The following is a 144,179-nucleotide window of genomic DNA, read 5'->3' on the forward strand; positions in this document are numbered from 1 at the left end:
TTTTTCTAATGACTGCCTCACCTGGTTCTCCAAGTACTTTGTAGACAGAGTTCAGTGTGTCAAATCGGAGGGCATGTTGTCCAGTCCTCTGGCATTCTCTATGGGGGTGCCACAGGGTTCAATTCTCGGGCCGACTCTTTTCTCTGTATATATCAATGATGTTGCTCTTGCTGCGGGCGATTCCCTGATCCACCTCTAAGCAGATGACACCATTCTGTATTCTTCTGGCCCTTCCTTGGACACTGTGCTATCTAACCTCCAAACGAGCTTCAATGCCATACAACACTCCTTCTGTGGCCCCCAACTGCTCTTAAACGCTAGTAAAACCAAATGCATGCTTTTCAACCGTTTGCTGCCTGCACCCGCACACCCGACTAGCATCACCACCCTGGATGGTTCCGACCTAGAATATGTGGACATCTATAAGTACCTAGGTGTCTGGCTAGACTGTAAACTCTCCTTCCAGACTCCTATCAAACATCTCCAATCCAAAATCAAATCTAGAATCGGTTTTCTATTTCGCAACAAAGCCTCCTTCACTCACGCCGCCAAACTTACCCTAGTAAAACTGACTATCCTACCGATCCTCGACTTCGGCGATGTCATCTACAAAATGGCTTCCAATACTCTACTCAGCAAACTGGATGCAGTTTATCACAGTGCCTTCCGCTTTGTTACTAAAGCACCTTATACCACCCACCACTGCGACCTGTATGTTCTAGTCAGCTGGCCCTCGCTACATATTCGTCGCCAGACCCACTGGCTCCAGGTCATCTACAAGTCCATGCTAGGGAAAGCTCCGCCTTATCTCAGTTCACTGGTCACGATGGCAACACCCACACGTAGCACGCGCTCCAGCAGGTGCATCTCACTGATCATCCCTAAAGCCAACACCTCATTTGGCCACCTTTCGTTCCAGTTCTCTGCTGCCTGTGACTGGAACGAATTGCAAAAATCGTTGAAGTTGGAGTCTTTTATCTCCCTCACCAACTTTAAACATCTGCTATCTGAACAGCTAACCGATCGCTGCAGTTGTACATAGTTGTGATTGATGTCTATCAACAATGACAAAACACTGGGGTCTGACAATATAGAATCTAGATGGAAAATTACTGAGGATAATAGTGGATTATATTGCCACATCTTCTATTTAAACCTACTAGAGAGTGTGTGCCCTCAGGCCTGGAGGGAAGCTAGAGTCATTCCTCTATCCAAGAATAGTAAAGCCCCATTTACTGGCTCAAATAGCCAACCAATCAGCCTGTTACCAACCCTTAGTAAACTTTGACCAGATACTGTCGGAAGGCAGTCTCTTCTCACAGTAGACTGACTGGTAGACTGACTGGCAGGAGACAGTCTCTTCTCACAGTAGACTGACTGGCAAGAGACAGTCTCTACTCACAGTAGACTGAATCGAAGACTGACTGGCAGGAGACAGTCTCTTCTCCCAGTAGAATGACTGGCAGAAGACAATCTCTTCTCCCAGTAGACTGACTGGCAGGAGACAGTCTCTTCTCACAGTAGTCTGACTGGTAGGAGACAGTCTTTTCTCCCAGTAGACTGACTGGCAGGAGATAGTCTCTACTCACAGTAGACTGAATGGTAGACTGACTGGCAGGAGACAGTCTCTTCTCACAGTAGACTGACTGGCAGGAGACAGTCTCTTCTCACAGAAGACTGACTGGCAGGAGGCAGTCTCTACTCACAGTAGACTGAATGGTAGACTGACTGGCAGGAGACAGTCTCTACTCACAGTAGACTGAATGGTAGACTGACTGGCAGGAGACAGTCTCTTCTCCCAGTAGACTGACTGGCAGGAGGCGGTCTCTTCTCACTGCTTTTGTTCAAAAGGTAAATACACACGAAGTTTGAACACCTTCTGTTCCAGGAGAAACCTTATGTCATCTCTGAGTGAAACAGCCAACTCAGCACAGTACAGGAAACCTCTCAGCAGCAGATCTCAGGAGTTACAAACAATGTTGACTGGGTCCCAAATTATAGCGTATACCCTTTTCCCGCTATAGTGCACAACTTTTGACTAGAGCCCTGTGGGCGTCTATATAAGGCATAGGGTACCATTTGGGACTCCGTTGCTGAAACCCTGGACTCAACTAGGCCTCCTACAACAACATATTATAACTTTTATCATAGCAGAGTCCCATTGTCTTTTACAAGGAAGTCCATCATCTACACCACAACATAATACAAATACAAAAATAAACCAACTCCAGAGAAACAAACCAGTCCTCAACATAGAGGTCCCATCCCAGTCCTCAACATAGAGGTCCCTATCCCATAGAGGTCCCATCCCAGTCCTCAGCATAGAGGTCCCCATCCCAGTCCTCAACATAGAGGTCCCATCCCAGTCCTCAGCATAGAGCTCCCATCCCAGTCCTCAGCATAGAGGTCCCTATCCCATAGAGGTCCCATCCCAGTCCTCAACATAGAGGTCCCATCCCAGTCCTCAACATAGAGGTCCCATCCCAGTCCTCAACATAGAGGTCCCATCCCAATCCTCAACATAGAGGTCCCATCCCAATCCTCAACATAGAGGTCCCATCCCAATCCTCAACATAGAGCTCCCATCCCAGTCCTCAACATAGAGCTCCCATCCCAGTCCTCAACATAGAGCTCCCATCCCAGTCCTCAACATAGAGCTCCCATCCCAGTCCTCAACATAGAGCTCCCATCCCAGTCCTCAACATAGAGGTCCCATCCCAGTCCTCAACATAGAGGTCCCATCCCAGTCCTCAACATAGAGCTCCCAATCCTCAACATAGAGCTCCCATCCCAATCCTCAACATAGAGCTCCCATCCCAGTCCTCAACATAGAGCTCCCATCCCAGTCCTCAACATAGAGGTCCCATCCCAATCCTCAACATAGAGCTCCCAATCCTCAACATAGAGCTCCCATCCCAGTCCTCAACATAGAGCTCCCATCCCAGTCCTCAGCATAGAGGTCCCATCCCAATCCTCAACATAGAGCTCCCATCCCAGTCCTCAACATAGAGGTCCCATCCCAGTCCTCAACATAGAGCTCCCATCCCAGACCTCAACATAGAGGTCCCATCCCAATCCTCAACATAGAGGTCCCATCCCAGTCCTCAGCATAGAGGTCCCATCCCAATCCTCAACATAGAGGTCCCATCCCAGTCCTCAACATAGAGCTCCCATCCCAGTCCTCAACATAGAGGTCCCTATCCCAATCCTCAACATAGAGCTCCCATCCCAGTCCTCAACATAGAGCTCCCTATCCCAGTCCTCAGCATAGAGCTCCTATCCCAGTCCTCAACATAGAGCTCCCATCCCAGTCCTCAACATAGAGCTCCCATCCCAGTCCTCAACATAGAGGTCCCATCCCAATCCTCAACATAGAGGTCCCATCCCAGTCCTCAGCATAGAGGTCCCATCCCAATCCTCAACATAGAGGTCCCATCCCAGTCCTCAACATAGAGCTCCCATCCCAGTCCTCAACATAGAGGTCCCTATCCCAATCCTCAACATAGAGCTCCCATCCCAGTCCTCAACATAGAGCTCCCTATCCAAGTCCTCAGCATAGAGCTCCCATCCCAATCCTCAACATAGAGCTCCCATCCCAGTCCTCAGCATAGAGGTCCCTATCCCAGTCCTCAACATAGAGGTTGCATCCCAGTCCTCAACATAGAGCTCCCATCCCAGTCCTCAGCATAGAGGTCCCATCCCAGTCCTCAGCATAGAGGTCCCATCCCAGTCCTCAACATAGAGCTCACATCCCAATCCTCAACATAGAGCTCCCATCCCAGTCCTCAGCATAGGTCCCATCCCAGTCCTCAGCATAGAGGTCCCATCCCAGTCCTCAACATAGAGGTCCCATCCCAGTCCTCAGCATAGAGGTCCCATCCCAGTCCTCAACATAGAGGTCCCATCCCAGTCCTCAGCATAGAGGTCCCTATCCCAGTCCTCAACATAGAGGTCCCATCCCAGTCCTCAGCATAGAGGTCCCTATCCCAGTCCTCAGCATAGAGGTCCCTATCCCAGTCCTCAACATAGAGGTCCCATCCCAGTCCTCAACATAGAGGTCCCATCCCAGTCCTCAGCATAGAGGTCCCTATCCCAGTCCTCAACATAGAGGTCCCATCCCAGTCCTCAGCATAGAGGTCCCATCCCAGTCCTCAGCATAGAGGTCCCTATCCCAGTCCTCAACATAGAGGTTCCATCCCAGTCCTCAACATAGAGCTCCCATCCCAGTCCTCAGCATAGAGGTCCCTATCCCAGTCCTCAACATAGAGGTCCCATCCCAGTCCTCAGCATAGAGGTCCCATCCCAGTCCTCAGCATAGAGGTCCCTATCCCAGTCCTCAACATAGAGCTCCCATCCCAGTCCTCAACATAGAGCTCCCATCCCAGTCCTCAACATAGAGCTCCCATCCCAGTCCTCAACATAGAGCTCCCATCCCAGTCCTCAACATAGAGCTCCCATCCCAGTCCTCAACATAGAGCTCCCATCCCAGTCCTCAGCATAGAGCTCCAATCCCAGTCCTCAGCATAGAGGTCCCATCCCAGTCCTCAACATAGAGCTCCCATCCCAGTCCTCAGCATAGAGGTCCCTATCCCATAGAGGTCCCATCCCAATCCTCAACATAGAGCTCCCATCCCAGTCCTCAGCATAGAGGTCCCTATCCCATAGAGGTCCCATCCCAATCCTCAACATAGAGCTCCCAGACCTCAACATAGAGCTCCCATCCCAGTCCTCAACATAGAGCTCCCATCCCTCAGCATAGGTCCCATCCCAATCCTCAGCATAGAGGTCCCCATCCCATAGAGGTCCCTATCCCAATCCTCAGCATAGAGGTCCCCATCCCATAGAGGTCCCTATCCCAATCCTCGGCATAGAGGTCCCATCCCAGTCCTCAACATAGAGCTCCCATCCCAGTCCTCAGCATAGAGGTCCCTATCCCATAGAGGTCCCATCCCAATCCTCAACATAGAGGTCCCATCCCAATCCTCAACATAGAGCTCCCATCCCAGTCCTCAACATAGAGCTCCCATCCCTCAGCATAGGTCCCATCCCAATCCTCAGCATAGAGGTCCCCATCCCATAGAGGTCCCTATCCCAATCCTCGGCATAGAGGTCCCATCCCAGTCCTCAGCATAGAGGTCACATCCCTCAGCATAGGTCCCATCCCAATCCTCAGCATAGAGGTCCCCATCCCATAGAGGTCCCCATCCCATAGAGGTCCCTATCCCAATCCTCGGCATAGAGGTCCCCATCCCAATCCTCAGCATAGCGGTCCCATCCCAATCCTCAGCATAGAGGTCCCCATCCCTCAACATTGAGGTCCCCATCCCTCAACATTGAGGTCCCCATCCCAGTCCTCAGCATAGAGGTCCCCATCCCAATCCTCAACATAGAGGTCCCATCCCAATCCTCAGCATAGAGGTCCCCATCCCAATCCTCAACATAGAGGTTCCATCCCAGTCCTCAACATAGAGGTCCCATTCCATCCCTCAGCATAGAGGTCCCATCCCAATCCTCAACATAGAGGTCCCATCCCAATCCTCAACATAGAGGTCCAATCCCAATCCTCAGCATAGAGGTCCCATCCGAATCCTCAACATAGAGGTCCCATCCCAATCCTCAGCATAGAGGTCCCCATCCCAAGTGGTTAATGTAGCACCATAGGGAGTATATGGGTCTTCTCCAGATCCTAGGGATGGCACCAGATGGAGTATATGGGTCTTCTCCAGACCCTAGGGATGGCACCAGAGGGAGTATATGGGTCTTCTCTAGACCCTAGGGATGGCACCAGAGGGAGTATATGGGTCTTCTCCAGACCCAAGGGATGACACCAGAGGGAGTATATGGGTCTTCTTCCAGAACTTAGGGATGGCACCAGAGGGAGTATATGGGTCTTCTTCCAGACCCTAGGGATGGCACCAGAGGGTGTATATGGGTCTTCTCCAGACCCTAGGGATGGCACCAGAGGGTGTATATGGGTCTTCTCCAGACCCTAGGGATGGCACCAGAGGGAGTATATGGGTCTTCTTCCAGACCCTAGGGATGACACTAGAGGGAGTATATGGGTCTTCTCCAGACCCTAGGGATGGCACCAGAGGGAGTATATGGGTCTTCTCCAGACCCTAGGGATGGCACCAGAGGGAGTATATGGGTCTTCTTCCAGACCCTAGGAATGACACTAGAGGGAGTATATGGGTCTTCTCCGGACCCTAGGGATGGCACCAGAGGGAGTATATGGGTCTTCTCCGGACCCTAAGGATGGCACCAGAGGGAGTATATGGGTCTTCTTCCAGACCCTAGGGATGGCACCAGAGATAATTGTCAGCCTTAAAATATGTTTGAATGATTCTTGAATCAGGGTAGCACCACACTGTAGTAAGAAAGGATCAAGCAAAGCTAACAAGTGGATTTCTAACATCAAATCACGTTTCTATTTGTCACATACACATGGTTAGCAGATATTAATGTGAGTTGTGAAATGTCGTGAAATGCTTGTAGACCAAGTACAACATTGTTTACATGAAAACAAAAATTCACTAGTAGTTGACAGATTTTCCATCAAGCCAACTAGAGTTGGCTAGATGGAGGATCAGTCGACTGACTGACCAGAATCAATTATACCACCATTTATTTCAAATAAAAAGCCATAAACAGCTGATTAAAAGCATCACTTATCTCCTTTTTGTCAGGATTTGGCCAGGATTGTTCCAGTTTTGGCCACTAGATTGTGCTTTTTGACCCTTTTGTTGTCCCTTGTCTCCAGTTATTATTTGCACCTGTGCCTCGTTTCCCTTGAATGTATTTAAACCCTTAGTTTTCCTCAGTTCTTTGCTCTGTGTTTGAATGTTTAGCACCCAGACCCAGCGATGCTGTGAACATTTGTTACTCCAGTTGGACTCTCTTGTGGTACTCTGTTTTTGGTCTCGTTTATTTATTTTTGATTATCTTTTGAGGCTTTTCCCTGCTGTATCCACCACCTTGTGGATTTACCTTTCGACTCGGAGGATTACCTTTTTCTCATCAGAATGACTTCTGATAGTTCCTTAGAGAACCAAGGTTGTTCTACTGTATCTGTATCTATAATCCTACTAGTTTTACAGTATGTGGTCTGTTCTACTGAATCTATAATCCTACTAGTTTTACAGTATGTGGTCTGTTCTACGGAATCTATGATCCTACTAGTTTTACAGTATGTGGTCTGTTCTACTGTATCTATAATCCTACTGGTTTTACAGTATGTGGTCTGTTCTACTGAATCTATAATCCTACTAGTTTTACAGTATGTGGTCTGTTTTTCTGAGGTATACAGTGCCTTTGGAAAGTATTCAGACCCCTTGACTTTTTCAGTAGTTTGTTACATTACAGCCTTATTCTAAAATGCATATATTTTTTTATGTTTTGTGCAATACCCCATAATGACAGCAACACCTTATTTACATAAGTATTCAGACACTTTGCTATGAGACTCAAAATTTAGCTCAGGTGCATCCTGTTTCCAATGATCATCTTTGAGATGTTTCTACAACTTGATTGGAGTCCATCGGTGTTAAATTCAATTGATTGGACATGATTTGAAAAGGCACACACCTGCCTTTCCAGTTGCATATAAGCGCAAAGAAGGTCTGGTAGAAGGAATTGTCCGAAGAGCTCCAAGACTGGATTGTGTCAAGGCACAGATCTGGGGGAAGGGTACAAAAACATTTCTGCAGCGTTGAAGGTCCTCAAGAACACAGTGGCCTCCAATATTCTTAATTGGAAGATGATTGGAACCATCAAGACTCTTCCTAGAGCTGACCGCCCGGCCAAGCTGAGCAATCGGGGGAGAAGGGCCTTGGTCAGGGAGGTGACCAAGAACTTGATGGTCACAGAGTTCTAGAGTTCTTCTGTGGAGATGGGAGAAACTTCCAGAAGGACAACCATCTCTGCATCATTCCACCAATCAGGCCTTTATGGTACAGTGGCTAGACGGAAGCCACTCCTCAGTAAAAGGCACATGACAGCCCACTTGGAGTTTGCCAAAAGGCACCTAAGGACTCTCAGACCATGAGAGACAAGATTCTCTGGTCTGATGAAAACAAGATTGAACTTCACATCTGGAGGAAACGTGGCACCATCCCTACGGTGAAGCATGGTGGTGGATCATGCTGAGGGAATTTTTCAGTGGCAGGGACTGGGAGACTAGTCAGGATCGAGGCAAAGATGAACGGAGCAAAGTACAGAGAGATCCTTGATGTAAACATGCTCCAGAGCACTCAGGACCTCAGACTGGGGCGAAGGTTCACCTTCCAACAGGACAACTATAAGGGCACAGGGCGAGACCCAGATGCAGACACTGGAGGCCGATGGTTCAAGTCTCTGATATTTATTATAATCCAAGGGGTAGGCAAGAGCATCGTCGTGGACAGGAAAAAGATCATAACAAGATCAGAGTCCAGGAGGTAGAGAGTGGCAGGCAAGCTCGAGGTCAGGGCAGGCAGTATGGTCAGGCAGGCGGGTTCAGAGACAAGGCGGGCAAGGGTCAAAACTGGGAGGACTAGCAAAAACAGAGAAAAGGAAAAAAGCAGGAGGAATAACACGCTGGTTGACTTGACAAAACAAGACAAACTGGCCACAGACAAACAGGGAACACAGGAATAAATACCCAGGGACTTCTGGGGAAAGCAGGTGACACCTGGAGGTGGGTGGAAACAATCACAAAGACAGGTGAAACAGATCAGGGCGTGACAGACAACAACCCTAACCACACAGTCAAGACAATGCAGGAGTGGCTTCGGGACAAGTCTCTGAATGTCCTTGAGTGGCCCAGCCAGAGCCCGGACTTGAACCCAATCGAACATCTCTGGAGAAACCTGAAAATAGCTGTGCAGCGACGCTCCCCATCCAACCTGACAGAGCTTGAGAGGATCTGCAGAGAAGAATGGGAGAAACTCCCCAAATACAGGTGTGCCAAGCTTGTAGCATCACACCCAAGAAAACTTGAGGCTGTAATCGCTGCCAAAGGTGCTTCAACAAAGTACTGAGTAAAGGGTCTGAATACTTATGTGATATTTCAGTTTTGTATTTTTTATAAATTAGCAAATATTTTAAAAAAATATATGTTTTTGCTTCGTCATTATAGGGTATTGTGTGTAGATTGATGAGGGGGGAAAAAACGATTGAATCCATTTTAGAAGAAGGCTGTAACCTATCAAAATGTGGGAAAAATCAATGGGTCTGAATACTTTCTGAAGGCACTATGGGTCCAGAATGTGTGCATTAGTACTATGTTAAAACGTTTTTCTATTAAATTCTGTTCGATAATGTACTGTTATTAGGCCTATATGTTTACAGCAGGTTTACTGTAGGATCTACCTATCGTTGACAAAGGATTTATAAAACATCTAACCAATGTTGACTGCAGGTTTACTGTAGGATCTACCTATAGTTGACAAAGGATTTATAAAACATCTAACCAATGTTGACTGCCCCGCTCCTCCAATGCCCACACACGGACACAGCACCGTGACCTGCCCCCCAATATCCCCTGCAGGAAACACGGTGTCGGCCTCCTCCTTACTGACTGCTCCGCTCCTCCAATGCCTACACACGGACACAGCACCGGGACCTGCCCCCCTAATCCCCCCTGCAGGAAACACCGTGTCGGCCTCCTCCTTACTGACGCCCCGCTCCTCCAATGGGATCCTGCCTGGAACACCGCTGGCACCGTTTCACAGCTCAATTTGTCCCGGAGTCGACTATCTGCAGTTCGGAAAGTAAAACTCGACATAGTCGAAGTCATGGACCGCGAACACCCGAAAATGCCTTTTTAACTTTTGAAGATATTGAAGGTAAGTTGTTTTCACTTTTAAAACTATGTTCGCGAAAGTTATAAATTTAGACACAGAATAGGAATTGGTATGACTCCGTTGAGTGTAACCATGGAAAAGGTTTCGTTCTGTAGCCTATCTAGGACTCAATACTAGTTTCAGTATTTTCTACTACAACTACTGCAGGAGATGTCTTATGTTAAATGTTTAGATATGTCTGTAGACTCATGTTTCAAACTCCAGCCGATCCACTATTATTGATGTTTCAGTAATGTTCAAATGGCTCCAATAAACAGCTAACAGTTAGTATTGATCCGTTTAAACTCAACTAAAGTTACAAAGAAAGATTGAAACATTATTGAAAAAAAGAGATTCCAAATACATTGTTGTTGTTTATCATAATTGAAAAACTTTATGATAACTTTCATCAAAGCCAAAGTGTTTATAGATTCAATTTAAATGATTTAAAAATGTATATGTTAGATACACATTTTACACTAACCAATACTATAAAGAAATGCCTATGTACTCTTATAAGTATTTATAAAATGTTGAAAAAAGTTGCCTGTTTTAAAAAAATGTGCTTCATCCGAAGAAGTGGTGCAACTTTTTACAGAATAGATCAGTATTTAGTCTGTTGATCTGTAGTCCGAATGCTGACCATGGTTCTCTGAGCTACATTACTGTTCAAAAGCTTGGGGTCATGAAAACATACATTACATGAGTTGCAAAATGAATAGGAAATATAGTCAAGACATTGACAAGGTTATAAATAATGATTTTTAATTTAAATAATAATTTCATCAAAGGAATCGTCCATTTTGCAGCAATTACAGCCTTTCAGACCTTTGGCATTCTAGTTGTTAATTTGTTGAGGTAATCTGAAGAGATTTTACCCCATGCTTCCTGAAGCACCTCCCACAAGTTGGATTGGCTTGATGGACACTTCTTACTTACCATACTGTCAAGCTGCTCCCACAACAGCTCAATAGGGTTGAGATCCGGTGACTGTGCTGGCCACTCCATTATAGACAGAATACCAGCTGACTGCTTCTTCCCTAAATAGTTCTTGCATAGTTTGGACCTGTGCTTTGGGTCATTGTCCTGTTGTAGGAGGCAGTTTGTGCTGTTCTGTGAAGGGAGTAGTACACATCGTTGTACGAGATCTTCAGTTTCTTGGAAATTTCTCACGTGGAATAGCCTTCATTTCTCAGAACAAGAATAGACTGATGAGTTTCAGAAGAAAGTTATTTTTTTTTGTCCATTTTGAGCCTGTAATCAAACCCACAAATGCTGATGCTGCAGATACTCAACTAGTCTAAAGAAGGACAGTTTTATTGCTTCTTTAATCAGAACAACAGTTTTCAGCTGTGCTAACATAATTGCAAAAGGGTTTTCTAATGATCAATCAGCCTTTTAAAGTTATAAACTTGGATTAGTGGCAGGTAGCCTAGTGGTTAGAGTGTTGGGCCAGTAACCGAAAGGTTGCTGGATTGAATCGCCAAGCTGACATCTGTCGTTCTGCCCCTGAACAAGGCAGTTAACCCACTGTTCCCTGGTAGGCCGTCATTGTAAATAAGAATTTGTTCTTAACTAACTTGCCTAGTTAAATAAAAAATACAATTATCTAACATGACCTGCCATTGGAACACAGGAGTGACGGTTGATGATAATGGGCCTCTTTACCTGCCATTGGAACACAGGAGTGACGGTTGATGATAATAGGCCTCTTTACGCCTATGTAGATTTACCATTAAAAATGTCTACACTGTATTTCTGATCAATTTGATGTTATATTAATTGACCAAAAATATATATTTTTTAAAACAAGGACATTTCTAAGTGACCCCAAACGTTTGAATGGTGGTGTGTGTCTGAGTCATGTGTCTCTGAGCTGTGTGTCTCTGAGCTGTGTGTCTCTGAGCTGTGTGTCTCTGAGCTGTGTGTTTCTGAGCTGTGTGTCTCTGAGCTGTGTGTCTCTGAGCTGGGTATCTCTGAGCTGTGTGTCTCTGAGCTGTTTGTCTCTGAGCTGTGTGTCTCTGAGCTGGGTGTGTGTGAGCTGGGTGTCTCTGAGCTGGGTGTCTCTGAGCTGGGTGTCTCTGAGCTGGGTGTCTCTGAGCTGGGTGTCTCTGAGCTGGGTGTCTCTGAGCTGGGTGTCTCTGAGCTGGGTGTCTCTGAGCTGTGTGTCTCTGAGCTGGGTGTCTCCGAGCTGGGTGTCTCCGAGCTGGGTGTCTCTGAGCTGGGTGTCTCTGAGCTGGGTTTCTCTGAGCTGTGTGTTTCTGTCCATGGTTCTTCAGTCTTTTTCATTTCCTTTGTTCAGTCATAACTTCATCCAAACTTTGTCTCTTGATATCATGTTGATACAACAACAAACACACACACACAGAAAGGGGAAGAGACAACCTCAGTGCCTGTGTGCGTAACCTTTGCGGTCCTACTTGGGATTGTACCATTGTACCCCCATGCTGGGTATCAAGTTGGAGTTGTGTCATGTTGGAGTTGTGTCATGTTGGAGTTCTGTCATGATAGAGTTGTATTACGTTGGAGTTCTGTCATGATAGAGTTGTATTACGTTGGAGTTCTGTCATGATAGAGTTGTATTACGTTGGAGTTCTGTCATGATAGAGTTGTATTACGTTGGAGTTCTGTCATGATAGAGTTGTATTACGTTGGAGTTCTGTCATGATAGAGTTGTGTCATGATAGAGTTGTATTACGTTGGAGTTATGTCATGATAGAGTTGAGTTATTGCCTGGTCTGAATACAGGCATTCAGAAAAACTAGACCAAAAGTCAACATCAAATCAACCATATATCAACTATGCTTAGATTGTGTTTGTCTGTCTATTTGAAATAGCTGAGATTTGGATCGTCTTCCTGTATCACATTGAAGTAGACAGGGTTCAGCATAGAACATGCTCTAGGCCGACTGTAGGTATTTGGTTCTTGTTTGCTAAGCTACTAAGTAGAGAAAGTAGAGAAACGTGTGGTGAGTGTTACTATGCATACCTTCGCCGTGTGGATCGTAATTGTAAATGCTGTCAAAATACACTAGCTGGTATGAAGTCTAATATCACTGTGGAAAAAAATAATATAGTGTTTGAACCCTCTGTGAGTAAAATAGAAAACAAAATTATATACTGTAAAGAGGAGGACGGCTCGGTCATATCTCCAGTCTGCAGAAGAGAAGGATGGCTCGGTCATATCTCCAGTCTGCAGAAGAGAAGGATGGCTCGGTCATTCCTCCAGTCTGCTGAAGAGAAGGATGGCTCGGTCATTCCTCCAGTCTGTGGAAGAGAAGGATGGCTCGGTCATTCCTCCAGTCTGCGGAAGAGAAGGATGGCTCGGTCATTCCTCCAGTCTACAGAAGAGGAGGATGGCTCTGTCATTCCTCCAGTCTGCGGAAGAGAAGGATGGCTCGGTCATTCCTCCAGTCTACAGAAGAGAAGGATGGCTCGGTCATTCCTCCAGTCTGCGAAAGAGAAGGATGGCTCGGTCATTCCTCCAGTCTGCGGAAGAGAAGGATGGCTCGGTCATTCCTCCAGTCTGCGAAAGAGAAGGATGGCTCGGTCATTCCTCCAGTCTGCAGAAAAGGAGGCCTCACTCTAAATAAAGGAGCTCGAATGGAATGCTGACACTAACACATGTTTGCATCCCAAATGGCACCCTATTCGCTATAGTGCCAAATGGCCCATTGTAACAAGTAGTGCACTATACAGGGGATAGGGTGTCATTTGGGACTGAACTTGGTAATAAGCTCCACTGTACATTCTCCATCACAACCATTTGAATTCAGAATGCCGACATGGAACCAGTGGCCTTCAGAACACTTAACACAGGACTGGAAACACTCAGAACATAGTTATCTGAGAAACACAGTTCCAACATTAAAGTGAGGAAGCTAGATGGAGACTTTGAATCATATCTGAACTGGACATGAAATGGCAGGCTGTTATAACTAACTGGTGGTTAGCATTGTTGGAGTCCATGGCTTTGTTTCCATACTGCTCTCGCCTCTCCTCTCCTCTCCCTTCTTCTCCTCTCCTCTCCTCTCCTCTCCTCTCCTCTCCTCTCCCTCCCTACTTTCTATCTTTATAGTTGAGTCTCATCTCCTGCCAAATCTTAACTCCACATGATCTGTACACACTAATTTATGTGCTCTTTGAAGCTCTGAGAGAGAGAGGCAAAGGGGAAGAGGCAGAGAGGGAGAGAGAGAGAGAGCGGGGCAAAGGGAGAGAGAGAGAGATGCAAAGGGAGAGAGAGAGAGGCAAGGAGAGAGAGGCAGAGAGAGAGGCAGAGGGGAAGAGGCAGAGAGGGAGAGAGAGAGAGAGGGGAAAGGGAGAGAGAGAGAGATGCAAAGGGAGAGAGAGAGAAGCAAGGAGAGAGAGAGGCAGAGGGGAAGAGGCAGAGAGGGAGAGAGAGAGAGAGAGAGAGATGCAAAGGGAGAGAGAGAGAGATGCAAAGGGAGAGAGAGAGAAGCAAGGAGAGAGAGAGGCAGAGGGGAAGAGGCAGAGAGGGAGAGAGAGAGAGAGAGAGAGAGAGATGCAAAGGGAGAGAGAGAGAGGGGAAAGGGAGAGAGAGAGAGGCAAGGAGAGAGAGAGGCAGAGAGAGAGGCAGAGAGAGGGGGGGGGGTGAGTGAGGCCTGCCTGTGCTCAGAGAGACAGAGACTGAGGTCTGGTTTCAATAAAGGACTCTTTTGGCACAGAGGAACTGCATCACTTTCTACTTCACTATTCCGGGGTGGGTCCTCTTCAGACAGACAACTCTCCCAACACATCACGAGGCGGACATGTCGGAACGTCACCATTCAAAACCAAGTTTTGAAGGCAAAACCTTTGCAGTGGTTTTAGTAACGATAGTTGTTGCAAACTAGCCACTTGTGAAATGCACTCATTAAAAATAACCTCTGATCTCCATCTTGCTAGCTACTATTTAGTATTTTATTCAAGCGTATAGAGTAGTGACGTAGGCAGGGATGGTGTTTCTCTGTGCCAAAAGAGTCCATAATTTTAACCAGACCCTAGTCAGTACTGTCGAGGGAGATGCAGAGAGAGAGAGAGATTCCGACTGACTCATTTCCAACATCAGTGCTGAGATAGGAGGATAAGTGGACCAGAGTCTGAAAGGTTTAATGACTGTGACTCACAGGTTGTGTCTCAAATTGTACCCTATTCCTTATAGGCTCTGGTCAACAGTAGTACACTATGTAACCTCTGGTTGATATTCACAGAACCAAGGGTAATGAGAGAGTAAATATTAGCATTTTATACGAGTGGGTATAATGCCTAGTAAATAAAGGTTAAAAAAAATGAAAGAATCCTGGATGCTGATTGGATAAAACCGCTTTCCAGCCAGTGTCTGTTCCAAAAGTTACCACCGGCTAAAGCAATGAGGTTTAAATGCTTGTTCCATCTCACTGCGCATCCACTGTCTCATCAGCCCAGCCAGACAATTTATAAACTTATAAAACTGTAAAAAGCTTTTAGACATTATCTCCCCTTTCTTTTAAACTAGCATTTGGTTTTCAACAGTGGACATTTGTATAAACCTTGCTGTCTGTCCCTCTGACATTTCCTACATTGTTTTAAGTTAATATTGAAATTCGATCTCCAATTGTCCCATTTGTAAATAAGAATTTGTTCTTAACTGACTTGCCTAGTTAAATAAAGGTTACATTTCAGAAGAATAAAGAGTAATGAACGTGTCGGGGTCGGGACGAGACATACAGGCAGCTTTTCTCAACCAGTTGAAATCATGAATCGGTATAATTTTTATGGATCTATATACAAATAAATTTCAATAGAAACCAGGTCAAAGGATACCAAGTGCAGCTAGTTTACAGTCTTTCAGCTCCCGTGTGAAGTGACTGTGTTGGCTGTGTTGTTGGCTGTGTTGTTGGCTGTGTTGTTGGCTGTGTTGTTGGCTGTGTTAGCTGTAGTGTTAGCTGTAGTGTTAGCTGTGTTGTTGGCTGTGTTGTTGGCTGTGTTAGCTTTAGTGTTAGCTGTGTTGTTGGCTGTGTTGTTAGCTGTAGTGTTAGCTGTGTTGTTGGCTGTGTTGTTGGCTGTAGTGTTAGCTGTGTTGTTGGCTGTGTTGTTTGCTGTAGTGTTAGCTGTGTTGTTGGCTGTGTTGTTAGCTGTGTTGTTAGCTGTGTTGTTGGCTGTGTTAGCTGTAGTGTTAGCTGTGTTGTTGGCTGTGTTGTTGGCTGTGTTAGCTTTAGTGTTAGCTGTGTTGTTGGCTGTGTTGTTAGCTGTAGTGTTAGCTGTAGTGTTGTTAGCTGTGTTGTTGGCTGTGTTGTTTGCTGTAGTGTTAGCTGTGTTGTTGGCTGTGTTAGCCGTGTTGTTGACTGTGTTGTTGACTGTGTTGTTGACTGTGTTGTTGACTGTGTTGTTGACTGTGTTGTTGACTGTGTTGATGACTGTGTTGTTAGCTGTGGTGTTGGCTGTGGTGTTGGCTGTGGTGTTGACTGTGTTGTTTTCTAGCTCCTCTGCTCCTGTGTCCTGAGGAGTGAGCACATTTTCAATGCCAGGAGAAATAGCGCCTCATTAGCTAGTTACAAAAATACTTGGGTCAAGACTGGGTTGCGTCCATAGATACAGAACAAAAACACTTAATGACTGGGTCGAGTCTCTGGCGACCAAACCGATTGAACGTACGACCAGCCGGCTTTGGTAACAACCCTCGATTTGTGTCGGGACTATATCTTGTGGAAGGATGAAATAGTATGAATAAATTAATAAAAATAACATTTTTAATGAAAATATGTCAATCATCATTTGAATATGTTGGTAACCCATTGTATAAAAGTGATAATACCCTGGAAGCCAATACACTACCGTATACTACAATACACTACTGTATACTACTAATCCCCTGGAAGCCAATATACTACCATATACTACAATACACTACTATATACTATTACAATACACTACCATATACTACAATACACTACTATATACTACTACAATACACTACCATATACTACAATACACTATCATATACTACAATACACTACTATATACTACTACACACTACTATATACTACAATACACTACCATATACTACAATACACTACTATATACTACTACAATACACTACCATATACTACAATGCACTACTATATACTACTACAATACACTACCATATACTACAATACACTATCATATACTACAATACACTACTATATACTACTACACACTACTATATACTACAATACACTACCATATACTACAATACACTACCATATACTACAATACACTACTATATACTACTACAATACACTACCATATACTACAATGCACTACTATATACTACTACAATACACTACCATATACTACAATACACTACCATATACTACAATACACTACTATATACTACTAATGCCCTGGAAGCCAATATCACTTTTAAATAGGAAATGACTGGACGAGTCTAGCAGCAAGTTCACTACTTCTCTGTGTGAGTCACAGTTAGAGGAGACAGGCCTGGGTCAAGGATCAAATGCATGTCTCTATACAGCCACATTACTACGGCCTACAACACACTACTATATACTACTACACACTACTACACACTACTATATACTACTATATACTACTACACACTACTACACACTACTATATACTACTACACACTACTACACACTACTATATACTACTATATACTACTACACACTACTACACACTACTATATACTACTACACACTACTATATACTACTACACACTACTATATACTACTACACACTACTATATACTACTACACACTACTATATACTACTACACACTACTGTATACTACAACACACTACTATATACTACTACACACTACTATATACTACTACACACTACTACACACTACTATATACTATATACACACTACTACACATTACTATATACTACTACACATTACTTTATACTACTACACACTACTACACACTACTATATACTACTACACACTACTGTATACTACTACACACTACTGTATACTACTACACACTACGTGTATACTACACACTACTATATACTACTACACACTACTATATACTACTACATACTACTGTATACTACTACACACTACTACACACTACTATATACTACTACACACTACTACACACTACTATATACTACTACACACTACTGTATACTACTACACACTACTGTATACTACTACACACTACTATATACTACTACACACTACTATATACTACTACACACTACTGGATACTACTATATACTACTACACACTACTACACACTACTATATACTACTACACATTAATATATACTACTACACACTACTGTATACTACTACACACTACTATATACAACTACACACTACTATATACTACTACACAATACTATATACTACTACACACTACTGTATACTACTACACATTACTATATACTCCTATATACTACTACACACTACTGTATACTACTATACACTACTACACACTACTATATACTACTACACACTACTGTATACTACTGCACACTACTATATACTACTACACACTACTATATACCACTACACACTACTATATACTACTACACACTACTAAACACTACTATATACTACTACACACTACTATATACTACTACACACTACTGTATACTACTACACACTACTATATACTACTACACACTACTACACACTACTACACACTACTATATACTACTACACACTACTATATACTACTACACACTACTACACACTACGATATACTACTACACACTACTATATACTATTACACACTACTATATACTACTACACATTACTACACACTACTATATACTACTACACACTACTATATACTACTACACACTACTATATACTACTACACACTACTATATACTACTACACACTACTGTATACTACAACACACTACTATATACTACTACACACTACTATATACTACTACACACTACTACACACTACTATATACTATATACACACTACTACACATTACTTTATACTACTACACACTACTACACACTACTATATACTACTACACATTAATATATACTACTACACACTACTACACACTACTATATACTACTACACACTACTGTATACTACTACACACTACTATATACAACTACACACTACTATATACTACTACACACTACTATATACTACTACACACTACTGTATACTACTACACATTACTATATACTCCTATATACTACTACACACTACTGTATACTACTATACACTACTACACACTACTATATACTACTACACACTACTGTATACTACTGCACACTACTATATACTACTACACACTACTATATACCACTACACACTACTATATACTACTACACACCACTAAACACTACTATATACTACTACACACTACTATATACTACTACACACTACTGTATACTACTACACACTACTATATACTACTACACACTACTACACACTACTACACACTACTATATACTACTACACACTACTATATACTACTACACACTACTATATACTACTACACACTACTATATACTACTACACACTACTACACACTACTATATTCCTCAACACGCTACTATATACTACTACACACTACTATATACTACTACACACTACTATATACTACTACACACTACTATACACTACTATATACTACTACACACTACTGTATACTACTACACAGTACTATATACTACTACACACTACTGTATACTACTACACACTACTATCTACTACTACACACTACTGTATACTACTACACACTACTACACACTACTATATACTACTACACACTACTACACACTACTATATACTACTACACACTACTATATACTACTACACACTACTATATACTACTACACACTACTACACACTACTATATACTACTACACATTACTACACACTACTATATACTACTACACACTACTATATACTACTACACACTACTATATACTACTACACACTACTACACACTACTATATACTACTACACACTACTGTATACTACTACACACGACTACACACTACTATATACTACTACACACTACTATATAGTACTACACACTACTATATACTACTACACACTACTACACACTACTACCCACTACTATATACTACTACACACTACTACACACTACTATATACTACTACACACTACTATATACTACTACACACGACTATATACTACTACACACTACTACACACTACTATATTCCTCAACACACTACTATATACTACTACACACTACTATATACTACTACACACTACTATACACTACTATATACTACTACACACTACTGTATACTACTACACACTACTATATACTACTACACACTACTGTATACTACTACACACTACTATCTACTACTACACACTACTATATACTACTACACACTACTACACACTACTATATACTACTACACACTACTATATACTACTACACACTACTATATACTACTACACACTACTACACACTACTATATACTACTACACATTACTACACACTACTATATACTACTACACACTACTACACACTACTATATACTACTACACACTACTATATACTACTACACACTACTACACACTACTATATACTACTACACATTACTACACACTACTATATACTACTACACACTACTGTATACTACTATATACTACTACACACTACTACACACTACTATATACTACTACACATTACTATATACTACTACACACGACTACACACTACTATATACTACTATATAGTACTACACACTACTATATACTACTACACACTACTGTATACTACTACACACTACTACACACTACTATATAGTACTACACACTACTATATACTACTACACACTACTATATACTACTACACATTACTATATGCTACTATGTACTACTACACACTACTACATACTACTACACACTTCAACACACCACTATATACTACTACACACTACTATATACTACTACACACTACTTTATACTACTACACACTACTACACACTACTATATACTACTACACACTTCAACACACTACTATATACTACTACACACTTCAACACACTACTATATACTACAATACACTACTATATACTACTACACACTACTATATACTACTACACACTACTACACACTACTACACACTACTATATACACTACTACACACTACTATATACTACCACACACTACTATATACTACTACACATTACTACACACTACTATATACTACTACACACTACTGTATACTACTATATACTACTACACACTACTATATACTACTACACACTACTGTATACTACTACACACTTCAACAAACTACTATATACTACAATACACTACTATATACTACTACACACTACTATATACTACTACACACTACTTTATACTACTACACACTACTACACACTACTATATACTACTACACACTTCAACACACTACTATATACTACTACACACTTCAACACACTACTATATACTACAATACACTACTGTATACTACTACACACTACTATATACTACTACACACTACTACACACTACTATATACTACTACACACTACTACACACTACTATATACTACTACACACTACTATATATTACTACACACTACTACACACTACTACACACTACTATATACTACAATACACTACTATATACTACTACACACTACTACACACTACTACACACTACTACACACTACTATATACACTACTACGCATTACTATTTACTACCACACACTACTATATACTACTACACACTACTACACACTACTATATACTACTACACACTACTATATACTACTACACACTACTATGTATTACTACACACTACTACACACTACTACACACTACTATATACTACAATCCACTACTATATACTACTACACACTACTACACACTACTACACACTACTACACACTACTATATACACTACTACGCACTACTATATACTACCACACACTACTATATACTACTACACACTACTACACACTAATATATACTACTACACACTACTATATACTACTACACACTACTATATACTACTACACACTACTACACACTACTATATACTACTACACATTACTACACACTACTATATACTACTATATACTACAATACACTACTATATATTACTACACACTACTATATACTACTACACACTACTATATACTACTACACTCTACTCTATACTACTACACACTACTACACACTACTATATACTACTACACATTACTACACACTACTATATACTACAATATACTGCTACACACTACTATATACTACAATATACTGCTACACACTACTATATACTACTACACACTGCTGCACACTACTATATACGACAATACACTACTATATACTACTACACTCTACTCTATACTACTACACACTACTACACACTACTATATACTACTACACATTACTACACACTACTATATACTACAATATACTGCTACACACTACTATTTACTACAATATACTGCTACACACTACTATATACTACTACACACGACTATATACTACAATACACTACTATATACTATTACACACTACTACACGCTACTTTTACTACTTTGGCCTACAACACACTACACACTACTACACACTACTATATACTACTATATACTACTACACACTGCTACACACTACTATGGCCTACAACACACTACTCTATACTACTACACACTGCTATATACTACCACACACTACTATATATTACTACACACTGCTATATACTACTACACACTGCTACACACTACGATATACTACTATATACTACTACACCCTGATTCACACTGCTACACACAACTATATACTACTACACACTGCTATATACTACCACACACTGCTACACACTACTATATACTACTACACACTACTACACACTACGTCACCCTGGTGGTCTTGGTGGGTTGATTATTAATGGACATTGGTACCACTGAACAGTGGCTGGTAAACAAGATCTCCCTTGTAAAGAGTTCTTTAACCAACAGGACTTCATGGATAAATAAAGGTTGAATACAAATAGATCCAAAAAAGTGATTTAGATTTTGACTTGATCACTAATGTAATGATAACAATCTTCATGTTTCTATCACGCTGAACAGGTAGCTTTTTATTTGTAGTGTTGTATAGTCCAGATGACTGTGGTGTGGAAGTGAAGGTTCTGTGTTACTGCTGCTATAACCAACATGGTTCAGGATGACATCACTATGGTACAAGTCTGGAATATCAGAATGAAAAGAGGTTTGCATTCCAAATGGCCCCCTATTTCCTATTTAGTGCACTGCCCTCGGTCAAATGTAGTGCACTATATATGGCAAAAGTGTTCCATTTGGGACATACACAAACATGAACAGATACGTATCAACCACAACCTCATTTCGTCTGTCTGCCAAACTTTGTTTGTTGTCTTCATGGAAAATGAACTGTAAGTTGTATCTATCTGAAAGAGAAATGGCTTGTATCATTTATCATAGCTGTAGCTCATGTCTGATTTGGCACTGTAAGTAGCTGATATAAATGCTTGGAAAAGTGACCAAGATTATTCTTTAGAAGGTCGTTTGAGCTCTGAGCTCATGGGGCCCTGTACCGTGGAGATGGGCAGGTAGTTGGACATGCATCATCTGCCCTGTACCGTGGAGATGGGCAGGTAGTTGGACATGCATCATCTGCCCTGTACCGTGGTGATGGGCAGGTAGTTGGACATGCATCATCTGCCCTGTACCGTGGTGATGGGCAGGTAGTTGGACATGCATCATCTGCCCTGTACCGTGGTGATGGGCAGGTAGTTGGACATGCATCATCTGCCCTGTACCGTGGTGATGGGCAGGTAGTTGGACATGCATCATCTGCCCTGTACCGTGGTCAACCAAGCACAAACTGTACACAGTACTGAAGCTGCTATATCATGATGAAGCCAGGATGTTTGCTTAAGGAGAGGCGTGCTGGTGTGCATTGTAGCTGTGTGTGTGTGTGTGTGTGTGTGTGTGTGTCTGTGTGTGTGTGTGTGTGTGTGTGTGATTGCTTGCGCATGCATGCGCATGCGTGTCACCCACGCTTTCATCTGATAAGACGTCCAGTCTCTGGTTTGGCCCTCCTCTTTCCAGTCTCTGGTTTGGCTCTCCTCTGTCCAGTCTCTGGTTTGGCTCTCCTCTTTCCAGTCTCTGGTTTGGCTCTCCTCTGTCCAGTCTCTGGTTTGGCTCTCCTCTTTCCAGTCTCTGGTTTGGCTCTTCTCTATCCAGTCTCTGGTTTGGCTCTTCTCTATCCAGTCTCTGGTTTGGCTCTCCTCTTTCCAGTCTCTGGTTTGGCTCTCCTCTGTCCAGTCTCTGGTTTGGCTCTCCTCTTTCCAGTCTCTGGTTTGTCTCTCCTCTATCCAGTCTCTGGTTTGGCTCTCCTCTGTCCAGTCTCTGGTTTGGCTCTCCTCTTTCCAGTCTCTGGTTTGGCTCTTCTCTATCCAGTCTCTGGTTTGGCTCTTCTCTATCCAGTCTCTGGTTTGGCTCTCCTCTTTCCAGTCTCTGGTTTGGCTCTCCTCTGTCCAGTCTCTGGTTTGGCCCTCCTCTGTCCAGTCTCTGGTTTGGCTCTCCTCTATCCAGTCTCTGGTTTGGCTCTCCTCTATCCAGTCTCTGGTTTGGCTCTCCTCTATCCAGTCTCTGGTTTGGCTCTCCTCTATCCAGTCTCTGGTTTGGCTCTCCTCTATCCTTCCCATCTCCAGTTTCAACATGCATTGTATCTGAATACTGTGTTTAGTTATTTACCCATGTCTTCAAGTGGATCTGTCTGTTTGACAGTCCAGGCTGTTATTGCTGTGAATGCCTTTCCTCTTGACCTCTCCTCCTTTGGCTGTGTGACTTCCTAGAGAACAGAAGCAGCTCTTGTCACTTCCTAGAAAACACAAGCAGCTGAATCATATCCTATTTGTTGGAGCGTAAATCATAATCCACAGACGCTAGAACGCGATAGTTCAGCGTCCCATTGCTACGTTGTTCTGAGACCACCATCAACGGGGGGATGCTCAGCCTGAACGTGCCCCTCCCCACAATTCCCAACTCTGTTCTCTATTCATTTGACTGTGTTGACAAGACAGTTGGAGAAATTGCTTGAGCTCCGTTAAGAATTGGAAAAGTATGAAAGCTACGGTCCAATATTGTAGAACACTGCTGTGTGTTCGCGTACAGGTGTTGGACTCTGATAAACACGGTACAGAACCAGTTCTATCACGTCCATATTAGTAGATGCAATATGCCTTTCCTTGCAGTGAGGGGAGCAAACTGGACTCTTCTGCTGTCATGTTCTCCATATCAGCTCATTATAAAATATGACCAGTCGATGTTAAATAAGACTGTACAGTAACTGACCATAATTGATGTCTAATAATCACTCAAACACCCTTCAGCTCACTCAGTTCCACCCCAAGGTGCTGTGCCTTTAAAAGTCTGCCAGTTGTTTTCATGGCCCAGAACATCTCTTTAATAAAGTTGTTTTCACGGCCCAGAACATCTCTTTAATAAAGTTGTTTTCACGGCCCAGAACATCTCTTTAATAAAGTTGTTTTCACGGCCCAGAACATCTCTTTAATAAAGTTGTTTTCACGGCCCAGAACATCTCTTTAATAAAGTTGTTTTCATGGCCAGAACATCTCTTTAATAAAGTTGTTTTCATGAACCAGAACATCTCTTTAATAAAGTTGTTTTCATGGCCCAGAACATCTCTTTAATAAAGTTGTTTTCATGGCCCAGAACATCTCTTTAATAAAGTTGTTTTCACGGCCCAGAACATCTCTTTAATAAAGTTGTTTTCACGGCCCAGAACATCTCTTTAACACTAAGTCTGTACATGGATTCCTCCTAATTAAAGTTGTAATTCATTTGAATAAAGGTGAGCGGCCAGGTCTTGTAAAGCTGACAACAGTTTAGGTTCCAAGGAGGTTAATACTCAATACTATGACCCAGGGCAGTGTTGGACTATGTACTTAATATTATGACCCAATAACTGACTACCTGCTAGAAACCTGCTGTACTCCACATAGGAACACTAGCAAGCTACCCTCAGCTCTGAAACACCATGCTTCACTAGATTAACACTAGCCAGCTACCCCCAGCTCTGAAACGCCATGCTTCACTAGATTAACACTAGCCAGCTACCCCCAGCTCTGAAACGCCATGCTTCACTAGATTAACACTAGCCAGCTACCCTCAGCTCTGACACACCATGCTTCACTAGATTAACACTAGCCAGCTACCCCCAGCTCTGACACACCATGCTTCACTAGATTAACACTAGCCAGCTACCCTCAACTCTGACACACCATGCTTCACTAGATTAACACTAGCCAGCTACCCCCAGCTCTGACACACCATGCTTCACTAGATTAACACTAGCCAGCTACCCTCAGCTCTGAAATACCATGCTTCACTAGATTAACACTAGCCAGCTACCCTCAGCTCTGACACACCATGCTTCACTAGATTAACACTAGCCAGCTACCTCCAGCTCTGACACACCATGCTTCACTAGATTAACACTAGCCAGCTACCCCCAGCTCTGACACACCATGCTTCACTAGATTAACACTAGCCAGCTACCCCCAGCTCTGACACACCATGCTTCACTAGATTAACACTAGCCAGCTACCCCCAGCTCTGACACACCATGCTTCACTAGATTAACACTAGCCAGCTACCCCCAGCTCTGACACACCATGCTTCACTAGATTAACACTAGCCAGCTACCCCCAGCTCTGAAACACCATGCTTCACTAGATTAACACTAGCCAGCTACCCCCAGCTCTGACACACCATGCTTCACTAGATTAACACTAGCCAGCTACCCCCAGCTCTGACACACCATGCTTCACTAGATTAACACTAGCCAGCTACCCTCAGCTCTGAAACACCATGCTTCACTAGATTAACACTAGCCAGCTACCCCCAGCTCTGAAACGCCATGCTTCACTAGATTAACACTAGCCAGCTACCCCCAGCTCTGAAATACCATGCTTCACTAGATTAACACTAGCCAGCTACCCCCAGCTTTGAAATACCATGCTTCACTAGATTAACACTAGCCAGCTACCCCCAGCTCTGACACACCATGCTTCACTAGATTAACACTAGCCAGCTACCCTCAGCTCTGACACACCATGCTTCACTAGATTAACACTAGCCAGCTACCCTCAGCTCTGAAACGCCATGCTTCACTAGATTAACACTAGCCAGCTACCCCCAGCTCTGAAACGCCATGCTTCACTAGATTAACACTAGCCAGCTACCCCCAGCTCTGACACACCATGCTTCACTAGATTAACACTAGCCAGCTACCCCCAGCTCTGAAATGCCATGCTTCACTAGATTAACACTAGCCAGCTACCCCCAGCTCTGAAATGCCATGCTTCACTAGATTAACACTAGCCAGCTACCCCCAGCTCTGACACACCATGCTTCACTAGATTAACACTAGCCAGCTACCCCCAGCTCTGACACACCATGCTTCACTAGATTAACACTAGCCAGCTACCCCCAGCTCTGAAATGCCATGCTTCACTAGATTAACACTAGCCAGCTACCCCCAGCTCTGAAATGCCATGCTTCACTAGATTAACACTAGCCAGCTACCCCCAGCTCTGACACACCATGCTTCACTAGATTAACACTAGCCAGCTACCCCCAGCTCTGAAATGCCATGCTTCACTAGATTAACACTAGCCAGCTACCCCCAGCTCTGAAACGCCATGCTTCACTAGATTAACACTAGCCAGCTACCCCCAGCTCTGACACACCATGCTTCACTAGATTAACACTAGCCAGCTACCCCCAGCTCTGAAATGCCATGCTTCACTAGATTAACACTAGCCAGCTACCCCCAGCTCTGAAATGCCATGCTTCACTAGATTAACACTAGCCAGCTACCCCCATCTCTGACACACCATGCTTCACTAGATTAACACTAGCCAGCTACCCTCAGCTCTGACACACCATGCTTCACTAGATTAACACTAGCCAGCTACCCCCAGCTCTGACACACCATGCTTCACTAGATAGAGCTACTCTGTCTGAAATACATATTACGTTTCTTGTTTTTCCTGAGGAGAGCACATGGGGGGAAAAACTTCTGTTGTTCTCTCTCTCTCCCCGTGTGTTTGAGTCTTATCCAACACAGAGATAAAAAAAACCTTGATTGGATCAAAGAGAACGCTCTGGGAGTTCCAGACAGCTGAATTCCTCCTAGATCACAGACGCAGGTGTCTGCAATGCAACAAGCAGGCCCTTTGGGAGCAGGGAGAGTCTGGGGAGAATACTGGTAATGAGGACTAGTAAGATCAAATCAAATTGTATTTGTCACAAGCACCGAATACAACAGTTGTAGACTTTTCAGTGAAATGCTTACTTACGAACCTATTCCAAACATCAACAAAAAAACACACAAATATTTGCTCAATATTAAAGAAATAGTAACACAATAATAACAATAACGAGACTAGCATCACCACCCTGGATGGTTCCGACCTAGAATAAGTGGACATCTATAAGTACCTAGGTGTCTGGCTAGACTGTAAACTCTCCTTCCAGACTCATATCAAACATCTCCAATCGAAAATCAAATCTAGAATCGGCTTTCTGTTTCGCAACAAAGCCTCCTTCACTCACGCCACCAAACATAGCCTCGTAAAACTGACTATCCTACCGATCCTCGACTTCGGCGATGTCATCTACAAAATAGCTTCCAATACTCTACTCAGCAAACTGGATGCAGTCTATCACAGTGCCATCCATTTTGTTACCAAAGCCCCTTAGAACACCCACCACTGCAACCTGTATGCTCTAGTCGGCTGGCCCTCGCTACATATTTGTCGCCAGACCCACTGGTTCCAGGTCATCTACAAGTCCATGCTAGGTAAAGCTCCGCCTTATCTCAGTTCACTGGTCACGATGGCAACACCCACCCGTAGCAGGCGCTCCAGCAGGTATCTCTCACTGATCATCCCTAAAGCCAACACCTCATTTGGCCGCCTTTCCTTCCAGTTCTCTGCTGCCTGTAACTGGAACGAATTGCAAAAATCGCTGAAGTTGGAGACTTTTATCTCCCTCACCAACTTTAAACATCTGCTATCTGAGCAGCTAACCGATCACTGCAGCTGTACATAGTCCATCAGTAAATAGCCACCCAATTAACCTACCTCATCCCCATACTGTTTTTATTTATTTACTTTTCTGCTCTTTTGCACACCTGTATCTCTACCCGCACATGACCATCTGATCATTTATCACTCCAGTGTTAATTTGTAATTATTCGCCTACCTCCTCATGCCATTTGCACACAATGTATATAGACTCTCTTTTTGCTACTGTGTTATTGACTTATTAATTGTTTACTCCATGTGTAACTCTGCGTTGTTGTTTGTTCATACTGCTATGCTTTATCTTGGCCAGGTCGCAGTTGTAAATGAGAACTTGTTCTTAACTAGCCTACCTGGTTAAATAAAGGTGAAATAAAATAAAAATATACAGGGAGTACTGAGTCAATGTGCGAAGGTACCAGGTAGGTGCATGGCTCTATACAGGGAGTACTGAGTCAATGTGCAGTGGTACCAGGTAGGTGCATGGCTCTATAAAGGGAGTACTGAGTCAATGTGCAGTGGTACCAAGTAGTAGCATGGCTCTATACAGGGACTACTGAGTCAATGTGCAGTGGTACCAGGTAGGTGCATGGCTCTATACAGGGACTACTGAGTCAATGTGCAGTGGTACCAAGTAGTAGCATGGCTCTATACAGGGAGTACTGAGTCAATGTGCAGTGGTACCAAGTAGTAGCATGGCTCTATACAGGGAGTACTGAGTCAATGTGCAGGGGTACCAGGTAGTAGCATGGCTATATACAGGGACTACTGAGTCAATGTGCAGGGGTACCAGGTAGTAGCATGGCTATATACAGGGACTACTGAGTCAATGTGCAGGGGTACCAGGTAGTAGCATGGCTCTATACAGGGAGTACTGAGTCAATGTGCAGGGGTACCAGGTAGTAGCATGGCTATATACAGGGAGTCAATGTGCAGGGGTACCAGGTAGTAGCATGGCTATATACAGGGACTACTGAGTCAATGTGCAGGGGTACCAGGTAGTAGCATGGCTATATACAGGGAGTCAATGTGCAGGGGTACCAGGTAGTAGCATGGCTCTATACAGGGAGTACTGAGTCAATGTGCAGGGGTACCAGGTAGTAGCATGGCTATATACAGGGACTACTGAGTCAATGTGCAGGGGTACCAGGTAGTAGCATGGCTATATACAGGGAGTCAATGTGCAGGGGTACCAGGTAGTAGCATGGCTCTATACAGGGAGTACTGAGTCAATGTGCAGGGGTACCAGGTAGTAGCATGGCTCTATACAGGGAGTACTGAGTCAATGTGCAGGGGTACCAGGTAGTAGCATGGCTATATACAGGGAGTCAATGTGCAGGGGTACCAGGTAGTAGCATGGCTATATACAGGGACTACTGAGTCAATGTGCAGTGGTACCAGGTAGTAGCATGGCTATATACAGGGACTACTGAGTCAATGTGCAGGGTACCAGGTAGTAGCATGGCTCTATACAGGGAGTACTGAGTCAATGTGCAGTGGTACCAAGTAGTAGCATGGCTATATACAGGGACTACTGAGTCAATGTGCAGGGGTACCAGGTAGTAGCATGGCTATATACAGGGACTACTGAGTCAATGTGCAGTGGTACCAGGTAGTAGCATGGCTCTATACAGGGACTACTGAGTCAATGTGCAGTGGTACCAGGTAGTAGCATGGCTATATACAGGGAGTACTGAGTCAATGTGCAGTGGTACCAGGTAGTAGCATGGCTATATACAGGGAGTACTGAGTCAATGTGCAGGGGTACCAGGTAGTAGCATGGCTATATACAGGGAGTACTGAGTCAATGTGCAGGGGTACCAGGTAGTAGCATGGCTATATACAGGGAGTACTGAGTCAATGTGCAGGGGTACCAGGTAGTAGCATGGCTATATACAGGGAGTACTGAGTCAATGTGCAGGGGTACCAGGTAGTAGCATGGCTATATACAGGGAGTACTGAGTCAATGTGCAGGGGTACCAGGTAGTAGCATGGCTATATACAGGGAGTACTGAGTCAATGTGCAGGGGTACCAGGTAGTAGCATGGCTATATACAGGGAGTACTGAGTCAATGTGCAGGGGTACCAGGTAGTAGCATGGCTATATACAGGGAGTACTGAGTCAATGTGCAGGGGTACCAGGTAGTAGCATGGCTATATACAGGGACTACTGAGTCAATGTGCAGAGGTACCAGGTAGTTGAGATATTTGGGGTAATACAGTATGTACATGAGTGTATGGGTAAAAGTGACTAGTCTATATATACATTTCATGGCCAAAGTATGTGGACACCTGCTCATCAAACGTCTTATTCCAAAATCATGGGCATTATCATGGAGATGGCCCCCCCTTTGCTGCTATAACAGCCTCCACTCTTCTGGGAAGGTTTTCCACTAGATGTTTGAACATTGCTGCTACAACAGCCTCCACTCTTCTGGGAAGGCTTTCTACTAGATGTTGGAACATTCCTGCTATTACAGCCTCCACTGTTCTGGAAAGGCTTTCCACTAGATGTTGGAACATTGCTGCTATAACTGCCTCCACTCTTCGGGGAAGGCTTTCCACTAGATGTTGGAACATTGCTGCTATAACTGCCTCCACTCTTCGGGGAAGGCTTTCCACTAGATGTTGGAACATTGATGTGGGGACTTGCTTCCATTCAGCCACAAGAGCATAAGTGAGGGCGGGTACTGATGTTGGGCGATTAGGCCTGACTCTTGGTCAGCATTCCAATTCATTCCACAGTTGTTCGATGGGGTTGAGGTCAGGGCTCTGTGCAGGCCAGTCAAGTTCTTCCACACTGATATCAACAAACCATTTCTGTATGGACCTCGCTTTGTGCACGGGGGGGCATTGTCAAGCTGGAACAGGAAATGGTCTTCCCAAACTGTTGCCACAAAGTTGGAAGCACAGAATCATCTAGAATGTAATTGTTATGCTGTAACGTTGATTTCCCTTCACTGGAACTAAGAGGCCTGAACCATGAAGAACATGGTCCAATGGCGGAGACTTTTACACCGCTCCAGCCGACACTTGGCATTACTCATGGTGATCTTTGGCTTCTGTACCACTCCAGCCGACTCTTGGCATTACGCATGGTGATCTTTGTCTTGTGTGCAGCTTCTCGCCATGGAAAACTTGTTTCATGAAGCTCTTGACGAACAGTTTTTGTTATGTTATGTTATGCTTCCAGAGGCTACACGCTTCAGTACTCTGCGGTCCCGTTCTGTGAGCTGGTGTGACCTATCACATCAGTACTCTGCGGTCCCGTTCTGTGAGCTGGTGTGACCTATCACATCAGTACTCTGCGGTCCCGTTCTGTGAGCTGGTGTGACCTATCACATCAGTACTCTGTGGTCCCGTTCTGTGAGCTGGTGTGACCTATCACTTCAGTACTCTGCGGTCCTGTTCTGTGAGCTGGTGTGACCTATCACATCAGTACTCTGTGGTCCCGTTCTGTGAGCTGGTGTGACCTATCTCTTCAGTACTCTGCGGTCCCATTCTGTGAGCTGGTGTGACCTATCACATCAGTACTCTGTGGTCCCGTTCTGTGAGCTGGTGTGACCTATCTCTTCAGTACTCTGCGGTCCCGTTCTGTGAGCTGGTGTGACCTATCACTTTAGCAATCAATTAAATGTATTTATCAAGCCCTTCTTACATCAGCTGATATTCAAAAGTGCTGTACAGAAACCCAGCCTAAAACCCCAAATACCAAGCAATGCAGGTGTAGAAGCACGGTGGCTAGGAAAAACTCCCTAGAAAGCACTCTGCGGTCCCGTTCCTTGAGCTGGTGTGGCCTACCACTTTGTGGCTGAGCCGTTGTTGCTTCTAGACGTTTCCACTTCACAATAATACCACTTACAGTTGACCGGGGCAGCTCTAGCAGGACACATTTGATGAACTGACTTGTTGGCAAGGTGGCATCCTAGGACGGTGCTGAGCTTTCTAAGTTTTTTTACAATCACTTTTGGCACTAAGATCATTTGTTCACACTACATGGCCAAATGAGTGGATTTTACTATTTCAGCCACACCCGTTGCTGGCAGGTGTATAAAGTCGAGCACACCGCCATGCAATCTCCATAGACAATCATTGGCAGTAGAAAGGCCTGACTTACAGTTTAAAAATCACCTGTTCAAAATGACACAACATAACATCAAAGTATTACCATTTCAAAATGCAATTAACACATTACATCTGAGATGACTGTCTAATTCATTTCATTACAATGATCTAACTATCAGATTGATACAACTGCTCAAAATGATAAGTAACTGTTGCGTTACTCTTAATGCATAGTTTTATGGAAACTGACAAACAATATTCCATGTTTAGATCATGAAAGTTTCAGGATAACGAGATCCATTGACACCAATTACCGTGGACCATGAACCAATTGGACTACATTATCTATGGATGTAATATGTCATCATCATTCTTTATCAGACACTGTTTCTATGGTTTGAAAATAAAAGAGAGCCGCCCACTCTAGGAGCTCAGATGCAAAAAATGTAATACCAACGTTTCGACAGCCAAGCTGTCTTCATCAGGGTATAATCACAAACACTGCAGGATGACTCGTTTATGTAGTGTCAAAAGACACAGGTGTCTGTAATCATGGCCAAGAGTGGCCTAATATCATTGGTTAATTATCAAATATTAAAATGGCATACAAAGACTGTTTCTATGGTCCCATGTACCACTTTTCCAGACCATGTTTTCAGATTTGACATTACTTTATTAGGTATACCTATCTAGTACTGGGTAGGACCCCCTTTTGCCTCCACAACAGCCTGTATTATTCATGATGTTGTACGTTAAGAGATGCCCTTCTGCACACCACTGTTTTAAACAGCTGTTATTTGAGCATTTGTGACCTTTCTGTTAGCTTGACCTCTCTCATTAACAAGGTGTTTTTGCCCACAGAACTGCCGCTCACTGAATGTGTTTTGTTTATTCTCTGTAAACTCTAGAGACTGTAGTGCATAAAAATCCCAGGAGGGCAGCTGTTTCTGAGATGCTGGAATCACCATGTGTGGCACCAACAATCATACCACGGTCAAAGTTGCTTAGATTACGCATCTTGCCCGTTCTAATGTTTGGTCGAACAACATATTAAGCTCTCTACTCTATATACTCTATATATTGAGTTGCAGGCAGCCACATGATTCGCCGTTCGAATGTAACCTTCCTTGATGGGCTAAATCAGGTCTGTAGAGCTGAAGGTATGACCTATGTCATTGTGTGGGATAATGTCAGGTTCCACCATGCTCAAATGGTGCAAGCATGGTTTCAGGCCCATCCACAATTTACCACCTTGTACTTACCCCCATACTCTCCTTTCCTTAACCCGATTGAGGAATTTTTCTCCACATGGAGGTGGAAGGTATATAATAGGCGCCCTCACGAACAAACCACCCTTCTCAAATCAAATCAAAGTTTATTTGTCACGTGCGCCAAATACAACAGGTGGTGTAGACCTCACAGTGAAATGCTTACTTACAGGCTCTAACCAATGGTGTGGAAAAAAGGTCTGGTCTGTCTGTCTGGTCTGGTCTGTCCTGGTCTGGTCTGGTCTGGTCTGGTCTGTCAAGAAATAAAACAACAGTAGAAAAACATTTGAAAATAAGAGTAGAGAGGCTACATACAGACACCGGTTAGTCAGGCTTATTGAGATAGTATGTACTTGTAGGTATCGTTACAGGCTCTAACCAATAGTGCAAAAAATGTATTAGGTGAACAATAAGTAAGTAAAGAAATAAAACAACAGTAAAATGACAGGCTAAATACAGTAGAGAGGCTATATACAGTAGCGAGGCTAAATACAGTAGAGAGGCTCTATACAGTAGCGAGGCTACATACAGGCACCGGTTAGTCAGGCTGATTGAGGTAGTATGTACATGTAGATATGGTTAAAGTGACTACACATATATTATGAACAGAGAGTAGCAGTAGTGTAAAATAGGTGTTGGCGGGTGGTGGGTGGTGAGACACAATGCAGATAGCCCGGTTAGCCAATGTGCGGGAGCACTGGTTGGTCGGGCCAATTGAGGTAGTATGTACATGAATGTATAGTTAAAGTGACTATGCATATAAGATAAACAGAGAGTAGCAGCAGCGTAAAAGAGGGGTTGGGGGGTGGCACACTCCAGGCCATGGATGACGCATGCAATGACATCACGGCAGACCAGTGTCAGGCCTGGATTCGACCGAATATTCTTCCAAAGATGTTTGGCCAATGAAAACATCCATTGTGATGTGGATGAGAACCTGTGGCCAAATCCACAAGACAGGTTTGATGGAAATATATAAGTACAGTAAACAATCTTTTGTTTGGCTTTTTACAGTAAGCCAGGTGAGGAACACTGCAGCTGATATTTTACAGTAAACCAGGAGAGGAACACTGCAGCTGATGTTTTACAGTAAGCCAGGTGAGGAACACTGCAGTGATGTTTTACAGTAAGCCAGGAGAGGAACACTGCAGTGATGTTTTACAGTAAGCCAGGTGAGGAACACTGCAGTGATGTTTTACAGTAAGCCAGGTGAGGAACACTGCAGTGATGTTTTACAGTAAGCCAGGAGAGGAACACTGCTGTGATGTTTTACAGTAAGCCAGGTGAGGAACACTGCAGTGATGTTTTACAGTAAGCCAGGTGAGGAACACTGCTGTGATGTTTTACAGTAAGCCAGGTGAGGAACACTGCAGTGATGTTTTACAGTAAGCCAGGTGAGGAACACTGCTGTGATGTTTTACAGTAAGCCAGGTGAGGAACACTGCTGTGATGTTTTACAGTAAGCCAGGTGAGGAACACTGCTGTGATGTTTTACAGTAAGCCAGGTGAGGAACACTGCAGTGATGTTTTACAGTAAGCCAGGTGAGGAACACTGCTGTGATGTTTTACAGTAAGCCAGGTGAGGAACACTGCAGTGATGTTTTACAGTAAGCCAGGTGAGGAACACTGCTGTGATGTTTTACAGTAAGCCAGGTGAGGAACACTGTAGTGATGTTTTACAGTAAGCCAGGCGAGGAACACTGTAGTGATGTTTTACAGTAAGCCAGGTGAGGAACACTGCAGTGATGTTTTACAGTAAGCCAGGTGATGAACACTGCTGTGATGTTTTACAGTAAGCCAGGTGAGGAACACTGCTGTGATGTTTTACAGTAAGCCAGGTGAGGAACACTGCTGTGATGTTTTACAGTAAGCCAGGTGAGGAACACTGCTGTGATGTTTTACAGTAAGCCAGGTGAGGAACACTGCAGTGATGTTTTACAGTAAGCCAGGTGAGGAACACTGTAGTGATGTTTTACAGTAAGCCAGGAGAGGAACACTGCTGTTGATGTTTTACAGTAAGCCAGGTGAGGAACACTGCTGTGATGTTTTACAGTAAGCCAGGTGAGGAACACTGCAGTGATGTTTTACAGTAAGCCAGGTGAGGAACACTGTAGTGATGTTTTACAGTAAGCCAGGAGAGGAACACTGCTGTTGATGTTTTACAGTAAGCCAGGTGAGGAACACTGCTGTGATGTTTTACAGTAAGCCAGGTGAGGAACACTGCAGTTGATGTTTTACAGTAAGCCAGGTGAGGAACACTGCTGTGATGTTTTACAGTAAGCCAGGTGAGGAACACTGCTGTGATGTTTTACAGTAAGCCAGGTGAGGAACACTGCTGTGATGTTTTACAGTAAGCCAGGTGAGGAACACTGCTGTGATGTTTTACAGTAAGCCAGGTGAGGAACACTGCAGTTGATGTTTTACAGTAAGCCAGGTGAGGAACACTGCTGTGATGTTTTACAGTAAGCCAGGTGAGGAACACTGCTGTGATGTTTTACAGTAAGCCAGGTGAGGAACACTGCTGTGATGTTTTACAGTAAGCCAGGTGAGGAACACTGCTGTGATGTTTTACAGTAAGCCAGGTGAGGAACACTGCTGTGATGTTTTACAGTAAGCCAGGTGAGGAACACTGCAGTGATGTTTTACAGTAAGCCAGGTGAGGAACACTGCTGTGATGTTTTACAGTAAGCCAGGTGAGGAACACTGCTGTGATGTTTTACAGTAAGCCAGGTGAGGAACACTGCAGTGATGTTTTACAGTAAGCCAGGTGAGGAACACTGCAGTGATGTTTTACAGTAGTTTTTTTCTTCTTTATTGTAGCTAATTATTTTTTGCTTTGATTCAAAGAAACCTACGTTGTGATTTTATTGTATTTCATCAATAAATGTCATATTGTGTTCAAGGATTCCACTGTGTCTGTAGTATTCTCTCTACTAGTCATTTTACAGTGATGTATTTACGTCTAGTAGCATAATGAAACATGTATCACATATTTTGTACTAGACAATTTAATGATTGTATGAACAACGACACAGTAAAAGTATCGGTATCTTGTGTGTGGGTGATCTAAACCTGGGGCGGCAGGGTAGTCTAGTGGTTAGAGCGTTGGACTAGTAACCGGAAGGTTGCAAGTTCAAATCCCCGAGCTGACAAGGTACAAATCTGTCGTTCTGCCCCTGAACAGGCAGTTAACCCACTGTTCCTATACTATTGAACATAAGAATTTGTTCTTAATAAAGGTAAATTAAAAAATGTCAGGATTAATGAGTTATTTGAACCAATGATTCTGCAAGGTTTCTTTAAAGATTTGAATGCACAATGTAATGTTTTGAGTTTTGAAAAATGATCACAAGGTTCTGAAATTAGTACCAAAGTGATTGTAAAAAACTGTACGGCCATTCTACTGACAATGTTTGTCTATGGAGATTGCATGGCAGTGTGCTCGACTTTATACACCTGTCAGCAACGGGTGTGGCTGAAATAGACAAATCCACTCATTTGGCCGTGTGTGTGTGTGTGTGTGTGTGTGTGTGTGTGTGGCATCAATATGCGCGTGTGTGGCATCAGTGTGTGTGTGAGTGAGTGTAAGTGTGAGTGTGTGTGTGTGTGGTGTCACGATGTGTGTGTGTGTGTGGCATCAATATGCGTGTGTGAGTGTGTGTGTGGCATCAATGTGTGAGTGTGTGTGTGTGTGGCGTCAAGATGTGTGTGTGTGTGGCATCAATGTGTGTGTATGTGTGTGTGTCTGTGTGTGAGTGTGTGTGTGAGTGTGAGTGTGTGCGTGTGAGTGTGTGCGTAGAGTCAGTGCAGAAAAATTAAATCTAAACTAACAAAGTGGTCAGTGTAAATAGTCTGGTATCCAGATGAACTGTTCAGTAGTCAATGGCTTGGTGGTAGAAGCTGTTCAGGAGCCTGTGCGGTAGCAAAAATAACTGTCTATGGCTTAGGTGGCTGGAGTCTGACACCGCCTGGTATAGAGGTCCCAGTGATGTACTGGGCCATATTCACTATCCTCTTTAGAAGAGACAAGAACTCACATTATACTGTAATCCTCAGAGAGAGAGAGAGACCTCTTCTGTTCTGTTTGGGAGACATGCTGTGTCAGTCTGCCTGCCTGCTGTTAAAGTGTTTAAGGCAGTAGGTCTATGACTGCTACATGTTAGGACAGCAGTAATGTAGTCTAGACAGACCTCTGGTAGGTCTATGACTGCTACATGCTAGGACAGCAGTAATGTAGTCTAGACAGTCTTCTGGTAGGTCTATGACTGCTACATGTTAGGACAGCAGTAATCTAGTCTACACAGTCTTCTGGTAGGTCTATGACTGCTAGAAGTTTTGCTCCAGGCTGTCCAGTGGAGAGTAACATGGCTCCAGGCTGTCCAGTGGAGAGTAACATGGCTCCAGGATGTACAGTGGAGAGAAGTGTTGCTCCAGGCTGTCCAGTAGAGAGTAACATGGCTCCAGGCTGTCCAGTGGAGAGAAGTGTTGCTCCAGGCTGTCCAGTGGAGAGTAACATGGCTCCAGGCTGTCCAGTGGAGAGAAGTGTTGTTCCAGGCTGTCCAGTAGAGAGTAACATGGCTCCAGGCTGTCCAGTGGAGAGAAGTGTTGTTCCAGGCTGTCCAGTAGAGAGTAACATGGCTCCAGGCTGCCCAGTGGAGAGTAACATGGTTCCAATGCTGCCCAGTATAGAGTAACATGGCTCCAGGCTGTCCAGTGGAGAGAAGTGTTGCTCCAGGCTGTCCAGTGGAGAGTAACATGGCTCCAGGCTGTCCAGTGGAGAGAAGTGTTGCTCCAGGCTGTCCAGTAGAGAGTAACATGGCTCCAGGCTGCCCAGTAGAGAGTAACATGGCTCCAGGCTGTCCAGTGGAGAGAAGTGTTGTTCCAGGCTGTCCAGTAGAGAGTAACATGGCTCCAGGCTGCCCAGTGGAGAGTAACATGGTTCCAATGCTGCCCAGTATAGAGTAACATGGCTCCAGGCTGTCCAGTGGAGAGAAGTGTTGCTCCAGGCTGTCCAGTGGAGAGTAACATGGCTCCAGGCTGTCCAGTGGAGAGAAGTGTTGCTCCAGGCTGTCCAGTAGAGAGTAACATGGCTCCAGGCTGTCCAGTGGAGAGAAGTGTTGCTCCAGGCTGTCCAGTGGAGAGTAACATGGCTCCAGGCTGTCCAGTGGAGAGAAGTGTTGCTCCAGGCTGTCCAGTGGAGAGTAACATGGCTCCAGGCTGTCCAGTGGAGAGAAGTGTTGCTCCAGGCTGTCCAGTAGAGAGTAACATGGTTCCAGGCTGTCCAGTGGAGAGAAGTGTTGCTCCAGGCTGTCCAGTGGAGAGAAGTGTTGCTCCAGGCTGTCCAGTAGAGAGTAACATGGCTCCAGGCTGTCCAGTGGAGAGAAGTGTTGCTCCAGGCTGTCCAGTAGAGAGTAACGTGGCTCCAGGCTGTCCAGTGGAGAGAAGTGTTGCTCCAGGCTGTCCAGTGGAGAGTAACATGGCTCCAGGCTGTCCAGTGGAGAGAAGTGTTGCTCCAGGCTGTCCAGTAGAGAGTAACATGGCTCCAGGCTGTCCAGTGGAGAGAAGTGTTGCTCCAGGCTGTCCAGTGGAGAGTAACATGGTTCCAGGCTGTCCAGTGGAGAGTAACATGGCTCCAGGATGTACAGTGGAGAGAAGTGTTGTTCCAGGCTGTCCAGTAGAGAGTAACATGGCTCCAGGCTGTCCAGTGGAGAGAAGTGTTGCTCCAGGCTGTCCAGTGGAGAGTAACATGGCTCCAGGCTGTAGTTTATATTAGATGATACAGTCTGCTATACTGTAGTTCTATATTCGATTAGTTCTATAATAGATTCACAGTCTGCTATACTGTAGTTCTATAATAGATGATACAGTCTGCTGTCCTGTAGTTCTATAATAGATGATACAGTCTGCTATACTGTAGTTCTATAATAGATGATACAGTCTGCTATACTGTAGTTCTATAATAGATGATACAGTCTGCTATACTGTAGTTCTATAATAGATGATACAGTCTGCTATACTGTAGTTCTATATTCGATTAGTTCTATAATAGATGATACAGTCTGCTATACTGTAGTTCTATAATAGATGATACAGTCTGCTGTACTGTAGTTCTATAATAGATGATACAGTCTGCTATACTGTAGTTCTATAATAGATGATACAGTCTGCTATACTGTAGTTCAATATTAGCTGAGTTCTATAATAGATGATACAGTCTGCTATACTGTAGTTCTATATTCGATTAGTTCTATAATAGATGATACAGTCTGCTATACTGTAGTTCTATAATAGATGATACAGTCTGCTGTACTGTAGTTCTATAATAGATGATACAGTCTGCTATACTGTAGTTCTATAATAGATGATACAGTCTGCTATACTGTAGTTCAATATTAGCTGAGTTCTATATTAGATGATACAGTCTGCTATACTGTAGTTCTATAATAGATGATACAGTCTGCTATACTGTAGTTCTATAATAGATGATACAGTCTGCTATACTGTAGTTCTATATTCGATTAGTTCTATAATAGATGATACAGTCTGCTGTACTGTAGTTCTATAATAGATTATTCAGACAGCTGTACTGTAGTTTATATTAGATGATACAGTCTGCTATACTGTAGTTCTATATTCGATTAGTTCTATAATAGATTGACAGTCTGCTATACTGTAGTTCTATAATAGATGATACAGTCTGCTATACTGTAGTTCTATAATAGATGATACAGTCTGCTATACTGTAGTTCAATATTAGCTGAGTTCTATAATAGATGATACAGTCTGCTATACTGTAGTTCTATATTCGATTAGTTCTATAATAGATTGACAGTCTGCTATACTGTAGTTCTATAATAGATGATAGTCTGCTATACTGTAGTTCAATATTAGCTGAGTTCTATATTAGAAGATACAGTCTGCTGTACTGTAGTTTATATTAGATGATACAGTCTGCTGTACTGTAGTTCTATATTAGCTGAGTTCTATATTAGAATATACAGTCTGCTGTACTGTAGTTCTATAATAGATTATTCAGACAGCTGTACTGTAGTTTATATTAGATGATACAGTCTGCTATACTGTAGTTCTATATTCGATTAGTTCTATAATAGATTGACAGTCTGCTATACTGTAGTTCTATAATATATGATACAGTCTGCTATACTGTAGTTCTATAATAGATGATACAGTCTGCTATACTGTAGTTCTATATTCGATTAGTTCTATAATATAATCACAGTCTGCTATACTGTAGTTATATAATAGAGGATACAGTCTGCTATACTGTAGTTCAATATTAGCTGAGTTCTATAATAGATGATACAGTCTGCTATACTGTAGTTATATAATAGAGGATACAGTCTGCTGTACTGTAGTTCTATAATAGATTATTCAGACAGCTGTACTGTAGTTTATATTAGATGATACAGTCTGCTATACTGTAGTCATATATTAGAAGATACAGTCTGCTGTACTGTAGTTCTATAATAGATTATTCAGACAGCTGTACTGTAGTTTATATTAGATGATACAGTCTGCTATACTGTAGTTTATATTAGATGATACAGTCTGCTATACTGTAGTTCTATATTAGATGATACAGTCTGCTATACTGTAGTTCTATATTAGAAGATACAGTCTGCTGTACTGTAGTTCTATAATAGATTATTCAGACAGCTGTACTGTAGTTTATATTAGATGATACAGTCTGCTATACTGTAGTTCTATATTCGATTAGGTCTATAATAGATTGACAGTCTACTATACTGTAGTTATATAATAGATGATACAGTCTGCTATACTGTAGTTATATAATAGAGGATACAGTCTGCTATACTGTAGTTCTATATTAGAAGATACAGTCTGCTGTACTGTAGTTTATAATAGATGATACAGTCTGCTGTACTGTAGTTCTATATTAGATGATACAGTCTGATATACTGTAGTTCTATATTAGAAGATAGTCTGCTATACTGTAGTTCTATATTAGATGATACAGTCTGCTGTACTGTAGTTCTATAATAGATGATACAGTCTGCTATACTGTAGTTCTATATTAGATGATACAGTCTGATATACTGTAGTTCTATATTAGAAGATACAGTCTGCTGTACTGTAGTTATATAATAGATGATACAGTCTGCTATACTGTAGTTCTATATTAGATGATACAGTCTGATATACTGTAGTTCTATATTAGAAGATACAGTCTGCTGTACTGTAGTTCTATAATAGATTATTCAGACAGCTGTACTGTAGTTTATATTAGATGATACAGTCTGCTATACTGTAGTTCTATATTCGATTAGTTCTATAATAGATTGACAGTCTGCTATACTGTAGTTCTATAATAGATGATACAGTCTGCTATACTGTAGTTATATAATAGAGGATACAGTCTGCTATACTGTAGTTCTATATTAGAAGATACAGTTTGCTGTACTGTAGTTCTATATTAGCTGAGTTCTATATTAGATGATACAGTCTGATATACTGTAGTTCTATATTAGAATATACAGTCTGCTGTACTGTAGTTCTATAATAGATTATTCAGACAGCTGTACTGTAGTTTATATTAGATGATACAGTCTGCTATACTGTAGTTCTATATTCGATTAGTTCTATAATAGATTGACAGTCTGCTATACTGTAGTTCTATAATAGATGATACAGTCTGCTGTCCTGTAGTTCTATAATAGATGATACAGTCTGCTATACTGTAGTTCTATAATAGATGATACAGTCTGCTATACTGTAGTTCTATATTCGATTAGTTCAATAATATAATCACAGTCTGCTGTACTGTAGTTCTATAATAGATGATACAGTCTGCTATACTGTAGTTCTATAATAGATGATACAGTCTGCTATACTATAGATCTATATACTATGATACAGTCTGCTGTACTGTAGTTCTATATTAGATGATACAGTCTGCTATACTGTAGTTCTATATACTATGATACAGTCTGCTATACTGTAGTTCCATATACTATGATACAGTCTGCTATACTGTAGTTCTATATACTTTGATACAGTCTGCTATACTGTAGTTCCATATACTATGATACAGTCTGCTATACTGTAGTTCTATATACTATGATACAGTCTGCTGTACTGTAGTTCTATATACTATGATACAGTCTGCTATACTGTAGTTCTAGATACTATGATACAGTCTGCTATACTGTAGTTCTATATACTATTATACAGTCTGCTATACTGTAGTTCTAGATACTATGATACAGTCTGCTATACTGTAGTTCTATATACTATGATACAGTCTGCTATACTGTAGTTCTATATACTATGATACAGTCTGCTATACTGTAGTTCTATAATAGATGATACAGTCTGCTATACTGTAGTTCTATAATAGATGATACAGTCTGCTATACTGTAGTTCTATAATAGATGATACAGTCTGCTATACTGTAGTTCTATAATAGACAATATACACAGTCTGCTATACTGTAGTTCTATATTAGATGATACAGCCTTTTATACTGTAGATCTATATGCTATGATATAGTCTGCTATACTGTAGTTCTATATTAGATGATACAGTCTGCTGTACTGTAGTTATATAATAGATGATACAGTCTGCTATACTGTAGTTCTATAATAGATGATACAGTCTGCTATACTGTAGTTCTATAATAGACAATATACACAGTCTGCTATACTGTACTTCTATAATAGACAATATACACAGTCTGCTATACTGTAGTTCTATATTAGATGATACAGTCTGCTATACTGTAGTTTATATTAGATGATACAGTCTGCTATACTGTAGTTCTATATTAGATGATACAGTCTGCTATACTGTAGATCTTTAATAGATGACACAGTCTGCTATACTGTAGTTCTATATTAGATTATACAGTCTGCTATACTGTAGTTCTATAATAGATGATACAGTCTGCTATACTGTAGTTCTATATTAGATTAGTTCTATAATAGATGATAGTCTGCGATGCTGTAGTTCTATATTAGATTAGTTATATAATAGATGATACAGTCTGCTATACTGTAGTCCGATATTAGATGATACAGTCTGCTATACTGTAGTCCGATATTAGATGATACAGTCTGCTATACTGTAGTTCTATATTAGATGATACAGTCTGCTATACTGTAGTTCTATAATAGATGATACAGTCTGCTATACTGTAGTTCTATATTAGATTAGTTCTATAATAGATGATAGTCTGCTATGCTGTAGTTCTATATTAGATTAGTTATATAATAGATGATACAGTCTGCTATGCTGTAGTTCTATAATAGATGATACATTCTGCTATACTGTAGTTCTATATACTATGATATAGTCTGCTATACTGTAGTTCTATATACTATGATAGTGTATATATAACTACAGTATAGCAGACTGTAGTTATATATACACTATGATACAGTCTGCCATACTGTAGTTCTATATACTATGATACAGTCTGCTGTACTGTAGTTCTATAACAAACTTGGCAAATGGAAATGCACATTGGGGCTGTTTACTTACTAGTAGTTCCATCAGCTCAGTATACTGTATCTCCTCCAGTATGGAAAACAGCCCACAGCTCCCAGACATTTGTATAGAGGAGAAAAACCTGATTGCAGACCGTTAGTCAACTTGATGAAAGCCCGTCCAGCTTTACCCCTAACTCTGTCAGAGAGAGAGAGAGAGAGAGAGAGAGAGAGAGAGAGAGAGAGAGAGAGAGAGAGAAAAGCCTGTTTTAGAAGTGTTGTTGTCCATTAGCTACCTCAAATTAGGGTTAGGGGAACCTAATTAAGGAAAGTATATAATAAAATATATATTTACCCCCTAGAAGAAAAAACATTGTAAAAACAATCAATATTTTTCTGTTAGCATATCTTCCCCTACTATTCTTACTACAACTTGAATAATCCCATTTTATTTATTTTTTTGTCCATTTTCTTTGGCAATGTAAACGTTTCCCATGCCAATAAAGCCCCTTTGAATTGAATTGAGAGAGAGAGCAATAGAGAGAAATGTAATGAGAGAAGAAATAGAGAGAGCGTGTCAGAGCGAGAGAGAGAGAGAGAGAGAAACTCTTCGCTCCAGGGGATGGTAGTAAAGAGCACTGGATCATTTCGGAGTAGACCTTGTTCCCGTGGCAACGACATTCCTGTGTTTGCTTGGATCCCTGCCCTAGCCTATGAGACCCAGAACTTCACCTCCCCTCTCCTTCTCCCTCCTCCCCTTTCCTCCTCCCTCCTTCCCTCTCTTTCTCCCTCCTCCCATTTTCTTCTGCTTCTTACTCCTCTCTTTCTCCCTCCTCCCCATTCCTCCTCCCTCCTTCCCTCTCTTTCACCCTCCTCCCATTTTCTTCTCCTTCTCCCTCCTCTCCTCCTCCCTCCTCCCTCTCATTTTCCCTCCTCCCCTCTCCTCCCTAGCCCCCTCTCCTTCTCCCTCCCCCTCTCCTTCTCCCTCCCCCTCTCCTTCTCCCTCCCCCTCTCCTTCTCCCTACCCCCCTCTCCTTCTCCTTCTCCCTGAAGCCTGGAGGAAAATCCAGCTCTGTGGATGAGGGACTGAGCACAGGAGGCTGCTGAAGGGAGGACTGTTCATAAGAGGGAGGGAGGGAGGGAGATAGAGAGGTAGTGTGAGAGGGAGTGAGAGAGAGAGGGAGTGAGAGAGAGAGGGAGTGAGAGAGGGAGTGAGTGAGAGAGAGAGGGAGCCCTTAACCAAATAATTAAAAAGCAGCAGTAAAATAACAATAGCGGTGCTATATACAGGGTGTTACGATACAGAGTCAATGTGGAGGCTATATACAGGGTGTTACGATACAGAGTCAATGTGGAGGCTATATACAGGGTATTACGGTACAGAGTCAATGTGGAGGCTATATACAGGGTATTACGGTACAGAGTCAATGTGGAGGCTATATACAGGGTGTTACGATACCGAGTCAAGGTGGAGGCTATATACAGGGTGTTACGATACAGAGTCAATGTGGAGGCTATATACAGGGTGTTACGGTACAGAGTCAATGTGGAGGCTATATACAGGGTATTACGGTACAGAGTCAATGTGGAGGCTATATACAGGGTGTTACGATATAGAGTCAGTGTGGAGGCTATATACAGGGTATTACGGTACAGAGTCAAGGTGGAGGCTATATACAGGGTGTACCGGTACAGAGTCAATGTGGAGGCTATATACAGGGTATTACGATACAGAGTCAATGTGGAGGCTATATACAGGGGGTACTGGTACAGAGTCAATGTGGAGGCTATATACAGGGTGTACCGGTACCAAGTCAATGTGGAGGCTATATACAGGGTGTTACGGTACAGAGTCAATGTGGAGGCTATGTACAGGGGGGTACCGGTACAGAGTCAATGTGGAGGCTATATACAGGGTATTACGATACAGAGTCAATGTGGAGGCTATATACAGGGTGTTACGATACAGAGTCAGTGTGGAGGCTATATACAGGGGGTACCGGTACAGAGTCAATGTGGAGGCTATATACAGTGGGTACCGGTACAGAGTCAATGTGGAGGCTATATACAGGGTGTTACGGTACAGAGTCAAAGTTTAGGCGATATACTGGGGGTACCGGTACCAAGTCAATTTGGAGGTTATAAACATGGGGTACCGGTACAGAGTCAATGTGTACATGTAGGTAGAGTTATTAAAGTAACTGTGCATAGATAATAACAGAGAGTAGCAGCAGAAGTAGAAGGGGGAGGGCAGCCATTTGATTAGATGTTCAGGAGTCTTATGCCTTGGGGGTAGATACCGTTGAGAATTATTTTTGTCCTAGACTTGGCGCTCCGGAACCGCTTGCCGTGCGGTAGCAGAGAGAACAGTTTAAGACTGGGGTGGCTGGAGTCTTTGACAATTTTTCGTGCCTTCCTCTGACACGGCCTGGTATAGAGGTCCTGGATGGCAGGCATCTTAGCCCCAGTGATGTACTGGGCCGTACGCACTACCCTCTGAAGTGCCTTGCGGTCGGAGGCCGAGCAGTTGCCATACCAGGCAGTGATGCAACCAGTCAGGATTCTCTCGATGGTGCAGCTGTAGAACCTTTTGAGGATCTGAAGACCCATGCCAAATCTTTTCAGTCTCCTGAGGGGGAATAGGTTTTGTCGTGCCCGTCTTCACAACTCTCTTGGTGTACTTGGACCATGTTAGTTTGTTGGTGATGTGGACACCAAGGAACTTGAAACTCTCAACCTGCTCCACTATATTCATCTGTTTACTTATATTCCGCTACTATTTATTTTACAACTATATTCAAATAGTGAAAACTGCATAACTGATAATAACTGAGCATTTGAAAAGTCTTTATCATTTTAAAGCCTTTATAAGTTCAATAATTGTTTTTTTTTTGTTTGCTTTGGCAATGTAAGCATATGTTTCCCATGCCAATAAAGCCATCTGAATTGAATTTAGTGAGATAGTGATAGAGAGAGAGAGAAATAGAGAGAGCGTGTCAGAGCGAGAGAGAGAGAGAGAAACTCTTCGCTCCAGGGGATGGTAGTAAAGTGCACTGGATAATTTCAGAGTAGACCTTGTTCCCGTGGCAACGACATTCCTGTGTTTGCTTGGATCCCTGCCCTAGTCTATGAGACCCCTCTCCTTCTCCCTCCTCCCAGAACTTCTCCTCCCCTCTCCTCCTCCCTCCTCCTCCCCTCTCCCTCCTCCCAGAACTTCACCTCCCCTCTCCTCCTCCCTCCTCCTCCCCTCTCCCTCTCCTTCCTCCTCCCCTCCCTCTCCCTCCTCCCCTCTCCTCCTCCCTCCTCCTCCCCTCTCCTTCTCCCTCCTCCCCTCTCCTCCTCCCTCCTCCTCCCCTCCCTCTCCCTCCTCCCCTCTCCTCCTCCCTCCTCCTCCCCTCTCCTTCTCCCTCCTCCCAGAACTTCACCTCCCCTCTCCTCCTCCCTCCTCCTCCCCTCTCCTTCTCCCTCCTCCCCTCTCCTTCTCCCTCCTCCCCTCTCCTTCTCCCTCCTCCCCTCTCCTCCTCCCTCCTCCTCCCCTCCCTCTCCCTCCTCCCCTCTCCTTCTCCCTCCTCCCAGAACTTCATCTCCTCCTCCCTCCTCCTCCCCTCCCCTCCCTCTCCCTCCTCCCCTCTCCTCCTCCCTCCTCCTCCCCTCTCCTTCTCCCTCCTCCCCTCTCCTCCTCCCTCTTCCTCCCTCCTCCTCCCCTCTCCTCCTCCCTCCTCCTCCCCTCTCCTCCTCCCTCCTCCTCCCCTCCCTCTCCCAGTCCTGGCTTTGACTCTGTTTAGTTTAATAGTCATAACCTCTCTATAATCAAATCAAATTTTATTGGTCACATACACATGGTTAGCAGATGTTATTGGTCACATGGTTAGCAGATGTTATTGGTCACATGGTTAGCAGATGTTATTGGTCACATGGTTAGCAGATGTTAATGGTCACATGGTTAGTAGATATTATTGGTCACATGGTTAGCAGATGTTAATGGTCACATACACATGGTTAGCAGATGTTAATGGTCACATACACATGGTTAGCAAATGTTATTGATCACATGGTTAGCAGATGTTAATGGTCACATACACATGGTTAGCAGATGTTAATGGTCACATACACATGGTTAGCAGATGTTAATGGTCACATACACATGGTTAGCAGATGTTAATGGTCACATACACATGGTTAGCAGATGTTAATGGTCACATACACATGGTTAGCAGATGTTAATGGTTACATACACATGGTTAGCAGATGTTATTGGTCACATACACCTGTTTAGCAGATGTTAATGGTCACATACACATGGTTAGCAGATGTTAATGGTCACATACACATGGTTAGCAGATGTTAATGGTCACATACACATGGTTAGCAGATGTTAATGGTCACATGATGTTAATGCGAGTGTAGCGAAATGCTTGTGCTTCTAGTTCCGACAATGCAGTAATAACCAACGAGTAATCTAACCTAACAATTCCAAAACTACTACCTTATACACACAAGTGTAAAGGGATAAAGAATATGTACATAAAGATATATGAATGAGTGATGGTACAGAACGGCATAGGCAAGATACATATAAAAGTGCCATTGTTTAAAGTGGCTAGTGATACATTACATAAAGATGGCAAGATGCAGTAGATGGTATAGAGTACAGCATATACATATACATATGAGATGAGTAATGTAGGATATGTAAACATTATATTAAGTAGCATTGTTTAAAGTAGCTAGTGATATATTTTTACATCAATTTCCATTATTAAAGTGGCTGGAGTTGAGTCAGTGTATTGGCAGCAGCCACTCAATGTTAGTGGTGGCTGTTTAACAGTCTGATGGCCTTGAGATAGAAGCTGTTTTTCAGTCTCTCGGACCCAGCTTTGACCTCGCCTTCTGGATGATAGCGGGATAAACAGGCAGTGGCTCGGGTGGTTGTTGTACTTGATGATCTTTTTGGCCATCCTGTGACATCGGGTGCTGTAGCTGTCCTGAAGGGCAGGTAGTTTTCCCCCGGTGATGCGTTGTGCAGACCTCACTACCCTCTGGAGAGCCTTACGGTTGTGGACGGAGGAGCTGCCATACCAAGCTGTGATACAGCCCGACAGGATGCTCTCTATTGTGCATCTGTAGAAGTTTGTGAGTGCTTTTGGTGACAAGCCAAATTTCTTCAGCCTCCTGAGGTTGAAGAGGCGCTGATGCACCTTCTTCACTACGCTGTCTGTGTGGTTGGACCAATTCAGTTTGTCCGTGATGTGTACGCCGAGGAACTTAAAACTTACTACCCTCTCCTCTACTGTCCCATCGATGTGGATAGGGGGGTGTTCCCTCTGCTGTTTCCTGAAGTCCACAATCATCTCCTTAGTTTTGTTGACGCTGAGTGTGAGGTTATTTTCCTGACACCACACTCCGAGGGCCCTCACCTCCTCCCTGTAGGCCGTCTCGTCATTGTTGGTAATCAAGCCTAAATACTGTAGTGTCGTTCGCAAACGTAATGATTGAGTTGGAGGGGTGCATGGCCACGCAGTCGTCGGTGAACAGGGAGTACAGGAGAGGGCTCAGAAGCACCCTTGTGGCCCGCAGTGTTGAGGATCAGCGGGGTGGAGATGTTGTTACCTACCCTCACCACCTGGGGGCGGCCCGTCAGGAAGTCCAGTACCCAGTTGCACAGGGCGGGGTCGAGACCCAGGGTATCAAGCTTGATGACGAGTTTGGAGGGTACTATGGTGTTAAATGCTGAGCTGTAGTCGATGAACAGCATTCTCACATAGGTATTCCTCTTGTCCAGATGGGTTAGGGCAGTGTGCAGTGTGGTTGCGATTGCGTCGTCTGTGGACCTATTTGGGCGGTAAGCAAATTGGAGTGGGTCTTGGGTGTCAGGTAGGGTTGAGGTGATATTGTCCTTGACTAGTCTCTCAAAGCACTTCATGATGACGGAATTGAGTGCTACGGTATCCTGGTCCACGACGGGGCTGGTTTTCTTTTTGTAATCCGTGATTGACTGTAGACCCTGCCACATACCTCTTGTGTCTGAGCCGTTGAGTTGCGACTCTACTTAGCTTGTTTGATTGCCTTGCGGAGGGAATAGCTAAACTGTTTGTATTCGGTCATGTTTCTGGTCACCTTACCCTGGTTAAAAGCAGTGTTTCGCACTTTCAGTTTCACGCGAATGCTGCTATCAATCCACGGTTTCTGGTTTGGGAATGTTTTAATCATTGCTATGGGTACGACATCGTCAATTCACTTTCTAATTAACTCTCTCACCGAATCAGCGTTTTTGTCAATGTTGTTGTCTGATGCAATATGGAACATATCCCAATCCACGTGATTGAAGCAGTCTTGAAGCGTGGAATCAGATTGGTCGGACCAGTATTGAACAGACCTGAGCGTGGGAGCTTCTTGTTTTAGTTTCTGTCTGTAGGCTGGGAGCAACAAAATGGAGTCGTGGTCAGCTTTTCCGAAAGGAGGGTGGGGGAGGGCCTTATATGCATCGCGGAAGTTTGAATAACAATGATCTAGGGTTTTATCAGCTCTGGTTGTGCAATCGATATGCTGATACAATTTAGGGAGTCTTGTTTTCAGATTAGCCTTGTTAAAATCTCCAGCTACAATGAATGCAGCCTCAGGATATGTGGTTTCCAGTTTGCATAGAGTCCAATGAAGTTCTTTCAGGGCCAGGGAGAGAGGGAGAGGCAGGCAGGCAGGCAGGCAGGCAGGCAACTTAATGTGTGCTGACAGAGTGGTACAACTCCTTATATCACTGTCCCTCTAAAACACCACAATGGCCGCTACTATTTATTTTATTGGCAGACTGGTCTAGTCTGTCCTTAACGCCACACCATTTATGGAACCTCCTAACCTTGCTCATACAGGTGTGAATTCTGAACCACTTTCTCTGTTTTTTTTCTGGTGAGACGGCTTCACTCCTGTCTGTGAACAGCTTGTGTCCTTCTGACTGAGGCAGCTAGGGTTTTGGACCAGGTGTGTTAGGCTAGCCAGGTCTGGTCTGAGGCAGGGCAGACAGGTGTGTTAGGCTAGCCAGGTCTGGTCAGAGGCAGGGCAGACAGGTGTGTTAGGCTAGCCAGGTCTGGTCTGAGGCAGGGCAGACAGGTGTGTTAGGCTAGCCAGGTCTGGTCTGAGGCAGGGCAGACAGGTGTGTTAGGCTAGCCAGGTCTGGTCTGAGGCAGGGCAGACAGGTGTGTTAAGCTAGCCAGGTCTGGTCTGAGGCAGGGCAGGGCAGACAGGTGTGTTAAGCTAGCCAGTTCTGGTCTGAGGCAGGGCAGGGCAGACAGGTATTTTAGACTGTAGAGTGAGTACGCTGCCACAACCCTTCACAGATTTGCTAAAAAATAAAATGTGATAACTTTTTCAAATCCAATGTATTTTCCACATAGATTCCATGTGACAATACATTGACAAATTACAATGAACCAACGCTGATTCAACCAGTTTGTGGCCAATGGGAGGGAGGCTACTGCAGAAACAATGTTGATTCAACCAGTTTGTGGCCAATGGGAGGGAGGCTACTGCAGAAACAATGTTGATTCAACCAGTTTGTGGCCAATGGGAGGGAGGCTACTGCAGAAACGATGTTGATTCAACCAGTTTGTGGCCAATGGGAGGGAGGCTACTGCAGAAACAATGTTGATTCAACCAGTTTGTGGCCAATGGGAGGGAGGCTACTGCAGAAACAATGTTGATTCAACCAGTTTGTGGCCAATGGGAGGGAGGCTACTGCAGAAACAATGTTGATTCAACCAGTTTGTGGCCAATGGGAGGGAGGCTACTGCAGAAACAATGTTGATTCAACCAGTTTGTGGCCAATGGGAGGGAGGCTACTGCAGAAACAATGTTGATTCAACCAGTTTGTGGCCAATGGGAGGGAGGCTACTGCAGAAACAATGTTGATTCAACCAGTTTGTGGCCAATGGGAGGGAGGCTACTGCAGAAACAATGTTGATTCAACCAGTGTGTGGCCAATGGGAGGGAGGCTACTGCAGAAACAATGTTGATTCAACCAGTTTGTGGCCAATGGGAGGGAGGCTACTGCAGAAACAATGTTGATTCAACCAGTTTGTGGCCAATGGGAGGGAGGCTACTGCAGAAACAATGTTGATTCAACCAGTGTGTGGCCAATGGGAGGGAGGCTACTGCAGAAACAATGTTGATTCAACCAGTTTGTGGCCAATGGGAGGGAGGCTACTGCAGAAACAATGTTGATTCAACCAGTTTGTGGCCAATGGGAGGGAGGCTACTGCAGAAACAATGTTGATTCAACCAGTTTGTGGCCAATGGGAGGGAGGCTACTGCAGAAACAATGTTGATTCAACCAGTTTGTGGCCAATGGGAGGGAGGCTACTGCAGAAACAATGTTGATTCAACCAGTTTGTGGCCAATGGGAGGGAGGCTACTGCAGTTCCATGTGAATACCATCAACCAATGGGCCCAGGTCACTACTTCTCTGGTCGAAAGTAGTGCACTATATAGGGAATAGGGTTCCATAGGGCTCTGGTCTAAAGTAGTGCACTATATAGGGAATAGGGTTCCATAGGGCTCTGGTCTAAAGTAGTGCACTATATAGGGAATAGGGTTCTATTGGGCTCTGGTCTAAAGTAGTGCACTATATAGGGAATAGGGTTCCATAGGGCTCTGGTCTAAAGTAGTGCACTATATAGGGAATAGGGTTCTATTGGGCTCTGGTCTAAAGTAGTGCACTATATAGGGAATAGAGTGCAATTTGTGTCTCGTCCAATATATTATTATCTGCAGTAAAGGTCAGCGGTGACCTAGTGTTCCTGCTCTAGAGGAGACATGCTGCCTTGGTGAATAAGCTCTTTGTTCCCAGTTACATGGCCGGCAGCCATCTTAGTTCCCCTCAGTGTTGGTTTAACACATCATATGACCTTCATGTGTTCTGTGTGCTCTGGGGCTGTAAACAACAGATTGGGAGTTTTTAACTGCAGGTGCAGGCGAGTGATTGGAAGGCGATGAAATCTGCCACTTTCTTTGTCTTGAACGTCCCAAGTCCAAAAATGGGTGTTATATAATAACAAACTAAAGCTGGAGTTGATTTGACTTTTTTAGATGGAATTGATTGCATTGATTTGTGCTGCTTTGTCCTTGATGGTAATAGTATCTGTTTTATCAGTAACTTTAACCTCCAAGTCCATCCGTGTCTGTTGTTATTCCGTAAACACCAAGTCCATTCGTGTCTGTTGTTATTCCGTAAACACCAAGTCCATTCGTGTCTGTTGTTATTCCGTAAACACCAAGTCCATTCGTGTCTGTTGTTATTCCGTAAACACCAAGTCCATTAATGTCTGTTGTTATTCCGTAAACACCAAGTCCATTAATGTCTGTTGTTATTCCGGAAACACCAAGTACATTGTTATTCCAAAACGCTGTGGTACATTGTGTTTGTTAGTTCTGTGGCTGTAAAAAATGGACAAACCTTTATACTGTAGGTGCAGAGATTGATAGCATTGCATTGATTATTAGTAACTTGTTTACAGTCCACCATTGCATTGATTATTAGTCACTTGTTTACAGTCCACCATTTCTTTGTCCAGCTGATATTTGTTAATTTATCTTCAGGACATCCACTGATGTAATCTCTGCCCAGTATTTAAATCCATCATCTGTCTTTCTATTCCCTCGTAAACCTGTATGTATTTAGCAGCTTGTCAGCTCAGGGGTTTGAACTTGCAACCTTCCGGTTACTAGTCCAACGCTCTAACCACTAGGCTACCCTGCCGCCCTCTCTGCCCAGTATTTAAAGCCATCATTAGACTCTGTCTGTCTTTCTATTCCCTCGTAAACCTGTATGTATATAGCAGCTTGTCAGGCCAGTTTATACTCGGGTTTAGCTGAGACTTCATGGAAAGGGTTCTGACATTTACTGACAAGAGCTACTGACAAGAGCTACTGTTACTGACAAGAGTTACTGTTACTGACAAGAGTTACTGACAAGAGTTACTGACAAGAGTTACTGACAAGAGTTACTGACAAGAGTTACTGTTATTGACAAGAGTTACTGACAAGAGTTACTGACAAGAGCTACTGTTATTGACAAGAGTTACTGACAAGAGTTACTGACAAGAGTTACTGACAAGAGTTACTGACAAGAGTTACTGACAAGAGTTACTGTTATTGACAAGAGTTACTGACAAGAGCTACTGACAAGTTACTGACAAGAGCTACTGACAAGAGTTACTGACAAGAGTTACTGACAAGAGCTAATGACAAGAGTTACTGTTACTGACAAGAGTTACTGTTATTGACAAGAGTTATTGACAAGAGTTACTGACAAGAGTTACTGACAAGAGTTACTGACAAGAGCTAATGACAAGAGCTAATGACAAGAGCTACTGACAAGAGCTACTGACAAGAGTTACTGACAATAGTTACTGACAAGAGTTATTGACAAGAGCTATTGTTATTGACAAGAGTTACTGTTATTGACAAGAGTTACTGACAAGAGTTACTGACAAGAGCTACTGACAAGAGTTACTGACAAGAGTTACAGACAAGAGCTACTGACAAGTTACTGACAAGTGCTACTGACAAGAGTTACTGACAAGAGTTACTGACAAGAGTTACTGACAAGAGCTACTGTTATTGACAAGAGTTATTGACAAGAGCTACTGACAAGAGTTACTGACAAGAGTTACTGTTATTGACAAGAGTTACTGACAAGAGCTACTGACAAGAGTTACTGACAAGAGTTACAGACAAGAGCTACTGACAAGAGTTACTGACAAGAGTTACTGTTACTGACAAGAGTTACTGTTACTGACAAGAGTTACTGACAAGAGCTACTGACAAGAGCTACTGACAAGAGCTACTGACAAGAGCTACTGACAAGAGCTACTGACAAGAGTTACTGACAAGAGTTACTGTTACTGACAAGAGTTACTGTTATTGACAAGAGTTACTGACAAGAGTTACTGACAAGAGTTACTGTTATTGACAAGAGTTACTGACAAGAGTTACTGACAAGAGTTACTGACAAGAGTTACTGACATCAGTCACTGGCTTCATCAATAAAAGCATCGTTGACGTCGTACCCACAGTAACAGTACGTACATACCCCAACCAGAAACCATGGATAACAGGCAACATCCGTACTGAGCTAAAGGGTAGAGCTGGCGCCTTCAAGGAAGGGGACTCTAACCCGGAAGCTTATAAGAAATCCTGCTACGTCCTCAGACGAACCATCAAACAGGCAAAGCACCAATACAGGACTAAGATTGAATCGTACTACAACGGTTCTGACACTCTTTGGATGTGGCAGGGCCTGCAAACTTTTACAGACTACAAAGGGAAGCCCAGCCGCTAGCTGCCCAATGATGTGAGCCTAGCAGACGAGCTAAATCACTTCTCTGCTCGCTTCGAGGCAAGCAACACTGATGCATGCATGAGACTATCAGTTGTTCTGGATGACTGTGTGATCACGCTCTACGTAGCCAACGTGAGTAAGACCTTTAAACAGGTCAACATTCACAAGGCTGCAGGGCCAGACGGATTACCAGGACGTGTGCTCCGGGCATGTGCTGACCAACTGGCAGGTGTCTTCACTGACATTTTCAATATGTCCCTGATTGAGTCTGTAATACCAACATGTTTCAAGCAGACTACCATAGTCCCTGTGCCCTAGAACACTAAGGTAACCTGCCTAAATGACTACAGACCCATAGCACTCACGTCCATAGCCACAAAGTGCTTTGAAAGGCTGGACATGTCTCACATCAACACCATTATCCCAGAAACCCTAGACCCACTCTAATTTGCATGCTGCTTCAAACAGATCCACAGATGATGCAATCTCTACTGCACTCCACACTGCCCTTTCCCACCTGGACAAAAGGAACACCGATGTGAGAATGACGAGACAGCCTATAGGGAGGAGGTCAGAGACCTGGCCGGAAGGTGCCATAATAACATCCTGTCCCTCAACGTAATCAAGACAAAGGAGATGATTGTGGACCGCACTCTTTATCTCAGCCAATCATGGTTAGTGGGAAGGTTGCTCACTTTTTCTGTGGCTAAACCAACTAGGCATGTAATTCAACTATTTTATTCGTATTTACAGATGACATACAGGTTTGATATTAAGGCGCATGAAAGTTGCCATGTCCGTGAAGGCATTTCTGCCAAAAAATGCATTTTGAAAATAAAAATCTATATGTTCTAAAGGCTGTAAAGTCGTGACATGTCGTTTCCTGAATTGAGTCACAAATGTGATATAGCGAAGCACCTGAGTGAGCTGAGTGCGCAATTACACAGGTACTTTCCCGAAACAGACGACACAAACAACTGGATTCGTTATCCTTTTCATGCCCTGCCTCCAGTCCACTTACCGATATCTGAACCAGAGAGCCTCATCGAAATTGCAACAAGCATTTCTGTGAAAATTGTATTTAATCAGAAGCCACTGCCAGATTTCTAGATACGGCTGCGCTCAGAGTTTCTTGCCTTGGCAAATCGCGCTGTTAAGACACTGATGCCCTTTGCAACCACGTACCTATGTGAGAGTGGAGTCTCGGCCCTCACTAGCATGAACACTAAATACAGGCACAGACGGTGTGTGGAAAATTATTTAAAACTGAGACTCTCCAATACAACCCAACATTGCAGACTTTTCAAGCAATCCCTTAACCTGTGTTAATTCACTTATTCACAATTGTTGATGAACAAATAAGGTTTTATATGTAAGATGGTTAAATAAAGAACAAAATTATTGATTATTATTATATTATTATTTGTGCCCTGGTCCTATAAGAGCTCTATCACTTCCCACGAGCCGGGTTGTGACAAAAACTCACACGCATTCTTATGTTTAATAAATGTATTGTATAGTGTGTGTGTGTGGCAGGCTTACAATGAAGGCAAAAAACAACATTTGAGAGTGCGCTGACCCTGGTGCTAGAGGGGTAGACAGCTGACCCTGGTGCTAGAGGGCGTACAGCTGACCCTGGTGCTAGAGGGCGTACAGCTGACCCTGGTGCTAGAGGGGGTACAGCTGACCCTGGTGCTAGAGGGGGTACAGCTGATCCTGGTGCTAGAGGGGGTACAGCTGACCCTGGTGCTAGAGGGGGTACAGCTGACCCTGATGCTAGAGGGGGTACAGCTGACCCTGGTGCTAGAGGGGGTACAGCTGACCCTGGTGCTCGAGGGCGTACGCAGCTGGAGGTTGAATGTTTGAAGGGGAACGGGACTATAAACAGTTTGGGAACCACTGCTCTAGAGCACACAAGAAACTATACATACCTCAGCCTAAACATCAGCGGCACAGGTAACTTCCACAAAGCTGTGAACGATCTGAGAGACAAGGCAAGAAGGGCCTTCTACGCCATCAAAAGGAACATCAAATTAGACACACCAACTAATACATGCAGAGCAGAATTAGGCCGATCCCCACTAATTATCAAAATCCAGAAAAGAGCTGTTAAATTCTACAACCACCTAAAAGGAAGCTATTCGCAAACCTTCCATAACAAAGCCATCACCTACAGAGAGATGAACCTGGAGAAGAGTCCCCTAAGCAAGCTGGTCCTGGGGCTCTGTTCACAAACACAACCCACAGAGACCCAGGACAGCAACACAATTAGACCCAACCAAATCATGAGAAAACAAAAAGAGAATTACTTGACACATTGGAAAGAATTAACAAAAGAAAAAACGAGCAAACTAGAATGCTACTTGGCCCTAAACAGAGAGTACACAGCGGCCACTGTGACTGACCCCAAATGAAAAACAATCTGTGATTATGTACAGACTCAGTGAGCATAGTCTTGCTATTGAGAAAGGCCACCGTAGGAAGACTTGGCTCTCAAGAGAAGACAGGCTATGTGCACACTGCCCACAAAATGAGGTGGACACTGAGCTGCACTTCCTAACCTCCTGCCCAATGTATGACCATATTAGAGACACATATTTCCCTCAGATTACACAGACACACAAATAATTTGAAAACAAGTTGGATAAACTCCCATATCTACTGGGTGACATACCACAGTGTGACATCACAGTAACACAGATTTGTACAGATGCATTTTTTTTCAATAATTTACTTAACACAGGCAACACGTTTATAGCTATTAGGACCAGGGAATGCAGATTTTTTTATACTTAGGTAGTGGAATAACCTTTGACTCTTTCCAGACTTCTGGGCACACCACATCAAGCACTTATTAAAAATATGAGAGATTGGGGTAGATATTTGATTAGCTGTAACTCTAAACAATTTGGTGTCTAGATTATCTGTACCAGGTGACTTGTCATCCGAAAGAGACAACAGCGTCCTTTCTACCTCTGCCCTTTCTACTTGATGAAAAACAAACCTGCATTGCCTCTCCTCCATGATACAATCTTTTATAAGGGTATAATGACATGGAGCCATCAGTTGGAATCATAGCATTCCTCAACTTGTCCACTTTGCCTGTAAAATATTAATTAAAGTAGTTTGCGATGTTGTGTGGTTTTGTAATAAATATACCCTCTGATTCAACAAAAGAGGTGGACATGTTTGAATTCCTACCCATAATAGTGTTCAACGTTCTCCACAGCTTTTTCCCCATCATCCTTCACTTCATCAGTTTTGTGCTGATCGAATCCCTACTTCTTTCTTTAGATTGGTCACAAGATTTCTTCATTTACAATAACTTTGCTTATCAAACACAGTGCCAGATTTATCTGCTACTTTTTTGGCATCATGCCATTGAATCCTTACATTTCTCAGCTCGTCATCAATCCATGGGGGCACCGTTTAACCTCACCGTGCATTTTCTTAAAGGGGCGTGCCAATCAGCTATACTTATAAATCATTTCTTAAAGGGGCGTGCTTATCAGCTGTACTCATAAATCATTTCTTAAAGGGGCAGGTTTATCAGCTGTACTCATAAATCATTTCTTAAAGGGGCGTGCTTATCAGCTGTACTCATAAATCATTTCTTAAAGGGGCAGGCTTATCAGCTGTACTCATAAATCATTTCTTAAAGGGGCAGGTTTATCAGCTGTACTCATAAATCATTTCTTAAAGGGGCGTGCTTATCAGCTGTACTCATAAATCATTTCTTAAAGGGGCGTGCTTATCAGCTGTACTCATAAATCATTTCTTAAAGGGGCGTGCTTATCAGCTGTACTCATAAATCATTTCATAAACAAACTTAATGACATTTCAGGATCATCCTCACTACACACTTCTAACCATTGGCCCATTCTAAATCTCATCCACAACGAGTCCTGATTGAACCCTCTGTAGGACCTGTGGTAGATTACCTTAGGGCCAGGTATTGTAGTGTTCCTAGTGAGTGAGTCCTGATTGAACCCTCTGTAGGACCTGTGGTAGATTACCTTAGGGCCTCTGGTATTGTAGTGTTCCTAGTGAGTGAGTCCTGATTGAACCCTCTATAGGACCTGTGGTAGATTACCTTAGGGCCAGCCTTTGGTATTTTAGTGTTCCTAGTGAGCGAGTCCTGATTGAACCCTCTATAGGACCTGTGGTAGATTACCTTAGGGCCAGCCTTTGGTATTGTTGTTTTCCTAGTGAGTGAGTCCTGATTGAACCTTCTATAGGACCTGTGGTAGATTACCTTAGGGCCAGCCTTTGGTATTGTTGTTTTCCTAGTGAGCGAGTCCTGATTGAACCCTGCACTAGACAGCATATTTCATGAATTATGTTCCTTTAAACTTCATATATTCAAGTGATTAACAGACCTTTCTTTGGTAGATTTACAGTGTATGTCCAAACATGAATCAGCAGTTGGAATCTGAGAGAGAGATTGTGTGTGTGTGTGTGTGTGTGTGTGTGTGTGGGTGGAGGGGGTGGAATTGCTTGTGTCTGTCTCTCCTAGAGAGAGAGAGAGAGAGAGTCAGTTTTTGGAAGAGAATGTGGGCTTTTGGCTCCAGAGGGTATTTGAAAGACGTTGACTGATTTTGAAGCAAATACAAGCAGAGCTGTAGTTTGTGGGCAGAGCTCTCCGCTCCTGAGAGAGAACTACTTTCAGCCTGCAGTAACACAGTAACATTGCTGCTTAGTGTTTTAACGCAGCTGATCTGTTACTTAGAAATACATGGGAACAAAAGAGAGTTAGGCTTTTCAACATTCCTTCCTGAAGTCGTTGTCTACCCCCCCCCCCCCCCCCCCCCCATGTAGCTTTGACCTCCCCCAACCTTCCCCTTATGCCACCCCCCCCCCCCCCCCCTTCTCCCTCCCTCACATCTGCTACTCTGTTTCCTCCCTCTGTGGTGATAAGAGAATATTTTTAGCAATATGTTTGTGTCCAGTTGGTAATACTCTGTACTGTGTCTTGGAGTCAACACTAAACGACTTTATTGTGTGGTGTCAATCAATCAAATGTATTTATTTAGCCCTTCGAACATCAGCTGATGTCACAAAGTGCTGTACAGAAACCCAGCCTAAAACCCCAAACAGCAAGCAATGCAGGTGTAGAAGCACGGTGGCTAGGAAAAACTCCCTAGAAAGGCCGTAACCTAGGAAGAAACCTAGAGAGGAACCAGGCTATGAGGGGTAGCCAGTCCTCTTCTGGCTGTGCCGGGTGGAGATTATAACAGAACATGGCCAAGATGTTCAAATGTTCATAGATGACCAGCAGGGTCAAATACTAATAATCACAGTGGTTGTAGAGGGTGCAACAAGTCAGCACCTCAGGAGTAAATGTCAGTTGGCTTTTCATAGCCGATCATTAAGAGTATCTCTACCGCTCCTGCTGTCTCTAGAGAGTTGAAACCAGCAGGTCTGTGACAGGTAGCACGTCCGGTGAACAGGTCAGGGTTCCATAGTCGTAGACAGAACAGAATACTACTGTACTTGGTGGTGTCAACACTGTACTGGGTGGTGTCAACACTGTACTGGGTGGTGTCAACACTATACTACTGTACTGAGTTGTGTCAACACTGTACTGGGTGGTGTCAACACTACTGGGTGGTGTCAACACTATACTGCTGTACTGTGTGGTGTCAACACTGTACTGGGTGGTGTCAACACTATACTACTGTACTGAGTTGTGTCAACACTGTACTGGGTGGTGTCAACACTACTGGGTGGTGTCAACACTATACTGCTGTACTGTGTGGTGTCAACACTGTACTGGGTGGTGTCAACACTACTGGGTGGTGTCAACACTATACTGCTGTACTGTGTGGTGTCAACACTGTACTGGGTGGTGTCAACACTATACTACTATACTGTGTGGTGTCAACACTATACTACTGTACTGTGTGGTGTCAACACTGTACTGGGTGGTGTCAACACTGTACTGGGTGGTGTCAACACTATACAACTGTACTGGGTGGTGTCAACACTGTACTGTGTGGTGTCAACACTGTACTGTGTGTTGTCAACACTATACACACTGTACTGTGTGGTGTCAACACTACTACTGTACTGTACTGTGTGGTGTCAACACTACTACTGTACTGTACTGTGTGGTGTCAACACTGTACTACTGTACTGTACTGTGTGTTAACACTGTACTACTGTACTGTGTGTTTTCAACACTGTACTACTGTACTGTGTGTTGTCAACATTATACTACTGTACTGTGTGTTGTCAACATTATACTACTGTACTGTGTGTTGTCAACACTGTACTACTGTACTGGGTGGTGTCAACACTGTACTGGGTGGTGTCAACACTGTACTGGGTGGTGTCAACACTGTACTGGGTGGTGCCAACACTGTACTGGGTGGTGTCAACACTGTACTACTGTACTGGGTGGTGTCAACACTGTACTGGGTGGTGTCAACACTGTACTGTGTGGTGTCAACACTGTACTGGGTGGTGTCAACACTGTACTACTGTACTGTGTATTGTCAACACTGTACTGTGTGGTGTCAACACTGTACTACTGTACTGGGTGGTGTCAACACTGTACTGGGTGGTGTCAACACTGTACTGTGCGGTGTCAACACTGTACTGGGTGGTGTCAACACTGTACTACTGTACTGTGTGTTGTCAACACTGTACTACTGTACTGGGTGGTGTCAACACTGTACTGTGTGGTGTCAACACTATACTACTGTACTGGTGGTGTCAACACTGTACTGTGTGGTGTCAACACTATACTACTGTACTGGGTGGTGTCAACACTGTACTACTGTACTGTACTGGGTGGTGTCAACACTATACTACTGTACTGGGTGGTGTCAACACTATACACACTGTACTGTGTGGTGTCAACACTGTACTACTGTACTGTACTGTGTGGTGTCAACACTGTACTACTGTACTGTGTGTTGTCAACACTATACTACTGTACTGTGTGGTGTCAACACTGTACTACTGTACTGTGTGGTGTCAACACTATACTACTGTACTGTACTGTGTGGTGTCAACACTGTATTGCTGTACTGTACTGTGTGGTGTCAACACTGTACTGCTGTACTGTACTGTGTGGTGTCAACACTGTACTGTGTGGTGTCAACACTATACTACTATACTGTGTGGTGTCAACACTATACTACTGTACTGTGTGGTGTCAACACTGTACTGGGTGGTGTCAACACTGTACTGGGTGGTGTCAACACTATACAACTGTACTGGGTGGTGTCAACACTGTACTGTGTGTTAACACTGTACTACTGTACTGTGTGTTTTCAACACTGTACTACTGTACTGTGTGTTGTCAACATTATACTACTGTACTGTGTGTTGTCAACATTATACTACTGTACTGTGTGTTGTCAACACTGTACTACTGTACTGGGTGGTGTCAACACTGTACTGGGTGGTGTCAACACTGTACTGGGTGGTGTCAACACTGTACTGGGTGGTGCCAACACTGTACTGGGTGGTGTCAACACTGTACTACTGTACTGGGTGGTGTCAACACTGTACTGTGTGGTGTCAACACTGTACTGGGTGGTGTCAACACTGTACTACTGTACTGTGTGGTGTCAACACTGTACTACTGTACTGTGTATTGTCAACACTGTACTGTGTGGTGTCAACACTGTACTACTGTACTGGGTGGTGTCAACACTGTACTGGGTGGTGTCAACACTGTACTGTGCGGTGTCAACACTGTACTGGGTGGTGTCAACACTGTACTACTGTACTGTGTGTTGTCAACACTGTACTACTGTACTGGGTGGTGTCAACACTGTACTGTGTGGTGTCAACACTATACTACTGTACTGGTGGTGTCAACACTGTACTGTGTGGTGTCAACACTATACTACTGTACTGGGTGGTGTCAACACTGTACTACTGTACTGTACTGGGTGGTGTCAACACTGTACTACTGTACTGTGTGTTGTCAACACTATACTACTGTACTGTGTGGTGTCAACACTGTACTACTGTACTGTGTGGTGTCAACACTATACTACTGTACTGTACTGTGTGGTGTCAACACTGTATTGCTGTACTGTACTGTGTGGTGTCAACACTGTACTGCTGTACTGTACTGTGTGGTGTCAACACTGTACTGTGTGGTGTCAACACTATACTACTATACTGTGTGGTGTCAACACTATACTACTGTACTGTGTGGTGTCAACACTATACTGGGTGGTGTCAACACTGTACTGGGTGGTGTCAACACTATACAACTGTACTGGGTGGTGTCAACACTGTACTGGGTGGTGTCAACACTATACTACTATACTGTGTGGTGCCAACACTATACTACTGCACTGGGTGGTGTCAACACTGTACTGGGTGGTGTCAACACTGTACTGGGTGGTGTCAACACTATACAACTGTACTGGGTGGTGTCAACACTGTACTGTGTGTTGTCAACACTATACACACTGTACTGTGTGGTGTCAACACTACTACTGTACTGTACTGTGTGGTGTCAACACTACTACTGCACTGTACTGTGTGGTGTCAACACTGTACTACTGTACTGTACTGTGTGTTAACACTGTACTACTGTACTGTGTGTTGTCAACATTATACTACTGTACTGTGTGTTGTCAACATTATACTACTGTACTGTGTGTTGTCAACACTGTACTACTGTACTGGGTGGTGTCAACACAGTACTGAGTGGTGTCAACACTGTACTGGGTGGTGTCAACACTGTACTGGGTGGTGCCAACACTGTACCGGGTGGTGTCAACACTGTACTACTGTACTGGGTGGTGTCAACACTGTACTGGGTGGTGTCAACACTGTACTGTGTGGTGTCAACACTGTACTGGGTGGTGTCAACACTGTACTACTGTACTGTGTGGTGTCAACACTGTACTACTGTACTGTGTATTGTCAACACTGTACTGTGTGGTGTCAACACTGTACTACTGTACTGGGTGGTGTCAACACTGTACTGGGTGGTGTCAACACTGTACTGTGCGGTGTCAACACTGTACTGGGTGGTGTCAACACTGTACTACTGTACTGGGTGGTGTCAACACTGTACTGTGTGGTGTCAACACTATACTACTGTACTGGTGGTGTCAACACTGTACTGTGTGGTGTCAACACTATACTACTGTACTGGGTGGTGTCAACACTGTACTACTGTACTGTACTGGGTGGTGTCAACACTATACTACTGTACTGGGTGGTGTCAACACTATACACACTGTACTGTGTGGTGTCAACACTGTACTACTGTACTGTACTGTGTGGTGTCAACACTGTACTACTGTACTGTGTGTTGTCAACACTATACTACTGTACTGTGTGGTGTCAACACTGTACTACTGTACTGTGTGGTGTCAACACTATACTACTGTACTGTACTGTGTGGTGTCAACACTGTATTGCTGTACTGTACTGTGTGGTGTCAACACTGTACTGCTGTACTGTACTGTGTGGTGTCAACACTGTACTACTGTACTGTACTGTGTGGTGTCAACACTGTACTGTGTGGTGTCAACACTATACTACTGTACTGGGTGGTGTCAACACTATACAACTGTACTGTGTGGTGTCAACACTGTACTGGGTGGTGTCAACACTATACTACTGTACTGTGTGGTGTCACCACTGTACTGGGTGGTGTCAACACTATACTACTGTACTGGGTGGTGTCAACACTATACAACTGTACTGTGTGGTGTCAACACTATACTACTGTACTGTGTGCTGTCAACACTGTACTGGGTGGTGTCAACACTGTACTGGGTGGTGTAAACACTGTACTGGGTGGTCTAAACACTGTACTGGGTGGTGTCAACACTGTACTGCGTGGTGTCAACATTATACTACTGTACTGTGTGGTGTCAACACTGTATTGCTGTACTGTACTGTGTGGTGTCAACACTGTACTGCTGTACTGTACTGTGTGGTGTCAACACTGTACTGCTGTACTGTACTGTGTGGTGTCAACACTGTACTGGGTGGTGTCAACAATGTACTGGGTGGTGTAAACACTGTACTGGGTGGTCTAAACACTGTACTGGGTGGTGTCAACACTGTACTGCGTGGTGTCAACATTATACTACTGTACTGTGTGGTGTCAACACTGTATTGCTGTACTGTACTGTGTGGTGTCAACACTGTACTGCTGTACTGTACTGTGTGGTGTCAACACTGTACTACTGTACTGTACTGTGTGGTGTCAACACTGTACTGTGTGGTGTCAACACTATACTACTGTACTGGGTGGTGTCAACACTATACAACTGTACTGTGTGGTGTCAACACTGTACTGGGTGGTGTCAACACTATACTACTGTACTGTGTGGTGTCAACACTGTACTGGGTGGTGTCAACACTGTACTGGGTGGTGTCACCACTGTACTGGGTGGTGTCAACACTATACTACTGTACTGGGTGGTGTCAACACTATACAACTGTACTGTGTGGTGTCAACACTATACTACTGTACTGTGTGGTGTCAACACTGTACTGGGTGGTGTCAACACTGTACTGGGTGGTGTAAACACTGTACTGGGTGGTCTAAACACTGTACTGGGTGGTGTCAACACTGTACTGCGTGGTGTCAACATTATACTACTGTACTGGATGGTGTCAACACTACAGGAAACAGAGAAATGGAGAGTCAGTCTTCCTCTTCCTGTCCTTTAGCCTGGCAGGCCATTCTGGTGGTTCTGGAAACATTATTTGTATAGCTCCCTCTCCCTGATGGCAGATAGCCAATACCTCAGGTATATCTTTATATGGAATACTAGTTATCCAGCCTGTTTTAAGACTCAGGGCTCTATTCAATCTGGATGGCTGAAGTGATAGAGATTGCCTGTTATTAATTTAAAGGTAATTTCCAATTGAGCTGACATATGTAGCGTTTACCGTGAATGCAGTCTCTGCTAACATTACCTTTAAATTTCAATCACGCTGTAACACTGAACTTCTGCTATACAGATTGAATAGAGCCCTGAGTGGAGACCAGGGTCTGTATTGACAAGGCGTCTCAAAGTAGAACTGCTGATTTAGGATCATTATGATCCAAAATACATATTTTTATAGATTATTTTATTTGAACCTTATTTAACTAGGCAAATTCTTATTTACAATGACGGCCTACCAAAAGGCCTCCTACGGGGACGGGGGCTAGGATTTAAAAATACAAAATATATATATAGTAAAAACACACATCACGACAAGAGAGACACCACAACACTACATAAAGATAGACCTAGCTGACAACATAGCAAGGCGGCAACACATCATGGTACAAACATTATTGGGCACAGACAACAGCACAAAGGGCAAGAAGGTAGAGACAACAATACATCACGCAAGGCAGCCACAACTGTCAGTAAGAGTGTCCATGACTGAGACTTTGAATGAAAAGATGGAGGGAAAACTGTCCAGTTTGAGTGTTTGTTGCAGCTCGTTCCAGTCGCTAGCTGCAGCGAACTGAAAAAACGAGCGACCCAGGGATGTCTGTGCTTTGGGGACCTTTAACAGAATGTGGCTGGCAGAACGGGTGTTGTATGTGGAAGATGAGGGCTGCAGTACATATCTCTAAGATAGGGGAGAGAGTGGCCTAAGAGGGTTTATAAATATCACATTATTCATTATGATCTGATGAAACTGATCCTAGTTCAGAACTCCTACTCTGAAACACTTAGTGAATATGTGCCCAGAGATATGAGTGGTGTTCGGAGAGTCTTGTTTATCTGTATCCTGTATCCTGCGCTGCGGCTGCATGCAGTTGGGTTCAACTCATACTGTATACGCATCAGTGTGCCAAGAAGCTTTATAAAAAGCAACTTGTGTTTCAGAGTCGGAGTTCTGAACTAGGATCAGTTTTATCAGATCATAATGTTCTGCACTCTACTACAGTCCACTACTCTACAGAACACTAGGACGGCAGGTAGCCTAGCGGTTAAGAACATTGGCCCAGTAGCAGTGTATATCCCTCCGAAAGCGGATACCAAGATGGCCATCAAGGAACTTCACTGGACTTTATGTAAACTGGAAACCACATATCCTGAGGCTGCATTTATTGTAGCTGGGGATTTTAACAAAGATAATCTGAGAACAAGGCTACCTAAATTCTAGCAGCATATCGATTGCGGTACATGAGCGAGTAACACTTCTCGACCACTGCTACTCTAACTTCCACGATGTATACAAGGCCCTCCCCATCTCTCCTTTTGGCAAATATGACCATGACTCCATCTTGTTGCTCCCCTCCTATAGGCAGAAACTAAAACAGGACGCACCTGTGCTTAGGTCTATCCAATGCTGGTCTGACCAATCAGATTCCACGCTTCAAGATTGCTTCCATCACGTGGACTGGGATATGTTCCAGGTAACCTCAGATAACAACGTTGACATATATACTGACTCGACGAGGTCATAAGGAAGTGTATAGGAGATGTTGTACCGACTGTGACTATGAAAACCTTCCCTAACCAGAAACATTGGATTGATGGAAGCATTCGTGCAAAACTGAAAGCGCAAAACACCGCATTTAATCATGGCAAGGCGACTGGGAATGTGGCCGAATACAAACAGTGTAGTTATTCCCTCTACAAGGCAATCAAACAAGCTAAGTGTCAGTATCGAGGCAAAGTGGATTCAACGGATCAGACACAAGAGGTATTTGGCAGGGTCTACGAAACAAAAACCAGGCCCGATGCGGACATCGACGTCTTGCTTCCAGACAAATTTAACAACTTTTTCGCAAGCTTTGAGGACAATACAGTGCCACTGACAAGGCCCGCTACCAAAGCCTGTGTGCTCTCCTTCTCCGTGGCCGACGTGAGTAAGACATTGAAACATGTTAACCCTCGCAGGGCTGCCGGCCCAGACGGCATCCCTAGCCGCGTCCTCAGGGCATTCGCAGAACAGCTGGCTGGTTTGTTTACGGACATATTCAATCAATCCCTATCCCAGTCTGCTGTCCCCACATGCTTCAAGAGGACCACCATTGTTCCTGTTCCCAAGAAAGCAAAGATAACTGAGCTAAACAACTATCGCCCCGTAGCACTCACTTCCGTCATCATGAAGTGCTTTGAGAGACTAGTCAAGGACCATATCACCTTCACCTTACCTGACACCCTAGAGCCACTTCAATTTGCTTACATTGACTACTGCTCAGCATTCAACACCATAATACCCTCCAAACTCATCATTAAGCTTGAGTCCCTGGGTCTTGACCCCACCCTGTGCAACTGGGTCCTGGACTTCCTGACTTGCCACTCTCAGAAGGTTGAGGATCAACTTTGCTGATCCTCAACACTGGGGCCCCACAAGGGTGCGTTCTCAGCCCCCTCCTGTACTCACTGTTCATCCACCACTGCGTGGCCATGCACGCCTCCAACTCAATCATCAAGTTTGCAGGCGACACAACAGTAGTAGGCTTGATTACCAACAATGACGAGACAGCCTACAGGTAGGAGGTGAGGACTCTCAGAGTGTGGTGTCAGGACAAAAACCCCTTACTCAATGTCAGCAAAACAAAAGAGATGATTGTGGACTTCAGGAAATAGCAACGGGAGCACCCCCCTATCCACATCGACGGGACAGCAGTGGAGAAGGTGGAAAGTTTTAAGTTCCTCGGTTTACATATCACAGGCAAACTGAAATGATCCACACACACAGGCAGTGTGGTGAAGAAGGTGCAACAATGCCTCTTCAACCTCCGAGGGGGAAGAAATTTGGCTTGTCACCAAAAACCCTCACTAACTTTTACAGATGCATAATCGAGAGCATCCTGTCAGGCTGTATCACCGCCTGGTACGGCAACTGCACCGCCCACAACCGCAAGGCTCTCCAGAGGGTTGTGAGGTCTGCACAACGCATCACCGGGGGCAAACTACCTGCCCTCCAAGACACCTACAGCACCCGATGTCACAGGAAGGCCAAAAAGATAATCAAGGACAATAACAACCCGAGCCACTTATTGTTCACCCCGCTTGCATCAAGAAGGCGAGGTCAGTACAGGTGCATCAAAGCGGGGACTTAGAGACTGATAAACAGCTTGTATCTCAAGGCCATCAGGCTGTTAAACAGCCATCACTCACACTGAGTGGCTGCTGCCTACATACAGACTAGAAATCATTGGCCACTTTAATAAGTGGAACACTAGTCACTTTATTAATGCCACTTTAATTATGTTTACATATCTTACATTACTCATCTCATATGTATATACTGTATAATATACTATCTATTGCATCTCAGCCGCTCTGTCTCTGCTCGTCCAAAAATGTTATATTTATATAATCTTATCCCATTCCTTTACTAGATTTTGTGTATTAGTTTCTGTTGTGGAATTTGTTAGATACTGCTGCACTGTCGGTACTAGAAGCACAAGCATTTCGCTACACTCGCAATAACATATGCTAACCATGTGTATGTGACCAGTAAAAGTTGTAAAAGTAAAAATTTGATTTGATAAGTGAGTCTGCTAAATGACTCACTACTATAAGTGGCTGTGGATAAGTGAGTCTGCTAAATGACTAACATCAATGTGCCCTACAGTACTCTACTGCACTCTTCTCTACAGTACACTAGAGTACACTCACTGAAAGAGCTACAAAGGCATATGAAAAGGGTAGAGATAGAGACACAGACAGACAGAGAAATAGAGAGAGGAGTCGGAGAGGGTAGCTAGCTAGGCTGCAGTACACTACCCATGTCTGAGAGAGTAGCTAGCTAGGCTGCAGTACACTACCCATGTCTGAGAGGGTAGCTAGCTAGGCTGCAGTACACTACCCATGTCTGAGAGAGTAGCTAGCTAAGCTGCAGTACACTACCCATGTCTGAGAGGGTAGCTAGCTAGGCTGCAGTACACTACCCATGTCTGAGAGGGTAGCTAGCTAGGCTGCAGTACACTACCCATGTCTGAGAGGGTAGCTAGCTAGGCTGCAGTACACTACCCATGTCTGAGAGAGTAGCTAGCTAGGCTGCAGTACACTACCCATGTCTGAGAGGGTAGTTAGCTAGGCTGCAGTACACTACCCATGTCTGAGAGGGTAGCTAGCTAGGCTGCAGTACACTACCCATGTCTGAGAGGGTAGCTAGCTAGGCTGCAGTACACTACCCATGTCTGAGAGGGTAGCTAGCTAGGCTGCAGTACACTACCCATGTCTGAGAGGGTAGTTAGCTAGGCTGCAGTACACTACCCATGTCTGAGAGGGTAGCTAGCTAGGCTGCAGTACACTACCCATGTCTGAGAGGGTAGCTAGCTAGGCTGCAGTACACTACCCATGTCTGAGAGGGTAGCTAGCTAGGCTGCAGTACACTACCCATGTCTGAGAGAGTAGCTAGCTAGGCTGCAGTACACTACCCATGTCTGAGAGAGTAGCTAGCTAAGCTGCAGTACACTACCCATGTCTGAGAGGGTAGCTAGCTAGGCTGCAGTACACTACCCATGTCTGAGAGGGTAGCTAGCTAGGCTGCAGTACACTACCCATGTCTGAGAGGGTAGCTAGCTAGGCTGCAGTACACTACCCATGTCTGAGAGGGTAGTTAGCTAGGCTGCAGTACACTACCCATGTCTGAGAGGGTAGCTAGCTAGGCTGCAGTACACTACCCATGTCTGAGAGGGTAGCTAGCTAGGCTGCAGTACACTACCCATGTCTGAGAGGGTAGCTAGCTAGGCTGCAGTACACTACCCATGTCTGAGAGGGTAGCTAGCTAGGGTGCAGTACACTACCCATGTCTGAGAGGGTAGCTAGCTAAGCTGCAGTACACTACCCATGTCTGAGAGGGTAGCTAGCTAGGCTGCAGTACACTACCCATGTCTGAGAGGGTAGTTAGCTAGGCTGCAGTACACTACCCATGTCTGAGAGGGTAGCTAGCTAGGCTGCAGTACACTACCCATGTCTGAGAGGGTAGCTAGCTAGGCTGCAGCACACTACCCATGTCTGAGAGGGTAGCTAGCTAGGCTGCAGTACACTACCCATGTCTGAGAGGGTAGCTAGCTAGGCTGCAGTAACCTACCTGGGATATAACCAGATTGTGAGATTAGAACATTGTGATGAGCCAGTAGAAATCCTGTATGTTCATCTGTCTGAAGAAGACTGATGGGTATTGGCTGACGACAACACCAGATCATTCTTTAGCCTGAGTGCCAATCCGTTTGAGCTATCATGCCAACTCATTGTCAATCATTGTCATGCCAAACATAGATGGACAATGAGCACAGACACATCTTGTCTAAAGTAGTGCACTATATAGGGAATAGGGTTCCATAGGGCTCTGGTCTAAAGTAGTGCACTATATAGGGAATAGGGTTCCATAGGGCTCTGGTCTAAAGTAGTGCACTACATATAGGGAATAGGGTTCCATAGGACTCTGGTCTAAAGTAGTGCACTATATAGGGAATAGGGTTCCATAGGGCTCTGGTCTAAAGTAGTGCACTATATAGGGAATAAGGTTCTATATGGTTCTAGTCTAAAGTAGTGCACTATATAGGGAATAGGGTTCTATATGGCTCTGGTCTAAAGTAGTGCACTATATAGGGAATAGGGTTCTATATGGCTCTGGTCTAAAGTAGTGCACTATATATAGGGAATAGGGTTCCACATGGCCCTGGTCTAAAGTAGTGCACTATATAGGGAATAGAGTTCTATATGGTTCTGGTCTAAAGTAGTGCACTATATAGGGAATAGGGTTCTATAGGGCTCTGGTCTAAAGTAGTGCTCTATATAGGGAATAGGGTTCCATAGGGCTCTGGTCTAAAGTAGTGCACTATATAGGGAATAGGGCTCTGGTCTAAAGTAGTGCACTATATAGGGAATAGGGTGCTATTTGAGATACACCCTGAGCTATGTCTCTGTATCAGTGTTTTCTCCTCCAGACCATCCCATAAACCATAAACCTGCTCTGCCCAGGCAGGGAGGGAGGAGCAACCATCTGGGTTTTATTATCATTGTTGGCTCTCTGTCAAGTCCTCTGAAGAACCATCTGTCATGTTTTCCATGTGACTGAATAGGTCTGAACCGTTTGTCAGTAACTTTTGATTGTTTAGGGGCAGTTTCCCGGACACAGATTAAGTCTTGACTAAAAAACTCAATGAGGACTATCCATTTCCAGCAAACCGTCGCTACGCCAGGCTTGGTCTGTCAGTGATGATGGTGATAAAGATGGTGATGATTATGGTGAGGATGATGGTGATAGTGATGATTATGGTTATAGTGTTGATTATGATGTGATGATTATAATGTGATGATGATTATGGTGATGATTATGGTGATAGTGATGATTATGATGATGGTGATAATGATGTTTATGGTGATAGTGTTGATTATGATGTAATGATGGTTATGGTGATGATTATGGTGATGATGATGATGGTGATAGTGATGATTATGGTTATAGTGATGATGGTGATAGGGATGATTATGGTTATAGTGATGATGGTGATAGGGATGATTATGGTGATGATTATGATGATTATGATGATGTTGATAGTGATGATTATGGTTATAGTGTTGATTATGATGTAATGATGGTTATGGTGATGATGATGATGGTGATAGTGATGATTATGGTGATGATGATGATGGTGATAGTGATGATTATGGTTATAGTGTTGATTATGATGTAATGATGGTTATGGTGATGATGATGATGGTGATAGGGATGATGGTGATGTTTATGATGTAATGATGGTTATGGTGATGATGATGATGATGATGATGATGATGGTGATAGTGATGATTATGGTGATGATTATGGTTATAGTGTTGATTATGATGTAATGATGATCCTCCCTACACCTCCTCCCTATCGCTGGACTGTTAGCCTGGTGGTACACCTCCTCCCTACACCTCCTCCCTACAGCTGGACTGTTAGCTGGGTGGTACACCTCCTCCCTACACCTCCTCCCTACAGCTGGACTGTTAGCTGGGTGGTACACCTCCTCCCTACACCTCCTCCCTACAGCTGGACTGTTAGCTGGGTGGTACACCTCCTCCCTACACCTCCTCCCTACAGCTGGACTGTTAGCTGGGTGGTACACCTCCTCCCTACACCTCCTCCCTATAGCTGGACTGTTAGCCTGGTGGTACACCTCCTCCCTACACCTCCTCCCTATAGCTGGACTGTTAGCCTGGTGGTACACCTCCTCCCTACACGTCCTCCCTACAGCTGGACTGTTAGCTGGGTGGTACACCTCCTCCCTACACGTCCTCCCTACAGCTGGACTGTTAGCTGGGTGGTACACCTCCTCCCTACACCTCCTCCCTACAGCTGGACTGTTAGCTGGGTGGTACACCTCCTCCCTACACCTCCTCCCTACAGCTGGACTGTTAGCTGGGTGGTACACCTCCTCCCTACACCTCCTCCCTATAGCTGGACTGTTGCCTGGTGGTACACCTCCTCCCTACACCTCCTTCCTATAGCTGGACTGTTAGCTGGGTGGTACACCTCCTCCCTACACCTCCTCCCTACAGCTGGACTGTTAGCTGGGTGGTACACCTCCTCCCTACACCTCCTCCCTATAGCTGGACTGTTAGCTGGGTGGTACACCTCCTCCCTACACCTCCTCCCTATAGCTGGACTGTTAGCTGGGTGGTACACCTCCTCCCTACACCTCCTCCCTATAGCTGGACTGTTAGCCTGGTGGTACACCTCCTCCCTACACCTCCTCCCTATATCTGGACTGTTAGCTGGGTGGTACACCTCCTCCCTACACCTCCTCCCTATAGCTGGACTGTTAGCTGGGTGGTACACCTCCTCCCTACACCTCCTCCCTACAGCTGGACTGTTAGCTGGGTGGTACACCTCCTCCCTACACCTCCTCCCTATAGCTGGACTGTTAGCTGGGTGGTACACCTCCTCCCTACACCTCCTCCCTATAGCTGGACTGTTAGCTGGGTGGTACACCTCCTCCCTACACCTCCTCCCTATAGCTGGACTGTTAGCTGGGTGGTACACCTCCTCCCTACACCTCCTCCCTATAGCTGGACTGTTAGCTGGGTGGTACACCTCCTCCCTACACCTCCTCCCTACAGCTGGACTGTTAGCTGGGTGGTACACCTCCTCCCTACACCTCCTCCCTATAGCTGGACTGTTAGCTGGGTGGTACACCTCCTCCCTACACCTCCTCCCTATAGCTGGACTGTTAGCTGGGTGGTACACCTCCTCCCTACACCTCCTCCCTATAGCTGGACTGTTAGCTGGGTGGTACACCTCCTCCCTACACCTCCTCCCTATAGCTGGACTGTTAGCTGGGTGGTACACCTCCTCCCTACACCTCCTCCCTACAGCTGGACTGTTAGCTGGGTGGTACACCTCCTCCCTACACCTCCTCCCTATAGCTGGACTGTTAGCTGGGTGGTACACCTCCTCCCTACACCTCCTCCCTACAGCTGGACTGTTAGCTGGGTGGTACACCTCCTCCCTACACCTCCTCCCTATAGCTGGACTGTTAGCTGGGTGGTACACCTCCTCCCTACACCTCCTCCCTACAGCTGGACTGTTAGCTGGGTGGTACACCTCCTCCCTACACCTCCTCCCTATAGCTGGACTGTTAGCTGGGTGGTACACCTCCTCCCTACACCTCCTCCCTACAGCTGGACTGTTAGCTGGGTGGTACACCTCTTCCCTACACCTCCTCCCTATAGCTGGACTGTTAGCTGGGTGGTACACCTCCTCCCTACACCTCCTCCCTACACCTCCTACGAATCTCTGAGGCATTTAGTTAATGTCATATGAAAATATTTTCCATATTAATCCATTTTCTAATAAGTTCCATGCATTTAGTTGATTTCCTGCTACATGGTTTTAATGTCTACTGTCTGGATTCTGTGATTCCGTTCTCTGCAGATTTTAGATGTTATTCTGATGGTATTCCCACATCATGACTACTGCTGTAGAGCTTTCCAGAACACCTTCAGGCGATGTGATGTGGTGTCGAAATAACATAATGATAGCTTTCGTGGGGCGGTAGGTAGCCTAGTGGTGAGAGCGTTGGACTAGTAACCGAAAGGTTGCAAGATCGAATCCCCGATCTCACAAGGTAAAAATCTGTCGTTCTGCCCCTGAACAAGGCACTGTTCCTAGGCCGTCATTGAAAATAAGAATTTGTTCTTAACTGACTTGACTAGTTAAATAAAGGTCAAATTAAAAAATAGTGTTGAAATAACATAATAATAATAGTGAAATACTTTCCCCAGAATAATTCTGTCCTCTGTGTTGTATGGCATAGGATGATGTTCCTGACTGTAGTGTTCACTTCTGGATAATGTCCTGACCCAGTGTTGTCTGCTGTACGATGATGTCCTGACCCCTGACCCAGTGTTGTCTGCTGTACGATGATGTCCTGACCCCTGACCCAGTGTTGTCTGCTGTACGATGATGTCCTGACCCAGTGTTGTCTGCTGTACGATGATGTCCTGACCCCTTAACTCTCACTCTCTTTCTCCAGATGACCTGTCTTGTGTCATGTCCGAGTGGTCTGCTAGTCATTGGCCACCTCCTCGCACTATCCTCCGTCAACACCCAGTCAGAGATATGGACCAATGAAGGTAAGAGACACTAACCTAACCCCTTACAGCTCCCATGTAAGATATGGACCAATGATGTAAAGACAGACTCATCCCTGAATTAGCCATACTGTATAATAGAGCTGTAGTCCCTGTTCCTACCGGCTACCCCCCGATACTCTACCCTGCACCTTAGAGACTGTTACTACCGGCTACCACCCGGTACTATACCCTGCATCTTAGAGACTGTTACTACTGGCTACCCCCCGATACTCTACCCTGCACCTTAGAGACTGTTACTACCGGCTACCACCCGGTACTATACCCTGCATCTTAGAGACTGTTACTACTGGCTACCACCCGGTACTCTACCCTGCACCTTAGAGACTGTTACTACCGGCTACCACCCGGTACTCTACCCTGCACCTTAGAGACTGTTACTACCGGCTACCACCCAGTACTCTACCCTGCACCTTAGAGACTGTTACTACCGGCTACCACCCGGTTCTCTACCCTGCACCTTAGAGACTGTTACTACTGGCTACCACCCGGTACTCTACCCTGCACCTTAGAGACTGTTACTACCGGCTACCACCCGGTACTCTACCCTGCACCTTAGAGACTGCTGCCCATAGTCATTGGTCACTTTAATCATGTTTACAGTGCCTTCAGGAAGTATTCACACCCGTGACGTTTTCTTTTTTTTTTTTACAAATTGTTGTGTTCAAGATTGGGATTAAAATTGAGATTTTGAGTAAAAGTCTAAAAATATCTGGCTTCAACTGTCCTAAATGCAGTGGTGGAAAAAGTACTCAATATCATTCCTTACCAAGCAAACCAGACGACACCATGTTCTGTCTTTTTTATTTGATTCACAGACTGCTACAGGTTTTGGTTTCTCCGTTTATATTTAGAGATTTGCACGTTGAACGTAGGGTGCACAGATGGGCGTCACCTCATTACTAATGTGTTACACCTGTGCTGGCATGTCCATCTTGTTAGTCGGAAGGGGTTTCACCAGTGCTTGCTCAGGAGTGGCTGGCTCAGGTGATATTTAGCAGTGGCTGGCCCAGATGATATTTAGGAGTGGCTGGCCCAGATGATATTTAGGAGTGGCTGGCCCAGGTGATATTTAGGAGTGGCTGGCTCAGGTGATATTTAGCAGTGGCTGGCCCAGATGATATTTAGGAGTGGCTGGCCCAGGTGATATTTAGGAGTGGCTGGCCCAGATGATATTTAGGAGTGGCTGGCCCAGATGATATTTAGGAGTGGCTGGCCCAGATGATATTTAGGAGTGGCTGGCCCAGATGATATTTAGGAGTGGCTGGCCCAGGTGATATTTAGGAGTGGCTGGCTCAGGTGATATTTAGCAGTGGCTGGCCCAGATGATATTTAGGAGTGGCTGGCCCAGATGATATTTAGGAGTGGCTGGCCCAGGTGATATTTAGGAGTGGCTGGCCCAGGTGATATTTAGGAGTGGCTGGCCCAGGTGATATTTAGGAGTGGCTGGCCCAGATGATATTTAGGAGTGGCTGGCCCAGATGATATTTAGGAGTGGCTGGCCCAGGTGATATTTAGCAGTGGCTGGCCCAGATGATATTTAGGAGTGGCTGGCCCAGGTGATATTTAGGAGTGGCTGGCCCAGATGATATTTAGGAGTGGCTGGCCCAGATGATATTTAGGAGTGGCTGGCCCAGATGATATTTAGGAGTGGCTGGCCCAGATGATATTTAGGAGTGGCTGGCCCAGGTGATATTTAGGAGTGGCTGGCCCAGATGATATTTAGGAGTGGCTGGCCCAGATGATATTTAGGAGTGGCTGGCCCAGGTGATATTTAGGAGTGGCTGGCCCAGGTGATATTTAGGAGTGGCTGGCCCAGATGATATTTAGGAGTGGCTGGCTCAGGTGATATTTAGGAGTGGCTGGCCCAGATTATATTTAAGAGTGGCTGGCCCAGGTGATATTTAAGAGTGGCTGGCCCAGTTGATATTTAAGAGTGGCTGGCCCAGTGCTCCAGATAAGCTTGAGAGATTTTGGGGAGAGCTACACTTCACATCAGCTCAACCTTTTAAGTTTGTAAAATGCCTGATTGTTGGTGTTTCCCTGTTTGTTTTTGCTCCATATTATTTTACTCTCTATCCTAAGTTGTTGTGGGCTTTTATTTTTAGTTTGTCTTTTTGGGAGGCAAACCTAGTGGGATATATCCATGGTGGATGTCTGTTAGAACCACTTACTAGTGGCTTTGACAACTTTCAGTGGGCCACATGGCTGCCTTTCAGAAGCCCTTTCTGTTTTGTTTGGTTGTAAATGATTGTCTTTGTTAGTTCCCTTTGTTGTGAGCGACCTTTTGAGTTTGTCTAGTGGGAACGTAACAGGACAGCCAGGGGCATACTCCAACACTTGTGTTTAGTGAGTCCGCCAGATCAGAGGCAGTAAGGTTGACAACGTGTTATGTTGAGTGGGTGTATGAATTGAACCATTTGCTGTTCTGTTAAGAATTCAAAATGTATGGAGTAAAAAGTACATTAATTTCTTTAGGAAAGTAGTGGAGTAAAAGTTAAATTAAGCAGAAATATATAAAGAAAAGTACATTTTTTCCCCCCAAAAAAATATTGTTACTTTGCCAGCAGCAAGTGGAATTTGATTTCCAAAAATACAAGGCCTGTAGCTTTCAAATTATATGCCACTCCCCCCCCCCCCCCCCCCCCCCCCAAACTCACCAGTCCCTATTTAAGGCCCAAAACAACCATTCAGCGTTCAACTGGTTTAATCCCTTTTAGCATGAGGAAGTGCATCAATACACCCAGTCACTACTCAGTAGGAAGGAAACCGCTCAGGGATTTCACCATGAGGCCAATGGGGACTTTAAAACAGTTACAGAGTTTAATGGCTGTGATAGGAGAAAACTGAGGATGGATCAACATCATCTTAGTTACTCCACAATACAAACCTAAATGACAGAGTGAAAAGAAGGATGCCTGTACAGGACAAAAAGTATCCAAAACATCCCTCCTGTTTGAAAGAAGGCACTGAAGTAAAACTGCTAATGAACCTTTATGTCCTGAATACAAAGTGTTATGTTTGGGGCAAATCCAACACAACAAACACGTATTCATGTTCAAGCACTGGCAAAATCCTCGAGGAAAACCTGGTTCAGTCTGCTTTCCAACAGATACTGGGAGACAAATTCACCTTTCAGCAGGACAATAACCAAATATACATTGGAGTTGCTTACCAAAACAACATTGAATTTTCCAGAGTGGCCTAGTTACAGTTTTGACTTAAATCAGTTTCAGAATCTATGGCAAGATTTGAAAATGTTTCTCTAGCAATGGTACAACCAACTTGACAGAGCTTGAATCATTTTAATAAGAATAATGTGTAAATATTGTGCAATCCAGATGTGAAAAGCTCTTAGAGACTTACCCAGAAAGACTCACAGCTGTAATTGCTGCCAAATGTGATTCTAACATGTATTGACTTACGGGTGTGAAGTCTTATGTAAATGAGATATTTAAGTATTTAATTTTAAATGCATTTCTGAAAACATGTTTTCACTTTGTCATTATGGGGTACTGAGTATAGCTGGGTGAGAAACAATAAGGATGTAATACATTTTGAATCCAGGCTGTAACACAACAGAATGAATACTGTCTGAAGGCACCTATACGGCTGCAAACAGTAGTTTACAAATCCTGACTGTGCCGAAGACAGGATTTGTAAGTGTTTATACATGGCTGCTATGTAACAGCAGACACAACAGAAAGCTCTGACATGTCTTTGTGTGTAGAGATGACCCACTTTAGGTCATAGAGATATACAATGCTGAGGACTGTCGGCTCTAAATATGTACAAGACTAATGATTGTAGAACTGTTTAGACACAGAGATCTAACAGTTCTAACGTCTTGTCTAGTTTCAGATGTTCAGTATGGGAGGCTGGGGTCCAACGTCACGCTGGTTTGTGGAGCAGCACTAGACAGGTATGTTCCACTGTGACAGGCTCTGGGGATGGGGGGGGGGGGGGGTCTGGACAGGTATGTTCCACTGTGACAGGCTCTGGGGATGGGGGGGGGGGGGGGGGGGGTCTGGACAGGTATGTGTCACTATGACAAGCTCTGGAGATGGGGTGGGGGAGGGGGTCTGGACAGGTATGTTCCACTGTGACAGGCTCTGGGGATGGGGGGGGGGGGGGGGGGGGGGGTCTGGACAGGTATGTTCCACTGTGACAGGCTCTGGGGATGGGGGGGGGGGGGGGGGGGGGGTCTGGACAGGTATGTTCCACTGTGACAGGCTCTGGGGATGGGGGGGGGGGGGGGGTCTGGACAGGTATGTTCCACTGTGACAGGCTCTGGGGATGGGGGGGGGGGGTCTGGACAGGTATGTTCCACTGTGACAGGCTCTGTAGATGGGGGGGGGGGGGGTCTGGACAGGTATGTTCCACTGTGACAGGCTCTGGGGATGGGGGGGGGGGGTGGGGTCTAGACAGGTATGTTCCACTGTGACAGGCTCTGGGGATGGGGGGGGGGGGGGGGGGGGGGTCTAGACAGGTATGTTCCACTGTGACAGGCTCTGGGGATGGGGGGGGGGGGGGGGGGGGGGTCTAGGATGGGTTTGTTCCCTGTGCATAACTGTCTCTGGGGGGTCATATTGTCCTTTCTCCTGGAGGTCACGCTATCATTTGAGTACCTTCTGAGGTGTAGTCCCACCTGAGGTGTAGTCCCACCTGAGGTGTAGTCCCTACTGAGGTGTAGACCCTCCTGAAGTGTAGTCCCTCCTGAGGTGTAGTCCCTCCTGAGGTGTAGTCCCTCCTGAAGTGTAGTCCCTCCTGAAGTGTAGTCCCTCCTGGCCGTGCTGCTGCTCCAGTTTCAACTGACCTGAGCCCTAGGACCATGCCCCAGGACTACCTGACATGATGACTCCTTGCTGTCCCCAGTCCACCTGACCGTGCTGCTGCTCCAGTTTCAACTGTTCTGCCTTATTATTATTCAACCATGCTGGTCATTTATGAACATTTGTACATCTTGGCCATGTTCTGTTATAATCTCCACCCGGCACAGCCAGAAGAGGACTGGCCACCCCACATAGCCTGGTTCCTCTCTAGGTTTCTTCTAGGTTTTGGCCTTTCTAGGGAGTTTTTCCTAGCCACCGTGCTTCTACACCTGCATTGCTTGCTGTTTGGGGTTTTAGGCTGGGTTTCTGTACAGCACTTTGAGATATCAGCTGATGTACGAAGGGCTATATAAATACATTTGATTTGATTTGAAGTGTAGTCCCTCCTGAAGTGTAGTCCCTCCTGAGATGTAGTATCTTCTGAGGTGTAGTCCCTCCTGAGGTGTAGTCCCTCCTGAAGTGTAGTCCCTCCTGAAGTGTAGTCCCTCCTGAGATGTAGTATCTTCTGAGGTGTAGTCCCTCCTGAGGTGTAGTCCCCTCCTGAAGTGTAGTCCCTCCTGAAGTGTAGTCCCTCCTGAAGTGTAGTCCCTCCTGAGATGTAGTACCTTCTGAGGTGTAGTCCCTCCTGAAGTGTAGTCCCTCCTGAAGTGTAGTCCCTCCTGAGGTGTAGTCCCACCTGAGGTGTAGTCCCTCCTGAGGTGTAGTCCCTCCTGAGGTGTAGTCCCTCCTGAAGTGTAGTCCCTCCTAAGATGTAGTCCCTTCTGAGGTATAGTCCCTCCTGAGGTATAGTCCCTCCTGAGGTGCAGTCCCTTCTGAGATGCAGTCCCTTCTGAGGTGCAGTCCCTTCTGAGGACACAAGATCCAGCACGCAGTATATGATACAAAAAAGGAACTATTTTATTTGACTTATTCCCTATTCAACAAAACTGTATGAATAAGGTTTGAAATGACTTAGACACTTTCTAAATATAGTATAATCAAATTATAAAACCCCTAACGCTAAGATTTCACATTCCTTATTACTGTAAAACACATAATTGTGGGTTTAGTGTTGGAGTAAATTTGTATATTTTCTAAAGTTCTCTTGATCAAAACATCTGCCCCCATGTGACTTCTAACTTGACTTCCTGAACCCGTTAGAAACTCGCCTTTCATCTCATATTAATCTTGTCCATCTATGACAAACAGCAATTTTTGTTAAATGGCTATAAATTCAACCTCTGAATGTGCTATAGTGAGGAAACCATTCTCTCCTGCTGCACTACGATGTAAGGATTGCAGACATGTGCTTTGTCAGTGGCTGTGGTGTAGGGTTCAGCCAGGATTTGATGGACAGTTGGAAGAGCCAATTAAATGGTAGGAGGGACATCCCAGGTTCAAGTGATTTCAGATTTAACATCCTACATCACAGAGGTTATCCGTGGGAACCAGGGCTATCTGTATCCGTGGGAACCAGGGCTATCTGTATCCGTGGGAACCAGGGCTATCGGTATCCGTGGGAACCAGGGCTATCGGTATCCGTGGGAACCAGGGCTATCGGTATCCGTGGGAACCAGGGCTCTCTCTATCCGTGGGAACCAGGGCTAGCGCTATCCGTGGGAACCAGGGCTATCGCTATCCGTTGGAACCAGGGCTATCGCTATCCGTGGGAACCAGGGCTATCGCTATCCATGGGAACCAGGGCTTTCGCTATCGGTCGGAATCAGGGCTGTGTCCATGGGAACCTAGGCTATCGCTATCAGTGGGATTCAGGGCTATCTCTGTCGGTGGGAACCAGGGCTATCTCTGTCCATGGGAATCAGGGCTATCTCTGTCCATGGGAATCAGGGCTATCTCTGTCCATGGGAACCGGGGCTATCGCTGTCGGTGGGAATCGGGGCTATCGCTATCCGTGGGAACCAGGGCTATCTCTATCCATGGGAACCAGGGCTACCGCTATCCGTGGGAATCAGTGCTGTGTCCATGGGAACCAGGGCTATCTCTATCCGTGGGAACCAGGGCTATCACTATCCGTGGGAACCAGGGCTATCTCTATCTGTGGGAACCAGGGCTATCTGTATCCGTGGGAACCAGGGCTATCTCTATCCGTGGGAACCAGGGCTATCGCTATCCGTGGGAACCAGGGCTATCGCTATCCGTGGGAACCAGGGCTATCTCTATCCGTGGGAACCAGGGCTATCTCTATCCGTGGGAACCAGGGCTATCTCTATCCGTGGGAACCAGGGCTATCTCTATCCGTGGGAACCAGGGCTATCTCTATCCGTGGGAACCAGGGCTATCTCTATCCGTGGGAACCAGGGCTATCTCTATCTGTGGGAACCAGGGCTATCTCTATCTGTGGGAACCAGGGCTATCTCTATCTGTGGGAACCAGGGCTATCTCTATCTGTGGGAACCAGGGCTATCTCTATCTGTGGGAACCAGGGCTATCTCTATCTGTGGGAACCAGGGCTATCTCTATCTGTGGGAACCAGGGCTATCTCTATCTGTGGGAACCAGGGCTATCTCTATCTGTGGGAACCAGGGCTATCTCTATCTGTGGGAACCAGGGCTATCTCTATCTGTGGGAACCAGGGCTATCTCTATATGTGGGAACCAGGGCTATCTCTATCTGTGGGAACCAGGGCTATCGCTATCTGTGGGAACCAGGGCTATCTCTATCTGTGGGAACCAGGGCTATCTCTATCTGTGGGAACCAGGGCTATCTCTATCTGTGGGAACCAGGGCTATCTCTATCTGTGGGAACCAGGGCTATCTCTATCTGTGGGAACCAGGGCTATCTCTATCTGTGGGAACCAGGGCTATCGCTATCTGTGGGCACCAGGGCTATCTCTATCTGTGGGAACCAGGGCTATTGCTATCTGTGGGAACCAGGGCTATCGCTATGTGTGGGAACCAGGGCTAGGCCTCAATACAAGCCATTTCCATCTACATTGTCCACAGACGTCATATTGTCTCCACAGGACATCAGTGAAGTGGCGTCTGAACAGGAGTTCCATGTTACCATGGCAGCACCGAGTGACATCTGATGGTCAGCTGGTCCTCCTGCAGGCTGACCGCACTGCAGAGGGAAACTACAGCTGCCATGACGACCGGGGACGACTCATCAGGACAACCAGACTGAGGCTGGGGCGTAAGTCTCCCTTCTCCTCCCTTCATAGACTGAGGCTGTGACCTAAATCTTAATCATTCCTTAGAAAGGATACCCGGGGAGAGCTGCAGTCCCTCACACACTGAGATAAAGCTTGCATATATTGTGTTGTTGATCATGTGATCATCATTTCTCCTCTCTTCTTCCTCAGATCCCCCCGGGCTGCTCAATGTTTCCTGTCGTGTGTCCAATCACAGCCTGGTATTGTGTTCATGGGTGGAGTCTGTGAAGACCCTCCTGCCTGCCCAGTACCACACCTCTTACAGGTGAGCCACCCGTCCTCTCCTCTCCTACCAGCATGGTGCTGTAGGTACACAGATATCATGTTGTTGATAGTGAAGAATCTCTCCTCTCTCCCCCCTCCAGGGGTAATAAGAGCCAGGTGAGGATGTGTGTGGTGTCGTCCCCTCCCCAGAAGCAGTGCACCATCACAGACCCTACCATGTGGCAACACTACCATAACATCAACATCACAGAGACCAACCCTCTGGGGTCACAGACCACCATCCTGATGGTCAAGTTCCATGAGCTCTGTAGGTCACTGCCTCATCTGGACACTGTTTGTCTGTCTGTACCTGTCTGCCTGTGCCTGTCTGTACCTGTCTGTACCTGCCTGTCTTTACCTGTCTGTACCTGTCTGTCTGTACCTGTCTGTCTTTACCTGTCTGTACCTGCCTGTCTTTACCTGTCTGTACCTGTCTGTACCTGTCTGCCTGTGCCTGTCTGTACCTGCCTGTCTTTACCTGTCTGTGCCTGTCTGTATTTACCTGTCTGTACCTGTCTGTACCAGTCTGTCTGTACCTGTCTGTACCCGTCTGTCTGTACCTGTCTGCATGTGCCTGTCTGTACCTGTCTGTCTGTACCTGTCTGTCTGTACCTGTCTGAATGTGTATGTCTGTCTTTACCTGTCTGTCTGTACCTGTCTGTCTTTACATGTCTGTATGTACCTGTCTGTCTTTACATGTCTGTATGTACCTGCCTGTCTTTACCTGTCTGTCTTTACATGTCGGTCTGTACCTGTCTGTATGTACCTGTCTGTATGTGTATGTCTGTCTTTACCTGTCTGTCTGTACCTGTCTGTCTTTACCTGTCTGTCTGTACCTGTCTTGTACCTGTCTGTATGTGTATGTCTGTCTTTACCTGTCTGTCTGTACCTGTCTGTCTTTACATGTCTGTCTGTACCTGTCTGTCTTTACATGTCTGTCTGTACCTGTTGACTTTACCTGTCTGTGTGTCTGTCTACATGTCTGTCTTTACCTGTCTGTCTGTACCTGTCTGTCTTTACATGTCTTGCCTGTACATGTCTGTCTTTACATGTCTGTCTGTCTGTACCTGTCTGTACCTCTCTGTCTGTCTGTACCTGTCTGTCTGTACCTGTCTGTCTGTACTGGTCTGTCTGTACCCGTCTGTCTGTACTGGTCTGTCTGTACCCGTCTGTTTCTACATGTCTTGCCTGTACATGTCTGTCTTTACATGTCTGTCTGTCTGTACCTGTCTGTCTGTACCTCTCTGTCTGTCTGTACCTGTCTGTCTGTACCTCTCTGTCTGTACCTGTCTGTCTGTCTGTCTGTACCTGTCTGTCTGTACCCGTCTGTCTGTATGTACCTGTCTGTCTGTACCTGTCTGTCTGTACCTGTCTGTCTGTACCTGTCTGTCTGTACCTGTCTGTCTATCTGTCTGTACCTGTCTGTCTGTACCTGTCTGTCTGTACCCGTCTGTCTGTCTGTACCTGTCTGTCTCACTGTCTGCTGTTCTGATTCTGCTCCTTAGCAAAACACGAAATGTGTTAATATCCTAACATGGTTTCTTAACCGTCACCATGTCAATGTTCACAGTGTTGATTCCTAACTACTGTCTCTCTCTGTGTGTGTAAAATGTGTGTGTGTGTGTGTTCCAGTGTGTGTGTGTTCCAGTGTGTGTGTGTTCCAGTGTGTGTGTGTTCCAGTGTGTGTGTGTATCAGTGTGTGTGTGCACCAGTGTGTGTGCACCAGTGTGTGTGTGTGTGTGCCAGTGTGTGTGTATCAGTGTGTGTTTACCAGTGTGTGTATCAGTGTGTGTACCAGTGTGTGTGTGTGTGTGTGTGTGTATGTGTGTGTGTGTGTGTGTATCAGTGTGTGTGCACCAGTGTGTGTGTGTGTGTATCTGTGTGTGTGTACCAGCTTGTGTGTGTATCAGTGTGTGCGTGCCAGTGTGTGTGTGTGTGTGTGTGTATCAGTGTGTGTGTGTGTGTGTATCAGTGTGTGTGTGTGTGTGTGCCAGTGTGTGTGTGCCATTGTGTGTGTGTATCAGTGTGTGTACCAGGGTGTGTGTGTGTGTGTATCAGTGTGTGTGTGTACCAGCTTGTGTGTGTGTATCGGTGTGTGCATGCCAGTGTGTGTGTGTATCAGTGTGTGTGTGTGTGCCAGTGTGTGTGTGCCAGTGTGTGTGTGTGTGTACCAGTGTGTGTGTGTGTGTGTGTATCAGTGTGTGTGTACCAGCTTGTGTGTGTGTATCAGTGTGTATGTGTATCAGTGTGTGTGTGTGCCAGTGTGTGTGTGCCAGTGTGTGTTTGTGTATCAGTGTGTGTATCAGTGTGTATGTGTATCAGTGTGTGTGTGTGCCAGTGTGTGTGTGCCAGTGTGCGTGTGTGTATCAGTGTGTGTGTGTGCCAGTGTGTGTGTCAGTGTGTGTGTGTATCAGTGTGTGTGTGTGTATCAGTGTGTGTGTGTGCCAGTGTGTGTGTGCCAGTGTGTGTGTGTGTATCAGTGTGTGTGTACCAGCTTGTGTGTGTGTATCAGTGTGTGTGTGTATCAGTGTGTATGTGTATCAGTGTGTATGTGTATCAGTGTGTATGTGTATCAGTGTGTATGTGTATCAGTGTGTGTATTAGTGTGTGCACCAGTGTGTGTATCAGTGTGTGTATCAGTGTGTATGTGTATCAGTGTGTGTATCAGTGTGTGTATCCGTGTGTGTATCAGTGTGTGTATCAAATCAAATCAAATCAAATGTATTTATATAGCCCTTCGTACATCAGCTGATATCTCAAAGTGCTGTACAGAAACCCAGCCTAAAACCCCAAACAGCAAGCAATGCAGGTGTAGAAGCACGGTGGCTAGGAAAAACTCCCTAGAAAGGCCAAAACCTAGGAAGAAACCTAGAGAGGAACCAGGCTATGTGAGGTGGCCAGTCCTCTTCTGGCTGTGCCGGGTGGAGATTATAACAGAACATGGCCAAGATGTTAAAATGTTCATAAATGACCAGCATGGTCGAATAATAATAAGGCAGAACAGTTGAAACTGGAGCAGCAGCACAGTCAGGTGGACTGGGGACAGCAAGGAGTCATCATGTCAGGTATTCCTGGGGCATGGTCCTAGGGCTCAGGTCCTCCGAGAGAGAGAAAGAAAGAGAGAGGGACGGCATGAGAGAGCCCCAGTAAGCCAGTGACTCAGCCCCCCTGTAATAGGGTTAGAGGCAGAGAATCCCAGTGGAAAGAGGGGAACCGGCCAGGCAGAGACAGCAAGGGCGGTTTGTTGCTCCAGAAACTTTCCGTTCACCTTCCCACTCCTGGGTCAGGCTACACTCAATCATATGACCCACTGAAGAGATGAGTCTTCAGTAGAGACTTCAAGGTTGAGACCGAGTTTGCGTCTCTGACATGGGTAGGCAGACCGTTCCATAAAAATGGAGCTCTATAGGAGAAAGCCCTGCCTCCAGCTGTTTGCTTAGAAATTCTAGGGACAATTAGGAGGCCTGCGTCTTGTGACCGTAGCGTACGCGTAGGTATGTACGGCAGGACCAAATCAGAGAGATAGGTAGGAGCAAGCCCATGTAATGCTTTGTAGGTTAGCAGTAAAACATTGAAATCAGCCCTTACTTTGACAGGAAGCCAGTGTAGAAAGGCTAGCACTGGAGTAATATGATCACATGTTTTGGTTCTAGTCAGGATTCTAGCAGCCGTATTTAGCACTAACTGAAGTTTATTTAGTGCTTTATCCGGGTAGCCGGAAAGTAGAGCATTGCAGTAGTCTAACCTAGAAGTGACAAAAGCATGGATTAATTTTTCTGCATCATTTTTGGACGGAAAGTTTCTGATTTTTGCAATGTTACGTAGATGGAAAAAAGCTGTCCTTGAAATGGTCTTGATATGTTCTTCAAAAGAGAGATCAGGGTCCAGAGTAACGCCGAGGTCCTTCACAGTTTTATTTGAGACGACTGTACAACCATTAAGTTTAATTGTCAGATTCAACAGAAGATCTCTTTGTTTCTTGGGACCTAGAACAAGCATCTCTGTTTTGTCTGAGTTTAAAAGTAGAGAGTTTGCAGCCATCCACTTCCTTATGTCTGAAACACATGCTTCTAGCAAGCGCAATTTTGGGGCTTCACCATGTTTCATTGAAATGTACAGCTGTGTGTCATCCGCATAGCAGTGAAAGTTAACATTATGTTTTCGAATAACATCCCTAAGAGGTAAAATATATAGTGAAAACAATAGTGGTCCTAAAACGGAACCTTGAGGAACACCGAAATTTACAGTTGATTTGTCAGAGGACAAACCATTCACAGAGACAAACTGATATCTTTCCCACAGATAAGATCTAAACCAGGCCAGAACTTGTCCGTGTAGACCAATTTGGGTTTCCAATCTCTCCAAAAGAATGTGGTGATCGATGGTATCAAAAGCAGCACTAAGGTCTAGGAGCACGAGGACCGATGCAGAGCCTCGGTCCGATGCCATTAAAATGTCATTTACCACCTTCACAAGTGCCGTCTCAGTGCTATGATGGGGTCTAAAACCAGACTGAAGCATTTCGTATACATTGTTTGTCTTCAGGAAGGCAGTGAGTTGTTGCGCAACAGCCTTTTCTAAAATGTGTGTATCAGTGTGTGTATCAGTGTGTGCGTGCTTCTCTGTGTGTACCAGTGTTGGTTGCATGATTCCTCACCCCCCCAACCCCTCTCTCTCTGTGTCTACAGTGCAGCCAGACCCCCCAGAGGCAGTAACAGCAGTGGGGATGGTAGGATATCCCATGAGGCTCCAGGTGTACTGGACGAACCCTGCCTCCTGGCTCCACGACGCTGTGCCCTTCCCCCTCCGCTTCCAGCTCCGCTACCGTCCTGTAGGATCCAGCATCTGGTCTAACGTTAGTTCCTCTAGTCATCATACTGTCTCTCCATCTCTCCCCTCGCTCTCCCTCCCCCTACATGTCTATCTCCTCCCTCCCCCTATCTGGTGATACTCTGATCCACCTCTACGCAGACGACACATTCTGTATAATTCTGGCCCTTCTTTGGACACTGTGTTTAACAAACCCCCAGACGAGCTTCAATGCCATACAACTCTCCTTCCGTGGCCTCCAACTGCTCTTAAATGCAAGTAAAACGAAATGCATGTTCTTCAATCGATCACTACCTGCACCCACCCGCCCGTCCAGCATCACTACTCTGGAAGGTTCTGACTTATGTGAATATGTGGACAACAACAAATACAGTGCCTTGCGAAAGTATTCGGCCCCCTTGAACTTTGCAGCAAACTCTCTCCAGAAGTTCAGTGAGGATCTCTGAATGATCCAATGTTGACCTAAATGACTAATGATGATAAATACAATCCACCTGTGTGTAATCAAGTCTCCGTATAAATGCACCTGCACTGTGATAGTCTCAGAGGTCCGTTAAAAGCGCAGAGAGCACCATGAAGATCAAGGAACACACCAGGCAGGTCCGGGATACTGTTGTGAAGAAGTTTAAAGCCGGATTTGGATACAAAAAGATTTCCCAAGCTTTAAACATCCCAAGGAGCACTGTGCAAGCGATAATATTGAAATGGAAGGAGTATCAGACCACTGCAAATCTACCAAGACCTGGCCGTCCCTCTAAACTTTCAGCTCATACAAGGAGAAGACTGATCAGAGATGCAGCCAAGAGGCCCATGATCACTCTGGATGAACTGCAGAGATCTACAGCTGAGGTGGGAGACTCTGTCCATAGGACAACAATCAGTCAGTCGTATATTGCACAAATCTGGCCTTTATGGAAGAGTGGCAAGAAGAAAGCCATTTCTTAAAGATATCCATAAAAAGTGTTGTTTAAAGTTTGCCACAAGACACCTGGGAGACACACCAAACATGTGGAAGAAGGTGCTCTGGTCAGATGCAACCAAAATTGAACTTTTTGGCAAAACGTTATGTTTGGCGTAAAAGCAACACAGCTGAACACACCATCTCCACTGTCAAACATGGTGGTGGCAGCATCATGGTTTGGGCCTGCTTTTCTTCAGCAGGGACAGGGAAGATGGTTAAAATTGATGGGAAGATGGATGGAGCCAAATACAGGACCATTGTGGAAGAAAACCTGATGGAGTCTGCAAAAGACCTGAGACTGGGACGGAGATTTGTCTTCCAACAAGACAATGATCCAAAACATAAAGCAAAATCTACAATGGAATGGTTCAAAAATAAACATATCCAGGTGTTAGAATGGCCAAGTCAAAGTCCAGACCTGAATCCAATCGAGAATCTGTGGAAAGAACTGAAAACTGCTGTTCACAAATGCTCTCCATCCAACCTCACTGAGCTCGAGCTGTTTTGCAAGGAGGAATGGGAAAAAATGTCAGTCTCTCGATGTGCAAAACTGATAGAGACATACCCCAAGCGACTTACAGCTGTAATCGCAGCAAAAGGTGGCGCTACAAAGTATTGACTTAAGGGGGCTGAATAATTTTGCACGCCCAATTTTTCAGTTTTTGATTTGTTAAAAAAGTTTGAAATATCCAATAAATGTCGTTCCACTTCATGATTGTGTCCCACTTGTTGTTGATTCTTCACAAAAAAATACAGTTTTATATCTTTATGTTTGAAGCCTGAAATGTGGCAAAAGGTCGCAAAGTTCAAGGGGGCCGAATACTTTCGCAAGGCACTGTACCTTGGTGTCTGGCTAGACTGTAAACTCTCCTCCCAGACTCATATTAAACATCTCCTATCCAAAATTAAATCTAGAATCGTCTTTCTATTTTGCAACAAAGCACCCTTCATTCATGCTGCCAAACATACCCTCGTAAAACTGACTTTCCTACCGATCCTCGACTTCAGTGATGTCATCTATAAAATTGCCTCCAACACTCTACTCAACAAATTGGATGCAGTCTATCACAGTGCCATCCGTTTGTCACCAAAGCCCCATATACAACCCACCACTGCGACCTGTACACTCTCGTTGGCTGGCCCTCGCTTCATATTCGTCGCCAAACGCACTGGCTCCAGGTCATCTACAAGTCTTTGCTAGGTAAAGCCCCGCCTTATCTCAGCTCACTTGTCACCCTAGCAACACCCACCCGTAGCACGCGCTCCAGCAGGAATATCTCACTGGTCACCCCCAAAGCCAATTCCTCCTTTGGCCGCCTCTCCTTCCAGTTCTCTGCTGCCAATGACTGGAACGAATTGCAAAAATATCTGAAGCTGGAGACTCATATCTCCCTCTTTAGCTTTAAGCACCAGCTGTCAGAGCAGCTCACAGATCACTGCACCAGTACATACCTGTAGCACATCTGTAAACAGCCCATCCCCATACTGTATGTATTTATTTATTTATCTTGCTCATTTGCACCCCAGTATCTCTACTTGCACATTCATCTTCTTCACATCTACCATTCCAGTGTTTAATTGCTATATTGTAATTACTTCGCCACCATGGCCTATTTATTGCCTTAACTCCCTTATCTTACCTCATTTGCACACACTGTATATAGACTTTTCTACTGTATTATTGACTGTATGTTTGTTTATGTTTAACTCTGTGTCGTTGTATGTGTTGAACTGCTTTGCTTTATCTTGGCCAGGTCGCAGTTGTAAATGAGAACTTGTTCTCAACTAGCCTACCTGGTTAAATAAAGGTGAAATAAAAAAATCTTTCTCTCCCCCTATATCTCTATCTCTCCCCTCCCCTTTATCTTTCTCTCCCCTCCTTCTCCCTATCCCTTCTCCTATATCTCAATCTCTCCTGTCACTCTCCCTATCCCTCCCCCTATATCTCTATCTCACCCCTTCCCTATATCTCTATCTCACCCCCTCCCCTATATCTCTATCTCACTCCTCCCCCTATATATCTCTCTCCCCTCTTTCTCCCTGGCCCTCCCCTTATATCTATATCTCACCCCCTCCCCCTATATCTCCATCTCACCCACTCACCTATATCTCTATCTCACCTCTTCCCCCTATATCTCTATCTCACCCCTCCCCCAATATGTCTATCTCACCCCCTCCCCTTTATCTCTATCTCGCCTTTTCCCCCTATATCTCCATCCCACCCCTTCCCCATATATCTCTATCTCACCCCCTCCCCCTATATCTCTATCTCACCCCTCCCCCTATATCTCTATCTCACCCCTCCCCCTATATCTCACCCTTCCCCCTATATCTCTATCTCACTCCTCCCCCTATATCTGTATATCACTCCTCCCCCTATATCTGTATCTCACCCCTCCCCCTATATCTCACCCTTCCCCCTATATCTCTATCTCACTCCTCCCCCTATATCTGTATCTCACTCCTCCCCCTATATCTGTATCTCACCCCCTCCCCATATATCTCTCTCACCCCCTCCCCTATATCTCTATCTCACCTCCTCCCCCTATATCTCTATCTCACCCCATCCCCCTATATCTCTATCTCACCCCTCCCCCTATATCTCTATCTCACCCCTCTCCCTATATCTCTATCTCACCCCTCCCCCTATATCTCTATCTCACCCCCTCCCCTATATATCTATCTTACCCCCTCCCCTATATCTCTATCTCACCTCTCCCCCTATATCTCTATCTCACCCCCTCCCCCTATATCTCTATCTCACCCCCTCCCCATATATCTCTATCTCACCCCTCCCCCTATATCTCTATCTCACCTCCTCCCCCTATATCTCTATCTCACCCCATCCCCCTATATCTCTATCTCACCCCTCTCGCTATATCTCTATCTCACCCATCCCCCTATATCTCTATCTCACCCCCTCCCCCTATATCTATATCTCACCCCCTCCCCTATATCTATATCTTACCCCCTCCCCTATATATCTATCTTACCCCCTCCCCTATATCTCTATCTCACCTCTCCCTATATCTCTATCTCACCTCTCCCCCTATATCTCTATATCACCCCCTCCCCTATATATCTATCTTACCCCCTCCCCTATATCTCTATCTCACCTCTCCCTATATCTCTATCTCACCCCCTCCCCATATATCTCTATCTCACCCCTCCCCCTATATCTCTATCTCACCTCCTCCCCCTATATCTCTATCTCACCCCATCCCCCTATATCTCTATCTCACCCCTCTCGCTATATCTCTATCTCACCCATCCCCCTATATCTCTATCTCACCCCCTCCCCCTATATCTCTATCTCACCCCCTCCCCATATATCTCTCTCACCCCCTCCCCCTATATCTCTATCTCACCTCCTCCCCCTATATCTCTATCTCACCCCATCCCCCTATATCTCTATCTCACCCATCCCCCTATATCTATATCTCACCCCCTCCCCTATATATCTATATCTCACCCCCTCCCCTATATCTATATCTTACCCCCTCCCCTATATATCTATCTTACCCCCTCCCCTATATCTCTATCTCACCTCTCCCCCTATATCTCTATATCACCCCCTCCCCCTATATCTCTATCTCACCCCCTCCCCCTATATCTCTCTCATCCCCTCCCCCTATATCTCTATCCTTCTCTGCTCTCTCCACTCCTTCTCTTCCCCCTCCAGGTGGAGTCTAAGTCCAGCCCCCTGTTGATAACTGATGCCCTAGCAGGCCACGCCCACCAGCTGCAGGTGAGAGCCCAGGACGACATCAACCCAGACAGCCAGTGGAGTGACTGGAGCCCCCTACTGCAGGCTTGTCCATGGAGCGGTGAGAATAATCTTGTGTCCCAAATGGAACCCTATTCCCTATATCGTACACTACTTTAGACCAGAGCCCTATGGAACCCTATTCCCTATATAGTGCACTACTTTAGACCAGAGCCCTATAGAACCCTATTCCCTATATAGTGCACTACTTTAGACCAGAGTACTATGGAACCCTATTCCCTATATAGTGCACTACTTTGACCAGGACCCAGCAAACCTGGAACATTCCCAGAACATTAGCTAATATTCCCATTAAGCGCTAGTTTGGGTTTTATCTAACAGTAGAATGATAACATCCCAAAAATGTTACGGTGAGTGAATGAGGACCCAAAAGTGAATTAACTTAAACAGAGCTTCTTTAATAACCAAACATAGGTAGGCTCAGATAGACCGGCAGATTCCGACAGGACAGGACAAGGTTACAGCAAACATGACGATAGTCTGGTTCAGGCATGAAACACAACAAACAAGAATCCGACAAGGACAGGAACAAAAACAGAGAGAGATATAGGGACCTAATCAGAGGGAAAAAGGGAACAGGTGGGAAACGGGGTGAATGGGTAGTTAGGAGGAGACAAGGCACAGCTGGGGGAAAGAGGGGGAGAAAAGGTAACCTAACAACGACCAGCAGAGGGAGACAGGGTGAAGGGAAAGGACAGAAACACACAACATGACAATACATGACAGTACCCCCCCACTCACCGAGCGCCTCCTGGCGCACTCGAGGAGGAAACCTGGCGGCAACGGAGGAAATCCTCGATCAGCGCACGGTCCAGCACGTCCCGAGAGGGAACCCAACTCCTCTCCTCAGGACCGTACCCCTCCCAATCAACGAGGTACTGGTGACCATGGCCCCGAGGACGCATGTCCAAAATCCTGCGGACCCTGTAGATGGGTGCGCCCTCGACAAGGATGGGGGGGGGGGGGGAAGACGAGCGGGGGCGCGAAGAACGGGCTTAATACAGGAGACATGGAAGACCGGGTGGACGCGACGAAGGTATCGCGGAAGAAGAAGTCGAACTGCGACAGGATTAATGACCCGAGAAATACGGAACGGACCAATGAACCGCGGGGTCAACTTGCGAGAAGCCGTCTTAAGGGGAAGGTTCTGAGTGGAGAGCCAAACTCTCTGACCGCGACAATATCTAGGACTCTTAGTTCTACGCTTATTAGCAGCCCTCACAGTCTGCGTCCTATAACGGCAAAGTGCAGACCTGACCCTCTTCCAGGTGCGCTCGCAACGTTGGACAAAAGCCTGAGCGGAGGGGACGCTGGACTCGGCGAACTGAGATGAGAACAGCGGAGGCTGGTACCCGAGGCTACTCTGAAAAGGAGATAGCCCGGTCGCAGACGAAGGAAGCGAGTTGTGGGCGTATTCTGCCCAGGGGAGCTGTTCTGACCAAGACGCAGGGTTGCGAAAAGAAAGACTGCGTAAGATGCGACCAATAGTCTGATTGGCCCGTTCTGCTTGACCGTTAGACTGGGGGTGAAAGCCGGAAGAGAGACTGACGGAAGCCCCAATCAAACGGCAAAACTCCCTCCAAAATTGAGACGTGAATTGCGGACCTCTGTCCGAAACGACGTCTGACGGAAGGCCATGAATTCTGAAAACATTCTCGATGATGATTTGTGCCGTCTCTTTAGCAGAAGGAAGCTTAGCAAGGGGAATGAAATGAGCCGCCTTAGAGAACCTATCGACAACCGTAAGAATAACAGTCTTCCCCGCTGACGAAGGCAGTCCGGTGACAAAATCTAAGGCGATGTGAGACCACGGTCGAGAGGGAATGGGAAGCGGCCTGAGACGGCCGGCAGGAGGGGAGTTACCGGACTTAGTCTGCGCGCAGACCGAACAAGCAGCCACGAAACGACGCGTGTCATGCTCCCGGGTGGGCCACCAAAAACGCTGGCGAATGGAAGCAAGCGTACCCCGAACGCCAGGGTGGCCGGCTAACTTGGCAGAGTGAGCCCACTGAAGAACGGCCAGACGAGTAGGAACGGGAACGAAAAGAAGGTTCCTAGGACAAGCGCGCGGCGACGGAGTGTGAGTGAGCGCTTGCTTTACCTGCCTCTCAATTCCCCAGACAGTCAACCCGACAACACGCCCCTCAGGGAGAATCCCCTCGGGGTCAGTGGAGGCTACTGAAGAACTGAAGAGACGAGATAAAGCATCAGGCTTGGTGTTCTTAGAGCCCGGACGATAAGAAATCACGAACTCGAAACGAGCGAAAAACAGCGCCCAACGCGCCTGACGCGCATTAAGTCGTTTGGCAGAACGGATGTACTCAAGGTTCCTATGGTCAGTCCAAACGACAAAAGGAACGGTCGCCCCCTCCAACCACTGTCGCCATTCGCCTAGGGCTAAGCGGATGGCGAGCAGTTCGCGGTTTCCCACATCATAATTACGTTCCGACGGCGACAGGCGATGAGAAAAATACGCGCAAGGGTGGACCTTGTCGTCAGAGAGGGAGCGCTGAGAAAGAATGGCTCCCACGCCCACCTCTGACGCGTCAACCTCGACCACGAACTGTCTAGAGACGTCAGGTGTAACAAGGATAGGAGCGGATGTAAAACGATTCTTGAGGAGATCAAAAGCTCCCTGGGCGGAAACGGACCACTTAAAGCACGTCTTGACAGAAGTAAGGGCTGTGAGAGGAGCTGCCACCTGACCGAAATTACGGATGAAACGACGATAGAAGTTCGCGAAGCCGAGAAAGCGCTGCAGCTCGACGCGTGACTTAGGGACGGGCCAATCAATGACAGCCTGGACCTTAGCGGGATCCATCTTAATGCCTTCAGCGGAAATAACAGAACCGAGAAATGTGACGGAGGAGGCATGAAAAGTGCACTTCTCAGCCTTCACAAAAAGACAATTCTCTAAAAGGCGCTGGAGGACACGTCGAACGTGCTGAACATGAATCTGGAGTGACGGTGAAAAAATCAGGATATCGTCAAGGTAAACGAAAACAAAGATGTTCAGCATGTCTCTCAGGACATCATTGACTAATGCCTGAAAGACAGCTGGAGCGTTAGCGAGGCCGAAAGGAAGAACCCGGTATTCAAAGTGCCCTAACGGAGTGTTAAACGCCGTCTTCCACTCGTCCCCCTCCCTGATGCGCACGAGATGGTAAGCGTTACGAAGGTCCAACTTAGTGAAAAACCTGGCTCCCTGCAGGATCTCGAAGGCTGAGGACATAAGAGGAAGCGGATAACGATTCTTAACTGTTATGTCATTCAGCCCTCGATAATCTATGCAGGGGCGCAGAGACCCGTCCTTCTTCTTGACAAAAAAAAACCCTGCTCCGGCGGGAGAGGAGGAGGGGACTATGGTACCGGCGTCAAGAGCTACAGACAAATAATCCTCGAGAGCCTTACGTTCGGGAGCCGACAGAGAGTATAGTCTACCCCGGGGGGGAGTGGTTCCCGGAAGGAGATCAATACTACAATCATACGACCGGTGTGGAGGAAGAGAGGTGGCCCTGGACCGACTGAACACCGTGCGCAGATCGTGATATTCCTCCGGCACCCCTGTCAAATCACCAGGCTCCTCCTGTGAAGAAGAGACTGAGGAAACAGGAGGGATAGCAGACATTAAACATTTCACATGACAAGAGACGTTCCAGGAGAGGATAGAATTACTAGACCAATTAATGGAAGGATTATGACAAACTAGCCAGGGATGGCCCAAAACAACAGGTGTAAAAGGTGAACGAAAAATCAAAAAAGAAATGGTTTCGCTGTAAATACCAGAAACAGTGAGGGTTAAAGGTAGCGTCTCACGCTGAATCCTGGGGAGAGGACTACCATCCAGGGCGAACAAGGCCGTGGACTCCCTTAACTGTCTGAGAGGAATGTCATGTTCCCGAGCCCAGGTCTCGTCCATAAAACAGCCCTCCGCCCCAGAGTCTATTAAGGCAATGCAGGAAGCAGACGAACCGGTCCAGCGTAGATGGACCGACAAGGTAGTGCAGGATCTTGAAGGAGAGACAGGAGTAGTAGCGCTCACCAGTAGCCCTCCGCTTACTGATGAGCTCTGGCTTTTACTGGACATGAAGTGACAAAATGACCAGCAGAACCGCAATAGAGACAGAGGCGGTTGGTGATTCTCCGTTCCCTCTCCTTAGTCGAGATGCGGATACCTCCCAGCTGCATAGGCTCAGCTCCCGAGCCGGCAGAGGAAGATGGTAGTGATGCGGAGAGGGGGGCAACGGAGAACGCGAGCTCCTTTCCACGAGCTCGGTGACGAAGATCAACCCGTCGCTCAATGCGAATAGCGAGTTCAATCAAAGAATCCACGCTGGAAGGAACCTCCCGGGAGAGAATCTCATCCTTTACCTCTGCGCGGAGACCCTCCAGAAGACGAGCGAGCAAAGCCGGCTCGTTCCAGCCACTGGAGGCAGCAAGAGTGCGAAACTCAATAGAGTAGTCTGTTATGGATCGATTGCCTTGACATAGGGAAGACAGGGCCCTGGAAGCCTCCTCCCCAAAAACAGATCGATCAAAAACCCGTATCATCTCCTCCTTAAAGTCCTGATACTGGTTAGTACACTCAGCCCTTGCCTCCCAGATTGCCGTGCCCCACTCACGAGCCCGTCCAATAAGGAGAGATATGACGTAGGCGACACGAGCAGTGCTCCTGGAGTAAGTGTTGGGCTGGAGAGAAAACACAATATCACACTGGGTGAGGAACGAGCGGCATTCAGTGGGCTCCCCAGAGTAACACGGCGGGTTATTGATTCTGGGCTCCGGAGATTCGAAAGCCCTGGAAGTGGCCGGTGGATCGAGGCGGAGATGGTGAACCTGTTCTGTGAGGTTGGAGACTTGGGTGGCCAGGGTCTCAACGGCATGTCGAGCAGCAGACAATTCCTGCTCGTGTCTGCCTAGCATCGCTCCCTGGATCTCGACGGCTGAGTGGAGAGGATCCGAAGTCGCTGGGTCCATTCTTGGTCGGATTCTTCTGTTACGGTGAGTGAATGAGGACCCAAAAGCGAATTAACTTAAACAGAGCTTCTTTAATAACCAAACATAGGTAGGCTCAGATAGACCGGCAGATTCCGACAGGACAGGACAAGGTTACAGCAAACATGACGATAGTCTGGTTCAGGCATGAAACACAACAAACAAGAATCCGACAAGGACAGGAACAAAAACAGAGAGAGATATAGGGACCTAATCAGAGGGAAAAAGGGAACAGGTGGGAAACGGGGTGAATGGGTAGTTAGGAGGAGACAAGGCACAGCTGGGGGAAAGAGGGGGAGAAAAGGTAACCTAACAACGACCAGCAGAGGGAGACAGGGTGAAGGGAAAGGACAGAAACACACAACATGACAATACATGACAAAAAAACATTAAAATAATGTTTTTGATCACGTGTATATATATACATAGATATATATATATATATATATATATAAAAATGTTTTTATTCATGTTTTAAATTAAATATCCTTGGAATGTTTTCCTAATATTCACCAAAATGTTCCCAGCAAACCTAAAATGTTTCTATGATAGTTCCCAGAACATTCATTAGGTTGCAGAAAATGTTCTTATAACATAAAAACTGTCCAGTTGTGCTGAAGATGATACAATGTTTATATAAAACATTTACCTAATGTTGCAAGAACGTTCCCAGAACACATTTAGTCTGTTCTTATAAGGTTCTCAGAAAACATTTAGTCTGATCTTATAAGGTTCTCAGAACACATTTAGTCTGTTCTTATAAGGTCCTCAGAACACATTTAGTCTGTTCTTATAAGGTTCTCAGTAAACATTTAGTCTGTTCTTATAAGGTTCTCAGAACACATTTAGTCTGTTCTTATAAGGTTCTCAGAACACATTTAGTCTGTTCTTATAAGGTTCTCAGAACACATTTAGTCTGTTCTTTAAAGGTTCTCAGAACACATTTAGTCTGTTCTTTAAAGGTTCTCAGAACACATTTAGTCTGTTCTTTAAAGGTTCTCAGAACACATTTAGTCTGTTCTTTAAAGGTTCTCAGAACACATTTAGTCTGTTCTTATAAGGTTCTCAGAACACATTTAGTCTGTTCTTATAAGGTTCTCAGAACACATTTAGTCTGTTCTTATAAGGTTCTCAGAACACATTTAGTCTGTTCTCTAAAGGTTCTCAGAATGTTTCGTTACGTTGTGTTTACAGTCTGGCAGGAACATTGTGGGGACATCACAGAAGATGAACTGTCCAGTTGTGTGGATGATTATACAATCTTTATTTTAGGGTGCAAAATAACATTCACATGATGTTACAAGAACGTTCTTAGAACAGTGATGTTCTTTAAAAGTTCCTAAAACATGTATTTCGGATGTGGGAACATCGTGGGAATATGACAAGAGATAGGTTCCCAGAACAGTACAACTGTCCGGTTGTCCTGTCATGTATCAGGGTGCACAAAACAGTCCTTTGATGTTGTAATATTGTTGACAGAACAGCTGGTCTAAGTTGTTTAACACTAGAACCTCCTGGCCTTTCAGCCTATAACCCATTAGAGAACGTTGAGAACATTACAGGGTGTCCCCTTTAATATACGCATCAGATGCATATCAAACCACAAGGTGTGCAAACATAATCACCAATGCTTGATAAATAGTGCATAAATGAAGAATATTTAGTGGAAATATATCCATTTAAAATATAACAACAATAGTTTGTTTGTTCAAGGATATGTTTTGTATAATTTTACAAAGGCCTAGTGAAAAACTTAGGCCTAAAGCCAATTTTGTAGACTTCCTGCCAATGACATTCTAACAGTCTAATAAAAACATTTCGTATATGATATCGGAAGAAAAATCATTAGTTGTCTTTATGAAGGTCTTACATAACATTAGAATACTAAAAAAAATATTATTTCAAATAATTTGATTTGGTGTGACCACCATTTGCCTCATGCAACACGACACATCTCCTTCATGTAGAGTTTAACAGGCTGTTGATTGTATCCTGTGGAATGTCGTCCCACTCCTCTTCAATGGCTGTGCGAAGTTGCTGGATATTGGTGGGAACTGGAACACGCTGTCGTATACGTCGATCCAGAGCATCCCACACATGCTCAATGGGTGACATGTCTGGTGAGTATGCAGGCCATGGAGGAGTGTGTTGTCCTGGCACCACCTGGCCAGGTCTCTGACCTCCTCCCTATATGCTAACTCATCGTCACCGGTGATCAGGCCTACCACCGTTGTGTTGTCAGCAAACTTAATGATGGTGTTGGAGTTGTGCTTGGCCATGCAGTCGTGGGTGAACATGGAGTACAGGAGGGGACTGAGCACGCACCCCTGGGGAGCACCAGTGTTGAGGATCAGCGTGGCAGATGTGTTGTTCCCTACCCTTACCACCTGGGGGCGGCCCGTCAGGAAGCCCAGGATCCAGTTGCAGAGAGAGGTGTTTAGAGAGGTGTTTAGTCCCAGGGTCCTTAGCTTAGCAATGAGCTTTGAGGTCACTATGGTGTTGAAGTCTGAGCTGTAGTCAATGAACAGCATTCTCACAAAGGTGTTCCTTTTGTCCAGGTGGGAAAGTGTGATTGAGATTGCGTAATCTGTGGATCTGTTTGGGTGGAATGTGAATTGGAGTGAGTCTAGGGTTTCAGCTAAAAAGTACATGTAGTATGCCGCTGATTTGTATCTGCAACAAGTCATATTTTCTTCATGCACATTATTTAATATTCACCTGAAAATCTGTCGCCAATTGGATGGAAACCTAGTTAGTTAGTGATCATATTTTGTTGCGATATTCATACCTGGAGACATTTGTAATTTAACACATTTTTCTCCTATTTTTCTGCCTGTCCAGTCCAGGGTACATTGCGTACTGCTGCCCAGTGGCTCCCCCCTTGCCAGGGAGGGCTATCCAGATGACTTTGGCTGTGTCCCAATCCAAAGGCAGCTGTCTGCTGCATCACTTGACATTCCACAGAGCACCAGATGTTTGTTTACGTTGTAGAGGAACTAGTGATAACAATTAAGTGAACAACTATCCCAACATGGAAATATCACCAATGACAAGTAATAGATTCCATCTCCTTTTTACCTGTTAATGGATGAAGGTATTAGTGTCCTCCTCTCAACATTGCTTGGTCTGCTGCTCCATCGTTGTGGACATGACACTGATACGTAGACTATGTGTGACATTTAAAATGTATTTCAGTGCTGGACTAATAATGTTCTGTACTATGTCTTATGTCATGTTTCATGACCCCAGGAAGAGTAGTTGGTAATCTTGCTTGTTTGTAGGTGACCAAATACTTATTTTACAACATAATTAGCAAATAAATTCATTAAAAATCCTACAATGTGATTTTCTGCATTTTTTTCTCATCTTGTCTGTCATAGTTGAAGTGTACCTATGATGAAAATTACAGGCCTCTCTCATCTTTTTAAGTGGGAGAACTTGCACAATTGGTGGCTGACTAAATACTTTTTTGCCCCACTGTATCTGTAAATCGCAACTCGCAGATATGTGAGGCCTCTCTGAACTCAATACAACTCACAGATACACTACCATTCAAAAGTTTGGAGTCAGTTAGACATGTCCTTGTTTTTGTCCATTAAAATAACATCAAATTGATCAGAAATACAGTGTAGACATTGATAATGTTGTAAATGACTATTGTAGCTGGAAACGTCAGATGTTATTATGGAATATCTACATAGGCATACAAAGGCCCATTATCAGCAACCATCACTCCTGTGTTCCAATGACACATTGTGTTAGCTAATCCAAGTGTATCATTTTAAAAGGCTAAGTGATCATTAGAAAGCCCTTTTGCAATTACAGTGGGTAGACAAGTATTTGATACACTCTCGATTTTGCAGGTTTTCCTACTTACAAAGCATGTAGAGGTCTGTAATTTTTATCATAGGTACACTTCAACTGTGAGAGACGGAATCTAAAACAAAAATCCAGAACATCACATTGTATGATTTTTAAGTAATTAATTTGCATTTTATTGCATGACATAAGTATTTGATCACCTACCAACCAGTAAGAATTCCGGCTCTCACAGCCCTCCTGTTCTCCACTCATTACCTGTATTAACTGCACCTGTTTGAACTCGTTACCTGTATAAAATACACCTGTCCACACACTCAATCAAACAGACTCCAACCTCTCCACAATGGCCAAGACCAGAGGGCTGTGTAAGGACATCAGGGATACAATTGTTGACCTGCACAAGGCTGGGATGGGCTACAGGACAATAGGCAAGCAGCTTGGTGAGAAGGCAACAACTGTTGGCGCAATTATTAGAAAATGGAAGAAGTTCAAGATGACGGTCAATCACCCTCGGTCTGGGGCTCCATGCAAGATCTCACCTCGTGGGGCATCAATGATCATGAGGAAGGTGAGGGATCAGCCTGGTCAATGACCTGAAGAGAGCTGGGACCACAGTCTCAAAGAAAACCATTAGTAACACACTATGCCGTCATGGATTAAAATCCTGCAGAGCACGCAAGGTCCCCCTGCTCAAGCCAGCGCATGTCCAGGCCCGTCTGAAGTTTGCCAATGACCATCTGGAGGATCCAGAGGAGGAATGGGAGAAGGTCATGTGGTCTGATGAGACAAAAATAGAGCTTTTTGGTCTAAACTCCACTCACCGTGTTTGGAAGAAGAAGGATGAGTACAACCCCAAGAACACCATCCCAACCGTGAAGCATGGAGGTGGAAATATCATTCTTTGGGGATGCTTTTCTGTAAAGGGGACAGGACGACTGCACCGTATTGAGGGGAGGATGGATGGGGCCATGTATTGCGAGATCTTGGCCAACAACCTCCTTCCTTCAGTAAGAGCATTGAAGATGGGTCATGGCTGGGTCTTCCAGCATGACAACGACCCGAAACAGACAGCCAGGGCAACTAAGGAGTGGATCCGTAAGAAGCATCTCAAGGTCCTGGAGTGGCCTAGCCAATCTCCAGACCTGAACCCAATAGAAAATCTTTGGAGGGAGCTGAAAGTCTGTATTGCCCAGCGACAGCCCCGAAACCTGAAGGATCTGGAGAAGGTCTGTATGGAGGAGTGGGCCAAAATCCCTGCTGCAGTGTGTGCAAACCTGGTCAAGAACTACAGGAAACGTATGATCTCTGTAATTGCAAACAAAGGTTTCTGTACCAAATATTAAGTTCTGCTTTTCTGATGTATCAAATACTTATGTCATGCAATAAAATCCAAATGAATTACTTAAAAATCATACAATGTGATTTTCTGGATTTTTGTTTTAGATTCCGTCTCTCAAAGTTGAAGTGTACCTATGATACAATTATAGATAGACCTCTACATGCTTTGTAAGTAGGAAAACCTGCACAATCAGCAGTGTATCAAATACTTATTCTCCCCATTGTATGTTAGCACAGCTGAAAACTGTTGCACTGAATAAAGAAGCAATAAAACTGTCCTTTAGACTAGTTGAGTATCTGAAGCATCAGCATTTGTGGGTTTGATTACAGGCTCAAAATGGCCAGAAATAAATACATTTCTCCTGAAACTCGTCAGTCTATTCTTGTTCTGAGAAATGAAGGCTATTCCATGCGAGAAATTGCCAAGAAACTGAAGATCTCGTACAATGTTGTGTACTACTCCCTTCACAGAACTGCTCAAACTGCCTAGGCAAGAGGACAAGTACATTAGAGTGTCTAGTTTGAGAAACAGACGCCTCACAAGTCCTCAACTGGCAGCTTCATTAAATAGTACCCACAAAACACCAGTCTCAACGTCAACAGTGAAAAGGCGACTCTGGGAAGCTGGCTTTCTAGGCAGAGTTCCTCTGTCCATTGTCTGTGTTCTTTTGCCCAACTTAATATTTTATTTTTATTGGCCAGTCTGAGAAATGGCTTTTTCTTTGTAAATCTGCCTAGAAGGCCAGCATCCCGGAGTCACCTCTTCACTGGTGACGTTGAGACCAATGTTTTAATGAAGCTGCCAATAAATGTTTTAGGAATATCTAAAGAACGTAAAACATGTGTTCTGAGAACGTTCTTGTAACATCATGTGAATGTTTTTTTTCACCCTAAAATAAAGATTGTATAATCATCCACACAACTGGACAGTTCATCTTCTGTGATGTCCCCACAATGTTCCCTACAAACTGTAAACACAACGTAACGAAACATTCTGAGAACCTTTAGAGAACAGACTAAATGTGTTCTGAGAACCTTATAAGAACAGACTAAATGTGTTCTGAGAACCTTATAAGAACAGACTAAATGTGTTCTGAGAACCTTATAAGAACAGACTAAATGTGTTCTGAGAACTTTATAAGAACAGACTAAATGTGTTCTGAGAGCCTTATAAGAACAGACTAAATGTGTTCTGAGAACCTTTAAAGAACAGACTAAATGTGTTCTGAGGACCTTATAAGAACAGACTAAATGTGTTCTGAGAACATTCTTGCAACATTAGGTGAATATTTTATATAAACATTGTATCATCATCAGTTTTTTTGTGTTATGAGAACATTTGCCTCAACCTAACAAATGTTCTGGGAACTATCACAGAACCAGTGTTGGTTTGCTGGGCTTCATGGTGATTTCCTTTACTTTAGACATTGCCTACAACTGGACCTTTATTAAACCCAGCACAGCGGTTGAATAGACTCTACTTTCTCACTACAGTTACTTGGTCTGAGGTGTTGTTAACAGGTCTAGTCTTTGTAAATCCTACAGGTAGTACTGCCGAGCCTACTGAAGAAACGTTCCCTGTCGACTACAACGACACGGACGCAGACGCCTCTACAGCCAACACCAAGTCAGAGAGTAAGTATGCCTTGTCTGAGCCAGAACGTCACATAGAGCAGGAGTCTCTCTCCTGTTTCTGTAGCAGTTAGCCTTGTCTGAGCCAGAACATCACATAGAGCAGGAGTCTCTCTCCTGTTTCTGTAGCAGTAAGCCCTGTCTGAGCCAGAACGTCACATAGAGCAGGAGTCTCTCTCCTGTTTCTGTAGCAGTTAGCCCTGTCTGAGCCAGAACGTCACATAGAGCAGGAGTCTCTCTCCTGTTTCTGTAGCAGGACACTAGTCTATCTCCTGTTGTCTTGTCTGAGCCAGGGCAGCTTGATGTACAGGACACCCCCTGGACAGGACACTAGTCAGTTAGCCTAGTCTGAACCAGAGCAGCGTGATGTACAGGACACTAGTCAGTTAGCCTAGTCTGAGCCAGAGCAGCGTGATGTACAGTACACCCCCTGGACAGGACACTAGTCAGTTAGCCTAGTCTGAACCAGAGCAGCGTGATGTACAGGACACCCCCTGGACAGGACACACCCTGGTCTTGATGTACGTCGTTGCTCCTCTTTCTACCTGCTGGATTCTCTTTCTGTTTTCAATGGCAGAGAGTGCTGAGTAGGGAGAGAGGGAGGGAGGGAGAGAGGGAGGGAGAGAGAGGATGGAGAGAGAAAAGGGAGGGAGGGAGGGAGGGAGGGAGGGAGGGAGGGAGGGAGGGAGGGAGGGAGGGAGGGAGGGAGGGAGGGAGAAAAGAGAGGGAGGGAGGGAGGGAGGGAGGGGGAGAGAGAGATTGAGAGAGAGAGCAAAGGAGAGAGAGAAAGAGCTTTGATTAAATATTTAGTATCAGATCTCTGCTGTCCTGCCAGATGTTTTTTTATCTGCTGTTGCCAGATGTCCTCCATCTTGTGGAAATACAGTTGTTTTATTTTATTTCATCACACAAACATTGTACAGAACAAAACACAACTATGAAAATAAAAGGTTCAACTTCCACAGTCCACATATGGGTGTCTGATGTGTGTCTCTCAGTAACATTCATGTTTGTCTGAACGCTCTATTTGACTGGCCTTACCTGTGTTTCCCTCCAGAGGGAAGTTAAAACTGAATGAAGAGACAAACCTTTCAACTCATCTAGTTAACAGGATACACATACATTACTTCAGTCTCTCTATATACATCAGTCTCTCTCTATACATCAATATCTACAGTATATACAGCAGTCTCTCTCTATACATTAGTCTATATATATACACCAGTCTCTCTATATACATCAGTCTCTATATACATCAGTCTCTATATACATCAGTCTCTCTATATACATCAGTCTCTATATACATCAGTCTCTCTATATACATCAGTCTCTATATACATCAGTCTCTCTATATACACCAGTCTCTCTATACACCAGTCTCTCTATATTTCAGTCTATATATATACAGCAGTCTCTCTCTATACATCAGTCTATATATATACACCAGTCTCTCTATATACATCAGTCTCTCTATACATCAGTCTCTCTATACCTCAGTCTCTCTATATACATCAGTCTCTCTATATACATCAGTCTCTCTATATACATCATTGTCTCTATATACACCAGTCTCTCTATATACATCAGTCTATATATATATAGCAGTCTCTCTCTATACACCAGTCTCTCTATATACATCAGTCTCTCTAAATACATCAGTCTCTCTATACAGCAGTCTCTCTCTATACATCAGCCTATATATATACATCAGTTCCTCTATATACATCAGTCTCTCTATATACATCAGTCTCTATATACATCAGTCTCTCTCTGTATACATCAGTCTCTCTCTATACATCAGTTCCTCTATATACATCAGTCTCTATATACACCAGTTCCTCTATATACATCAGTCTCTCTATATACATCAGTCTCTATATACATCAGTCTCTCTCTGTATACATCAGTCTCTCTCTATACATCAGTTCCTCTATATACATCAGTCTCTCTCTATATATGCATCAGTCTCTCTTTAAACCAGTCTTTCTATACACAAGTCTCTCTATATACATCAGTCTCTATATACATCAGTCTCTCTATATACATCAGTCTCTATATACATCAGTCTTTATATACATCAGTCTCTCTCTATATATGCATCAGTCTCTCTTTAAACCAGTCTTTCTATACACAAGTCTCTCTATATACATCAGTCTCTCTATATACATCAGTCTCTATATACATCAGTCTCTATATACACCAGTCTCTCTATATACATCAGTCTCTATATACATCAGTCTCTATATACATCAGTCTCTATATACACCAGTCTCTCTACACACCAGTCTCTATATACATCAGTCTCTATATACATCAGTCTCTCTATACATCAGTCTCTCTCTGTATACATCAGTCTCTCTCTATACATCAGTCTCTCTATACATCAGTCTCTCTATATACATCAGTCTCTCTATATACATTAGTCTCTCTCTATACATCAGTCTCTCTATATACATCAGTCTCTCTATACACCAGTCTCTCTATATACAGCAGTCTCTCTATATACATTAGTCTCTCTCTATACATTAGTCTCTCTCTATACATCAGTCTCTCTATACACCAGTCTCTCTATACACCAGTCTCTCTATACATCAGTCTCTCTATATACATCAGTCTCTCTATATACATCAGTCTCTCTATATACATTAGTCTCTCTATACATCAGTCTCTCTATATACATCAGTCTCTCTATATACATTAGTCTCTCTATACATCAGTCTCTCTCTATACTCCAGTCTCTATATATACATCAGTCTCTATATATACATCAGTCTCTCTATATACATTAGTCTCTCTATACATCAGTCTCTCTCTACATCAGTCTCTCTATATTCATCAGTCTCTCTATACATCAGTCTCTCTATACATCCTGTATACATCAGTCTATCTATACATCAGTCTCTCTATACATCAGTCTCTCTCTGTATACATCAGTCTCTCTCTATACATCAATCTCTATATATACATCCGTCTCTCTATATACATCAGTCTCTCTATATACATCAGTGTCTCTATATACATCAGTCTCTCTATACACCAGTCTCCATATACACCAGTCTCTCTATACACCAGTCTCTCTATACACCAGTCTCTATATACATCAGTCTCTATATACACCAGTCTCTCTACACACCAGTCTCTATATACATCAGTCTCTATATACATCAGTCTCTCTATACATCAGTCTCTCTCTGTATACATCAGTCTCTCTCTATACATCAGTTCCTCTATATTCATCAGTCTCTCTATATACATCAGTCTCTATATACATCAGTCTCTCTCTGTATACTTCAGTCTCTCTCTATACAACAGTTCCTCTATATACATCAGTCTCTATATACATCTGTCTCTATATTCATCAGTCTCTCTCTATATATACATCAGTCTCTCTATACATCAGTCTCTCTATATACATTAGTCTCTCTATACATCAGTCTCTCTATATACATTAGTCTCTCTATACATCAGTCTCTCTCTATACACCAGTCTCTATATATACATAAGTCTCTATATATACACCAGTCTCTATATATAATCAGTCTCTCTATATACATTAGTCTCTCTTTACATCAGTCTCTCTATACATCAGTCTCCCTCTACATCAGTCTCTCTCTATACACCAGTCTCTATATATATACATCAGTCTCATATATATCAGTCTCTCTATACATCAGTCTCTCTATATACATTAGTCTCTCTATACATCAGTCTCTATATACATCAGTCTCTCTATATACATTAGTCTCTCTATACATCAGTCTCTCTCTATACACCAGTCTCTATATATACATCAGTCTCTATATATACATCAGTCTCTATATATACATCAGTCTCTCTATACACCAGTCTCTATATACATCAGTCTCTCTATACACCAGTCTCTCTATACATCAGTCTCTTTATACAGAACCAGTCAACAGTTTAGACACACCTACTCATTCCATAGTTTTTCTTTATTTTGACTATTTTCTACATTGTAAAATAATAGTGAAGACATCAAAACTATGAAATAACACATAAGGAATCATGTAGTAACCAAAAAAGGTTTTAACAAATCAAAATATATTTTAAATTGGAGGTTCTTCAAAGTAGTCACCCTTTGCCTTGATGACAGCTTTGCACACTCTTAGCATCCTCTCAACCAGCTTAACCTGGAATACTTTTCCAAAACGTTTGAATGAGTAGGTGTGTCCAAAACCTTTGTCTGGTACTGTACTTCAGTCATTATTTTTCAACCACAGATCTAACTCTTCTTTAACTGTTCTAGTAATCATTTGTAATGAAAATACATTTAATTTGTAAAGCTTCACACCGAAATAATATACAAATAATAATAATAAAAAACAAATCCAAAACTCAGAACATTGTACGCCGTGTCTCATCCAGTGGATCGGAGAACAGAATGTATTCCAGAACTGTTTTCTCTCCTCTGTCTACTCTAGGCTCAGAGGATGATGGTGGCAGTCTGCTGATTCTACTGGCCCTGTTCGCTGTTATCATCCTGGTCCTGGTGTCCTCTCTATCGGTCCTCATGTGGTGAGATGATATACCATTTATCTGGTCCTGGTGTCCTCTTTATCGGTCCTCATGTGGTGAGATAATATACCATTTATCTGGTCCTGGTGTCCTCTTTATCGGTCCTCATGTGGTGAGATAATATACCATTTATCTGGCCCTGGTGTCCTCTCTATCGGTCCTCATGTGGTGAGATAATAAACCATTTATCTGGCCCTGGTGTCCTCTCTATCGGTCCTCATGTGGTGAGATAATATACCATTTATCTGGCCCTGGTGTCCTCTCTATCGGTCCTCATGTGGTGAGATAATATACCATTTATCTGGTCCTGGTGTCCTCTATCTCATATAATAAGATCCGTATACCTGTTATCCTAGTCTAAATCACACACACTGTAATACACAGTTTCTATAGCAAGTGAATTTAAACATTTATTCACATGTAAATATTAATCTTATTTTGTTTTCAATATAGGGTGAGGCAACGGAGGCGGGACAATGTGACAAAACAGGAACTAACCTCAATGGTGAAGATGAAGTCCATGCCAATCTAAAGTGAGCAAGCCTTGACCTCTAACCTCTAACCCTTATCACTGACCTCTAACCCTTATTACTGAACTCTAACCTATCATCCTTATCACTGACCTCTAACCTATAACCCTTATCACTGACCTCTAACCTCTAAAAAGAGTGCTCGCAATTTCAACCAACCACTGCACATTTACCATGTAATATGGTTGAATCAAGCCATACCACTAGATCACCTGTAGTCCACACACAGAGACACGTACAATGCTCTCCCTCGCCCTCCATTTGGCAAATCTGACCATAACTCCATCCTCCTGATTCCCGCTAACAAGTAAAAACTCAAACAGGAAGTACCAGTGACGTGTTCAATACGAAGCGGTCCAATGAAACAGATGCTAAGCTACAGGACTGTTTCGCTACAACAGACAGGAATACGGGATTCATCTGATGTCATTGAGGAGTATATGTGCATTAATGACGTCGTCCCCACAGTGACTGTACGTACATATCCCAACCAGAAGCCATGGATTACAGGCAACATCCTCACTGAGATATAGGCCGCTTTCAAGGAGCTGTTACACTAATCCGGACGCTTATAATAAATACTGCTATGCCCCCCGACGAACCACCAAACAGGCAAAGCATCAATACAGGACTAAGATTGTATCCTACTACATTAGCTCTGACGCTCGTCAGATGTAGCAGTGCTTGAAAACTATTACAGACTACAAAAGGAAACCCAGCCACGAGCTGCCCAGTGATGTGAGCCTACCAGACGAGCTAAATGCCTTCTATGCTTGCTTCAAGGCAAGGAATATTGAACCATGCATGAGAGCAACAGCTGTTCCAGACGACTGTGTGATCACGGTCTCCGTAGCCGACATGAGAAAGACCTTTAAACAGGTCAACATTCCCAAGGCCGCAGGGCCAGACGGATTACCAGGACGGTTTCTCCGGGCATGTGCTGACCAACTGGCAGGTGTCTTCACTGACATTTTCAACCTCTCACTAATCCAGTCTGTAATACCAACATGTTTCAAGCAGACCACCATAGTCCCTGTGCACAAGAACACCAATTTAACCTGCCTAAATGCACTCACGTCTGTAGCCATGAAGTGCTTTGAAAGGCTGGTAATGGCTCACATCAACACCATCATCCCAAACACACTAGACCCACTCCAATTTCCATACCTCCCCAACAGATCCACAGATGACAATCTTTATTGCACTCCACACTGCCCTTTCCCACCTGGACAAAAGAAACACCTACATGAGAATGCTATTCATTGATTACAGCTCAGCATTCAACACCACAGTACCCTCAATGCTCATCACTAAGCTAAGGACCCTGGGACCAAACACCTCCCTCTGCAACAGGATCCTGGACTTCCTGATGGGCCGCCCCCAGGTGGTAAGGCTAGGTAACAACGCATCTGCCACACTGACCTTCAACACGGGGGTCCTTCAGGGGTGTGTGTTTAGTCCCCTCCAAACTCCCTGTACATCCACAACTATGTGACCGCACACCGACTCCAACAGTAAGTTTGCTGACGACGCGGCGGTTGTAGGCCTGATCACGCGGCGGTTGTAGGCCTGATCACGCGGCGGTTGTAGGCCTGATCACGCGGCGGTTGTAGGCCTGATCACACGGCGGTTGTAGGCCTGATCACGCGGCGGTTGTAGGCCTGATCACGCGGCGGTTGTAGGCCTGATCACGCGGCGATTGTAGGCCTGATCACGCGGCGGTTGTAGGCCTGATCACGCGGCGGTTGTAGGCCTGATCACGCGGCGGTTGTAGGCCTGATCACGCGGCGGTTGTAGGCCTGATCACACGGCGGTTGTAGGCCTGATCACGCGGCGATTGTAGGCCTGATACTGCTGCACCATTGAGAGCATCTTGACTGGCTACATCACTGGGGCTGAGTTCCCTGCCATCCAGGTCCTCTGTACCAGGCGGTGTCAGAGGAAGGCACTAAAAGTTATCAAAGACTCCAGCCCCCTAAATCATAAACGATTCTCTCTGCTACAGCACAGAAAGCGCTACCGATGCACCAAGTCTGGAACCAACAGGACCCTGAACAGCTTCTACCCCCAAGCCATAAGACTGTTAAATAGTTAGTTGAATAGTTAACCACCTGGACTATCAATACCTCAATTACCTCGTACCCCTGCACATCGAGGAGAGAGAAAGGAAGAAGAGGAGAGAGAAGGGAAGTGGAGGAGAGAGAAGGGAAGAGGAGGAGAGAGAAGGGAAGAGGAGGAGAGAGAAGGGAAGAGGAGGAGAGAGAAGGGAAGAGGAGGAGAAAGAAGGGAAGAGGAGGAGAGAGAAGGGAAGAGGAGGAGAGAGAAGGGAAGAGGAGGAGAGAGAAGGGAAGAGGAGGAGAGAGAAGGGAAGAGGAGGAGAGAGAAGGCAAGAGAGGAACAACACATAAATCACATGTAATAATGCCTTTCTCTGACAGACAGGCCCTGCATAACATAATGACAGAGGCCGGGTGATGAATATAGAGAAGACAGACAGACAGAGAGACATATATTATAGTTAGGGTTGTAGTAAAAAACAACTCCTCTTCATATATTATAGTTAGTTCCTCTTCCCGTTTTGTTACTCATTGGGTATTTATTATTACTTTTTGAACTTTTCTATTATTTCTCTATTTTATTTCTCTCTGTGTTGTTGGGAAGGGACCTTAAGTAAACATTTCACTGTTAGTCTATACCTGTTGTTTACCAAGCATGTGACAATATGTGATTTGACTAACCCCAACTCTCATCCACCCACAGTACTACTGAACCCATCTGTGATATTTACGAGTTGGTGTGAAGATGGCTTTTGTGGCCTCGTATTGTAGACTCGTATTGTAGCCTCGTATTGTAGCCTCGTATTGTAGGCTTGTATTGTAGCCTCATATTGTAGGCTCGTATTGTAGCCTCGTATTGTAGCCTCATATTGTAGGCTCGTATTGTCTGTCCGTCCGTCCGTCCGTCTGTCTGTCTGTCTGTCTGTCTTCCTTCTCTATATCCATCAGCCAGCTCTGTCATTATGCAGGGTCTGTCTGTCTGTCCGCTTCCTTCCCCCTTCTCTCCTCCTATCTAACCTCCTCCCTCCTCTTCTCAGCCTAGGTTGGCCTCTCCTCTCAGCCCTTATAGGGCCCCTTGTCTCCACCAGGCCACACCCCCAACAGATGGGTGCAGCATCCACACAACACGACCCACAATCCACCATGCTACCCGCAAGCCATCTGGGACGTGTGCCGTGCCTGATCGCTGCCTGCCAACGAACAGACATGTTGAAACCAATGACTGACTCCTCCCACTGGAGTTTAACATCATCTGATTGGCTATGAGGCTCAATACTGCGTACTGTACAGTATGGAGCACCAACTAACAACATACCTGTCCTCCTCCCCTGAACTTCACTGACCGAACAAGGTATAGGTTCTGGTCTCTACCTTTCACATAGTTTTCCTTTCTGTGTACCTGATGATCTCATGGTCCTTCATTCATTTCAACTGTAAGAAGCATCACAGGGCATTATTGTAGAGACCGATTGGCATTATAAACTGTTTTAGACTGTTTATGAAGAGGGTATAGACAGATTGGCATTCTGCAGAATAGAGACTGCAATTCAGAGGAGAAGGAACGGACTGCAAACAAGGCTGCTGCTATTGGTCATTGGATGAAAAGGAGGGAACAGAGTTCGGCCATATCCATGCTGGCCAATCACTAGCAGTGTCTGGATGAAGTCATAACTTCCTGTATATCTGCATAGTTGCGTTAAATGAGTCAATGGAACACAGATGTTTTATTGACCAGACTGGAACACATTCAACAATCTGATCTAACAAAATAGATTTTCGGCAAATCTGTCATGATTTATGTATTGTAACAAGCCCACAATGTGGTTACTTACAGACTCCACCAGACTAGACTAGACTCCACCAGACTAGAGTAGACTAGACTCCACCAGACTAGACTAGACTTCACCAGACTAGACTAGACTTCACCAGACTAGACTAGACTCCACCAGACTAGACTAGACTCCACCAGACTAGACTAGACTCCACCAGACTAGAGTAGACTAGACCAGACTAGACTCCACCAGACTAGACTCCACCAGACTAGACTAGACTCCACCAGACTAGAGTAGACTAGACTAGACTCCACCAGAGCAGACTAGACTCCACCAGACTAGACTCCACCAGACCAGACTAGACTCCACCAGACTAGACTCCACCAGACTAGACTCCACCAGACCAGACTAGACTCCACCAGACTAGACTCCACCAGACCAGACTCCACCAGACTAGACTAGACTCCACCAGACTAGAGTAGACTAGACTAGACTCCACCAGACTAGACTAGACTAGACTCCACCAAACTAGACTCCACCAGACTAGACTAGACTAGACTCCACCAGACTAGAGTAGACTAGACTCCACCAGACTAGACTCCACCATACTAGAGTAGACTAGACTCCACCAGACTAGACTAGACTCCACCAGACTAGAGTAGACTCCACCAGACTAGAGTAGACTAGACGCCACCAGACTAGAGTAGACTAGACTCCACCAGACTAGACTCCACCAGACTAGAGTAGACTAGACTAGACTCCACCAGACTAGAGTAGACCAAACTAGACTCCACCAAACTAGACTCCACCAGACCAGACTCCACCAGACTAGACTAGACTCCACCAGACTAGAGTAGACTAGACTAGACTCCACCAGACTAGACTAGACTAGACTCCACCAGACTAGAGTAGACTAGACTCCACCAGACTAGACTAGACTCCACCAGACTAGAGTAGACTAGACTCCACCAGACTAGACTAGACTCCACCAGACTAGACTAGACTCCACCAGACTAGAGTAGACTAGACTCCACCAGACCAGACTAGACTCCACCAGACTAGAGTAGACTAGACTCCACCAGACTAGAGTAGACTAGACTCCACCAGACTAGACTCCACCAGACTAGAGTAGACTAGACTCCACCAGACTAGACTAGACTCCACCAGACTAGAGTAGACTAGACTCCACCAGACTAGAGTAGACTAGACTCCACCAGACTAGAATCCACCAGACTAGAGTAGACTAGACTCCACCAGACTAGACTCCACCAGACTAGAGTAGACTAGACTCCACCAGACTAGAGTAAACTCCACCAGACTAGAGTATACTAGACTCCACCAGACTAGACTAGACTCCGCCAGACTAGACTAGACTCCACCAGACTAGACTAGACTCCACCAGACTAGACTAGACTCCACCAGACCAGACCAGACTAGACTCCACCAGACTAGACTCCACCAGACTAGACTAGACTCCACCAGACTAGACTCCACCATACTAGAGTAGACCAGACTAGACTAGACCAGACTAGACTAGACTCCATCAGACTAGACTAGACTCCACCAGACCAGACTAGACCGGACTAGACCAGACTAGACTAGACCAGACTACCACTACCCGTCTGTGTGCCTTTCTCCCATGGTCTGGAGGTGTAGAGGATTGACATCTACAGAGTCCCAGCCCTGACAACCTTTACAGTCACATGACCCCTCCCCCCCATGGCCAAGACATCTACAGAGTCCCAGCCCTGACAACCTTTACAGTTTCATGAACCCCCCCCCATGGCCAAGACGTCTACAGAGTCCCAGCCCTGACAACCTTTACAGTTTCATGACCCCCCCATGGCCAAGACATCTACAGAGTCCCAGCCCTGACAACCTTTACAGTTCATGACCCCCCCCCCCCCCCCCCCCCCTCCCATGGCCAAGACATCTACAGAGTCCCAGCCCTGACAACCTTTACAGTTACATTACCCCCCCTCCCCCCATGGCCAAGACAACCTTTACAGTTCATGACCCCCCCCCCCCCCCCCATGGCCAAGACAGACCAATAATATGGTGACCCTCTCATCGTCACCCATTATGAGAGGGATTTAAACATTTCAGATACAACCAGCATTACATCAGTTCTCGTCCCTCCCATTTCCCAACATCACACAGTGTTATTCTGCTCTAAATGACAGTGGTGTTATTTGTTGGTTCTTTACATCGCTGTGTAGTCATGTGAAACACAACGTGCCTTTGTTCCAACTTCCTTTCTGAGATGATTTCACAACTGTAATGTTCTCTCAAGCTATTACCTATGCATGGATCCTATTGAAGCTTGGTGTATGTTGTATTCTATATTATATTAACCAACAGAATGAAATAGTTCCTATATATTATGTCTTTTTTTGTTGTTGAGATCTTTAGCTAAACTGTTATCTATGCACCATTCCCCAGTCAATGATATGAAGCTCAAATACAGTATGTACATATTTCCCAGTCTGTATATTCGTCCCACATGGCACCCTGTTCCCGTAGTGCTCTAGCTTTGACCAGGCCCATGCAGCTCTGGTCAACAGTAGTGTACTCTAATAGAGATTAGGGTGCCATGTGGGAAACACGATCATGTTGTTTTCATGATTCATAGTAATTAATCATATTTTGTTTTCTGTTTTCTGTGATAATGATCAACGGAAAGTGATTTGTCTCATTGATAATCAAAGTGAACATAAGCAATGTATGATTTTAAAAATTCAAACCCTGATTTAATAGCAATATTTCAAATCCAGGCGAGTTGAACTTCAGACTTATAGATGTGTTTGTGATGGATAATGTTTGCCCTACCTCTAACAATACATTGTGTTATCTGTGCCAAAGCCTTGCTATGCATATAGAAAATGGCAACTTTTACATGAGTCATGAGTCATCCCCTAGATGTCCTTTAGAGGTCATCCACCGTTTCCATAACATACTGAATCCTACAGCTGTCACCATTCAGTTTCCAAAACACACTGAATCCTACAGCTGTCACCATTCAGTTCCCATAACATACTGAACCCTACAGCTGTCACCATTCAGTTCCCATAACATACTGAATCCTACAGCTGTCACCATTCAGTTTCCAAAACATACTGAATTCTACAGCTGTCACCATTCAGTTCCCATAACATACTGAACCCTACAGCTGTCACCATTCAGTTTCCAAAACATACTGAATTCTACAGCTGTCACCATTCAGTTCCCATAACATACTGAACCCTACAGCTGTCACCATTCAGTTCCCATAACATACTGAACCCTACAGCTGTCACCATTCAGTTCCTATAACATTCTGAACCCTACAGCTGTCACCATTCAGTTTCCATAACATACTGAATCCTACAGCTGTCACCATTCAGTTTCCATAACATACTGAACCCTACAGCTGTCACCATTCAGTTTCCATAACATACTGAATCCTACAGCTGTCACCATTCAGTTCCCATAACATACTGAACCCTACAGCTGTCACCATTCAGTTTCCATAACATACTGAATCCTACAGCTGTCACCATTCAGTTTCCAAAACATACTGAATTCTACAGCTGTCACCATTCAGTTTCCAAAACATACTGAATCCTACAGCTGTCACCATTCAGTTTCCATAACATACTGAATCCTACAGCTGTCACCATTCAGTTTCCATAACATACTGAACCCTACAGCTGTCACCATTCAGTTCCCATAACATACTGAACCCTACGGCTGTCACCATTCAGTTTCCATAACATACTGAATTCTACAGCTGTCACCCTTCAGTTTCCATAACATACTGAATCCTACAGCTGTCACCATTCAGTTCCCATAACATACTGAATCCTACAGCTGTCACCATTCAGTTTCCATAACATACTGAATCCTACAGCTGTCACCCTTCAGTTTCCATAACATACTGAATGCTACAGCTGTCACCCTTCAGTTTCCATAACATACTGAATCCTACAGCTGTCACACTTCAAGTAGAGTCAGTACAAGTTATACACAAGATATCCCATCAGACTATAGTAGCATTGAGACTCTCTGATTTGTCTGACAGTCACCTGAGATAGTGACACATGGTTGACAATGGTGTTTTTACCTGACAGTACTGTAGGGACCAGGTTGAAGAGGGTTAGGGTTCTTGTGATGGTTAGGGTTCTTGTGATGGTTAGGGTTCTTGTGATGGTTAGGGTTGTTGTGATGGTTAGGGTTGTTGTGATGGTTAGGGTTGTTGTGATGGTTAAGTTTGTTGTGATGTGGGGTAGTCTACTGGTGTTGTCCACATGGTCCTGTGGTGGGGTGGTGGGGTAGTCTACTGGTGTTGTCCACATGGTCCTGTGGTGGGGTGGTCTACTGGTGTTGTTCACATGGTCCTGTGGTGGGGTGGTGGAGTAGTCTACTGGTGTTGTCCACATGGTCCTGTGGTGGGGTGGTCTACTGGTGTTGTTCACATGGTGGGGTGGTGGGGTGGTCTACTGGTGTTGTTCACATGGTCCTGTGGTGGGGTGGTGGGGTAGTCTACTGGTGTTGTTCACATGGTCCTGTGGTGGGGTGGTGGGGTAGTCTACTGGTGTTGTTCACATGGTCCTGTGGTGGGGTGGTGGGGTAGTCTACTGGTGTTGTTCACATGGTCCTGTGGTGGGGTAGTCTACTGGTGTTGTTCACATGGTCCTGTGGTGGGGTGGTGGGGTAGTCTACTGGTGTTGTTCACATGGTCCTGTGGTGGGGTGGTGGGGTAGTCTACTGGTGTTGTTCACATGGTCCTGTGGTGGGGTGGTGGGGTAGTCTACTGGTGTTGTTCACATGGTCATGTGGTGGGGTGGTGGGGTAGTCTACTGGTGTTGTTCACATGGTCCTGTGGTGGGGTGGTGGGGTAGTCTACTGGTGTTGTTCACATGGTCCTGTGGTGGGGTGGTGGGGTAGTCTACTGGTGTTGTTCACATGGTCCTGTGGTGGGGTGGTGGGGTAGTCTACTGGTGTTGTTCACATGGTCCTGTGGTGGGGTGGTGGGGTAGTCTACTGGTGTTGTTCACATGGTCCTGTGGTGGGGTGGTGGGGTAGTCTACTGGTGTTGTTCACATGGTCCTGTGGTGGGGTGGTGGGGTAGTCTACTGGTGTTGTCCACATGATCCTGTGGTGGGGTGGTGGGGTAGTCTACTGGTGTTGTTCACATGGTCCTGTGGTGGGGTAGTCTACTGGTGTTGTTCACATGGTCCTGTGGTGGGGTAGTCTACTGGTGTTGTTCACATGGTCCTGTGGTGGGGTAGTCTACTGGTGTTGTTCACATGGTCATGTGGTGGGGTGGTGGGGTAGTCTACTGGTGTTGTTCACATGGTCCTGTGGTGGGGTGGTGGGGTAGTCTACTGGTGTTGTTCACATGGTCCTGTGGTGGGGTGGTGGGGTAGTCTACTGGTGTTGTTCACATGGTCCTGTGGTGGGGTGGTGGGGTAGTCTACTGGTGTTGTTCACATGGTCCTGTGGTGGGGTGGTGGGGTAGTCTACTGGTGTTGTTCACATGGTCCTGTGGTGGGGTGGTGGGGTAGTCTACTGGTGTTGTCCACATGGTCCTGTGGTGGGGTGGTGGGGTAGTCTACTGGTGTTGTTCACATGGTCCTGTGGTGGGGTAGTCTACTGGTGTTGTTCACATGGTCCTGTGGTGGGGTAGTCTACTGGTGTTGTTCACATGGTCCTGTGGTGGGGTAGTCTACTGGTGTTGTTCACATGGTCATGTGGTGGGGTGGTGGGGTAGTCTACTGGTGTTGTTCACATGGTCCTGTGGTGGGGTGGTGGGGTAGTCTACTGGTGTTGTTCACATGGTCCTGTGGTGGGGTGGTGGGGTAGTCTACTGGTGTTGTTCACATGGTCCTGTGGTGGGGTGGTGGGGTAGTCTACTGGTGTTGTTCACATGGTCCTGTGGTGGGGTGGTGGGGTAGTCTACTGGTGTTGTTCACATGGTCCTGTGGTGGGGTGGTGGGGTAGTCTACTGGTGTTGTTCACATGGTCCTGTGGTGGGGTGGTGGGGTAGTCTACTGGTGTTGTTCACATGGTCCTGTGGTGGGGTGGTGGGGTAGTCTACTGGTGTTGTTCACATGGTCCTGTGGTGGGGTGGTGGGGTAGTCTACTGGTGTTGTTCACATGGTCCTGTGGTGGGGTAGTCTACTGGTGTTGTTCACATGGTCCTGTGGTGGGGTAGTCTACTGGTGTTGTTCACATGGTCCTGTGGTGAGGTGGTGGGGTAGTCTACTGGTGTTGTTCACATGGTCCTGTGGTGGGGTGGTATTCAGTCTGGTTGGATAATGTCATTATCTATAAAGGTAAGAAGTCGATTGTTTGTTTGAAGAGAAACTTCAAGTCTGTTTCATCACAATGCTCTTAACGTCTTACCAGAAACAGGCTGACAGATTCTTCTGGAGCTGTGGTATCATCTCTGCCTCATGTTGAAAAGGAGGGAGACCTTAGCCTTGATTTTCAGTTTTGGTCCGAGGGCCACATCGGGATTTTGAAATTCAACGGAGGGATGTATTTTTTGTGGGACTAATTGTTTGTTATAATCAATTTGCGGAGGTCTCCCGTGTGGCGCAGCGGTCTAAGCTACTGCATCGCAGTCATTACAGACCCGGGTTCGATCCCAGGCTGTGTCATAGCTGGCCGTGACTAAAAGACCCATGAGGCGGCACATAATTGGCCCATTGTCGTTCGGGTTAGGAGAGGGTTTGGCAGGCCAAGATTTCCTTGTCCCATCGCTCTAGTGACTCCTGTGGCAGACCAGGCGCACGCTGACACGGTCGCCAGGTGTACGGTGTTTCCTCTGACACATTAGAGCAGCTGGTTTCCAGGGATAAGCGGGCATTGTGTCAAGAAACAGTGCTCCTTGGCTGGGTCGTGTTTCGACCTTCGCCTCTCCCGAGTCCTTAGGGGAGTTGCAGTTGCAGGACAAGACTTTTACTACCAATTCGGATATCACGAAATTGTGGAGAAAAAAGGGGTAAAAAAATATATATATATTTTTTTATGTCTCTTGAACTGCTCGCGGGCCGTACTTTGCCCCCCCCCCCCCCCCCCCCTTGCTCTAAGGTACATGCAGGGCAGGACCTCACAGGAGCCGAGTACAGGCACCTTAAATGTTCAACTGCTTGAGCTCTTGTTCCTGATGTTGAATATTATCTCAAAAGTGTTGTGGAGCTCCTGCAGCTAAATATAAGCAGTACTGGAAACCAACATGAGTACCGACACCTATTTCAATCCATGTCAAGCACTGGGTTATATGTAATAGCAATTGTCTTACTCGTGAGAATAGGACATCCTATCACAGGACACTGTCACAACACAACATGCTTGTTTGTTTGAGGCCCTTTTATTATTGGTAAAGACAAACCATTTATTGGGAAAATGGGATATAATTGTGAAAAATTGTATCAAATCAAATTGTATTTGTCACATGTGCCATATAGAACAGATGTAGACTTTACTGTGAAATGCTTACTGACGAGCCCTTTACCAACAACGCAGAATTACAAAGTAAGAATTGAATGGTAAAGAAAATGCAATTGAATTCTGCATCGTTCTATTGTCTTTCTAGTATCAATGTTCCACCAAACTCCATGTCAGGTCAATATAATAATATGCATACTCTGGTCTGGATCTTGATATACTCTGGTCTGGATCTTGATATACTCTGGTCTGGATCTTGATATACCCTGGTCTGGATCTTGATATACCCTGGTCTGGATCTTGATATACCCAGGTCTGGATCTTGATATACCCAGGTCTGGATCTTGATATACTCTGGTCTGGATCTTGATATACCCAGGTCTGGATCTTGATATACCCAGGTCTGGATCTTGATATACCCAGGTCTGGATCTTGATATACTCTGGTCTGGATCTTGATATACTCTGGTCTGGATCTTGATATACTCTGGTCTGGATCTTGATATACTCTGGTCTGGATCTTGATATACTCTGGTCTGGATCTTGATATACCCTGGTCTGGATCTTGATATACTCTGGTCTGGATCTTGATATACTCTGGTCTGGATCTTGATATACCCAGGTCTGGATCTTGATATACCCAGGTCTGGATCTTGATATACTCTGGTCTGGATCTTGATATACTCTGGTCTGGATCTTGATATACCCAGGTCTGGATCTTGATATACCCTGGTCTGGATCTTGATATACCCTGGTCTGGATCTTGATATACTCTGGTCTGGATCTTGATATACCCAGGTCTGGATCTTGATATACCCAGGTCTGGATCTTGATATACTCTGGTCTGGATCTTGATATACCCAGGTCTGGATCTTGATATACCCAGGTCTGGATCTTGATATACTCTGGTCTGGATCTTGATATACCCTGGTCTGGATCTTGATATACCCTGGTCTGGATCTTGATATACTCTGGTCTGGATCTTGATATACCCAGGTCTGGATCTTGATATACCCAGGTCTGGATCTTGATATACCCAGGTCTGGATCTTGATATACCCTGGTCTGGATCTTGATATACCCTGGTCTGGATCTTGATATACCCAGGTCTGGATCTTGATATACTCTGGTCTGGATCTTGATATACCCTGGTCTGGATCTTGATATACTCTGGTCTGGATCTTGATATACCCAGGTCTGGATCTTGATATACTCAGGTCTGGATCTTGATATACCCAGGTCTGGATCTTGATATACCCTGGTCTGGATCTTGATATACCCTGGTCTGGATCTTGATATACCCAGGTCTGGATCTTGATATACCCAGGTCTGGATCTTGATATACCCTGGTCTGGATCTTGATATACTCTGGTCTGGATCTTGATATACCCTGGTCTGGATCTTGATATACTCTGGTCTGGATCTTGATATACTCTGGTCTGGATCTTGATATACTCTGGTCTGGATCTTGATATACCCTGGTCTGGATCTTGATATACTCTGGTCTGGATCTTGATATACCCTGGTCTGGATCTTGATATACTCTGGTCTGGATCTTGATATACCCTGGTCTGGATCTTGATATACTCTGGTCTGGATCTTGATATACCCTGGTCTGGATCTTGATATACTCTGGTCTGGATCTTGATATACCCTGGTCTGGATCTTGATATACCCTGGTCTGGATCTTGATATACTCTGGTCTGGATCTTGATATACTCTGGTCTGGATCTTGATATACCCTGGTCTGGATCTTGATATACTCTGGTCTGGATCTTGATATACCCTGGTCTGGATCTTGATATACCCTGGTCTGGATCTTGATATACCCTGGTCTGGATCTTGATATACCCTGGTCTGGCTCTTGATATACCCTGGCCTGTATGCCAGGCTCTTGATATACCCTGGCCTGTGTGCCAGGCTCTTGAGATACCCTAGCTTGTGTGCCAGGCTCTTGATATACCCTGGCTTGTGTGCCAGGCTCTTGATATACCCTGGCCTGTGTGCCAGGCTCTTGATATACCCTGGCCTGTGTGTCAGGCTCTTGAGATACCCTGGCCTGTGTGCCAGGCTCTTGAGATACCCTGGCCTGTGTCCCAGGCTCTTGATATACCCTGGCCTGTGTGCCAGGCTCTTGAGATACCCTGGCCTGTGTGCCAGGCTCTTGAGATACCTTGGCCTGTGTGCCAGGCTCTTGACAACTTCTTATGGAATTGCCTTTAAGCTTGAAAATGACATTGGAGTTGGCAAAAGCACAGATCTGGGACCAGGCTATATACAGTGCCTTCAGAAAATATTCAGACCCCTCGACTTTTTCCAAATTTTGTTACGTTACACCCTTATTCTAAAATGTATAAAATAAAAATGTACATAAAGTACCAGTCAAAAGTTTGGACACACCTACTCATTCAAGGGTTTTTCTTTATTTAGACTGTTTTCTACATTGTAGAATAATAGTGAAGACATCAAAACTATGAAATAACACACATGGAATCATGTAGTAACGAAAAGTGTTAAACAAATGAAAATATATTTGAGATTCTTCAAAATAGCCACCCTTCGCCTTGATGACAGTTTTGCACACTCTTGGCATTCTCTCAACCAGCTTCATGCGGTAGTCACCTGGAATGCATTTCAATTAACAGGCGTGCCCTGTTAAAAGTTAATTTGTGGAATTTATTTCCTTCTTAATGCATTTGAGCCAATCAGTTGTGTTGTGACAAGGTAGGGGAGGTATACAGAAGATAGCCATATTTGGTAAAAGATCAAGTCTATATTATGGCAAAAACAGCTCAAATAAGAGAAATGACAGTCCATCATTATTTTAAAAACATGAAAGTCAGTCAATACAGAAAATTTCAAGAACTTTGAAAGTTTCTTCAAGTGCAGTCGCAAGAACCATCAAGCTCTATGATGAAACTGGCTCTCATGAGGACCTCCACATGAAAGGAAGACCCAGAGTTACCTCTGCTGCAGAGGATAAGTTCATTGGAGTGGTATTTCAGTTTTGATGTCTTCACTATTATTCTACAATGTAGAAGATAGTAAAATGAAAAGAAAAACCTTTGAATGAGTAGGTGCTCTAAAACTTTTGGTCGGTAGTGTATATGTCTTGGACCAGGCTATATATGTTTGTCTGTATCTTTTCTGTTGACAATTTATCAGTGTATCATATTTTCTTTATTTCTTGATGTGCATAACTGTTGGCTGACCAGCCGTGCTTGACTTGGGCAGGAGCTCTGTTGGCTGACCAGCCGTGCTTGACTTGGGCAGGAGCTCTGTTGGCTGACCAGCCGTGCTTGACTTGGGCAGGAGCTCTGTTGGCTGACCAGCCGTGCCTGACTTGGGCAGGAGCTCTGTTGGCTGACCAGCCGTGCTTGACTTGGGCAGGAGCTCTGTTGGCTGACCAGCCGTGCTTGACTTGGGCAGGAGCTCTGTTGGCTGACCAGCCGTGCCTGACTTGGGCAGGAGCTCTGTTGGCTGACCAGCCGTGCTTGACTTGGGCAGGAGCTCTGTTGGCTGACCAGCCGTGCCTGACTTGGGCAGGAGCTCTGTTGGCTGACCAGCCGTGCCTGACTTGGGCAGGAGCTCTGTTGGCTGACCAGCCGTGCTTGACTTGAGCAGGAGCTCTGTTGGCTGACCAGCCGTGCCTGACTTGGGCAGGAGCTCTGTTGGCTGACCAGCCGTGCTTGACTTGGGCAGGAGCTCTGTTGGCTGACCAGCCGTGCCTGACTTGGGCAGGAGCTCTGTTGGCTGACCAGCCGTGCCTGACTTGGGCAGGAGCTCTGTTGGCTGACCAGCCGTGCCTGACTTGGGCAGGAGCTCACTGGAGCTGAGTACCAGCACCTCAAATGTCCCTCTTATCGAATATTAGCTCAAATGAATTGTGAAGCTCCTGCACCTGAATATAAACAGTACCGGCACCTGTTTCAGTCCATGTCCAGCACTGCTGGGCAGCGTGGGAGGGAGGGGCTAGCGCTGTTGGTTTTATATAGAGAAAGATAGCTCTGGTCCAGGTTGTGGTTTGGTAATGTTCTCAACGTCACCCTGGACCAGAGCCATAGATATTAACACGTCCATTATAGATGTAGTGTATCTCTGCTTTGGTGAACGACAATATAAGCTCTTTGTCTTACTTTATACGTTTGTACTTCTGTGAAATAAAGATGATTATTTTATCACATGCTTGCTCTTTAGTATTCTGTACATTACTATTAGAGGGTTGGACAATTATGGAAACTTTACTATTCTGTACATTACTATTAGAGGGTTGGACAATTATGGGAACTTTACTATTCTGTACATTACTATTAGAGGGTTGGACAATTATGGGAACTTTACTATTCTGTACATTACTATTAGAGGGTTGGACAATTATGGGAACTTAACTATTCTGTACATTACTATTAGAGGGTTGGACAATTATGGGAACTTTACTATTCTGTACATTACTATTAGAGGGTTGGACAATTATGGGAACTTTCCCAAACTTCCCAGGTTTTCCAGAAACCTTGGATGGAGGAGTCCTTGATTTCCTGCTTTTGCCCCCATTTAGAACCACATTACCATAGATAACAAAAATGTATCATATTTGGTATAGATTTGAACAATAGACTTGTTTATATTGCTCTAAGTGGTCCTTCCATCCTGTGGTCAGCCTTACCCAACCCTCCTGATCCCCTAAAGGACAAGTCTCAACCCAGGAAGTTGTTACTTCAAAAGGGTACAATGTGTTGTCGTTCAGACAAATGAATTATGTTATTTTAGTAAAACCCCATAACAAGACGACCCTGCTCTCCTCAAAAAAGCTGTTTTGGGGTTATTCCACTTGGCCCCTGAAACGGACTGTCCTGTCAAAGCCCCATAACCCTCCTCTCCCTGACAGTCCCATAACCCTCCTCTCCCTGACAGTCCCATAACCCTCCTCTCCCTAACAGAGTCCCATAACCCTCCTCTCCCTAACAGAGTCCCATAACCCTTGGGTTAAATGAGGAAGACACATTTCAGTTGAATACATTCAGTTGGACAACTGACGAGGTATCCCCCTTTCCCTTTCCACCTCTCCCCGACAGACTGTCCTGTCAAAGTCCCATAACCCTCCTCTCCCTGACAGTCCCATAACACTCTTCTCTCTGACAGTCCCATAACCCTCCTCTCCCTGACAGTCCCATAACCCTCCTCTCCCTGACAGTCCCATAATCCTCCTCTCCCTGACAGTCCCATAACCCTCCTCTCCCTGACAGTCCCATAACCCTCCTCTCCCTGACAGTCCCGTAACCCTCCTCTCCCTGACAGAACATGACCAATCAATATGAATGCAACAGAACCCGATTACTACCACTGACAAACAGATTCTTCTGAAATGGCTCTCCATTGACCAGGGTTGAGTAGTAACAGAACCCCATTACTACCACTGACACAAACAGATTCTTCTGAAATGGCTCTCCATTGACCAGGGTTGAGTAGTAACAGAACCCCATTATTACCACTGACAAACAGATTCTTCTGAAATGGCTTTCTCTATTTAACTGACCCTCCTTAAGGCTAAGTGCCCTGCTTACAGGAAACAGGAAATGCTGCCCCGGTCGGACAGGAAAGTGCTTACAATGATTCTGTGCTTGCAACTTTTTGGGGAAGGCCCTTTCCTGTTTCAGCATGTTAATGCCACTGTGCACAAAACGAGATCCATACAGAAATGGTTTGTCGAGATTTGTGTGGAAGAACTTGACTGACCTGCACATAGCCCTGACCTCAACCCCATTGAACACCTTTGGGATAAATTGGAACGCCGAGTGTGAGCCACAACCCTCCTCTCCCTGACAGAGTCCCATAGCCCTCCTCTCCCTGACAGTCCCATAACCCTCCTCTCCCTGACAGAATCCCATAACCCTCCTCTCCCTGACAGAATCCCATAACCCTCTTCTCCCTGACAGAATCCCATAACCCTCTTCTCCCTTACAGAATCCCATAACCCTCATCTCCCTGACAGTCCCATAACCCTCCTCTCCCTGACAGTCCCATAACCCTCTTCTCCCTGACAGAATCCCATAACCCTCCTCTCCCTGACAGTCCCATAACCCTCCTCTCCCTGACAGAATCCCATAACCCTCTTCTCCCTGACAGAATCCCATAACCCTCTTCTCCCTGACAGAATCCCATAACCCTCTTCTCCCTGACAGAATCCCATAACCCTCTGCTCCCTGAAAGAATCCCATAACCCTCCTCTCCCTGACAGTCCCATAACCCTCCTCTCCCTGACAGTCCCATAACCCTCCTCTCCCTGACAGTCCCATAACCCTCCTCTCCTTGACAGTCCCATAACCCTCCTCTCCCTAACATAGTCCCATAACCCTCCTCTCCCTGACAGTCCCATAACCCTCCTCTCCCTGACAGTCCCATAACCCTCATCTCCCTGACAGTCCCATAACCCTCTTCTCCCTGACAGAATCCCATAACCCTCTTCTCCCTGAAAGAATCCCATATCCCTCCTCTCCCTGAAAGAATCCCATATCCCTCCTCTCCCTGAAAGAATCCCATAACCCTCCTCTCCCTGACAGTCCCATAACCCTCCTCTCCCTGACAGTCCCACAACCCTCCTCTCCCTGACAGAATCCCATAACCCTCTTCTCCCTGACAGAATCCCATAACCCTCTTCTCCCTGACAGAATCCCATAACCCTCTTCTCCCTGACAGAATCCCATAACCCTCTGCTCCCTGAAAGAATCCCATAACCCTCCTCTCCCTGACAGTCCCATAACCCTCCTCTCCCTGACAGTCCCATAACCCTCCTCTCCCTGACAGTCCCATAACCCTCCTCTCCTTGACAGTCCCATAACCCTCCTCTCCCTAACATAGTCCCATAACCCTCCTCTCCCTGACAGTCCCATAACCCTCCTCTCCCTGACAGTCCCATAACCCTCATCTCCCTGACAGTCCCATAACCCTCTTCTCCCTGACAGAATCCCATAACCCTCTTCTCCCTGAAAGAATCCCATATCCCTCCTCTCCCTGAAAGAATCCCATATCCCTCCTCTCCCTGAAAGAATCCCATAACCCTCCTCTCCCTGACAGTCCCATAACCCTCCTCTCCCTGACAGTCCCACAACCCTCCTCTCCCTGACAGTCCCATAACCCTCCTCTCCTTGACAGTCCCATAACCCTCCTCTCCCTAATAGAGTCCCATAACCCTCCTCTCCCTGACAGTCCCATAACCCTCCTCTCCCTGACAGTCCCATAACCCTCTTCTCCCTGACAGAATCCCATAACCCTCCTCTCCCTGAAAGAATCCCATAACCCTCCTCTCCCTGAAAGAATCCCATAACCCTCCTCTCCCTGAAAGAATCCCATATCCCTCCTCTCCCTGAAAGAATCCCATAACCCTCCTCTCCCTGAAAGAATCCCATATCCCTCCTCTCCCTGAAAGAATCCCATATCCCTCCTCTCCCTGAAAGAATCCCATAACCCTCCTCTCCCTGACAGAATCCCATAACCCTCTTCTCCCTGAAAGAATCCCATATCCCTCCTCTCCCTGAAAGAATCCCATATCCCTCCTCTCCCTGAAAGAATCCCATAACCCTCCTCTCCCTGACAGTCCCATAACCCTCCTCTCCCTGACAGTCCCACAACCCTCCTCTCCCTGACAGTCCCATAACCCTCCTCTCCTTGACAGTCCCATAACCCTCCTCTCCCTAATAGAGTCCCATAACCCTCCTCTCCCTGACAGTCCCATAACCCTCCTCTCCCTGACAGTCCCATAACCCTCTTCTCCCTGACAGAATCCCATAACCCTCCTCTCCCTGAAAGAATCCCATAACCCTCCTCTCCCTGAAAGAATCCCATAACCCTCCTCTCCCTGAAAGAATCCCATATCCCTCCTCTCCCTGAAAGAATCCCATAACCCTCCTCTCCCTGAAAGAATCCCATATCCCTCCTCTCCCTGAAAGAATCCCATATCCCTCCTCTCCCTGAAAGAATCCCATAACCCTCCTCTCCCTGAAAGAATCCCATAACCCTCCTCTCCCTGAAAGAATCCCATAACCCTCCTCTCCCTGAAAGAATCCCATAACCCTCCTCTCCCTGACAGTCCCATAACCCTCCTCTCCCTGACAGTCCCATAACCCTCCTCTCCCTGAAAGAATCCCATAACCCTCCTCTCCCTGAAAGAGTCCCATAACCCTCATCTCCCTGACAGTCCCATAACCCTCCTCTCCCTGACAGAATCCCATAACCCTCTTCTCCCTGACAGAATCCCATAACCCTCTTCTCCCTGAAAGAATCCCATAACCCTCCTCTCCCTGACAGTCCCATAACCCTCCTCTCCCTGACAGTTCCATAACCCTCCTCTCCCTGACAGTCCCATAACCCTCCTCTCCTTGACAGAATCCCATAACCCTCTTCTCCCTGACAGAATCCCATAACCCTCTTCTCCCTGACAGAATCCCATAACCCTCTTCTCCCTGAAAGAATCCCATAACCCTCCTCTCCCTGACAGTCCCATAACCCTCCTCTCCCTGACAGTTCCATAACCCTCCTCTCCCTGACAGTCCCATAACCCTCCTCTCCTTGACAGTCCCATAACCCTCCTCTCCCTAACATAGTCCCATAACCCTCCTCTCCCTGACAGTCCCATAACCCTCCTCTCCCTGACAGTCCCATAACCCTCATCTCCCTGACAGTCCCATAACCCTCTTCTCCCTGACAGAATCCCATAACCCTCTTCTCCCTGAAAGAATCCCATATCCCTCCTCTCCCTGAAAGAATCCCATATCCCTCCTCTCCCTGAAAGAATCCCATAACCCTCCTCTCCCTGACAGTCCCATAACCCTCCTCTCCCTGACAGTCCCACAACCCTCCTCTCCCTGACAGTCCCATAACCCTCCTCTCCTTGACAGTCCCATAACCCTCCTCTCCCTAACAGAGTCCCATAACCCTCCTCTCCCTGACAGTCCCATAACCCTCCTCTCCCTGACAGTCCCATAACCCTCTTCTCCCTGACAGAATCCCATAACCCTCCTCTCCCTGAAAGAATCCCATAACCCTCCTCTCCCTGAAAGAATCCCATAACCCTCCTCTCCCTGAAAGAATCCCATATCCCTCCTCTCCCTGAAAGAATCCCATAACCCTCCTCTCCCTGAAAGAATCCCATATCCCTCCTCTCCCTGAAAGAATCCCATATCCCTCCTCTCCCTGAAAGAATCCCATATCCCTCCTCTCCCTGAAAGAATCCCATAACCCTCCTCTCCCTGAAAGAATCCCATAACCCTCCTCTCCCTGAAAGAATCCCATAACCCTCCTCTCCCTGAAAGAATCCCATAACCCTCCTCTCCCTGACAGTCCCATAACCCTCCTCTCCCTGACAGTCCCATAACCCTCCTCTCCCTGAAAGAATCCCATAACCCTCCTCTCCCTGAAAGAGTCCCATAACCTTCATCTCCCTGACAGTCCCATAACCCTCCTCTCCCTGAAAGAATCCCATAACCCTCCTCTCCCTGAAAGAATCCCATAACCCTCCTCTCCCTGAAAGAATCCCATAACCCTCCTCTCCCTGAAAGAATCCCATAACCCTCCTCTCCCTGACAGTCCCATAACCCTCCTCTCCCTGAAAGAATCCCATAACCCTCCTCTCCCTGAAAGAATCCCATAACGCTCCTCTCCCTGACAGTCCCATAACCCTCCTCTCCCTGAAAGAATCCCATAACCCTCCTCTCCCTGAAAGAATCCCATAACCCTCCTCTCCCTGAAAGAATCCCATAACGCTCCTCTCCCTGACAGTCCCATAACCCTCCTCTCCCTGAAAGAATCCCATAACCCTCCTCTCCCTGAAAGAATCCCATAACCCTCCTCTCCCTGAAATAATCCCATAACCCTCCTTTCCCTGAAAGAATCCCATAACCCTCCTCTCCCTGAAAGAGTCACATAACCCTCCTCTCCATAACAAAGTCCCATAACACTTCCCTCTATGCGAGGTTGTTCCACTCTGCCTCTGACTGTCTTGGCACCAGTCCCTGTCCTGGACAGAGGACACTGTCCTTCCTGTCCGACCGGGGCAGCATTTCCTGTTTCCTGTAAGCAGGGCACTTAGCCTTAAGGAGGGTCAGTGACTGCAGTTAAATAGAGAAGGCCATCTCAGAAGAATCTGTTTGTGTCAGTGGTAGTAATGGGGTTCTGTTACTACTCAACCCTGGTCAATGGAGAGCCATCTCAGAAGAATCTGTTTGTCAGTGGTAGTAATGGGGTTCTGTTACTACCCAACCCTGGTCAATGGAGAGCCATCTCAGAAGAGACAGACTGACACACGGGAACAGTTACAAAGTAAAGGTTCAAAACGTCTATTTGTAAAAATACCTATTCAACTTTTAAATCAACATTCTGTCACTGGTAGACAGACTTCCTGCCTTTTCTGATGAAAATATAATAATAATCAGATGCATTCACATTGATTGGTCATGTTCTGTTGTAATGATAACTGATTGGGCATGTTGTTATGAGGAGGCAGACTCCTGTTGTATCCTGGGAGCTCCTCCGAGGCCTTGCTCCGAGCGGCAGACTGATTCCTACCAACATGTATTATTCCAGTGTATCTCGAGCAACACCCACTCACGCCCATAAACCGCTTCAAAGTCCACACGGACACATTACTTAGCATACCGAGTGGTCCAGGGCACAGATTTATTTAGGAAAAAGAACAACTTTGAATCCATCCAGTCTTTACAACACAAGGTACCAATATCAAAATAAGATATACACTATATATATATACAGAAAAGTATGTGGACACCCCTTTAAATTAGTGGATTTGGCTATATCAGCCACAACCCGTTCATAACTGTATTAAAATAATTAATAATTGAGCACACAGCCATGCAATCTCCGTAGACAAACATTGCCAGTAGAGCAGTCATAGGATGCCACCTGTCCAACAAGTCAGTTAGTCAAATTTCTGCCCTGCTAGAGCTGTCCTGGTCAACTGTAAGTGCTGTATTGTGAAGTGGAAACGTCTAGGAGCAACAATGGCTCAGCTGTGAAGTGGTAGGCCACACAAGCTCACAGAACGGGATCGCCGAGTGCTGAAGCATCGTCTGTCCTCGGTTGCAACACTCACTACAGAGTTCCAAACTGCCTCTGGAAGCAACGTCATGTTAAGAACTGTTTGTCTGAAGCTTCATGAAATGGGTTTCCATGGCCGAGCAGCCGCACACAAGCCTAAGATCACCATGCGCAATGCCAAGCGTTGGCTGGAGTGGTTTAAAGTTTGCCGACTTTGGAGCAGTGGAAACACGTCACCATCTGGCAGTCCAACGGACAAATCTGGGTTTGGCGGATGCCAGGAGAGCGCTACCTGCCCCAACACAGCTGTAAAGTTTGGTGGAGGAGGAATAATGTTCTGGGGATGTTTTTCATGGTTCAGGCCTCTTAGTTCCAGTGAAGGGAAATCTTAACGCTAGAGCATACAATGACATTCTAGATGATTCTGTGCTTCCAACTTTGTGGCAACAGTTTGGGGAAGACCATTTCCTGTTCCAGCTTGACAATGCCCCCGTGCCCAAAGAGAAGTTCATACAGAAATGGTTTGTCGAGAGCGGTGAGGAAGAACTTGACTGGCCTGCACAGAACCCCGATCTCAACCCCATCAAACACCTTTCAGATGAATTGGAAACGCCGACTCTGAGCCAGGCCTAATCGCCCAACATCAGTGTCCGACCTCACTAATACTCTTGTGGCTGAATGGAAGCAAGTCCCCACATCAATGTTCCAACATCTAGTGGAAAAACTTCCCATGAGAGGCTGTTATAGCAGCAAAGAGGGGACCAACTCCATATTAATGCCCATGATTTTGGAACGAGATGTTGGACGAGCAGGTGTCCACATACTGTTGGTCAGTGTAGTGTACTTAACATTTAAAATTCTAATTCAATAAATAGTATAGAAACAAATCAAATGCTGAAATAAATACATGTGAATGATGAAACATATTTCATTCAGTACACACTGTGAATAAAGACAGCAGCAATAATTATCTTGATGCATAATGATAATGGACATGACATATGGTTAAACATCAGTGTATAATAAGTTGACTCATCGATGCCCTCTGCAGGCCAAGTGGTCAAACTGCAGCACACAGCCACAGTATATTCATAGTGCACAATTTAGCGAAACATTTTGCAAAGGACAAAGTTTTTGCCACAAAAAAAAAACAAGTGTTTATTTTTAAACAAGTTCAGGTTAAATCCAGGGCCTGTTTTAAACCTGTCCTACTCCGTTCAGTACCTAGTGAATATACCCACAGCTGTTCACCCTCTCATCAGAACACCGACTAATACAACTCAAATATTATGATCACAAAGTAGGAACATATTAAAGGAATGTTTAAACAGCATTTCTCCAAATGTCATCTTCCCTCGATTATATAGATAAAAACATATCTTAACACAGAAAGCCTCGGTCTTTCCTAAAAACATATGTTAAAACATGACATCGCCTAATGAGTACTACATCATCACTTAATATCAGGCAGCAACTGGAGGCTCCACCAATAAGAAACACTTATAATGTACTGCTCTGTTCCCTGGGACCTTCAGCTTCATAATGTACTGCTCTGTTCCCTAGGACCTTCAGCTTCATAATGTACTGCTCTGTTCCCTAGGACCTTCAGCTTCATAATGTACTGCTCTGTTCCCTAGGACCTTCAGCTTCATAATGTACTGCTCTGTTCCCTAGGACCTTCAGCTTCATAATGTACTGCTCTGTTCCCTAGGACCTTCAGCTTCATAATGTACTGCTCTGTTCCCTAGGACCTTCAGCTTCATAATGTACTGCTCTGTTCCCTAGGACCTTCAGCTTCATAATGTACTGCTCTGTTCCCTAGCACCTTCAGCTTCATAATGTACTGCTCTGTTCCCTAGGACCTTCAGCTTCATAATGTACTGCTCTGTTCCCTAGGACCTTCAGCTTCATAATGTACTGCTCTGTTCCCTAGAACCTTCAGCTTCATAATGTACTGCTCTGTTCCCTAGGATCTTCAGCTTCATAATGTACTGCTCTGTTCCCTAGAACCTTCAGCTTCATAATGTACTGCTCTGTTCCCTAGAACCTTCAGCTTCATAATGTACTGCTCTGTTCCCTAGAACCTTCAGCTTCATAATGTACTGCTCTGTTCCCTAGAACCTTCAGTTTCATAATGTACTGCTCTGTTCCCTAGGACCTTCAGCTTCATAATGTACTGCTCTGTTCCCTAGAACCTTCAGCTTCATAATGTACTGCTCTGTTCCCTAGAACCTTCAGCTTCATAATGTACTGCTCTGTTCCCTGGGACCTTCAGCTTCATAATGTACTGCTCTGTTCCCTGGGACCTTCAGCTTCATAATGTACTGCTCTGTTCCCTAGGACCTTCAGCTTCATAATGTACTGCTCTGTTCCCTAGAACCTTCAGCTTCATAATGTACTGCTCTGTTCCCTAGAACCTTCAGCTTCATAATGTACTGCTCTGTTCCCTGGGACCTTCAGCTTCATAATGTACTGCTCTGTTCCCTAGAACCTTCAGCTTCATAATGTACTGCTCTGTTCCCTGGGACCTTCAGCTTCATAATGTACTGCTCTGTTCCCTAGAACCTTCAGCTTCATAATGTACTGCTCTGTTCCCTGGGACCTTCAGCTTCATAATGTACTGCTCTGTTCCCTAGAACCTTCAGCTTCATAATGTACTGCTCTGTTCCCTAGAACCTTCAGCTTCATAATGTACTGCTCTGTTCCCTGGGACCTTCAGCTTCATAATGTACTGCTCTGTTCCCTGGGACCTTTCAGCTTCATAATGTACTGCTCTGTTCCCTAGGACCTTCAGCTTCATAATGTACTGCTCTGTTCCCCAGGACCTTCAGCTTCATAATGTACTGCTCTGTTCCCTAGGACCTTCAGCTTCATAATGTACTGCTCTGTTCCCTAGGACCTTCAGCTTCATAATGTACTGCTCTGTTCCCTAGGACCTTCAGCTTCATAATGTACTGCTCTGTTCCCTAGAACCTTCAGCTTCATAATGTACTGCTCTGTTCCCTGGGACCTTCAGCTTCATAATGTACTGCTCTGTTCCCTAGAACCTTCAGCTTCATAATGTACTGCTCTGTTCCCTAGAACCTTCAGCTTCATAATGTACTGCTCTGTTCCCTGGGACCTTCAGCTTCATAATGTACTGCTCTGTTCCCTAGAACCTTCAGCTTCATAATGTACTGCTCTGTTCCCTAGAACCTTCAGCTTCATAATGTACTGCTGTGCTCCCTAGGACCTTCCATTCCATCCAAGTGGACACTTCAGGAGAAGAGTAGAGAATTAGAATGTCGCCTTTCCCTTTGACCCCGTCAGTAAAATACCCTCGTACAACCATCCGACTCCTCCTTACATTCTGCTTAGCTACACTGACAGCACAGCAGTAATCAGTCTGGTAATTACTATAAAATACCTCACAGCTCGACATCAAGCACTTCCACACACTACTGCACTGACAGTCACACAGGACACAGCCTCCCAGCCTGAGAATGACGGACTAGAGGAGGGAGGGAGGGAGGAGGCAGTTTAGTGGGGAGGTGGTGGAGGAAGAAGACGTGATCACTCCCGTGGTGTGAAGAAAATAGACGAGAGGCTGAGGCATTGTGGGGTTTACCGGTGTACCAAATGGCACCTTATTCCCTTCATAGTGCACTACTATTGACCAGAGCCCTATTCCCTATATAGTGCACTTCTACAGACCAGAGCCCTATTCCCTATATAGTGCACTACTTTAGACCAGAGTCCTATTCCCTATATAGTACACTACTTTAGACCAGATCCCTATAGAACCCTATATAGTGTACTACTATTGACCAGAGCCCTATTCACTATATGGGGAATAGGGCTCTGGTCTAAAGTAGTGCACTATATAGGGAATAGGGCTCTGGTCTAAAGTAGTGCACTATATAAGGAATAGGGTTCTGGTCAATAGTAGTGCAGTACATAAGGAATAGGGTTCTGGTCAATAGTAGTGCACTACATAAGGAATAGGGTTCTGGTCAATAGTAGTGCACTACATATGGAATAGGGTGCTATTAGGGAGGCGTAGTGTTGGCCCTTCCTTCAATCAGATGTCAATGGCGATGCCGTGCTTGGTGGAGATCACGTCTCGAGTTCCTGTCAGGTACATGAGCACAGAGCACAGGTGTGGCAGGGTGGCTGTGATGCTCACATACAGCCAATAGGAGATGGGGGCCGTGTTGCCGAACGGACACACCCACAGGCCATGGCGGACCCCGTCTCGGATGTGGTGTGAGGCAAGGGAGATAAACAGCAGCCAGGGCAGAGAACACCACGAGTCCTTTAGCCTGCCCAGCCACAGCACCAGCCTCAGAGAGAAGCAGAGGACAGGGATTAGAGAGGAGCAGTGGAGGGGGGGGCGGTGGGGCAGGCTGGTGGCTGCCTGGAGGAGGAAACAGGCAGAAAACATAGGTTATTGTTTATGTTTCTATTCTACATTCCTTCATGAACACTGTGGGCCAGATTCCCAGACACAGATTAGGACTAGTACTGAACTAAGGTTGTTCCAATGGAGATCTTCATTGAGCATGCTTATTAGTCCTAATCTTTTGTCTGTGAAAATGTAGCACACTAATCTATAACTGACGCTAAAAACCAAAGGGAGAACTTCACAGAAATCTTTCTTACTTTGAGCGACAGAGAGCCAGCCATATAGAAGTGATCCAGGTCTATAACAGAGGCCAGTATCCCTGCTAAGATAACTTCATAGAAGTCACTCTTCTTCTTGAGGCCAATGACGATAGCCCAGGACCAGAGGCCTATCAGACAATGGACGGTGTTGTCTAGCACTGCCCGCAGCCACAGGTGCTGTTGGAGTAGGGTCAGCTGCATGACGTGGTCAGCCAGCACACAGAAGGCCCCCAGCGCAGTGCTGGCCAGTAGGGAGGCAGAGGAGAAGGTCTGGAGCAATGCCTGGGCTTTCTCCGTCTCCACGGCCAGGCTCAGGGGCATGGAGCCACCCGTACCCCCAGCAGAGGAGGATGAGTCCAGCTTGGAGTGATACCCTCGCATGGCGCTTCTGGAGGGAGGAGGTCCACTTCCATAGGAGGTCAGCAACACCTAGATGGCAAACTAGAAGACAGTATACTGTAAACATAAATTACACATGATGGACCTAGCTCTAGTCCAGGGTAACATCATTGATAAGGCATGATGGAACTAGCTCTAGTCCAGGGTAACATCATTGATAAGGCATGATGGAACTAGCTCTAGTCCAGGGTAACATCATTGATAAGGCATGATGGAATTAGCTCTAGTCCAAGGTAACATCATTGATAAGGCATGATGGAACTAGCTCTAGTCCAGGGTAACATCATTGATAAGGCATGATGGAACTAGCTCTAGTCCAGGGTAACATCATTGATAAGGCATGATGGAACTAGCTCTGGTCCAGGGTGTTTATGTGACGCTAGCTGATGCTGTGAAGAAGAAGGCTCAACATCAGAAACCTGCTAGTAATTGTCATGGACCAGAGCTAGAATCGAACCTACACTGATCTAGACATAACTGATAACTGCTCCTTTAAGAAGTCACTGTGAATCATGATCTCTAAATAAATGTCTATCCTTCTGGAACTGAGGATATATGTAGGTCAGGCCAGGCTCACAGTAACCTGGGTTCTATTCATCAGTGCACACCGTAGCAAAACGTTTAGAAACAGAAAAAAAACTGACATTTACATTTTTTTTTTGGACAAGTTCAGTCCCTTCTGTTTCAGTCTTCTTCCATTTGGTGCCTTGTGAATATGACCCTGAATTAGCCTGACTATATACTAGAATAGGTTTTACAATGTGCATAAGTCATTTCTTCAATTCATCTACCATTGTACATCCAAAAGAAAAGTCACTGACATCAATAAAAGGCTTGATCTTTCCACAGAGATGCAGACAGGCCTGAATGATGAGCGAGTTCCCAGGGAAGGCTCCTTATTGGTCTCCTTGTGTAACAAGATGTTTGGTGGAAGAATACAGATAACTGCCGGTGGGAATTTCTTCTTGCTTTGTGATGTTTTGTAGTAAACACATCTGTTTGATGTACAAAATGCAAGCATAGGCAGAATTCAACTCATGCATCTGGTTAAAGCTAGCGAACCAGCCGTGAAAATAGTTGCTTGTCTGTATAGATGGGCAGAAGACTGGGGACTAAGACATCTGCATTGCTTGCTGTTTGGGGGTTTAGGCTGGGTTTCTGTACAGCACGTAACATCGGCTGATATTAAAATGTCTTTATAAACACATTTGATTGATTGATTTGTGACTAAGAAATAACTACGTTAGGTAAAAATACTTAATTGTGTTAAAAAAAATATATAAAAAAGTTGATATCACGACGTTAACCAGCTGGATAACAAACTAACTATTGGATCAGTTTAGACTGTGCAACATCACATGAAAAACAAAAAACATTTTTTAGATGGAATCATCTTGAAATACAAAAGTAGATTAATTTAGCTAGCTAGGTCATTTATTAGCTATGTAATGCTAGCTAATAACAGCTAGCTAAGGAATCCCGCACCTATCTGCGAAACCTTATAGACTACAGACAGGTGTTTGAGTAGCAAGATTTAGCAAATGTGATAAGGCCAAAGTTATTAAAAATGAAATAACGCCGTTGATCAAAACGATAACAATACTTTGTCACTTACCCCATTGTAGCTAAATTCGTTTATCAACTGTAAGCTAGCGACGGTCTGTCCGCACAGTTTCTACCGCCTTAACCCAGAGGCGCAGCAATACGGGACTTCCGGGTACGACTGAGAAACAGATCATACGGACCAGGTCGGCGTTTGGGGTTTCAGAAGTCAATGAGAGAATTTAAAACTTCTTCCGTAGTTGTTAATTTTCTCGAAATCTAACAACACAACCTGGATTCGAGTTAATGTATGAAGTAGTTGAACATGTTATTACCACGAACGTCGTGAAGGTGACAAAATATTACGTTTACATTTATGTCAAAAGTAACTTTATATCTAGAGACTGACGTTTATTTTTGACGGACTGCACATGCGCAGTTCTGCACGATAAGACCCGATGACGTGTATCTATCTACCCGGGAGTTTAGCGAGCGAACGTCGCCATGACACGTGATCGGGGATTTCTATTGAAGAAGCAGTTTCAGCCTATCTTCATAGAGTACTGTCTTTGGTCTGTTTGTGTGTGTCTGTGTATTGTAGAGAGAAAAAACACTCTCCAGTTCCGCTTCCCTTAGAAGACATAATTGGTGGAAAGAGCTGTCAGTAATTTCTGCGGAAGAATGAATGTCCAATCATGGATGAGATTGGTCCAACCATAATAATTCGTTTATCCTTTGTTTGGCACACTGTAAACATATTCTTAAAAGAACATTTCTATTCAAATTAAATCTAAATGAATTGGTCAAATACACGTATTTGCGGGTGTGGCAAAATGCTTGTGTTCCTAGCTCCAACAATGCAGTAATATCTAACAATACAGAACAATACACAAAAATCTAAAAAGTAAAATAATGGAATTAAGAAATATATAAATATTAGAACGAGCAGTGTAAGTGTCCGGATTATATATACACGGAACAAAAATATAACTGTAAAATGCACTACACAACACAACACTAAACAATACATCTATCCGGCCATGTCACAGAAATCTGCTCCTTTTATTCTCTGTCCCCAACACAGTAGACGACCAGTTCTGTTAGCCTTTAGCCGTCCCCTCATCCTACTCCTCCTCTGTTCCTCGGGTGATGTGGAGGTTATCCCAGGCCCCAGGCGCTCTCATTTGGGAACTTCTGTAACTGTAAAAGCCTTGGCTTCATGCATGTTAACATCAGAATCCTCCTCCCTAAGTTTGTTTTACTCAATGCTTTAGCACACTCTGCCAACCCTGATGTCTTAGCTGTGTCTGAATCCTGGTTTAGGAAAACCACCAAAAACCCTGACATTTCCATCTCTAACTCTGACATTTTCTGTCAAGATAGAACTGCCAAATGGAGAGGAGTTGCAATCTACTGCAGAGATAGCCTGCAAAGTTTTGTCAAACTTTCCAGGTCTATGTCCAAACAGTTCAAGCTTCTAATTTTAAAAATGAATCTCTCCAGTAATACGTATCTCACTGTTGTCGCCTGTTATAGAACCCCCCCCCCCCCCAGCTCCCAGCTGTGCCCTGGACACCATATGTGAATCGATTTCCCCCATCTATTTTCAGAGTTCGTATGCTTAACACCCCGGCAGTCCTACAATCTAAGCTAGATGCCCTCAATCTCACACAAATTATCAAGGAACACACCAGGTCAAAATCAAATCAAATCAAATCAAATTGTATTTGTCACAGACACATGGTTAGCAGATGTTAATGCGAGTGTAGCGAAATGCTTGTGCTTCTAGTTCCGACAATGCAGTAATAACCAACAAGTAATCTAACTAACAATTCCAAAACTACTGTCTTGTACACAGTGTAAGGGGATAAAGAATATGTACATAAGGATATATGAATGAGTGATGGTACAGAGCAGCATAGGCAGGATACAGTAGATGGTATCGAGTACAGTATATACATGAGGTGAGTATGTAAACAAAGTGGCATAGTTAAAGTGGCTAGTGATACATGTATTACATAAGGATACAGTCGATGATATAGAGTACAGTATATACGTATGCATATGAGATGAATAATGTAGGGTAAGTAACATTATATAAGGTAGCATTGTTTAAAGTGGCTAGTGATATATTTACATCATTTCCCATCAATTCCCATTATTAAAGTGGCTGGAGTTGAGTCAGTGTCAGTGTCAGTGTGTTGGCAGCAGCCACTCAATGTTAGTGGTGGCTGTTTAACAGTCTGATGGCCTTGAGATAGAAGCTGTTTTTCAGTCTCTCGGTCCCAGCTTTGATGCACCTGTACTGACCTCGCCTTCTGGATGATCGCGGGGTGAACAGGCAGTGGCTCGGGTGGTTGATGTCCTTGATGATCTTTATGGCCTTCCTGTAACATCGGGTGGTGTAGGTGTCCTGGAGGGCAGGTAGTTTGCCCCCGTGATAAGTTGTGCAGACCTCACTACCCTCTGGAGAGCCTTACGGTTGTGGGCGGAGCAGTTGCCGTACCAGGCGGTGATACAGCCCGCCAGGATGCTCTCGATTGTGCATCTGTAGAAGTTTGTGAGTGCTTTTGGTGACAAACCGAATTTCTTCAGCCTCCTGAGGTTGAAGAGGCGCTGCTGCGCCTTCTTCACGATGCTGTCTGTGTGAGTGGACCAATTCAGTTTGTCTGCGATGTGTACGCCGAGGAACTTAAAACTTGCTACCCTCTCCACTACTGTTCCATCGATGTGGATAGGGGGGTGTTCCCTCTGCTGTTTCCTGAAGTCCACAATCATCTCCTTAGTTTTGTTGACGTTGAGTGTGAGGTTATTTTCCTGACACCACACTCCGAGGGCCCTCACCTCCTCCCTGTAGGCCGTCTCGTCGTTGTTGGTAATCAAGCCTACCACTGTTGTGTCGTCCGCAAACTTGATGATTGAGTTGGAGGCGTGCGTGGCCACGCAGTCGTGGGTGAACAGAGAGTACAGGAGAGGGCTCAGAACGCACCCTTGTGGGGCCCCAGTGTTGAGGATCAGCGGGGTGGAGATGTTGTTGCCTACCCTCACCACCTGGGGGCGGCCCGTCAGGAAGTCCAGTACCCAGTTGCACAGGGCGGGGTCGAGACCCAGGGTCTCGAGCGTGATGACGAGCTTGGAGGGTACTATGGTGTTGAATGCCGAGCTGTAGTCGATGAACATCATTCATCACCCTCTTGTCCAGATGGGTTAGGGCAGTGTGCAGTGTGGTTGAGATTGCATCGTCTGTGGACCTATTTGGGCGGTAAGCAAATTGGAGTGGGTCTAGGGTGTCGGGTAGGGTGGAGGTGATATGGTCCTTGACTAGTCTCTCAAAGCACTTCATGATGACGGAAGTGAGTGCTACGGGGCGGTAGTCGTTTAGCTCAGTTACCTTAGCTTTCTTGGGAACAGGAACAATGGTGGCCCTCTTGAAGCATGTTTGAACAGCAGACTGGTGTAGGGATTGATTGAATATGTCCGTAAACACACCGGCCAGCTGGTCTGCGCATGCTCTGAGGGCGCGGCTGGGGATGCCGTCTGGGCCTGCAGCCTTGCGAGGGTTAACACGTTTGCAGGCCGTGTCAGTGGCACTGTATTGTCCTCAAAGTGGGCAAAAAAGTTATTTAGTCTGCCTGGGAGCAGGACATCCTGGTCCGTGACTGGGCTGGATTTCTTCCTGTAGTCCGTGATTGACTGTAGACCCTGCCACATGCCTCTTGTGTCTGAGCCGTTGAATTGAGATTCTACTTTGTCTCTGTACTGACGCTTAGCTTGTTTGATAGCCTTGCGGAGGGAATAGCTGCACTGTTTGTATTCGGTCATGTTACCAGTCACCTTGCCCTGATTAAAAGCAGTGGTTCGCGCTTTCAGTTTCACGCGAATGCTGCCATCAATCCAAGGTTTCTGGTTAGGGAATGTTTTAATCGGTACAACCCTAAATCCGTAAACATGGGCACCCACCCTCATAGATCTTATCCTGACCAACTGGCCCTCCAAATACACCTCCGCTGTCTTCAATCAGGATCTCAGTGATCACTGCCTCATTGCCCGTA

At 45.1% G+C, this 144,179-nt stretch overlaps 2 protein-coding genes across 30 annotated transcripts; one reads left to right on the top strand and one right to left on the bottom strand.

The window, feature by feature from the left end:
* The first annotated feature begins 9,525 nt into the window (after positions 1 to 9,525).
* il11ra (interleukin 11 receptor subunit alpha) lies at positions 9,526 to 117,842 on the top strand. 2 transcript variants are annotated; one of them, XM_036936730.2, is made up of 12 exons: positions 9,526 to 9,824; positions 76,440 to 76,539; positions 80,413 to 80,479; positions 84,352 to 84,521; positions 84,691 to 84,805; positions 84,906 to 85,072; positions 89,493 to 89,659; positions 94,278 to 94,422; positions 106,083 to 106,172; positions 110,612 to 110,705; positions 111,159 to 111,238; positions 114,330 to 117,842. In XM_036936730.2, the coding sequence occupies exons 2-11, from the start codon at positions 76,440 to 76,442 to the stop codon at positions 111,235 to 111,237; spliced, it is 1,194 nt and encodes a 397-aa protein (XP_036792625.1). In that variant the 5' UTR covers positions 9,526 to 9,824; the 3' UTR covers position 111,238; positions 114,330 to 117,842. The 2 variants fall into 2 exon arrangements, with proteins under 2 accessions (XP_036792625.1, XP_036792627.2); XM_036936732.2 differs by lacking the exons at positions 106,083 to 106,172; positions 110,612 to 110,705; positions 111,159 to 111,238; positions 114,330 to 117,842 and adding an exon at positions 102,219 to 102,718.
* A 15,292-nt stretch (positions 117,843 to 133,134) lies between these two features.
* On the bottom strand, positions 133,135 to 140,528 carry tmem267 (transmembrane protein 267). Of its 28 annotated transcripts, XR_016484842.1 has the most exons (5): positions 140,201 to 140,526; positions 138,184 to 138,627; positions 136,071 to 137,938; positions 135,960 to 136,033; positions 133,135 to 135,885 (listed from the first exon to the last, which is right to left on the bottom strand). XR_016484842.1 is itself a non-coding variant. In XM_021622526.3 (4 exons), the coding sequence occupies exons 3-4, from the start codon at positions 138,565 to 138,567 to the stop codon at positions 137,603 to 137,605; spliced, it is 720 nt and encodes a 239-aa protein (XP_021478201.1). In that variant the 5' UTR covers positions 138,568 to 138,627; positions 139,407 to 139,580; positions 140,201 to 140,528; the 3' UTR covers positions 133,135 to 137,602. The 28 variants fall into 28 exon arrangements, 2 of the variants coding, with proteins under 2 accessions (XP_021478201.1, XP_021478200.1); XR_016484841.1 differs by having other exon boundaries at positions 133,135 to 136,515; positions 136,664 to 137,938; XR_016484836.1 differs by having other exon boundaries at positions 133,135 to 136,552; positions 136,627 to 137,938.
* Positions 140,529 to 144,179: the final 3,651 nt, after the last annotated feature.

Source organism: Oncorhynchus mykiss, chromosome 12 (assembly GCF_057628025.1).
Source record: "Oncorhynchus mykiss isolate SJ-2025 chromosome 12, ASM5762802v1, whole genome shotgun sequence".
Classification (NCBI taxonomy): Eukaryota; Metazoa; Chordata; class Actinopteri; order Salmoniformes; family Salmonidae; genus Oncorhynchus; species Oncorhynchus mykiss.

Bases quoted from the DNA above. Each gene is read 5' to 3' on its own strand.
- il11ra (XM_036936730.2), top strand. From the start codon at position 76,440: ATGACCTGTCTTGTGTCATGTCCGAGTGGTCTGCTAGTCATTGGCCAC. The intron at 84,522-84,690 runs GTAAGTCTCCCT...CTTCTTCCTCAG, and splicing joins AACCAGACTGAGGCTGGGGC to ATCCCCCCGGGCTGCTCAAT. The intron at 85,073-89,492 runs GTAGGTCACTGC...CTGTGTCTACAG, and splicing joins GGTCAAGTTCCATGAGCTCT to TGCAGCCAGACCCCCCAGAG.
- tmem267 (XM_021622526.3), bottom strand. From the start codon at position 138,567: ATGCGAGGGTATCACTCCAAGCTGGACTCATCCTCCTCTGCTGGGGGT. The intron at 137,939-138,183 runs GTAAGAAAGATT...TTCCTCCTCCAG, and splicing joins CTGGCTCTCTGTCGCTCAAA to GCAGCCACCAGCCTGCCCCA.